Source organism: Pelecanus crispus, chromosome 3 (assembly GCF_030463565.1).
Source record: "Pelecanus crispus isolate bPelCri1 chromosome 3, bPelCri1.pri, whole genome shotgun sequence".
Lineage (NCBI taxonomy): Eukaryota > Metazoa > Chordata > Aves > Pelecaniformes > Pelecanidae > Pelecanus > Pelecanus crispus.
The window spans coordinates 42,264,402-42,408,580 of NC_134645.1; the positions used below are offsets into that span (position 1 = coordinate 42,264,402).

Below are 144,179 nucleotides of genomic sequence, written 5' to 3' on the forward strand. Positions count from 1 at the left end.
GAAAAACTTAACACTAGTCTAATTAAATCCTCACGTGAACCAGAATAATTCTTCAGGGACACCAGAGCTCTCATGCTAGATTCCTAGCTCTCATGCTAGATTTTAAAGCAGCTACTAGCTACCTAATATACAGCATGATGCTGTTCTTACAATAGTTAAATGGAGCAGCATTTCAGTGTTTGCAGCAGTGTGCTGAATGGAAGTCCCAGAAGTCTCTTTTGGGTGACCGGGCTACAAACCAAGAACCAGTCTCCAAAGGAGTAAAAAATGAGTAGCACCAATGACCTCAAGTGACTTCACATGGAAGTTCCTAGAAACTATTATTTGACTTGTCATCTGGGATTTAAAGAAAAGTTCTGCAGCTGATATAAAAATGTCCAGAATATTGCTGTTCCTGCCTACACTACCAGAGCAGAAAAATAGCTTCAAGCACAAGAAAGGCAGAATTCAGTGCGAGAATATTCAAGTATTCAGAGAAATTTTAGTGTACACCACCAAGCACTAGCTGAATGGTTTGCCTAACTAAGCAATGCCATCAGTCTGCAATTCATTGGCACTCTCCCATGCAGTTCTAGTGGTTTTCAGTGGATCATGACAAATGTCAGTGCCAAGTGCTTGTCCTTGAAGTATTAATGGCTGGATCAGGCTGTAATTCAGATGGGAGGTCAACTGTCCACCACTGTATGAGCAGAAAGGCAGAACGAACACATTGGATTTCCCCACCTGATGAAATCCTCCTCTGTATATCATCTATTTTTGCTGGTTTTCCTACAGTCTGCTGAAACATTACAGGACATCTATGTGCCCCAAGACCAGATTGCTTTGGTTTTGTACTGCTTCATCATCATGTTCCTTAGCTGCATAGGAAAGGAACTACTGTTCTTTTTCATTGAGAAGCATCAGCTGTTTGTTATTGTACTGACTCTATTATATCTAATTAAAAATCTCTGGAATTATTTGCTTGCTATCAGTTCTTCCTCTCCCACATCAGCCTTCACTGAAATTCCTGACTGTAATCCACAATGTTCAGATGTAAGGATGAAAGGCACCTTACGAGAAGGATTAGCCATGTGATATGAGCCATTGGTGGTTTTTTTCTCGTACTTCACTTTTGGAGAACTCATCCTGTCCTCCTGATGCCCTATCAGACCTGTAAACTATTTCATTGATAATAAACTGTTTCCTTTATGAAAAAAATCATTTAACTAATTGCGTATGTTATAAAAACGGATGAAGCAAATACGTACTACAACATTTTGTCAGCTTCTTGGGAGCTAACAAACTGTCTTCTCCAATGCTATGTGCAATGCCATCCTGAATATCCCAAGCAAGAGGATCTGACTTTACCATGGGAGGTTATTCTAGAATATAACAGGTATTGCCAGGAACAGCTGACATCGTACATTTCTCTCTACATGCTTTCATGCTTTCTTTTCCAGGTACTAGTCTTAAAGTAAACCACCACCAAGGAAAGAGAAGACTATTACTTTTAACAAATAATGGCACAATCTTGTGCTGTGCTCACTTTAGACAGCACTGACCAGTTAGACTCTAGATTAAATAGATTTCTGTCAGACTCCTTGATTCTAGATGATTGCTAAGCAGCAAAAAAAAAAACAACCCCAAAACCCCCCAAAAAACCAACCCAATCACTAAGCAAAACAAGCAGAGAAAGAGAAATTAACAAAAGATCAGGGGAGCAAAGAATAGATCAGGGAAGAAAATACTAGGAATACTAGGAAAGATCTGTTTAAAGGAAGACTGAAGTTCCCAGGTAAAGCCCTAATGCACTGCTGGGATCAAGAGAGCATGGCAAGACGTTATTCTGGGAGCCGAACCAGTTCAGTGAGGCACTCTTCATTGGTTTTATACTGATTAGAATCATAGAATCATAGAATCGGTTAGGTTGGAAAAGACCTTTAAGATCATCCAGTCCAACCATTAACCTACACTACCAAATCCACACTAAACCAATCAAGGGTAGACTAGACTAAACCATGTCCCAAAGTGCCACGTCTACCCATTTTTTGAATGCTTCCAGGGATGGTGACTCCACCACCTCTCTGGGCAGCCTGTTCCAATGCTTGACTACCCTTTCTGTGAAGAAATTTTTCCTAATAGAGCCAACTGAAGGGTACAAAAGGGACTACATGCAACGGCTGCCTACAATAGCTGAGAACAAAAGTAAGGAACTAGTCTCGTCTTTCTAATTCAGCCTGCACTAGACAAAAGCCCCACTGTGAGTCTAGAAACCATTTAGAAAAAGAATAGTCATACTTCTCTCCAGTCATAAATCATACTGCTCATTTTTAAAAGTTCTATATAAGCCTCACCTTGGAACCACTGTAAACCTATTTAGACTATGCAAGCTTAGACTTTGGCTCAAAATGAGCAAGCAAAAAGAAGAAACATATATCAAAACCTCATTCCCCACTCCCAAACTCAATTTGGTAAATAGAACCAGCCATAAATCCAGAAAATGATCTTGTCTGGTTCTTTTTTATTAATCACCCACGCAAGTCTGGCGTATCAGCTAGACACACACTAATAAAGAGGAAGAATTCTTACAGCAGCTAGAATGTGAATTAGGAACGTTATGCTTGATTTAAAGTCTGATGCAGAAGAAACAGATTTTACATCTATATTACTGGCTGGATGCTTTTGCTTTGCAGCTAGGTTGGCATTCTTCACTTCAGGAAGAAGAAAGTTACTGCCATGCTGCAATTCCAGTCCACTAGTTTGCTGCGGCAAGGTGAAACCTAGATACCCACTGTTCAAGTGTATCATCCCTTTACACCTTCAGCTGTCTCTGTCACTTCCCTTGTGAGTCTTCGTGGCTTCTAAGATCTCTACAATCTCTTTCTCTTTGCACCCCCCCCATGACTTTCTGGTCCATCCAGCTGTTCACTGTCTACTAAAATCTCTCTCTCCTGGGGATAAGTGAGGATAAAGATAAATATTTCATAATCTGCAGATCTCTTAAAATCCTTGAAGAAGAAGGAATGGTAGGCATGGTTTCCTTGACAGACTCTGGTCTCCCCACACAGGTTGGTTTGGTTTTTTTAAAAAAAACAAATCAAACCCAAACCAATTATTTGCTTTATTGAGAATAACCCTGATTTCAATAGAAGGCCACAAAGAAGATTCCTAATTGTGTTGAAGATCTGGGTCCTGAAAGGATTTCTTACCAGGCGTAAGAAGTAACTCTAGCTGATCTAGAGGACCATGGATGGCAGTGAAGAGTTCTGCCATTAGTTACAGAGTGAAGAAACACGCTGCCAGTTGTTGGTATGGCCTGTGGCCTTACCTCCATCTTAGTCCTTTTTATGAACATATTGTCACACAGACTTCTCATGGAACAGTGCCACTGTCAGTACGAGGGTTTGTCCTATCATCTCACTGGAAAAATTATGTTCTGACACAGAAACTGCCATTGGAGCTATCCTGTGGGAAGTTTCAGACATGCCTGTGCGTCTCAGTGTAGACAATAACCACATTATTATCTACATTTATAAACAGCTACCATTTTTTTTTTGCTGTGCAGTCCTACGACTTCTCACCAAGTTGCAGCTGAAACACAACACACAAAGGATAGGCATCTTGTACTGAGCAGCATGCAGCAGCAAGGATTCTCAGCTATTTTCAAGACTACAAACATTTGGGGACACAGTAGAGTGAAGACACCAACAAAAGCCTAAACATTTTGCCATAATAGAAAGCCAAATTTGTTTCTGGACAAACACCTGCCTGTTACCAAAGAAACACCTTGGCTGTTAAAAGAACTTCTTGTATGGTGAGATGTATGGAGACTACTTCATTTCTCTTTGCAGGGTAAAAGATTGAGAGGACCTGACCATACTTAAACCAACAGATTTCTGCAAGCACTTTGGCAACTCAGAGGCAAGAAGAACGTTAACTGTTTGAAAGCTAAAGTCAGAACATGTGAAAAACATGCAGAAAAAGCAGTTTAGTCTCTCTAAACAGGTCCTCCCGGAGTCCCTTATCATCTTGCCCTAAAGCACTGGTGAACTGTGACAGTTTTATAATTGTTTTCAAACACAGAACATTGTCCAGCCATTTAGACTGAGCTCCGAGGTGACTATTTGCACAGTATCAATCCCTTAAAGGCTAAACTTAGATGTTGCAATAAACAGCAGCTGCAAGACCAGGGTTAGGCTCAGGTCGTTCTATGTCTTCCTATATTCTTCAAATCTTGGGGGCAGAAAGGATCCAGTCTGCTCTCTGGGATGACTCAGAGCAGCCAGATCTGCTAAAAATTAGACACTGCTTCGCTGAGCCAGTGGCCTTTGTGGAACTGTCTCTTGTCCTACTTCCTTACTCTAAGGGACATCATCTTTGTGGGTGAATAAGGGTCGATTATCTCCCATCAATAGAGCACCTTTTTTTTTTTTTTTTCTAGGGAAGTCTGTTAATTATCCAACTTTTATAGCTGCAGAGTGACGGCAGCTGAGGCAGACCCAAGAGTCAGGTCCTCCACATGTTATTAAGGATTCCTTTCAGGACAGGAAACCAGCTTGCTACTCCTCCATTGTTAATTCACTTTCCTGGGTGATGAAATGAGCTAAATGGCAGGTGCTGGCATCTGTAGTGGAAGTGTGTGTACTGACAGGAAAAGTGGATGAAAGCTGCTACAATAAAGGAGAGAAGAAATTAAAAGAAGGAGCAGCGCCATGTGGACAGGAAAGGATTAAGCAGCAGATTTAGGGTGACAGGCATGATGATACTATAGGAAAAGAGGAACCTACGGGCTGTTCAGCATACGTAAGTTATGCATAACCATAAAATGAGGATTGAAACAGCTTTCATTAGAATGCCTGTGAGGCGAAGCAATCCCTACGGGACGTAAGGATAACAAAGGAGGAAAAATAACTGGCAACCATTTTAAAATACTTCTCACCATTTCAAGTCAAATGATTTCGTATTTTCCCGATGCCACTTCTCGGAGAGCCTACTCGGTATAAGGAGAGACAGGTATCTGTGTATAAAACCCATGTAACGGCTAGTTACTAAAACGCATCTGATAGGAAATCCATTTTGGAAACAGCTTTTTATATCGGGATGCGTTAGGAACGGGCTTCACTCGGCTCAAAACGCCTCTCTGCGCTGAGCGGCGTACAGGACCGTCCGGGGGAAAATCAGCCGGTCTGATGTGAAAATTCTGAGCCTCCGAAAACGAAGGCTACTGCTAACAGTAAGCAGAGCCTTTCCAGCCGCGACTGCGCTCTCCCGGCGAACGCGAGGGCCCGTCTGGCCTCACCCCGGCGGCTGGGGGCAGCCGAGCCCGGGCTGGGGCCGGGGGGCAGAGCCGCGGCCCCTCAGGCCGGCAGCAGGCGCCGCACCGAGCGCAGGCGGGCAGGGCGGGAGGCGCGGGCGGCCGGAGCGAAGAGCGGGGGCGGCGGCGGCGCACAGGGCCCGGCGGCGGCGCACAGGGCCCGGCGCCGCCCGCTGCCGCAGCCCCGGCGGCCCCCCCGAGGCGCGCCCCGGCCGCCCTGAGCCGCTACGTGCGGCCGCCGCCGCCGCCGCTTCCTGGGGCCGCCCCCCGCCTACGTGAGCGAGGGCAGCTGCCCGCCCGCCCCAGGGGCCCCGGCCGCAGGGCGCCCGCCTCCCCGGCCGGGGCCTCCGCCTCGGGGCCTGCCGGCGCTGCCGGGAGGGAGCGGGGGGAGGCGGGAGGCGGCGGCAGCGGCCGCGGGCGGGGGCGGCGTGGGGCCGGCCGAGGTGCTCGGCAGCGGCCCTGGCGCAAGCGGGCGGCATCATCTGGGACATGTAAACCTAAACGTAAAACTGAAAAACATGTAAAAACATGTAAAACTAAACGTAGGCACGGTGGTGTTGGGCCGACGGTTGGACTGATGATCTTAGAGATCCTTTCCAACCTTAATGATTCCTAGTTCTTACTTTCATTAGAAGTTAATCCAGCCACCAAGCCAGGAAACATGAAATTATTACTCTACTCTTAATTGGTTTAGTGGTGGACTTGGTAGTGTTAGGCTAATGGTTGGACTGGATTAACTTAAAAGGCCTTTTCCAACCTAAATGATTCCACGATTCTATGATTCTGTCTGCCCGTGACGCACAGCTGGGACAGGCTGTGCATGGCGGCGGGACGGGCATCGCGCAGGCAGAAACGGGGGCCTGCAGGGACCGGGATCGTAGAGATGGGATGAGCCCAAGTCCATATGTTTAGGGACGAGTAATCGCAGTTTATGCTCTACACTGTGGCATTGTCCATCTGGAAGCGACCAAGGAGGAAGGATCCAGGCCATGAGCTGCCGCTCTGATGCAGCTGTGAAAAAAGGAAACACGATCCCTGGGTTTTTCTGGCATGAAATGCCACAGTAGAAGTGCGTTCAGGAGACCATGGCCAAGATGTGACCTGCAGGCCTGGGTCAGTCATGCAATTCTGGACACTTGCATTCAAACACAGGTGAACTGGGACTAGCACACGTGCTGAGAAGGCTTAAAAGGCAGATAAAGAGAACCGGCGACCTGTAAGCCTTTGCAAAACAAAGACTGAGAGCAGATAGGATCACTTCGCATAAATACCTTGGGTGACTTCAGCCTGAAAAGAGGCAAGACCTCTAAGCTAAAGGTGGAGTGTTTGCACAAAAGCAATCAAGGTGTAAATGGGTCGCAAATATGTTTTGGTTGGAAATCAGTAGGGTTTTTTTTCCCCTGTAGAGAGTGATAGCCTGCAACAGCCTTTCTATGGAAGTAGGAGGGGGAAGAATACTTAATACTTAGCTCACCAGAGCTCTATCCATTCATGACGAAAATTATATGGAATCATAGAACAGTTTAGGTTGGAAAAGACCTTTAAGATTCTCCAGTCCAACCATTAACCTAACATTACCAAGTCCATCGCTAAACCAGTTAAGGGTAGAGTAATAATCAATTTCACGTTTCCTGGCTTGGTGGCTGGATTATTTTTTAATGAAAGTAAAACTAGGAAGCATTAAGGTTGGAAAGGAGCTCTAAGATCATCAGTCCAATCATCAACCCAACACCACTATGTCTACTAAACCATGTCCCAAAGTGCCACGTCTACACATTTTTTGAACACCTCTAGGGATGGGGACTCCACCTCCTCTCTGGGCAGCCTGTTCCAATGCTTGACCACTCTTTCCGTGAAGAAATTTTTCTTAATATCCAATCTAAACCTCCCCTGGCACAGCTTGAGCCCATTTCCTCTTGTCCTATCGCTAGCTACTTGGCAGAAGAGACCAACACCCACCTCACTACAACCTCCTTTCAGGCAGTTGTAGAGAGCGATAAGGTCTCCCCTCAGCCTCCTCTTCTCCAGGCTAAACAACCCCAGTTCCCTCAGCCGCTCCTCAGAAGGCCTGTGCTCCAGACCCTTCACCAGCTTCCTTGCCCTTCTCTGGACATGCCCCAGCACCTCAATGTCCTCCTTGTACTGAGGGGCCCAAGACTGGACACAGTATTCCAGGTGCGGCCTCACCAGCACCGAGTGCAGGGGAACGATCGCTTCCCTACTCCTGCTGGCCACACTATTCCTGATACAGGCCAGGATGCTGTTGGTCTTCTTGGCCACCTGGGCACACTGCTGGCTCATGTTCAGCCGGCTGTCGACCAACACCCCCAGGTCCTTTTCAGCCAGGCAGCTTTCCAGCCACTCTTCCCCAAGCCTGTAGCGTTGCATGGGGTTGTTGTGGCCGAAGTGCAGAACCCTGCACTTGGCCTTGTTAAACCTCATACAGTTGGCCTCGGCCCATCGATCCAGCCTGTCCAGGTCCCTCTGCAGGGCCATCTTACCCTCCAGCAGACAAACACTCCCACCCAGTTTGGTATCATCTGTAAACTTACTGAGGGTGCATTCAATCCCCTCATCCAGATCATTGATAAAGATATTAAACAAGGCTGGCCCCAAAACTGAGCCCTGGGGAACACCGCTTGTGACCGGCCACCAACTGGATTTAACTCTGTTCACCACAACTCTCTGGGCTCGGCCACCCAGCCAGTTTGTTACCCAGCAAAGAGTACACCTGCCTAGGCCATGAGCTGCCAGCTTCCCTAGGAGAATGCTGTGGGAGACAGTGTCAAAGACTTTATTAAAGTCCAGGTAGATGACATCCACAGCCTTTCCCTCATCCACTAGGCGGGCCACCAGGTCATAGAAGGACATCAGCTGGGTACACTGGGTTTAAACTGCTGCCGTCACTCTTGTCCCTGCCCACGCTGAGTCAGAGCTGCCTCTCATCAGGAGCTCACTCTTTCCCGCTTAGGGGTGGGGGGCGGGCCTGGGTACCCTCTCTCTCCCTGCGCTTTTTCCTTTGCGCTTTTGCTACCAATTTGCTGCTTTAGGCAGGGTCCCCCATCATGATCCTCCGCTCTTCACTGGCTTCACTGAAATGACAGGTACACTATATATTATATATAATATATATATATATAAAAATCTATATTTGCAGTAGCAGGGGAACTGGACTTGAGCAGGATGTCCTTTCCAGTCTTCTTTTCTTAAATGGGACAGAGTGTCTAGATACCACAGTGATAAATCATGCAAATAAGTAAACACATAAATAGTAATGACATTTCTAATGTACTTATTCAGGGATCTCCAAAGGCTATGTGAATGTGAATGCCAGATACATACCTGTCATTCAGGGAAAATCCTAGGCAGGTATTATTAGCTTCATGTCGAGCTGGAAGCTGGAAGACTGAAGTGTAGAGAGGTTGAGTATCTGGCATGAGTCTATTCCAAAGGTTTTATTTTCAGTGACCACAAAGCTCGTTGGCCTGAACTAGCAGCACACAGAAGCTCCGGAGTGCAAACACCCATGTGGAAGCTTTCCTAGAGCAACAAGTAAGAGGTCTATACCCGCCTGCTTTAAGAACCGTCCGCTGCTTAAGACTGGATGAGGGCCCAGTCAAAGTTTCTTGGGAGTGGACTATGTTGTGCTGTAATAGAGTATTTTTTATATCCTGGGTATAATAGAAAATAATCAGAAGTAGCTATGTCAATTAGAGCAGCCTTGAAGTGGCTCTATACTTCACTTGAGGATGTCACAATAACGGAAGAGTTCTTCCCCTGAGTGAAAGAACAGTGTGACTGACAAATAGGCCATGTGAATAAGTGGCAGAACTGAAAGAAAACCACAATAACCTTAAATTCTCTTCTAACCACAGTGAATGCAAGTCTTCATTTACATCCAACCAGCAGAAAAAAAAAAAAGTCTATTACTTTGCATCAGCCCTCGTTCACTGGCCTATACTTCCCAGATATTTGTCCATGCGCTCAGCACAAGCCTGAAAATATAGGCAGTCTAGTGAAAAAGCAGACATTTTCCTTTGTTAAACTTGGCCCAGAAAAAAAAAAAAATGGCAAAACTCAGTGACGGGCTTTTAAGCATTTATCAAAGGAAAAGTGTTGGTCTATGTGTGTAGGCGCATACCTCATAAAAACAGTCAGCTCTCAGAATGCTCATCTGCAGTAAGGAAAAGATGAAGTCTGTCCCTGCTGTCACGCGATCCTTTCTGTTCCACACCCCGACCCTGTGGTCTCAGGCAAAGCTAAGACACTAGCAAATTTCTCACTGAGAAATCATCATTCTCCCATTATATCTGAGTTCTGCATTGAAAACATTTGTATACAGCAAACAATACATCTGTCTATAATGGGTTCTCTGTTGTCTTCACTTTTACCCCGCAGGTTATTTTTCTATTCCTTAAATACCCAGCCTCTTCCCTTAAGCATTAGAAGAGTGCAGCAGAGCCCTAGCACCTTAACTTTCCAGCACTTCTGGTACCTGCAGCACTCCACTTAGTGGTAAGCTGAACCAGACCTTCTTCTATGATGCTGGGTAAACCTTGGCAGTTTATCCCAGTTCTTTCATTGATTTGCTACAGGCTTTGTACAAGTGAGTTCCTTTGTGTCAGTTTTCCCCACTGGAAAAATAATAGTTCTGTTTAGTCTCATGATGTGTGAGTGCCTCTTGAGTCACGAAAGGCTGTCAATCTACCGGAGAGAAAAGAATTCCCATGGAATGGCATCTGTTTACATGCAGTTTTGTTACAGGTGAGTTACTGGACAGCTTTACCTCATAATTTTTGATACTATCTGTTTATGTTTCTACAAACAAATCTCCACACTTCAATCCTTTACCTGGGAAATGAAATGGAAGAAATGAAAAAAATGGCTTTAAACAATCTGTTTTCTACAACAGACATCAACATGGCTTTTCTTTGTTATAATTTTTCCTTTCTGTGAGTCATTCATCATGTTGACACAGCACATATGGCAGAAAAAAAATTCTGTGCTGGACTCTGTACCATTGATGTTGAGTCATTTACACCATTGCTAGCAACAACCAAGTGAAATGGTTGTGTAAACCTCCTTGGACCTTTATAAATGATGCCAAATGCAAAGCGCTGGAGCATTGTATATTGTGTACCTTCTCATGTATTCTAGCCTTCATATTTTGGCACATACAGTATAATTTCCCCATATTTCTAGGCAGTAGTCATGTTTGTATTTAGGCCTGCATCAGACAATTCCATAAGGTCATGTGAGGCCAGAGCTTGTCTAAATAACTAAGAATGACAGGTAGGAAAATCGATTTATTTGGAATTTATGAATGCTGAATAAAGTTATAAAATTGCTGTATCATGGAAAGGTTAAGGTTATAGTGAATCAACAATTTGCTACCACAGCTGGTGTCATGTAACTCCCTGAAAAGGAGGGGTTTTTCCCCTGAAAAGGGAAAAAAATGAGTCACTGACATTAATAGTCTTCTATTTAAATAGGACTGTCTTAGAAGAAATGTATGGCTGCCCGTGCACCCGGTAGTCTGTAAGAGCTGGGGGTGTGTAATGGAAAAATCCCAGCAAAAAAGAAGGAACAAAGAGCAGGAAGTGGCTTTTTAAAGCACGGATGTTAAAGAGTTCAGGGGACTCAAAGGAGCACACTTTGCCCGAGGGAAGTCTTGACCATTGTATTGGGAGAAGGAAAAGATAACTTGTTCTGGGAGAATGAGACAGGGTTTGGAGCGTACACAGTCTGTGGCAGACTCCCTGTTGGGAGGGAAAGGAGCAGGAGAGAAAAATAGGAAGCTACGCAGATTCTCAATGCCACAAAGGAAGTAGGAGTGTGAAAAAGATGGGGCGCAGGAATAGAGCTCTTAGGGAGAGATGCAAGAACTCTGAATGTCTGCAGTGAAATCTTGCCAGTAACTAAACTAAAAGGCATGTGTCTCCCTCATCAGTAGAACTGTTTTTTTACCCAAGAAATCTGAAAAGTTTTGGTTTGCTGTTGTTGTAATTTCAGGAGCTTGCTTTCTTCTGCCTTCTAGTTTCCCGTATGTTCAGTCTCACTGTATTAGGATGACTGTTCTAAATTACCCAGTCTTGGCCAACAGCCCCACTTGCAAAGTACTCTCCAAGCAGTGTAACATTAGGGATAAGCTACAGTGGTCACAACATGTCTGTGGATGACCACCTACGCTGGCTGCATTTCCCTACAGAAAGCAGAGCAAGTGCTGGACTGTGATAGGAACCCAGACAGCAAGGTAAAATGGTAATAGGGAAAGGAGTATCTTCACATAAATCTCTGTCAGCTGGTGATTTCTTGGTGTGATGAGTCTGCACTGAAGCAAAACAGAGGACAGTGTAGGAGACTGTTTCTTCAATGTTGCCATGGGGCTAGAATGACCACAGCTACACCCTTTAGCAGTGGCAGCTTCAAGTTTTATCTTCACCTTGTGAAGAAAACTGAGCCCCAGTGCGGTCAGCACCCAGTGACTGGGGAATGCAACTTTGCTTGCAGAGAGCAAGCAGACTGGGCAGATGGCCCTGCTCTGGCTCTCCTGGGCAAGCCTCAGCCCCAGCGAAGACTCACCAAGCGTCATCTCAGGTTTTCAGTGTCGATACACTGGGGACTGGCAGGCAGCTCAGTGCCCTGTTCTCTGACTGGTGGCAACAGGAAGGAAGGAGAGGCACTACCTGCAGGAGTGGTTAGCTACTCAGTCCTTATGGACTGTTTTTATGACAGACTGTACCATCTGAGGGATCAAAGCAGGTCAAAGCTTTAGGGGAAAGATGGTATCAGAGACTTACACAAATGCCTTGGGCTGGGCGTGGGAACCCAAAACAACAAAACCAACGAAAAAGCACTGCAGCTGAGCTTGGTTTTTCATTATCTCCAGACTGGGCGTTAGATTTTAAGAGAAACCATGGGAAATGAGCCACCAAATAAAATTGCTCATAAATGTAAATTAAAGCCCATTTAATCACAGGTGCAAATTGTGCTTTTTAACTGTTCAGAAAGTACAGTTTAGGTTGTCTTGATGTCTAAGAATTTCTTGTGTAAGAGCAATAAGGTCCCTAGGTGTCTGAACAAATAAGGCGTATTTGCCAATAATGACAGGCACAAAAATTGAAGCCACAGGTTCTATATGATCACATAATGTTTTCAGACACATGAGGGCCATGTTAAACCATGATTTAAAACAGACAATAGCTAATTTGGAAGGATGCTGTATCTTGGTGACATTAGTCCTGAGTCATTGACTCACTCGGACTCTCTGTCTGAACAGGGAGAAGCTTAGGTGCTTTCTCTTTTCAGCTACAAAATGTAAACATTTTTATGAAGGCAGAAATTGTGGTTAACATGGTACATGCTTGAAAGTACCTTAAAGGTCTCATGACTTAGCTGAAAGTAGCTGACAGAAAGCACAGGAAAACAGAAGCTCATCAAAACACATTAAATACCTACCTCTATACCAAAGGTATGTTTCTCTACACAGATTATTCAGCCATGAGGTCTCAGAACACAAAGCCAAGTAATGCCTCTTCACAAATCAGCAGAAAGCCTGTAGTCTACTAACAGGGACCTCATCTGAGAGATGAGAAAACATCCTGATTTAGACAAGGGACAAGTCACGTCTTGTTATATATTGTCTAAACTTCCGCCCCTCCCCAAAAGTTAGCACTAAATGAGTATTAAAAATCATGCTTCTGTGCAGACTCTGTATTCTGGAACTTCCAGTGGTCTCACATCTCTGACTAATTCTAGTTGTCATTTGAATTAACGATATCTAATGCAGATTGATATCATCTCTCCTGTTGATTAAAATCCAAGAGTTACCAACAACGAAGAGAAGTATTCAAAGTCATTGCTGCTATTGCAATCCGTATTTATATGCAGGTTATCTACAGGAAGCGTGTTCAGATTCAGCAGAAGACAAAGGACAGGGCTCTCTCAGCTGTGTGGGTGACATTCTTAGGATTTCAGGGAGAGAAAAACACAGATTTGAAAGCAGCTTATTTGCAGGTCTTACTCTCAGGTCATTTACAAAAATAAAGTCGAATCACTGCCTTCCACAGAAACCCTAAAGTGGGTGAGGATTTCAGTGAGAGCTAATGGTCACTTTTGCTGGAAAAAAGAGAAACTGTAGCTGGGATAAAGCTTTTAGACACTTACTTATTTTTGATTGGTCTAGTTCTCTAAATCTGCATAAGTAGCTCATACCTATAGCAAGCCACCTCACTTTGCCTAGTTAAATTTCCTTTCAGGAAGATTGTGTCAGTGTTCATTTCAGCCTTCTGCAGATTTTTCTGTATATGTAAAAGGGGGCCCTCCGTGTAACCTTCCACAGCTTCAGAAATGCAGAGGCTGTGGAAATGCAGAAGATCCTGTGCTCTGCACTCATTCTGCACTGTCAGGAAACCACTCAGTCATTACACCTGCACCTGAGATACTCTTGTCTCTGCTGCCTTGGTTCAGACAGCCCTGTACATAGTAGCATTGGTTTTGTAAACCCATTGCCGCTAGCATGCCCAAAGAATACTATCTCGAATGAGGTCACACTTAGTGTGGATACACGATAACCCGAACAGGGTTACACTACACCCATTTCACCCTGACCTGAATGGGTTTTTGCATATCCAGTCTGATAAATACTATTTAGGTTGTTTTCCTGTCAAGAACACAATGCAAAGAGAATGCGGACTGAGACAAGACTTATTTAAATGAAACAGAGTAAGGCACGTGCATGGTGATATATGGGTGATTTATGCTCTAACACCACTGGAAGGCTGACAAGATCGTACTTACTCTAACCTGATGTGCCATACGGTAGATGACTCTTCACCTTTTCTCTGCTGGAAAGGTCCTCTACTGCATGACTGAAATTGTATTAAAAGGCTCTAGTCATGTTCTCACGAGACAAAATGCCTTTTTATTGGGGCTACATTTGATAGCTCTCCTTCACAGGGTGGATACTTCAGAAATCACGATACCTTAATTATAAAGAACGTATGTGCTCGCCAGTGCTTGCTGGTCTATTGCTGACAGAAACTGCTTGTAATGACAGAGGATGGCACGGCACAGAGGGGAATGCTTCTACCCCAGAGGTAGAGACAGCCCTAATCCAAAGGGAGGTGTCTGCCCAGCGCATGGTAGTGAACACATAACGGAGTATTAAATTCTCCTCAGCACTCCCTCCATGCTAATGAATCCCGCCCTGAAACCTCTCTGTGGTAATTTATTATAAGTAAGCCCAAATCCCAAAGTGTTAATCCAAGGAGGTGAGATAAAATAGAGCACATTCCAAAAGTATTTCTTATTGCATAGCACTTTATTTGTAGAGATGAATGCCCCTGAATAATGCCAGACGTTGGTGAGACAGCATGAAGTCAAGTGATGTCATTCAGTCACAATTTTCTTGAGGAAATCAGTCAGTTTGCCATAATTAGGCTACTGTGCCTGTAACAATAGCTGAAATCCTGCATACAGGATCGGCGTAGTGAGGACAAGATAATAAAAAGCAGTGAAAGCAGGGGCAAAAAGTGTAGAATATGCTGCCTTTTTTAAGAACATTACTTCTCATTTTTGTAATCCTAGGAAATCTGTTTGAGAATGAAAAGGAGCACAATATCAAAACCTAACAGGGCTGGGAGAAAGTAGAAGACCAGCTCCTTCACTGTATAAATACCATGAAAAATGTTGAAGTGTAAGTGTAAGAACAAGGTATGCAGGTTTAGGGTCCAGAGTAGGTCTCAGAGTCCTTGGATAAGCTGTGGAAAAAGGAAAAGATACACATGATGTCACACAACTATGTTCCGCTCGCACCCAGTCCACGTGCTTCTCTGAGCACACCTGGCCCTCCGGCACACTTGGTTCATAAAACGTTGCTGTGAGATAAGCCAGCATGCGGGCTGAGAGCAAATCAGCTATGCTGTGTGAAGTGACCGCTGTCACATTCCCACCCATCTCCATAACACGAGCTTGGTTTTCTCTCTCTGAAATGAAGGTCAGTGACCTCCTATTTGCTGCAAGAACGAGCGTGCAGGTACACAAAGCTGTTCGTGTGAAGGAAGTGCACACTTATGGTAAGGCTTTTGTGTATCCATCTCTACCTCTGTGGCACAAGGTGTGCCCGTGTTTTTTCACTGCGTGGTCATTTTCATATGTTTACACAAGCTCATGGGCAAACTCTCAGGTCTTAATTTAATATAAGCATTCAGTACTTAATTTCCTTAGTCCAGATGCATGTCATCGATTTAGCCAAATATGACCAGGCAACTGGTCAACGTGGTGTTCAGAGAAATTCCTCTGATGTACGGGGGGAAAAATAAGGGGGGAAAAAGTTCTTGGATCCTTACGTCATAAACTTAATTTGTGAGTTAACTGTTCTTTAATATATTTGATAGCAATGAATGTTACCACAGTTCATATTGTAGGGAGTAGAACAACTCCATTCTCCTCAAGTATGTGCATAAGCTCTAAAGATCACCTAGTCGAGTCTAACTTTACAAGTCGCAGTACTACTCAACACGCAAAGGAATAAAACCTTACAAATTGCTTCGGGTAGACCGTGAATGTTTCGGTCTCTATTGTGTTCAGCCTTTTCTCCTTTCCCTACTTACTGAGCTTTTTACTACCTGTTGATAAATCTGCTCCATTCTCTCTTCACAAAGCCTTTGCTATCAGGCATAGATTTCACATCTGAGAAAAGATTTAGGCAAGTAAGGCAACCAATTTGTTCATTATTGAGTTTGAGGAAGAGGACCAGAAGAGGAAGAAAATAAAGCAAGTTGATTACCATGGGTAACTGATGTCCAAAGACAGTGCAGCTAGCAGGCTAAACCCAAGGCAATAGTCGCCACAGGGTTTCCGTATAGCAAACGTGAAAGCAGTTGTCCCCAGTTCAAAGGCCAGGACACAATGACTGCAGAGATTCTGCCCTTGGCTGACTTCATAACTGCCCTGTTGCCACAACAAACCGATGCTTCTGTTGGCAAGGTCACGTTCTGTCACATTCCTTGTTCAACCGCTGGGGCAGCATCCCAGCTCTTCAAGGCGGGCTCAGCTTACCTCCTCCTCTGTCACAGATGATCCTACTGGGTCACTGTTTTCTCCCTTGTAAATACATCTACACATTGCAGTGAAGCTTTCTGCCAAAATCTGTGGACTCCCAGAATGTCCCTGTGCCCAAGCCAATTAGCTCTTTCTGGAAGGCAGGTTTATTGGGTCAGATAAAGCACCATAGAATCATAGAATCATGGAATCATAGAATTGTTTAGGTTGGAAAAGACCTTTAAGATCATCCAGTCCAACCATTAACCTAACATTACCAAGTCCGTCACTAAACCAATTAAGGGTAGAGTAGCAATGTCATGTTTCCTGGCTTGGTGGCTGGATTATTTATAATGAAAGTAAAAACTAGGAATCATTTAAGGTTGGAAAGGACCTCTAAGATCATCATTCCAATCATCAACCCAACACCACCATGCCCACTAAACCATGTCCCCAACTGCTACGTCTACACGTTTTTTGAACACCTCTAGGGATGGGGACTCCACCTCCTCTCTGGGCAGCTTATTCCAATGCTTGACCACCCTTTCCGTGAAGAAATTTTTCCTAATATCCAATCTAAACCTCCCCTGGCACAGCTTGAGCCCATTTCCTCTTGTCCTATCGCTAGCTACTTGGGAAAAGAGACCAACACCCACCTCACTACAGCCTCCTTTCAGGCAGTTGTAGAGAGCGATAAGGTCTCCCCTCAGCCTCCTCTTCTCCAGACTAAACAACCCCAGTTCCCTCAGCCGCTCCTCAGAAGGCCTGTGCTCCAGACCTGCACCAGCTTCCTTGCCCTTCTCTGGATACGCCCCAGCAACTCAATGTCCTCCTTGTACTGAGGGGCCCAAGACTGGACACAGTATTCCAGGTGCAGCCTCACCAGTGCCGAGTGCAGGGGAACAATCGCTTCCCTACTCCTGCTGGCCACACTATTCCTGATACAGGCCAGGATGCTGTTGGCCGCCTTGGCCACTTGGGCCATGATAATAGCTACCCCATTGCAGTGTTCCTGCCTCATTTCTCTTCAACGTGTTGCACTGAATCTCATGGATTGTAATTAGCTCAGGAAGCTCTTCACTGTCCTCTCTTCCCTACTGTAGATATGCCAGTATTTCAGTTTCCCGTCTGGAACCCCTTGCAAGGACTGCTCACAAGCTCGCAGTGACTTTGTGATACAGTAAAGGACATTACCTGTAGTAAGGTAATGTGAGCCCTTTAAGAATCTTAAAGAAAGCTTTCTTCTTCTCTGTTGTTCAGGAGCCCGGAGACAAGGTTCTTCTACTGTTACTTGACTGTATAAAGCACCTTTCAGAAAAGGATCTATCAGTTACGGATTATATCATGTAAATAAACACAGGGACCTCCACTGCTTTTTGCCCTGTTCCATGTATCATATACACTAATGCTAAGTCAGTATATTTGCTCGGTGGGTGATGTGTGGAGAGCTGCATGACAGATCCAGTGAACACAAGAAAGACTAAAGAAGTTACTGAGACCACTTCCGGTTGCGCCATTTATCAAGTGTTTGGACTATTTACAGGTGGATTTTCAAATCCCAAGGCTCACTGAAGACAGAAGGATACACAGGACTCTGGAATCCCATCATTAGTTTTTACTGAAAATATTAGAGAGTTTTTAACTGCTTTTGGTGCTAATGATCCCATTTATTATCTGAGTCATCCAGCTGATCATGGTCCAAGCCAGGAAACTGATCCCACTGTAGAAGCAGTCCCCATGGGTGATGCTGAGTACTGTAGCTATCCAATCGGATAATAACAATGAACGCAAATTGAGTCACTGAGCCTATGTGGTTTTAATAAAGCAGAGAAAGATCTGTGGCCACCAAGATGCTGCAGAATACAATTTGCTGAGCAAATAGAGAGACTTTTTGGCTACAAAACAAAATTGAGGAGTGCTGTGTACATCATTGTGGCTTAAATTAATGACAGAGACTCTCTTACTCAAACATGGATCATTAGTGTGGGTTTTCCCTTGTGGAAATTGGAGTGAGTGTTGAAGGCAATGCCTACCAAGTGAAAAAAACAGATTTGTGATTTTTATTAGCATTGTATAGGAGATCTATATATTAGCAGGAAAACAAAGACCCTGATCTCACTCTTGGATAAAAAGGGATAAAGTTTTATATATATATACACACATATATATATGTTTGAGTACATATATATACACCCCCATATGTATAGCCATCAACAAATATGGCTTTTACTCATTAGAGTTATGAAGATGCCAGCAAGCATAATCAGGACTCAGCACGTATCTCTCAGTCTGTGTTTGAAAGGATATTAGCAGCGCAATGAATAACTGATGAATTTGAACAATCTAGAATCTATGGTCTTTTTAATCCTTCATAAAATATGGTTGGTTATTACACTATAGTCTTCTTCTGACCTTAAAATGAGGTTTGAAAAGAGAACTGGCATACGTCATCTCAACATTTCTATTTACTCCTTGCCATAACTGCTGGATGTCAGATTTGTTAAGGTGGGTAGTAGACAGGCCTCAGAACTACAGCACCTGAGCCTGGATTTTGCTTATTCCACTGGCTTCTTTACTTGTCCACAGACAAGTCATCTAAGCCAAAGTTTCAAAATCATCAGCCTCACACTGGTATTGCACTGTCATTAGTGCTTAGATACCCCTCTGTGACCTTTGATCCAAAATCACAAGCTCAAATTCAGCTTTGCCTAAGCAGAGCTCTGACACTTGCAGAGAGCTCATTCTTGTGCTGCGGGAGAGCTTGGTGGCATTATTCAATGGCATGCTCTTGTATCAGAGAGCGTACGTATAAGGCAGAGAATACGTATCAGGAGAAAGATCAGAAAATCTACAATTAGCCATCACCATTGAAGTAATTATTTTGCTAAGACTCTTTTATCAGATGCCACTGTTAATGGCACCCCTACCTGGATGGCAAGACATAACACCTTCCCAGGAGAAACACATACTCTTCCAGGCAACTTCAAAAGTCTGGGGGCTAATCTGTACCTCAGATGCTGCTCTTACACCAGACCAAAATGACTCAGCACCTCCTGCTGCTTTAGAACAGCAAACCCAAACCTTGTGTGGAGTCCAGAGGTAGTATTTCTTTCTGCAGTTGCCTCACAGCAGCAGCCAATGGTGAAGACTGGCTGTACTGTAAGAAAGCTAACAGGCAGGGCTCTGAGGCTTCACTCAAAGTACCATGGGCTCCTTCTAGAAACCCTCATCAAGGCATTTAAATGAGGTGTCAAAATCTGTTCATTTCTGAAACAGATCCTGATTCAAAGCTCATTTATCTCAAAATACAGTAAAACACCAGTGTGTTTTAGACTCATTACAATTTTTTTAAACAAAAGATAAACTCACTTTAACTATAGACTTTGTGCATATGTGTGTGTGTGTGTGAAATGTGTATATGGGCTAAAAAATTTGAGCTCTTGTACGCAAAATTTAAAATCAAATGTTCTTTCAGCAATGTTTTTTCACTTCTATCACAACTTTCTGGCTTTCAGGGAACCTTTTTTCCCTATTTCCATTTCAGAAAGAAACTTGCATTAGAAAAATATATAAAAAAAGAAAATGCAAAATAATTGGCATATTTCAGCCACCTCATCTAAGAACACTGCAGATTTTACTTGGGTATTTCCTGCCTTGAAAGCTGCTCTGGCATCATCACGCAGAGATAAGTAATCTGCTGAGAGTACCCTCTGCTCCAAGGGCCCCTCTGGGCTATGAAGAACTGGTTTAGGAACTCCACATTGGTTTTTCTCCCAGCTCCAGCATACAGGGAGATCAGGAGCACAGCCGGTAGGCACTGAGCCCTAGGTAGTCTTTGCTTCACAGGACCTCAAGAGGCACAACGCAAATTACAGTAGCCCTGGGGAGGCTCCGGCTCACAGTAAGAGTTGTTGCGGCCCCTGCAGGACTCCAGAGTATGAATCCAAAGGTAACTGCAGATAATTTTACTTTTCTGTAAGCAGTGCAGGAACGGAGTAACTGAGCATAAGATCCGTTATGTCCCTCTTCAGCACTAGGCTATGAAAGCCCAATTTCTTGAATTTTTTTTTTTCATTGTGAAAGCTGGGTATACAAAGCAAAACCAGTACTGCTGGCTTGTGAAGATTTTATTGTAAATCACAGCCGCCAGTCATGTGATTACAGGATTACACAATAAACACTTTCTTTTCAAGTTTCCAGCTCTCATAATTATGAAAACTGCAGAACAAGACTTGAAGCCCGGAATCCAGATGACAATTTAAAGAGCTCTAAGGTTCTTATATGCTTAAAAAGAAAATTCTTATTAGTTTTAAGCCAACTGTGACTTTGAAATCTGAGTCATGATTTCTGAATATTTGGGTTTAGCAATGGTGGGGAAAGTACTGATTTTGTAGCAGTAAAAATGTTGTGGGTGCAACCCTGAACACAGTTTTGGTGCATACATTGTTCTTCAGGAAGCATCCTGCATATGGGAGAGGAAGAAGAAACAAATATTAGTGCAGTGTTTTTTATGGCAGCTGCCCTTTTTTTAACTGAATTTCATGAACCTGTTATAACAATAGTGGTTCTCACTGCACAAATTGCAACTGTCTCAGGGAGGCACTAAGTCAGAAATGCTATCTTTGTATGAGAGTTTGTCAAAGTCTATTCTTTCATTTTAATAGATATTCTTTATGGCTCAGTTTTTGCTTGGCTCCTTTCTTCTGTCCTACTACTTCTGCAGCACTGCAGATCCTCAGGATCATAACAGAGAGGAGATCACTTCCATATGAAATAAGATGGTTAAATAAAACTCGAATCATAGTTGACCAAAAATATCCAGTTTCCCTTCTGTGGGTACATTCACAAACTGCACTCTCAGCACATAACTTCTAAAACTTATGTTCTTTACCTCAACTTGCTTGAAACTTCAGGGTAAGGGACATATCTTGGCATCACAGAAGTGCTCATTGGGCTGTGGTTTTGGACAACGATGAAACTGGAGAAAATCCATAAATGTTGCTAAACAGACTGTTGCTACCAAAGATACACATTGGGGTTAAAGCCATTGTTTTCTTTCTAGCTCTGTGTTATACTTTGAAACACAGGTTTGGTTCTTTTCTTAGTAATAGCTGTTTGATCAGATGGGCTTAAACAGTGATAATGCTGGATCAGAGGACTGGATAGTTTGGGACAATTTCAGCAAATGCTAAAGAGCTAAATGGTCAAACATGGCAGTTAAGACATATACTTTTGGAGTGAAATCTTAAAGAACAAAGCCTGAAAGAGTCAGTGCTCCATCTGGTTTCACAGTTCTCTGTGACCATCATAAAAATGCTGTGCTGCAGAGACCATTTACACATGGAATATCTGATGTTGATAATTTTCATTTTTGCCAGGTAACTGGATCAAATAATCAGTTAATAATAAGCAGAAGTAAATCTCACATAAGTATCTAACCAGAAATTCCTCAGGACTAGAAGTATAGTCTTAGAGATCAGTCACTTCCCAGGTTTATGGCTTTCCACCTTACATCTAGATATTCACTGGATATATCATCAGCTAATATGTCCCAAGTAATAGAGACACTCTTGGAATTGACAAAGTAACAGACTGTCTTTGATTTTCCTGTATTTTTTTTCTGGCATGTTCCTTTCAAATGTAGAGTTACCTGCTACAATTTGCAAGGACAGAAATTTGGCTACTTACTTTGCTGCTCTCAATTGCTGCCAGCCACTAATGTAAGAATTAGATGAGGACAAACATCTTCTAGTAAAAAACCTCTCCTTTCTGACAAGAATGGCATTTTCTCCAAACATGCTTTTTTTGAACCGTTTTAAACGTTTCCAATATTCCAAACCCAAAAATCCTTGAACTGCAAACAGAATAAATGAAAGTTGCCAAAAGAACCTTTGAAAGAAATGTTCATTTCTCTTTTCAAGAAAGTATTTCCACCTCAGTCTAAGAACAATTACAAGAGCTTTTGAAATTCCAGGATCACCTCCTTCCTCTTGTGACAAAGTACGGTGCAGAGAATATGTGGGACGCCATCTCCCACATAGTTAATATTTCTTTTCCAGTGACTAAAGAATGCAGGGCTGAAGCCTCCTGTGATGCCTAAAAAAAGGAGCTGATAATTACTTTGAGCACTGCCTGACTGAGGAACTCCTGGTCCTTGACAAAGAGCACTTACGTAATCCTCTCGGTACCACCTCCATTCTTTGCGGACCCTAGTCCTTGACCTTTGGTCATCCCTTCAGCAACTTCAGGTCTGTTCTCTTCCTCACTGGTTGATTCCAGTGAAGTTCACCTGTGAGGCCTATAAAGCATGGACTTCATGCACTGAATGCATCTGCCAGCACTAGTTTTGGGTGCTGAGCCTTGGCAGCCACAAGCGACTTCAAGTCACAATGTAGTGGCTCCATCTCTGTTTAGCATTCACCCTGTTGGCCTGTGTAGCATAGAAGGCAAAGCTTAGTTTGGTCATTTACACTCAAATGGAACAGCAGCATCTTATACAGTACCTCTGCACTTTCAGGGACACTAGGATATACAAGTTGGTGGTTTATTTATGTGTGTCATGGTTTAACCCCAGACAGCAACTAAGCACCACGCAACCGCTCACTCGCTCCCCCTGCCCCGGTGGGATGGCAGAAAGAATCGGAGGAGTAAGAGTGAGAAAACTCCTGGGCTGAGATAAGAACAGTTTAATAATTGAAATAAAGTAAAATAGTAATGGTAATGCTAACAATATAATAATGATGATAATAATAATAATATACAAAGCAAGTGATGCACAATGCAATTGCTCACCACCCGCCAACCGATACCCAGCCAGTTTCTGAGCAGCGATCGCTGCCCCCCAGCCAGCTCCCCACAGCTTATATACTGAGCATGACATCATATGGTATGGAATAGCCCTTTGGTCAGTTTGGATCAACTGTTCTGGCTGTGCCCCCTCCCAGTTTCTTGTGCACCTGGCAGAGCATGGGAAGCGGAAAAGTCCTTGACTAGCATAAGCAGTACTTAGCAACAACTAAAACATCAGTGTGTTATCAGCATTATTCTCATACTAAATCGAAAACACAGCACTATGTCAGCTACTAGGAAGAAAATTAACTCTATCCCAGCCGAAACCAGGACAATGTGATACAAAGTGCACAGTACATACAGGAAGTGACATTGCTAAAATTATCACTACAGGAGCATTGTTCTGATGCATTACCATCATATATAAATTTATAAAATAGAAACAAAGATGCTTTATCATTTACTGATATTTCTCTGTGGTCAAGCTTGACAACTGTATTAGGATCAGGGCCTAGGAATCTGTGTGTTTTCCTCTCAGGGAGAAAATCTGCTTACATACAAATGAAGCCATCTGCCTTTTGTGAAATTCAAGTGCAAACTCCAGTTTATAGTTTGTATAGTTGAAGTTATGCAAGTTGCTAACACAGCCTTGATGTGTTGCTCTGTGATATTTACCTTGTCCATCGTGTTCTTTCAAGTCAGAATGGGGAGCCGTGCAAACACTGCAGCAAAAGGAAATAGTGTGAGGAAAACTATCTGCAGTATTAGGGAAACACTGGGAGGATAATGACTTTTCTGTCCTTTAGTGTGATTAAGCACATAAACACTCTGGGTTTAAGGGCACATTGGTAACTCAAATGTTCTGGTATTTGAAACTGTAGGATATATGTCAGTTTAAATCCAGATACCCAGGGATTAGTATCAAGGCTTATTTAATACAGAAGCCACACAGGATTAAAGGAAATACTTGCTTTTCTTCTCATACAGAGAGGGTGAAAACAACTCCTGGAGAGCTCAAGATTTATGCATCATTTAAGTCCTGTTCTGATGCTGCTAAGTAGAGCATTGCGATGTCTCTTTGCATAAAAGTGACCTCGACCCAGAGGGAGTACCCCAAGGTGTTTATCTGGCCTCTGTCTAGACATGTAAGAAAACTGAAAGGGTTTCTAAGGGCAGATTTTATAGCACCAGCAAGAACCTGATTAAATTCTCCAAGAATTCTCCAAGGGTTTTTGGCAAAACCCTCAATCCAAATATTTTATTTAAATATTTCTTGAACTCCAGTACTGTGTTTCATAAAAGGAATTTGTATTATTTAAATGTCTTCCACATGACTATTTATAAATGTTGCTTCTAATCTAACCCTTTTAATCAAGTTCTCTCTATTTTAAATTAAACCTCTACATTGGGATATATACATTATTGCTGATTTATATCCTAAATCACTGGCTCTCTACAGTCCTCCAGAATATGACTGCAGGAGACTGGCATGCTGGAGTTTTTGCTGGAGCCTGCACACCAGCCCATGTACAGCAGTCTTCACTGGACACACACAGGTTAAACTCCCAGTAAGGTCAATAGCACTGTTCCCCTGTTGTTATTAGTGAAACAAAATCTCTGTCTCAGAGAGTTTAAATTCAGCTATATCAGTTATGATCCTCTAGTCTGACTTCTTCCAAAGGACTGACCAAATAAAGTAACCCAGGAATTCCTATTTAAAGCCCATAGCTCTCCTTTGAAAAGCAGTCAAAATTCTAGGAAGGCATCCTCTCTTGACATACAGACTATGAACAACAGGGAATTCAGTACACCCAATACCCAACTATCCTTCACTTGTTAAACACGTGCAGCTACAGCCTGAACTGTAGCAAGTCTTTCAGATACCCGTAACAGGCTAGATCTCTCACTTCTAATTTTTTTGAGTCTTCCTCCCTGCCTTGCCGTGGGGTTTATTGCCTACAGAAAGGCAGGCTCCTCTTATTTTTTTTTACCCCTTAGGGAAATTTTATTTTGACCAGCAATCATGACACCGAATAAAGGCACAGAATCTAGGAGCTCTGGATGGCTGTGTCTCCTGGGACTCAGTAAGAGAAGAAAAAGTACATTTGTGGCTATGAATGGCAATGCCTGGCATTCAAGCTACCTTTCCAGTAACCACTGCCCTCTGATTCTGTGGGTCCAGAAAACCCAGGGTCTGTAGGGAAGCAAGCAGGAAGGAAGACACCATGCATGTTCAGTCCCCAACCTTTTGTATCAGCACAGAAAACAGTCACAGACTAGTTCCTAACATAGACAAGAAAGCAGGATCAGTGTATTCCTATGGCTCTGAGGGACAGATAAAGGCCACACCAAAATATTAATTGAGGAGTTTTAATGATTTAGGTAAAAATATGGCATCACACTGTTTTAGCTCAAACAGTGCAGCTGTGTGTATATTTGCATGCTCTGTACCAGTCTGGGGGAAACATCACCAGGATAAGCAGAGTTTAAAGGGGCACAGTTAAACAGGTGCAACATCATCCTTCTAATGAAACTGATAGATTTCCTTTGTGTAATGAACTGATTTTGAGACCCCACTGCCTTGTCTGCATCATCATTTACACCTACAAGAAAAGGGTACCTTACAAAATTAGCAGAGGGGATACTTCTTATCAAGTCAAAAGTTTCCAAGGCAACTCTGCAAAATCAAGGCTAATCTACTAATGCCTTAATGGCTTTCTTGGTAGGTTTCTTATTTTTAAGGCAATCCAGGAAATGGCAGGGACTATAGGTCAGTATGATTGATCTCCATAAGTCTCTGAGTATGGGGGTAATTGCTTACTTGACATGTTTCTGTTTCCATCCAGGTTTCGTAGCTAAGCCAATTCCTCTGTGTAAATAACCTCATCAAATGACACAGGGCCAAATACTGTCCAGCCTGTACTGTGTATGCAAGGTGCCAGCAGTTCTAGGACACTGTATCTGTGGATCCCAGTGAAATGAAATCCTGATGAAGAGTCCACATAACTACTGCCATCTGACTAAGTACAGTGAAGGTCCTTGCTGCTTCCTCCAGTATAAGAGCACTGGAATGACTCTGGGAGGCTGAGGTACTCTGGTGTCCTGCCTACCAGAACAGTTGACTCCTACCCAGCTCAGTAAGCTACAGCCCGCAAAGGCTGTCAGCCTGAAAGAGATAGTGAACACTCAGAGGACGCAGTATTTCATGGATTCACCCCTGCAACACGGCAGAGATCGGGTTCCAGCTGTGACACATGCATACAATGTGCGGGCTCTGCAATTGCTCTGCAGTTCACTGTTATGGGAAGTGTCAAGCTATGGAAAACAGAAGGCAGGAGGGGGTGAAAATGGCCTGAAGGTCTATTTCATTCCTTCTGCCAGATCCCCTGCCAAACATACTATGCCAGAAAGGTCTAATTCCTGTTCTTTACTCCTTCAAGATCTCCCATATGTGGCACAGGCTGCATGGAGGAATATATGCTCCACAGCTAGCTAGCTAGCTGTGAATAAGCAGAGATTGTATTTATCTAAGAACTCCCCTTCCCGAGTAGAGCCAATGACCTGTCCACAGTGGAGTGCAAATTCTTGCCTTGCTGTCTCTCTTTATCCTCAGGAACAGGCAGTCCAGCACACCTGTATGTTTTGAGGTAAGTAGAGGCCACAATGCCACTCACAGACACGTGAGAGGAGCTAGGATCTGTCACAGTCCATTTGGTTGTCAACTATATTCTTATACCTAAGGGAAACATTATCCCTTGCTTTGTAAGAATAAGCTTATTTGCTCAAGCTTTTTATATGAGGGATGACTGTAACGCTGTCTGCTTTAGTTATTCTGCAAGGCAGGAAATCTGCAGTCTCTCACTGAAATTATAGTAAGCCCCATATTTGCTGTGTATATGTTATGTAAGAGTTACTATTCTGGGCTGTGCTAAATTTAAAAGAGAAATCTATCAGGGACTCCTACCAGCAACTTGGGCATTGAAATGTTCAGGAGGATCTCCTGCTTTGATGAGGCAGATTGTGAGCAGAAAAGCAGAGTTTAGAAGCTTAATTTAATTCCCAGTTCAAGTCAAAAGAGAAAATTGTAAAGCCCTAGACAAATTGTCAATGATACTGTCATTTAACCTACTCCCAGAATAAAATTTCAGTTACAGTGACATGTAACATTTATAAGGGGGCATATCCTGAGGCCCTTCACCAATAAATTAAGTTCCTCACCTAGACTGGCTGGAGGGGGTCTGATGTGTAAGTGATATAAAACCATGGACGGCCTACACTCAAGCCATGTAGGCTTACTGAAAACTTGTAAAAATAAGCTTTCTTCACTCCTGAATGTTCATGGCTTAGGTGCGGCACACAGCAAGACCTTGTACTGCTTTACCTCCTAAGAGTTATTTTTAACTGCTTTTAAGTGGTTAAAAGTGTCAAGTGAATGCAACAGAATGTGTTTGATTGATTGATGATTTCACCCTAACAGCCTTTTACTAAATAACAACAGTAATTTGATAACTAATTTAGTAGTAGTAAGAAAATTAAGAAAAAGATGAGCTAAACACTAAGAGCTAGATTTTCAAGTGTTTACAGGCACCTAAATGTACAGCATAAACCTGTAGAAACCTAGATGTTTCGATCAATGTTCCTAACGCTGTGAATACAGACTGTCTCTGAAGACTTCTCAGTTGATGATATAGGACAGCAGATTGCAAAAAGGCCTAAATAACACCTTTTAGGAAGCTTTAGTGAGAAGGTGGAGAAAGTGAGACTCCCCAAGGGATGATGCTGTGACAAATAGGTCAATAATACCTGAAACCGTGACTGATCCCACTTTGCTGTCTACCCTATTCCAGGCCCAGTCTCATTCAGTTCAAATCCAGCTCCAAAGGCTATGTAAGCCCTCAGAAGGTGCAGAAGCTTTCTCTCCAGTGTTACCTGAGCTCTGTTACCTGTGCCTGCTCTATGTGGAGCCTGGCAGAGGGGGAGGCCCATTCAAAACAGGGGGTAAATCATCTTTTTCCACCAGCCTCAGGGTGACACCACCAACCACCACCACCGTTTGAGGAATAACGGTGCTGGTCAACAGATCCTTTTTCCCAAATACTTGCTTGCAGTTCAGCATTTTACCAGAAAACACACTATCATAGGCTAGGCTCTAGGTGAAAAATGGTGCCTGAGGATTTTAAATCTTGGTGAAATGCTCAAAGCTGTATTTTCAGCCATGGGCACTTAGACAGACTTAGGTGTAGGCTCACTCTGAACAGGAATAATATGTATTTATCACCACGATATTTTACCTTTTCAGCAACTGGTCTGTTGTAGCGTGAGAAGCAGTCCTTTGCCACTGATGTGGTTTCCACTGGGAACATGCCTTCCCATACGCTGGGGAGGGGCTGGGGCTCATCAAGACACCTGAAAATCCCCACAGCAGGATGGCGGCTCTCCACACAGCTGCAGCTCTCCACCCGGGCAGACACGCAGCACAGGGAGGCATTGCAGGGATGCTGCTGAAGCTGTTGGCCGCTCATGTGCTGCGCCGAGAAGCAGGCGGCCCTACACCACTTTGAAATGCTTTTATTTCCCTCCATAACAAGAATGGCAATGGCTTCAGCAACCGGCCCCCTCTCCCGGGGCTGGCAGCGCTGCGTCCCTCCCGCCTCTCTCCTGGCACCAGCCCTCAGGGACCACAAGATGGTGTCGTGCTGGCCACAGGCCTCCCAACATGGCCACTGCGCCAGAGGCGCGTCGCGGCCGGTGGGAGCTGGGCTAACCCCTGCGATATTGCTGAGCATGATCATTTTGTCTACGGGCAGGCTTCTCCTCTGCCTTGGAAAGGCCTCCTGACTGAAAGTGCTGGCTGAAAACACCCAAGCCTCAGATATGAAAGCCTGGGCCTTTAGCAGGGGTGGGCCAGGACAGGCAGTGCCGTGGCCATGGTGAGGGCTGCATGGGCGCCACTGCAGGGGCAGTTCCCTGGGCACTCAGGGGCACACACGTTTAGTGACTGCAGCTGCTTTTCAGCTCCATAGGAAGAACTCAAGGCCAAACGTGGCCTCCCACCTGCCCTTGCACCCGGTGCCTCTCCAGCAGCACCTGTCAGTCGTGTACCTGACAGAGCAAACAGCAAGAAACTGCCCTAGAAGCTTAGGAAGGGGAAAAGGACCAAGCAAACAAAACCAAAATACTCCGGTGATCTCCTGCAGCTCTGCAGAGCCCGAACCCTTGCAGCTGGTCTCAAGTGCCATTGAGGAGAGGGACTGTGCTTGTTGGGGTGCAGGCTCAGTCACCCAAGCATGCACCAAAGAACTAGAAGACCCTTGCTTATTGTCAAGCAATAGTACCTAACACCCACACAGAGCTGTTCTTGTCCCCAAATTTTCAATTTTCTTTCATTTAAGAAACTGAATAACCATATGAAGGTCTTCAGCAAAGTCATGTAACAGCTCAGCAACAAAGCAGGGCACAAGCAGCAGGCACTGAGCTGCTGGCTCTTTTGCAAATGCTCACGCTTCAGCTGGGATAATCAAAAAAATGGCTACCACATCTAGTCACTGCTTTTCAAGCAAAAGTCTTCCTGGAGCTGAAACCCAAACATGACCGAAACCCTGTTTATCAAAAGCAGAGAAATCCCATCCTGTTCTGATATGCTGTCAACACTAACAAGGCTAACTGGGATCTTACCGCTCCAAAGCATTACCACTGCAATTGGTAGATTAGAATAACTGTGCCGTGTTTCAATCCAAAGAGAAGATAAGCAACATCAGGCAAAAGAACAGAAGGTTTAGAGAAGAGTAATGGTGCAGAAAATTCTTAATTTTTATTTTTTGAACAACAGTGAAGCTCTATGGAAAAGTTTCAGGTCTGTAGTCTATGAACAGCTGCAAATTGCGGATGTATTAGTGAGAAAACTCTAAAAAATACGAAACACTGCACTTCTAGGATACTTTCCATTGGGATAACTCAGCAAGTAATTGCTATTGTCATTTCATGCAAGGCATAACTTGCCATGGGGGTCAATGCCAAAGCTGGGATTTTAATTTAGAACTTCTAGCTCTCAGCCAGCCTCAGCTTTGGTCCCTGTGTAACAGTGCTGTGATAGAAAATTATCCCCATAGGGCCAATTGCACCTTTGCAAATTTCCAAGGTGGGGTTCCCCTTCATGCTGAAGTGGTGTTCGGCTAGCAAGAGAGCATCATCCCGTATCTTCCTCCTAGAACCCTCCTGGGACTTGCATGATCCAAAATCTAAGCAAAAAGGAGTGGGCAGGCTTAGGATGACACTCAGTACCCCTGGAAAATCTCCTGAAAATTAAATACTACTCCAGGCTGATCCACCCTCCTGTGAAATCACCCTGCCAGAGCATCTGGAGTGGCTTCTGGGGCAGTGGCAGGGCAGAGATGATCTTCTCATTGTGGCAGCATCCTCCTACAGATCCCTGGAGGACATCTGAGCTTGCAGCAGCCCCACTGTCTGCAGGGTAGTCCTGTGAATGGATCATGGAGGCATTTCTTCCCTCTACGGCCCCTCCTGCAGATTTTTCCTTGGGAAGGGATGATCTAAGCCCATGTGACTTGGGTTTCAATATTTTTACCCTAATAGCAACTGTAGTGTGCTTCCCAAGTGGAAAAAAAGTTTTGCTTGACTGCCACTGTTGAGCAGCTGCTTAATAGCCTGTACAAAGTATATCTCTGTGTCTAAAATCAGGCTTCTCCTTTAACTTAGAAACTCGCCTTCTGTAAATGCCTTCTGCTTATTTAAGTGCCAGCGCTGCCCTCATCACCGGGGGAGGAGGGGAGAAAGCTGAAATATGAGGTCATGTTCTAGTCACGTGACTGCTGCAGCATCTGTCAACTGTGATACAATTATAAGCCATAACTGTGCATTTATGACATTCAAACCTGCTCAGCAAAGCCTTTCCTCCGCCTCTGGTGCCTTTGCCCTTTCTGTACTTAGGGATCATCTTAAAAGTTGTCTAGGCAAACCCGTACCATGAATCACAAAGCATACATTTTGGCACTTGTCTGTTATACCAAATATTGCAATGTACCACGAATATCACATTCTAATTAAATCCTTTCCCTGTAAATAGCTTCAGGGCAGTCTCTTGAGTGGGACAGTTAGGAGCGGCAAATTTAACCTCTGTGTTTCAGGAGAGCTCTGAGCGTGCTAGGCTGAGCAGGAGTGAACGCAGTCTCCTGCCTGGAGGAGCTGGGTTTGAGAGGTTTTTTCCAAACTATCTGACTGCATGATTCTCACCTCAGCTGCAGTGTGGCTGCGTAGGATATGTAATCACTGGAAAAAGTAGTATTTTTTTTTTTTTCAGTGACTGTTTTATGACTACAAGAATAGCAAGATCTGTTGTGGGTTATGTCAGGAGGTGCAGCAACACACCAGTGTTTTCTACCTCTCTGTAGCCTGCTTTCTGTATTGCAGACTCAGAAGCATTGCAAGCACAGTGTGGACAGGCTCCCATTGTTTACGAGTTTCCATTTTTATTTGGTGAGCCATGGCAGAGAAGAATGGGTACTGACTGTATACTAGGTAAACCCCCAATTATTAGAACCATATATATATTTCATTGCATAGGATCCAGCAATATCCTATTGGTTGCAAGTAGTAAATTCACCAGAACTGTATAAGTCCTGCTAGATGAGTCCCTGTATGACACAGATTAATCACTATACAAAACATATTAGCCAAATGAAGAATTTTTAGGAAAAATGTAAGAACATTCACACCATACCAAAGTTCATCTAGCTCAACATCTTGTCATCAACAGGGGTCAAGGTCAATGCTCAGGGAATGTTTCTCTCTGAAGAGTGTTTCTTCTCCTAGGACATTGTGGCACCTTTTGGCGAAGTTGAACAGTTTCCTGAGTCAGAGGTTGCATTTGTATCGTCATATTTAATAGTCAAGGATGGAATCATCCTCCACAAATCTTTCCAATCTTTCTAAAGCCCATTTATCTATTCAACAACTGATGGCTATGAGTCCCACAACAGTATTAAGCATGGTGGTAAAGCAATTGTTTTCTGTTTGTTTAGAACCTGCTGCCTGCTAATTTCCTTACATTTCAGTTCACATCAGTTCACATTTATCTCATATATTAAGCACCATAAAACTATTAGTCACATTTGATGAGTTATAAGCTGATGCATATACATGACTCTCTCCCCCCTCAGCAGAAAGTCAGAGAGACAAATAAGCAAGCTATTGAACTGGTGGGAAGAAGGACTAGGATCTTTGCTGGCAGCATTTGGGCTGTCTCTGATGCTGGTACTGGTGATGTGGGGGATGAGCTGTACTCTGTAGCTACCCCACAATACCAATCACATACCCCCAAAGGACAGAAGAAATCTGGTAAAGGGGGAATGACAGAAGAAATCCAGTAAAGGAGGAATGCAGAATCTCTAAGGCTCTTCTAGCTGTTGCTTGGAAAGGGTGAACAATGGAGAAAAAAAAGATCACCAACAATTCCCGCTCAAAGCTCTGAGTCCCTTCTTCTTCTGCGAGCCCATTGGAGAGAAACTAAAGACACCCAGCTCTAAGCTCCTTCCCATACTCTGTAGCTGGAAGGAGGATGCTTACCCAGGTGGCAGTGAGCTGAGGGTTAGGGTGGACTAAAGATTACAGCAGATGATCATACTAAAGCGTCCAGAGGATGCATTGGTCAATAATGGTACAGGGTGGAAACTGCAATTGCTGGGAAATTTGTGATCCCTGAATAATTTTTACAGAGCCTAAAAAATTGGCAGAGGCTAATTGATTAAGATAATATATAAGGGAGATGTTTCTGTGAATGCTGGGCTGGCAAGGGAGAAGTTGAACGGGCCTTGAATACAATTTGCTAGCAAAATCCTTAGTGACTAACACAGCTCTGATACAAGTACCAGTAGCAGGAAGAATGAGACCATCCTTTACATAGCCAAATTTGAATCAGATAAAGCCTCATCCAATGCTTTAGTGTTTTAATTAGAACATGTGGTATGAATGCAATGTTTGCAACCAACAGGGGACAGGAATTATATCACATCCCTTGGCAGAAAATAAAATTGTATGTCTGCAGGCATTTGGTATACACGAGAATTCAAGAAAAAAAGAACAGCAGAAAATGAGGAAGGATTTCATATTCACTCCTTGGTATAGCTGTCTACTAGATGGCGTGTAAAATGTAGCATGGAAGCTGAAGTCAACCCCGCAGTATTTAATGAATTAAGAAGTGGTGTGAGGCCCATCTTCTTCTCACTTCAGACTGTAAGTGCAGTTCAGGCTGCAGGCTGCGAGTTCTGATTGCATCAGCTGTTAGCAGTTTGGTGTGCACTCTTCTGTCCTCCGCTTTTCTCCTTGTTGCTTCTGACTCTTCTTTTGCATTCTGCAACCCTGCAGCAGCTGAGTTTTTCTTGGACTGAGAGCTCCTTGAAGAAGGGAACGTCTTAGTGTAGGCCATAATATGATACAGCCTCAACTGCAGCAAGGACTCCAGGAGTTGCATTACTATGAATGCCTTTGTTTGTGTATGTCTTCTTTTGCATTTGATAAATAAGCTGTGCAATGAGAGAGATTTGCAGATGCAAGAAATTCTCTGAGAGCTTCCTCAATAGAAAAAGCATTTGATGCTTGAAAGAGCATAGTAACAAGTTGGCACTGCATCTAAGCCTTTTATAACAGTTTAATTCACACCCTCTCTCCAAATGTAAATTAATCCAGATTGGGAATTGTTGGAAATCTGAAGCAATGTATGTAATTTGGTACTAGTCTAGGGATGGGGAAGGAAGAATAAAAGAAAATATCCTGCTCAAACTCTTACATGAGCATTAAGCCAATTTTTTAAGCCTTCTAGTCTTGAGGCTAATAGTGCTGTTAACCCAAACAATCAGAAACTGAGTCAGGCCCCAAACTTCCATCCCCAGACCTGCTGAAAATTCCTCCAGTGTTTGAAACTTTATAGTTCACCTGTCCGTCTTTTCTTCACAATCAGGAGGGCAAAAATTTTAATGAAACCAAACTAAGTTAGGACTTATGAAACTATGACTCCAGAGCACGGATTTTGAGGAAAAATAAACCTCTCTAAGTTCTTAATAAAAACAATATGGTAGAAAAAGATGATTCTTGCAAAAAAAGATTGCTATGCCTGTATAGGAAAAACATACACATACAGACTGAGTCATGTTTGGAAATGCTTTGTTCCATTTTCACGGACACTCTGTAACACAGTTGCATTTTTTTTTTTAAAACAAAATTTTCCCCTCTAATGATGGCTCTTTAAAAACCAGGCCACTTCCCATTAAAATGTTCCTAGGCATACCCTAGCAGAGCACAAAGGCTGGCATCCTGCAGTCAGTCAGAGGGGTGGCAGGGCACTTGCATAAAAGCTGCCATTAGGATAAGCACTTCTGTTTCTGCTGTGCTTTTTGCACTTAACTCTTTTTCATCCTCTTTTGAGAGGATGGGTGGGTCAGGCCCCTAACCTGGGAGCTTTCTGGGGGGTGAGTCCATGTTTGTATAGGTGATGCAAGTGCGATTGAAGGCATTTTGGTTACTGCAGATTATCATTTGAGAAATGCGTGACGTAGCAAACAGGGCTGATTCACCATGGCTACAGGAGAAGTAAATTAATGAAGATAGCAATAATTTTGCAGTCCTTGTGTTAATGCAGCACCATTGCATGCAAACACACAAAACTGACTTCCACATAACTATGCTTCATCTGGCTCTACTGCCAGGAAAGGGCTTGAGGTTTTTAACTTGGTCGAAGTTGTCTATGATTTCGGAGTACTCTGTAAGGTCACTCGTAATTATGTGGTGTTACTATCTTAGGGGGAGGGTGGCCTATATTACTTTCCTCTGATGTCTTTACTATATGCACCGTTATTTCTGCAAATGCTTATGTCACTAAGTTCCTCTCTGTCTCTTTCGGTTTCTTGTAGTCAGTAAGATACTGGAGATCCACACACAGGAAGCAGCAACTTCTTTATCTTTTCCAGCTAGAGGACAACACAGAGAGTGCAGTTCCGTGTCCGAAAACATTAAGTAGAATTATCTACTGGCTTTTCAGATAACCTGATGCAGGATGACCGGTAAGGGAACTGGGATTTGTCTGAAGCCAACAGACAAATCTAGAACAAGTCATCAAGCTTGAAATTAAAAAGGTTTACAACTATTACTCCCAGCATTTTGGCAGTCATTCTAGTGAACGAATGATCACATTACTTATTTCTCGGGGAGGAAGGGGGCACAAATTGGAACATGTGAAAAGATGTCCAGTTTCATTTAAGAATTTGTGAATTCAAAAATAAGCCCATTTTGACTTGGGAAGAAACAGCTCTGAAAGTATTTTGCCTGGTTCCAATCACACTTAATCACTGGTTGCCACAGAAATCTTCCTCAGGGGTAGTGTTGAAGTTGCCTGTGCCTGAAATCCTTTTGTTCATCTCTTGCACTGCTCAACAGCACAAAGGCCATGTAAAATCTATTTCTAAAGCAAGATCTGCTCTGTTTGGATTCATCCACTGACCAAATTCAGACATCACAGAAGCTGATGCAACTGGGCTGAGTCATGCCACCACTGCATTTTTTTCAAAGTCTATTACTATAAGGTAAAGTCTACATCAGTTTTATCTTCTTGAGCTCTTACTATTGCCCAGCATCAGCTGTCACTTTCTGATGATGGTTTAATGGGTGGAAGGATCAGTGAATTTCGTAGCAGTGCACTCATGCGTATTTGTGAATATATGAACCGTTGAGGTGTTTTGTCATTCCTAAGTTGGCATAATAATATCAGTTTTCAAATGGAAAACATTTCTTCATGTTATTCTTTAAAAATTTCATTTTAAATGCTTGACTTGATCTTTAAAACATTTTCTCTTTGCCTTTGTCACCACAGCTTTTTCCAGCCATCCTGGGAGGAGGTTTTTCAGGTTATGGAAATGGAAGGTCAAGAAGGTTGCAGCCACCTTTAAGAGAGAGCTGTGGTATATAGTTTACATCACAAGATGGAGGGGGCGAGAGGTGTGCATCCCCTGTTTCCAGTGACACCACTGATCCTTCACCCCTATTATCCTGACAGCATTACTGACGTGCCACAGCATTTCCATCCTATTTTAGAGATGTAGAACTGAAAAATTAAGTGATGATTTCACAGCTGAGTTTTGACAGACCTTGGACTAAAGGGTTAGATTACCTGTAGTCCTAGGTCAAAACTTGAGCTTCACTCTATCTTTCATCCATACGCAGCTGGGATCAGAGTTTTAAAAGGTAGTCATGTACCACACAAAGAGCCCACTCAGGTACTTCTGAAAATCCAGCTGTAAAATGTGACAGTGAGATCCACTGAGTATTTTGGGATAACTATCCTTTTTTTTTTCTTTTTTTTTCTTTTTTTTTCTTTTTTTTTCTTTTTTTTTTCCAGAGAGATAGGAGCTGAGTTCTGTTGAAAACTAGTGGAGTGTTTGCAGCTTCAAACAGTTATACGTACATTTTTAAAAGCTAGTTTCTCTATATATACCTGCTAAAGAAGCCTGCTCATCCTTAGCTTGGTGTTTTCTGACTGCCATTAGAAAACAAACCCATAAAAGCAATAAAGAAAATAGCAAAACGGTGGTGAACCCCACCACTGGTATGAAAGAGACAGTCAGCAGGAAAATGTTCAAAACCAAACCACCACCCTATACACAGCAAAAAAACCCCCCAGCCTACCATTCCCTCATGCATCTGGTCCTTATTTGAAATGTCAGGACTCCAGTAGCTTCAGGGTTTTTTTTTTCTCATCCTGAATCATGGACCAACACATTGCAAAGATGCTCTCCCTGAAGCCATATTTTGAAGATCAAGGGAAGAGTGAATTTCAGGTCCTTAAAGCATCTTTCCTTCTTACTGACTGACAAAACCCCTTAATTAATGCAGAGTTAGGATTTCCTGGCAGTAGCTGGAGCCCTTATAAAATATCAGCTTCAGCAAAATCCAGACTTCTGGAAGCCAGGAAATACAGAGTTTAGGTCAACATTCAGGCAACCTTTATTTTTCCCTCCTGGGAGCTGGCAATAGGAATAGGGAACTGGCAGTATTTGCTGAGTTGAGCATTGCTGTGTCAAATGGTAGTGGACTCGGCAAACTATGATAGTAGGAAAGATGGGAGGCCATACCTCTCAGATGGGGCTGCAGCCCCATCACTTCTGTGGGTGAGATCAAAAGACCAACATATATATATATATATATATATATATGTACCCCAAGATAGCTGCATGCCTCTTTTCATGATGGAGTTCTGTATGTTGAGTCAGCACTGGGAGGCAGAGATGTTTTAGCCACTGGCACTCGGACAAAGTAAAGTAGGGAAAATACTCTGTGGGCTTAATAATATATATGTGACCAAATATTGTTATCTGGTGAGTAGCAGGAAGGATCAAATTTAATTATTATGGAATTGTTTCTAGGAAATTGGGTCAGCATGCATGTAAAGGAAGTGTCACTGCAAATACAGTCCCCTTTTCCAAAGAGAAGGTGTGCCTGGGCTATAGTAGTGACATACGATGTTCTCTGAAAGATGCTCACTGCAAAGGTGAGTTATTTCTATTACAGATATATTGAGGCATTGCTATAAAGGTTGGAGTTAACATTGCTTTATTATCCTCTGTATTTCCTGGTTTCTCAGAGGTTTGAATTATGCTGAGCTTGAGTTCATGGAAGTGAGCAATCTTAACCATACATTAGCAAATCTTTTCAGTAAAAGAATGTTTTTAATAGGGACGTATTTTTTGTAGATCTTAGAGGTTCTTTAGATACCTCTAGTTACTATTGCAACAACAGCACTACTGAAATGAAGTAAAGGGAACTCTGTGACTCTGAAGCCCTGTCCTCTCCATTGTTATATGGAATGGGGTTGATCCCACTCACTGAAATATTTGGAGGATGAAGATATCGACAGTGTGATGAGAGAATCCTCAGAAATTATGGTTCCATGTTCATTACAATAAACACCTAAGATGAAAATGATGGGTCTTTCCTCTTCTCCCTCCCCTCCATTTCCTATCAGCCTGTATGTAACCCTGCCTGAGAAAATTTCCACCACGCTTTTCTCTTACAGCCCTATTAAGCCATTAGCATTTTAGAAGCTATTAGCACTTAAAGAGTTTCTCTTTGCTCTCTGATACTCTGCTGCTGCAGGCACGCTCCATAGCAAGCTGCTTACAGCCCCATGCTCCCCTGCATATGCTAGGTTCCCCAAGTCTGGATTTCTGTTCTTGGGTCTGTTTTTCAATCCCCTCCAGCATTCTCCACATGCCAAATGATGTGACAAGTTGTTGAAAAGGACAGCCGAGGAAGGACTTATCCTTTCCCTCCTAGTGCAGGGTGGGTTGAGGTCCTAGGGCAGGACTGAGTGGGGGGACTGCAGTGTTCCCTGCCTTCCTATTCACTTCTCCCGTTTTCTGCCATCCACCCCCATTTCCCAGTATCCCATCCATCACCATTCTTTACCTCCACATGACACTAGACTTTACAAGGCACTTCACTAGGAAGCTGATAACTAGCATGGGTTAAAATATAGCTACATTTTTCTGCGTGAAACATCCTCAAATCAAGAAAGATGTTTGTTTCAGCATTTGGCTTTAAAATTGAATCTTACTGGTGTACAGAAGATTAACTAGTTTTGGGGCTTAATTTCATCTATCAAGCAGATCAAGAGTCAGCTTCAAAGAAGCTGATGAAAGAAGTCCAAACTTCATGAAAATTCAAACCCAAATCCAGACTTCATCAAAGGTTGGGGAAAATCCAGAGGTCAGCTTTAGGCACAGATTCATTTGTAGTAAGTGGAATTTAAAAAAGTACTTTTTCATGTATACATATTTAGAGCTGGAGGACTTATTGGTTGGTTAGTTGGTTTTTGCACAGAGGGAAATATTACCAGATTTACCAGAATTAATCAATAATAAATACTGGTAAGAACCAAAGGAAATAATTTGCATTGGAATTAGTACAGCTCAGTAAAAATGAGATGCGGAACACATAGGCCTTGCAACGATGACATCTATCCTAGTAAATTAAACAAAGCCAGCATATATTCTTGAATGCGAAGACTCAGTTGTCAGCACTTTGACATCCCTAGAACGTTTTTGGGGTAGTTTTGGGTGGAGCAACACCAGGATTCTCCCAGGGAATTCATCAAAGCCACAGAGAAGTCAGCTTTGACAAGACACCATTCCCAACAGCGCAAGAGTGTCGTGGACATGGCCGGATTGTGCCTGCTGGTCCCAGAGCCATGGAATAGGCTCAGGCACAATTTAGTTTAGTTGAAGGGTTATAGCTTGTGGCCTTTTTGGCTCCTCAAAGATTGTTTTCAAGCTAAAGCTTTAATTTTGCCCTCCAAGAGCCACATCTGGGATGATCACAGGCACGAGCAGCAAACTGAGACACGACATGGCAGTGATCCTGGTGCCCTTGGACGTCTAGTGTACAGCCAAGTACAAAACAGGAAACCTGTTATCTCACGGATTCATCGTGCAATGCCCTTAACTTCCAGTAAGGCCAGCAGAACTGGAGGATGATTTGTAATGTATGAAACGATGCTTGTTTTTAACTTTCCTGAACTAGATGTTTCAGGGAATTAGTTTCGTTCCAAAATACATGGTGTCAGGAAAGAGTCAGTATTCCCTATGCAAATCCTGCCCTGTTCCTGTAACAAGAATACCTCTTCTGGTCTCTGGTATTGAGCCAAGGTTCAAGATCTTATTTCATTCTCCTTTTTGGTACACTGTGGTACATAATAGCCATGCCAGACTACACAGTCTTCAGCACTGCAATGAGTCAGAGGTGTATATTTCTTAGCAACCACGAAAGGGATGTTCTGATACCATGGTGATGTATGGAGCCATATAGGTAGCATCAACGGAGGATGCCAAGTGCTTAGAGGAAGTGCTTGCTTACTTGCTTAGTCCTCTCTTCCATGCCTGGGAATGGTGGTGACTCTAGCTGTACAAAAAGCCCCACCATGATTCAGATTTTATTTCCAACAAGATGTCTGGTGAACTGCAAGTAATTGTCACCAAGTTGGCTTGAGGATGATAATTGCTTCTTTTTGACACTTAGCCCAGTGCTAAATAGCTGAGTAGTGATTTATTCTGTTCAGGCTCCTTCACTGAATAGGGCATAGCACCAAAAGAGCTCTAGCATCATTTATTTTATAGTTTAATACTATATCTTGAAATCCCAGATTTTTCAAGAAAACTGTGGGAGGTAGGTACCCTAATCTCACCAAGTTTCCAAGGGATTTATGCTCTCTGGTGCTTTAAATCCTTGTGTAGAAAACTGCAATTTATGTTGGCCTGAATAAAATACAAGCTTAATTTTAGTCATGGGCCTGGGTCTGTGGACTTCTCATATTTGAAATTAAGTACTCTCTCAGAGGTTAACTGAATCAGGCAGTTTTGTTCCTTTTTTGGTTGGCTGTTTCTTTTTTCTGTTTTTTAATATCTCTTCTACCCCTACTTTTTTATCAGTAATTTTCTCATTCTTCCATCTCCCTCCATTTCCTGCAGCATCCTTCACCCTGCTTTGGCATTCCTTCTCTTTTTTCCTTCCTTTCTCTCTAAGGAATCTTCTTTTCCAAGTGTAGTAAAGTAGTATTATATTTAATTTCTTCCTTAATTTCCTAAGAGGGGCTGGTAAATAGCATGCTAATGAATTTGGCAGCAAACACTAATTTGGCAGGTATTACAGGGGTCAGCATGGCATACATAACCTTAGAGAAATCAAGATACAAACAGAAAAAAAGTGAAATAAGATGTAGAAAATTGTATGGGAAAACCCAACCCAATTCACAGCTATTTCTTAGGACAGAGAAACCTGGAAAGCTGGGCATGTACCCACAGTTTGTATCAGCTTGATCCTGTCAATTTTAACCCTAACTTCACTCACTCACTCTCCTTTTTATGTGTTGTGCACTGGTTGAGTTTCTTCGGGGATTGCACCGTCAACTCTGCAGAAGCGAAGCTGTTTTCTACTCTATATTTGAGTGGTTCCTATTCAAATCAAACACTCACCTTAATTAAGGACACGAGACTACCATGATACAGTAGAGTAATTATTAATAATAGTGTGGCAATACAGCATTGCTGCAAAATTGGATGTATTCTTGGAATGTATAACTAAGAGAATCGCAGCTCTGAAGTGAACAGCACTTGTTGGGTGCTTATACTTAGACAATGATGTTGAAATCTGGGCACTTCATTACTGAAAACACTGACAAACAAAGAGATTTCAAGGGAAAAAAGATACTATGAGTTAGGAGGGAACATACGATCTTATAGTTTAGCATGCCTTGAGCATGAGGGAGTGCATAAGCTGTGCAGAGGATGAAAATGCAGTTTTATGAACATTTTTGAGATTTGTCTTTGTCCTAATTAGGCATGCCACCTGAAATTTTTGAAATCCCTTAAGAAAAACTTCTAGAAGAAAAATGAGGATGATTGAAATGTTTAATGATGTCATCTTTAATTTATGTTTCACTATATTCTAAGACTATGCTAACTTAAATCGAAACCATAGTGATTTAGAAATGAAAATGTTTTGCTCTAAAAATATAAAAACTGGATGCTTTGAAGCTGCCAGAACATTTTTCTGCCTTTCTTAAAACTTTTTCATGGAATTCACATGATTTTAAACAGTATTCACCTCAAAGGAGCTGCCTTTTCGGAGGAAAGGGTTCCACTGATGTGTTTTCTTTGACCATCTTTAAAGCTCCTGCACTCAGTTATTAAGAAAAAGCAACATAGAGTAGTGATTGTGACACTTTCCAGTGGCTAGTGCCAAATTTATTTTTAAAACATTGTATTTCATTCGCAGCAACGGGCTCTAGTTTTGGTCCTGGGGCCACTGGTTTGCTACTGGCAAGCCATGTATAATGTCAACTAAAGACTCGCATCTCAGTTACATCCATGCAAAAAGGAAGGAAATTATTTAGGGTGGTTAATAAAGTATCACAAGCTGCAATAGCATAACAGAATAAGGTAAGGCAATGCAAGAGACCTGCATGGGAGCTTCCCATATAGTGGACCAGACTACGTTGCTCACTGAAGAGAACAAGTGATGTTTCCCCTGCTTGCGACATTCAGCCCCATACATACCATACTACTGGTACAGTATAGAGCCAGTGTGCTCTAGCAATCAGATAACTACAGCAGATGACCTAAAATGTGTCATCCTGTTTTATTCTCATTATATATACTGCATGCCTTTGCTTGGAGACATCACCGTGTTCATGAAACATATTATGAGGGAAGCAAGCACACAGCCAGGACCCCTTAAATTGAGTGGAAATTAGTACCAGTGCTCTTGTAAATGATTAAAAAAATTTTTTTGGGATACAGTAGAGACTGACATTCAGAAGGAATTGGATCTGCAGCTATTGAATTGCCTATCCATTTTTGGCATATTAGAAAGATGTGATTTGTTTCCTCTGTATTAGCTGGGATACATAAGCATTCTCTGCATTACATAATCTTGGGTAGAGAGGCAAAACTGTAATGATCAGATTCATAAATTGTAAAAATGGCATTCTCGCCATTTATGACAACAATGAATCATTCTGACTGAAAGCCAGGCTTGCGTTATGTCCATTCCGGTGTTACCTTCTGCTGCTCAGGGACAGCTCTGCTCGAAAATGAGAGATTGATTGGTCTGAAAGATGATACACTGCAAACAGGGCATTCAGATGACATTGCCCTTCTCACTGACTTTCCTGAAGACTTAACATTCCTTGTAAGTGTAAAATTTTTTTTTAGAGAATCATAAACCATGGCTCCAATCTTGCACAGACAGGGGTGCCTAAAAAAATTAATCCTCTGATTGACTTTTGTGGGATTAATTTGAGTGTTTTTCACACATCACTTTGAGCTCTGGCTGGGACTTGGCATTTTCAGGGGTGTTTCCTCTAATATAGGCTACTCCTATGAAGTCATTTCACCCAACATGGGAAGACATCCACCTCTGTAGTGAGATGCATGGCCACTCTCTAGCAGTGCACATCAGTCCAGTGACAAAGTGAGGCACCGTGGCTTATCGGGCAGGGTCAACAAGAGAATTGGGACAGAGAAAGGCTGGAGAGTACCCACAACACAGAGTGGCAACACAATTGATGAAAATAACCATACTGTGTAAATTTTGAGGTTAAATTTAGAACAATGTTAATAATTGAGATGGACAGATTTATCTTTTCAAAATGTGTTAAGTTTAGATGAGTAGCAACACTTATTCCCTGGTTCCATAGACCAAACAGGTCTTTTGCTGCTTACTAAGGCTTGGCTCCATCACTTTCTCTTCTGTTTTCCCTGCTGCTGGTAATTCAAATGAAGGACTTTGTGATTCTGCTTCACGGTCCCACTCCATGTTCTCACTTGCAGAACTCTGTATACGCCAGAAATTGCTTCCAAGAAATGTTTGTCTTCTGTCACCTAGCTGCATGGTCATCTAGGAGGTTTCACTAGACTTGTGTCCTTGTAGGCTTCCCACTGTTTATTAGACCTTCTCCTCTACACACTTTCCTCTGTTACTGACCTGAATTATTTGGAACAAGCCTTATTTCTAAAGGTAATCTACCTGTGTTCCTTCCTTCCGGTAAGCCTTCAGCCTCATATGTATGGAGAGGTCTTACAGAAGTCCTACAAAGCAAAATTTTAATTCCTAAAATGAAAAAGAGTCGACTGTTTAGGACTCATATGTGATGCTGAAGTAACTGTTCAGTGCATACGCTAGACCTAGTTCACAAAGCGCCCTTACAAATTATTTTTTTGGTGAAAAATTAGATTTCTCCAAACTGTTTTTCATTTCCTAACAACTTTACAGTAAACCATGAGAAATAAAAATACATTTTAAACATCTCTAAGATAATCATAGAATTATAATAACGATATAATCATAATCATAGAATTATAATAATAATATAATACTTCCTTTTAACTTTTAATGCTGGTTTATTTTACTACCTTATGAAAGAAGTTAGGGAAAAACTATTAGATTTAGTGTCTATTAATAAAGAACTTTAAAATTACGTTTGTCACAGGTTGGTAATTATTTTAACACATTCTTTATATTTGTCCTGCTGAAAAATGGCCATGTATTACATAGAACAGGTTGCTAATCTATCTGAAAGAAGGATGTGATTCCTGGTGAGGTATTCGTTGTGCCAAGATAGAGCCAAGTTGAATTCCTCCACAGAGCCACGCCGGTTGACACCAGCAGAGGCTCTAACACACTCTTAGGGTGTTAGATTTCTGAATTTCTGAAATTCAGAAAAGTTTTAAGAGAAGAAATCAATTTCCAGGAACTCTTGGGGAGTATATTCTCCTTATTGTTGCGCCTTCCTTATCGCACTGCTGTGGGTGAAAAACAAGCACAAGAAATAGGCTGTGGATGAAACCACCCAAGCATTTCCAGTCCTATGCCCCTACGGGTGATTCCATAGAGCCGTATCGGCCATGGGGCTTGTGTCAGATTTTATGAGGTCCCACTCCTGCAGCTACGCTACTCCCCATGGCTGTGCAACCAGCCAGGCTGGTGAGGAGAGCCAAGGCAAGCGTTTCAGTCTAACACTTCTGTATCTTCATTTTCTCTAAATATTTAGTGCAGACTAATTGGCCATCCATTGTCAGAGAGAGACGGGGGATGGGATGAGAATCATTTGGCTGAGATTGTGCAAGTTCAAAACGATGATTACAGGATTTGAGAAGCAACACTAGCAATTAAGCAAGCAGCAGACCGGAGGAAGTAGACTTCCCATTGACTGTGCAGGCGGCGGCCTGGGGTGCTGTTGCCCAGGGATGCAGGTGTTGGGCGCTCCTGAACATATATAGTGGCAAATACAGCAAAAAAAAAGTGGATGTCACCTGGGCCACCGAGTATTGCATGCTTTCAACTCCCTCAGGGGTACCTGGGAACCTCTAACCTCAGGTAGCATGAGGCAGATCACTGCAAAGCAGTTTTCCTGGACCTAGTCCCAAAACCCATCCCAAAATAGCTGCTTGCGCAGGACATACCTGCTCATTAGGCAAAGTTGCTCTCTGGGAGACCTGTGCGCTGAGTGCTGTGCTGGCTGCCAGCTGACTTCTTGGTAAATCCAGCTTTCTTTTATAGCTGGCTTTTTCCAAAGGGCTGAGGAAATACCTCCTGGCGTAACACTGGGGCCGCCTCTGTCTGCTCGTGGGTTCAGGTTGACGCTCTCTGGATGAATCAGGAGGAGGTCGCAGCAGAGCAGGCTTGGATGTCCTGCCTTCCCCCTCTGTGGCCTGAAGGCCTGAAAGTTTGATTGGCTAAGCTGAAAAACTTGCAAAGCAGTAACTTTTCTATTTTGTCCTGATTTGAAAGCATGTTTTACTGAATACTCAGATAAGCTTTGTGCAACGTGGGATTTGCATTTATTTTCTCCCTCAAGCATGTCAGATCAAGTAGAAACACAAACCATACGACACAGAGGTCTCCTTGTGGTTTGCACTGTTGTGTGCCGTCTTTTGTTGTAATTGTATGGGGGTTATAGCATAAATCTGCAAAAAAATAGAGGCTAGAAAAGGCAATTGGTTTCTCTCCGACTTGTGCGTTTCACACCATTTGAAAATGCGAAGTCGGAAACAGTTTGCTGGGGTGAAAACCTAGTGTCGCCAAGTGGTGGGATTTCCGCCATCGACACGAGTGGGAGCGTGATTCCACTCATTTCTCACGCCATATCTACTCTCTTCGGCTCCTGCCCTCCGGTCCTTCAGCCGTTTAACACGGGTGCTCAAGACTGTTTAAACCACACGGGTTGATGTTCTTAAATACGCGCCCACTCCTGAATTTCAGACCCAAGGACAATAAACTCAGCGCAGAAGAGAAGTCCTTTCTCATCCCGTTGGTTCTGTCCACGCGTTCCCACTCGGTTACGGGGCAATGCCAGAGGATGCGACCCAAGTTTCCTCTGTCCGCAGCGGGCGACGGTGGGGGGCCGGGGGGGTCAGCGCGGGGGGACTGACGAGCCCCGGGGGCTCCCGCGGGGCAGGAGCTGCCCGCAGCGCCCGAGCCGCTTGCGGAGCCCGCCGGCTCCCCGGGAAGCGCCGGGCGCCGCTGTGCATGCGTGTGCGGGCAGCGGGGCCGGGGCCGGGGCCGGGGCCGGGGCCAGCCGCCGCCCGCCCGCCCGCCCGCCGGCTCCGGCCCTGCAGCCCCCCGCCTCGCCCCGCCGCCAGGCCACGCGTGGGGGGCGGCCCTCCCCGCCCCGCGGGGGGCCGCTCCCCGCCTCCGCCCGGCTCCGCGCCCGGGCGGCCGCTTCCCCTGCGCGGCGCGGCCGCGGCCGGGGGAAGGCGGCTCCCGCCGGGCCCAGCGCGGCGGCGGATGGCGGGGGGGGCCGCGCCCGGCGGGGGCCGGCGGGGGCGCCCGCTGAGCGGCGGCGGCGGCGGCGATGCCGGGGGGCCCGGCGCGGCGGGGCGCGCCCGCGGGGCCATGAGGGCGGGCTCCGGCCATGGCCCATGGCAGCGCGGCGGTCATGCTGAAGTGCGTGGTGGTGGGGGACGGCGCCGTGGGCAAGACGTGCCTGCTGATGAGCTACGCCAACGACGCCTTCCCCGAGGAGTACGTGCCCACCGTCTTCGACCACTACGCAGGTGAGCGGGCGGGGGGCCCGGCCGCCCTCCCGCCCTTCCTACCCCCTTACCCCCCTCCCTCCCCGGCCTTGCCCTGCCGGGGGGCGGGGGGGGGGCGGCTCGGCCGGGGTTTGCCCCCCTTCACCCGCTGTGTTTCTCCCCCCGGCAGTCAGCGTTACCGTCGGGGGCAAGCAGTACCTGCTGGGGCTGTACGACACCGCCGGCCAGGTGAGTGCCGAGCGCTGCCCGCGGCCCGCCGGGCCCCCGGCCCCGCGGCGCTGCCGGCGCTGAAGTTATTTGCAGGGCTGCGGTCCGGGCTGGCTGATTCGGAGCCGGGTTGGCGGGGGGGGGGGGGGGGGAAAGGGGGGACACACGCGACACACACACACGATTGATAAAAACCGGCTTTAAAAGAAAAACCCTCCACCCGACCCTTATTCCCGAGGGCGGGCGGGCTTTATTTTTAGCGGTGCGTGGCGGGCTCCGGGGGAGCCGCGGCCGGGCCGGCGTGGCCCGGCGCGGGGGGGGGGGGGGGGGGGGCGGCGTCCCCGGCCCCGGCTGTGCCAGCGCCTGCAGCTCCGGGCCGGGCATCGCCCCTGGGCCCGGCATCGCCCCGGGCCCGGCATCGCCCCGGGCCCGGCATCGCCCCCGGCCCGGCATCGCCCCCGGCCGGGCATCGCCCCTCGGGCGGGGGCAGGGTGCCTCGCTGGGCGCGGAGGGAGCTTGCTGCTTCAAACGCCTGGGGTCGGATAGAGACCCGGACTGCCGCAGCTCGCCTTGTTTACGCTTTATAGCTCTTCAATATCTAAAAAGAGTTGTTCAACTTAAAGGTGGGAAATACCGAAATGTAACGCTCAGCCACTGCCTGTCAGATAACCTGGGTGTCTTCTGCTCTCCCAGACGACTCAAGGGATTTGTTTGGTTAAGATTATTACAGCCTGTCGTGGAAGATGCTCTGTCAGCGGTTGTCTTAAGTAACTTTCATGACGGGTGAAATGCTTGATGTTTGGAGGGGTCACTGGTGCGGCGGCTACTGCAGGGCTCCGTTATTCAAGCTGCTAACTGGTCAGCTTAACTTGCACGGCACCAGCCACGGGCCGAGCGCGGCCTCCAGGGTTAAAGTACTGCCAGCTCTCTGGAGATACCCTGTGGGAAACAAAATAGTTTGTGAAGGGCCTGACCCCGGGAGTCGCAGGCATCTCCCAAGGAGGTGCGGAGCATATACGGAAACGCCGCATGGGTTTTTGTAAAGTCGTGTATTCCTTATAATAAAACTTCTTCTTGCAGTGTGAGCATGTGTTTTGGTCTCACATGACCTCAGACGTGCTTCCTTGTTGTAAAGAGCAGCTAGTAAGATAATCTCACTTGGACTCGCATCGACTGAAGCTGTATTTTTTAACCGTGTTATTCCTATACTTAATTGAACAACTGCTGCCTAAATTCCTGTACCTTTTTAGATCTGCATGCAGCCTTAAAGTAAGGGAAGCAACGTTTAACCGGTCTTCTATATCTTTGTTAGGCCTGAAATCAGTAATAAAATTAATTGGGTGAGAATTGTAGGAAACAGCCCCATTTCCAGAAAGCTGATACCTGAAGGGTGAGAATCTTACCAAAAAGACTGACTTCATGATTGTCATCTCACTGACGTAAACACAAGCTAGTCAAATTTATGCCAACTAAGTGCATTTCTTATTACTGTTATAGTCCTGTTTTTCAGTAGTAGTTGGTTCAAAACACAGCTTGTAAAATATTGCTTACTAGGTTACAAAATGAGGATCCAGTGCTCAGGCAAATAAAGCATTGGGTTAATCTACAACTATTTTTCTCTTTTTTTATAATGGGCATTGGAAAATGTGAAAGCGACCCTAGCCCTGCTGTACGTATGCATAGCTTATTCATAGATGCTGTTTCAAACTGCTTGTGCTTGCTTGTTGCTATTAATGGGAGTGTGTGTTGTTAGCTCTGTGTAACCTTAACTAAGGTGGTTTTGTGGTATCCCACTCTGCATGAATGTGCTGAGTACAAAACCAAGTGACTTTCGGCCTCCTCAAAAGCTAGTAGGGTAAACTGGCCAGTTTGCAGCAAACAGCAAGGGAAGGTATTCCTGTTATACTAAGAAAAACTTTCCAGTGTGAAGTTGTATATCCAGACATGTAAAAAGTTGAGGTAAGCTTTTTTTTTTTTCCCCAAAATCTGAGAAGCTGGAATCTTAAGTTTGAATTACAGAGCACTTTCTGATGGAACCCAGGACCAGATCTTGCTGGCCTAATTCAGTTCACGTAGGGTGTTTTAGTAAGGCTACCTTTACAAATATATCTGGTCTTGGCAAAACTCCCCTTTTAGTCAGACCTGCGGTGCTAATAAAATCTTCACCATTATCCCCATCCCACTTCAACTGGTGGACATCTGGGGCCACCCATGGGGAGCCCCATCCCAACAGCCAGCACAACTAAAGAGGGGAGTCTGTGCGAAGATGCCAGGCCAGCAATTTCATCCTTTTAGCTGCTCTGTCAGAGAGCGTGCTGACAAGGCTGTCTTCCCAGAGCTATGCGATAACAGAAAGCTTACTTTAAAGCTTAAATATATATAGTAAAGAGCAGAAAAGACATGAGTTGATGGTGCCTTCTCTGTGTTGAGGAAACAGCGTGCTGCATCTGGTACATGCCTGCTGCTTGCACAGACTTCTGTACGGCTCAGATTCTTTGCCGCTCAAAGTTGGGATTTCTGTGCCAGCATACATCAGTGCTTTTATTTCTAATTCTGTCACCCCCAAATAGTTTTACTGTAGAATACTGGCCTGATAGTATCATTTTATCAAAACTTGGCAGTGCGTGATCACTGTGGTATCTAAGCAGTTCACAACCTTCAGCATGTTTATACTGCCAGCTCTGGACAGAGTACATCTACACATCTCATTTTGGGGGGAAGAGGAGTGAGGGAGTAAATGGAGGTTCAGACAGTGACCTACTCCATATCCATGCAGGAAGTCCACAGCAGAGCAAGGATGAAAGACCTTTTGATTACTAACCGGTGCACAGCAGGCTCATCGCCCTGAAATACTGACTTATCAGACTATGGGCCTCTTTAACTTGTGTGGTTTTATGTATTTAGCAGCTTGTGACAGACTTCTGGCAGAGGAGTTGCAAGCTTTTGCGTTCATGGCATCCAGTACTCATTTCTAGCTTGCTTCTTCACAGCACACACAGGATCACATGTAGTAACTATACTGATGACATAATGCCTCGTATCTTTGCAAGTTTAAAGTAGGTTGAGAATAAATCTATTAAAATCCCATTTTTTTCCAGGTTATATATAGCAGGGAAAAATGCCACTAGCGGTTCACAAACTTCAGTTTATATGCAGACAGACCTTCCCCCCTTTGGGTGTGTGTAAGTTCAGGCAGGCTTTTCTCTGGCTGAAAATACTGAGGCCCTGGTTCAGCAGAAAATAGCTAGTACAGCTGCTGGGCAGTGGAGGCTCTCGGAGCCCATTTGGGTTTGCAGCTGTGGAGGCAGGCTCCCACGCCAGGGAGGCGGGTGGGTATTTGGTGCCGGTGGTGTCCGAGAGGACATTCCTCCAGCAATTCCTCCCAGAGGTGGAGCCGGCAGCTCCTTTTAGCCTTGCTGCTGCACATAGCCGTGCACTGAGATGGGGTGGGCTTGGAGTGGGTCCTGGTTTCCCCACTACCTACATCGCCTGGAGCTGGGAGCATCAGTGCACTGAAGTTTAAATGTGGGGTGCTTGTGATGCTGATGCTTGGATGCCTTTGGCTTTGCAGTAGCCTCTCTTGCTCTGGGAGACTAACTGCGTGTCACTACTGCTCTTCATTGAGCAGGGGTATGTGGCCAAATCAGCCTGGGAAGAGAACCATGCCTTCGTCAAAGGTCTGTTAACTTCACTGTGTTGGAGTGCTTTTGAACTAGTGACAAGTGATTATTACTTTGAGCTTCCATAATACCAAAAATAATACTGCCAACTCTCATGACATTAAAACTGTTGGAGAAATGTCCGTAAGCACTAACTAAGAGGTGTGCTGCGTGTCCCCTTGCCACGTCCTGAATGATGGGGATAAGTGGGAAGACACACAGGAGTTACCTCCTGGGGATTTTGCTCCATATTGAAGCCTGCTGCTTAAAATGGCAGTCGGGGTCCATCCTCCTCTCAGTAGCTTTTGCTGTGGGATTTTCATTCATGGTGTCCCTTTCCTCCAGTATGTGCTGACCACATACAGGTGGAAGCCTTGCTCTGGTCCTGTGTCTTTGCTGTGAAGGACCATCAGGACCTGGAGGGAGGATGGGGGGGATGCAGGAGCAAAGCCTGTGCTGCTCCTGCTGCCCCAGGAAGAGAGGTGCTGAGGCATAGCGTGGCTGTCTGGTGCAGGTTTGGCACCAAGCCAGCATCTGGGCAGTGCAGAGCAAGGTACAGAAGGCGCAGAGTGAATCTTACTATGGTGCAGTGCCTAATAATAACATTTATGTCCCTCAGCGTCACTTACTGTTATGATACTAGAGTGGCTTTCTGGGACAAAGCTGAGGTAAAATGCATTCCTTGGCTTCTCACTTTTATTTCTCTGCCGTAAAGGCCCCAATATGTGTAGGACAAGCTGTAGGTCTGATACAGTAAAGCTCTCGGTGCCTTCTCAACTGTCACCAAAACACTAGCCACAAAACATGCTAAGCAGAAGAGCAGAACAAGCCACTTCTTGGTTCCTTTCACCTTTAAATGCAAGATAAATTTCTAGTCCCCCACAGGTATAGAGAAAACCTGGATACATGAAGCCCAAAGGCTTAAAGAAAACCCACATCCAGCAAAGGGCAAAAGAAAAAGTCTCAAACCATTTTCATTCCCTAGGTTTTTTGGTAGCTCAGATACTGATGGCTACTTCGGTTGCAGCCACAGCCATCTTAATTCAGATACACTTGAGTTTTTGGTTGTAACAGAGGCCCTGATGTTAAAAGCAATTTTATATTAAAGCTGGTCGGGCTGCTGAAGTGTGTAAAGCTGACTCGGGTATTAGCAAGATCAGTGCCTGTGTTAAGGCCAGGTGTAAAAACAAATGGGTATAACTGTGAATGTGCCTGTGGTAAACAGAGGGGTGGATGTGTGGCTATTAAAATGGATGGTCACCAAACCTGCAGCGGTTGCTATAAATAAAACAAGAAATAGCAGTAATCTTGGTACTCCTTGCTGGCTGTTTGTCTCGGCTTTGGTAGGTAGCCCTGGTCTAGCAGGTACCGCTTTAGTATCCTACTGAAAGGAGAGGCAGCTGATGATCATTTTGGCTGGTCTGTTGTGAAATAGAAATGTCCCTCTTCACACCACATTACCCCTTCCGAGCTGCACCTACCTCGCAGCCGTAGCACCAGAGGCAAGCCTGGAACATGCAAGCACGCTCTCACACAACGCAAAGCCTGCCACCCTTTACTATAGAGTTGTAAACACCGAAACATGTAACGTAATTTTGACAGATCTAAAAAGGAGATGTTAGCAGTTAACATCCTGTCCCCTTTCTGTCCCCCCTGTGCCTCCCTCCTCCCACGTGCATTTTCCCTCGCTCCCGTTACATTGTCCCAGCCGAGCTGGCAGCTGGCGCTGGGAAGCTGTGAGCTCCGGAGCTCAGTCCCGGCCGGCGTGCTGGCCTATGAATAGCTCAGCCTCCACTGAAGCTGCTCTGTGCTTCAGGATGTTGCCAGCCACGTAGATTTAACGGCTCTGCAGCAACAACTGGGTGTATGCAGATAAGATAAAAATGTGCCTAGATCCTCCCTTTGAAATTGAAGTTTTCCAACGCAAAAGAAGGAGGTGAAGTGCCTGAGCTTACAATCTCTGTGTCGCGAGTTCTCTAGACAAGTGTTTAAGCAAAGACAGGCTTTCCCTTTAAAAGGAAGGGAACTCGTACCTTCAGATTCACTTCTAAAAATGACCTTCCAACCATAATAATCCCAGTGCAAATCTTACATTCGGACGCCTCATTGTGAGCTCTGACTCACACTTTGAAAGCGTCGTAGCTTTCCTAGAAAGGTAGGTAAGTATTGTTATCGCCAGATGGGGAGTCTCAGGATGGGAGATGCTGCTCTGAGTTCCCAAGCATCCACTAAATATATGTTGGAAACTCAAGATAGTTGTGTTTCATTCTCAGTGTCAAAATCCCCACAGCCCTTCTGAATAGCGGCACTGAGTTATGTTAAAATCAAATGTAAGGGGTGTGTTTGAAAATCCAGAATGTCTTCGCCAAATTAAAAATAAGTTAATGACAGACCAAAGTAAAGAACCCAAAGCAAACCCAGTTTGAGAGGTTCTCTGAAACTTCAATTTTTGATATGTTAAAAGCACATTTTTATGAAGACTACTGATCTAGAGAAACTCTTGCTAAACATTGGTTATGTGGTCAAGTCAAAATCCCTTTTTCCTGCCTTAAGAGTCAGTAGATAATGCTTTAGTTTGTGACAAGAGTTCTCTCTGAATTTTACTCATTTATAATTTTGTTGAGGTACAGTGACATCTTTCAATGCTATCCAAACATCACCTGCTAAAAAGGCAAGTGATAATTACTGCTCTTCCAGCACAATGTTATTGCATATCTTCTTACTTCCTGACTTCATTTTCAGATGGGGTGGGCACCTGCACTCACTCATTTGAGTCTCATATACTGTACAGCTGTACTGCGGGAGGCCAGAGCGAGGGAATGGGACAACTGGGTAAGGTGGCATCAGCTGGCAGAGTTTTTCTGGAAGAGAACGTAGGAGACCTTGGGAATTCTCAGCAGGTCCATAGTCAGACTTCTTGATTGAAATCTGTGTATTTTGGTAAATATGAAAAGTATAAAAAATGCAGTATTTTTCATTTATAGCCTAACTTCTGATTCATCCTCCAAACTACATCTTAAAACGAACTAAATGCAATTTAGACTAGGGTACTGCCTCTGTAGCACAGACCTACAATGCAGAAGGACTTACAATGTGTGTTAGGGTCTGATCCAAAGCTCTGTGTTAGCAGGCACCCTGTGGCTGACTTCAGTAAGCTTTGTTCCCAGTTCCTTTATTGAGAACACATGGACAAAGTGGACGTAAAACTTAACTTCAGCAATGCCGAGGTTTTTGTCAGTCCCAGGCATTCAAAATGGTGCCAGCTATTCCTATCCGTGGACACCACTACCTAAAAAACCTAGGGAATGAAAATGGTTTGAGACTTTTTCTTTAGCCCTTTGCTGGATGTGGGTTTTCTTTAAGCCTTTGGGCTTCATGTATCCAGGTTTTCTCTATACCTGTGGGGGACTAGAAATTTATCTTTCATTTAAAGGTGAAAGGGACATGATTTTTCTTTATGTGATCATGAGACTCCAGGAACCTGGGCTTTAAGAAATAATATAGACCACACAGATTCCAAATCCTGCAGTTTTTACTGGGACTTATAAAAAACAACATTACTAAAATGGATGCGTTGGGACAGAGCTTCAGGACTTCTTTTTCAACCTCCAAATTAGCAGTTACATTTCTAACAAAACTGCCCCTCCTCTAATTAGAAAAAATGCAAAATGAGGGCAGGGAGGAGGGAAATTGTATCTTTTTTGCTGCTCTGTTCTGTGGTTTTATAGGCAGTCTGTTGGTTTGAACTGGTGACTGGATGATTTGTGTTAAGAAAAATGTGTCTGAACGCTACGTGACACTTTCAGCAGCCCTGAGGAGATTGTGTCATTTGACGCCTTAGTGGCTACTATCCTCTGTCTGTTTTATCCTGCTCTGTGCTGCATCCATGTTGTGGCCTGTGTGCAATAATTCTCTGCAATGGCTGGCAGTCACTGGTGTGTGTATAAAAATGCAGGTGGCAGCATTATTCTCCAGAGCAAAGGAACATCCATCAGCATCCTAGGTGAGCTTATTGCTTCAGATGAATAAAACACAGACTGAAAGTGCCTCAGGCAGCTTGTGCTCTAAATTAGATGTAGCCGTGAATGCTAAAAGATCATCTGTAGGACTTAATGCTAGTTCCTTGTTGGTCTGATTTCCAGTTGGGATGCAGTGGCAGAGTCAATAAGGGATGGATGCCAAGCATGACCTGGGCTGCATATTTAGTTACGACCAACAGATAGCCCAGCCACGGGCAATGAGATGGCTTACGTATTCCTCCCTGAAGAAAGAAAAACCAGAGGCAATTTTTCCAACTGCCTTAACATCTGCTGCAGTGAAATTGTTGAGCGTTTTACCACGTTCTTCAATGGAAGCTGTTAGCCCTGACAAATCGGGACTTGACATAAAACGAGGTGCAGAAGACTCTTAGGAACTCCTTTAATTCCAGAAACTCTTTCACTGCGATGTGTTTATTCAATGCGCACACGATGGCACTGGTACTCTGGCACTTCATCTTCTGAGAAGTTGTGTGATGGGAATTAATCTTGAGGAGTCAGTGTGAAGGCTTAGTTGTCTATCTTACAAAGCTGCTGCTCAACACTGGACTGAAGAATGTGCTTTTGGAGTTTATTTGTAGAATGTGAAAGGGAATGGGACACTCAACTGATCAGTCATTCTTGTCTGGGCAGGATTTATATAGCTAGTAAATGAAAAGACATGTCTGATATGATATGGATAGCTATATTAAACTATTCCATAGTCTGTTTTCCCTGTGAGAACAGATTTATTGATGGTCATACTCTTCTGTAAAAATAAAGTGAGAAAACCCATCTTTCCAAAGAGCAGGTTCTGCAGAGGATCTGACCAGGTCCCCTGTGCTAGGGTGATTTTTTTTTTTTTTTTCCCTTTGATTGCACATATCTGAAAGAGTGGAAAATCCTGATTGTTCATGGCTGCAGTCATCAAAACTGGGGTGAATTCCTTTCCTGGAGGAAGTAGAAATCCTGTTTGGGAAGAGTGCTGTTTATAAGGTCACTGATGGTGGGAGAGGAACTGGTGCAGGAATGCAGCGCAGCCTTGTGATTTCTCACGGGTAAGGAGTGAAAGGGCTTGTCCATGGCAGTTACTCTGCCACTTTGTAGGAGCTCCATAGTGGATAAGCAACTGGTATAACACATTTAAGTGAAACTGTGCTTGCCAATATTGCTTGCAGTCAGTTGAATCCGTGTTCTGTTGTTACAAACGCTAAAATAATTAAGTCTCATAGAGAAAATTCAGAGACTTCCACTTTTAGAAAACCACGAAGAAGCCAGCAAGTTGAAGTTCCTGTGGTGATGGACAGGAGAGAGGGAGTGTTCTGTTGAGACTGTCTAGGAAAATAGTTTAGCATCACCACATGGCAAGATGTAGGATTTGGACAGTATGTAATCCCACATTAAGACTGGGATCAATTCTGATCACTTAAATGCAATTTTGGGTATAATTAAAGGAATATTCTGTCCTCCTTGTCTCTAATGCTCTAAAATCCACCTTACTAGGCTTCATCTTCCAGCTAGTTACTTCTCTCTATACAAAAAAGCTTTTCAGACATGTAAGCAGCTGCACAGTCCTCAAATATGCCAGAAGGAAAGTTTTGTAAAAAAAAAATTGTAATTCACAAACCTGGGTTTTTTCAATGTATAATTCATACCTCCTTTGAACAGTCCTCCTCACAGGAATGTAGAGATGGATTTAGATCATCTTACTTCATTTTTAGAATACAATGGAAGGGCACTTACCCTGCATTCTTGCAGCCTTTTCTATAAATTAAAAATAGATGCTGGGCCCAAATCGGCAGCTTTTGCACTCCCTAGGAAACCTGTGCAAACAAGCCACAACAGGACAATTCTGCTTTTTTTAGTAATGCAAAGCTGTATCCCCAGAAGCCTGTGAAGAGACAGAGGGTAGTGCACTTTTCCCCTGCAGCCAGGGAATAATCACCGCATCTTGTTTTGCGTGTTTAGAAGGTAGTGGCTGCAGATGTAAGCGACAGAAAAATCAAACGTAGCAATGAGTGTAACGGCTTGGGTTGCAGAACTAGACAAGAAGACGCTTTATGGCAATGCTGTGTGAGTCCAAATTGCAGCTTGCCAAATGGTCCTGCATTAGTGGTGCCTTCTGAGTGGCAGTGCCAGGAAGGGAGCGTCCTGGGGACGCTCCACCCTCCTTCCTTGCAGAGGGTTACAGCATTATACAGCCCAGACTGAAAAAAATCGGAGAGTTTTTTTAGCCAGGGAAGCAATTTGTGCTTGGCATGGGGCAGTGCAGACCACTTCCCTCTCCTTCCTCCCCCACCCAAGCATCTTGTAGAATCAGAAACCACAGGGTGATTCAGCAGGGTGAAGTTTGTTTCCTGGTGTGCTTCTGGAGTAGGCAGTTGCTCTCGGAGGCTTTGCCTGGTGCTTATGGCAAAGCTGCAGATCAGCCTTTAATTCCAAATAATCTGGGGGAGATGGCAGGATGTGTCCACTGGGGTAACTATGAGCTGTTACTAAGTCCCTGGGGCACATGTTAGATCCAGTGGTCGTTACGGTTCACTTGTTAACGTTTTCTGAAATATTACAGGGGGCCTTCGGATACGGCAATTTGTTTTCAGGGAGGAAAACTATGAAAAATGCAGTCTTGAAGGATAGCTTTGAAATGCACTTCAGAAATTAAAGCATGGCAATTCATATTGAGCTAGGACTTTCGACTGTCATTCCTAAGCCCTACTATGAAATGGGTTAAAACTTAGACTTTTAGCTGGGATTTTGCTCTGGAGAAACCAGCTAGTTACATATGTGTGCCTCACTGAGACCCTCTGAGCAGCAGTAGTGATTACCCTTCACTGCATGAAGGTTGGATTCCTCTAGCAACTCTGCCTGATGTCTATTTTTGGCTTCCCCTCTAAAAACAGATGGTTGGGAGTGAGAACCTCCTCTTACGATTGCTGTTGTAAGCTGTGAAAGCAACAGATGGTTGCTAACACAGAGATCACAAACCTAGAGTTGTTGAGCTCGTTTTTCTTCCAGTGGTGCAAGCTTTATTTTGTTCCCTCCCATCCGCTTTATACCTTCTCAGAATAGAAAAGAAATAGGCTTATCCTCTTGTTTATGAGTATGTTGGCATGATATAACTGGAGATGTATCAGTAAAATTTTGTTCCTAAGCTGCAAAACACATAAAATCATTAACTACTTTTGTTCCATCAGAGTACAGAACTCCAGCCCTGGATTAAAACATAAGCATGACACACCTTGCTCAGGGCCCCTGCCACAATGTTAATGACGTACCAGAATTTGGTTTCTCCTGTTTGCGTAAAGACACTAGTCCTCATGTTTGCACGGAAAAAAAAAAAAACAAACAAACAGATCTAGGTTAACATCTTCTTCGCTAGCTGTAACAGCAGGTGTGAGAGGTATGAAGTTCCCCAAAGGTCTTGGTCAAGGTGTGGAAGGTACTGACTGCAGAGGTGACTCCTCTAATTGCCTTTCATCTCTCCAAAGTGGATAGAGACCCTAATACCATTCCAGAGGAGAAAGAGGCCTGTGGTCTCACATTACTGAGGGAGGGGTAAGGACCTCCGTCCCCATCACTTTAACTTGGCAGGGAGGAGTGGGATACCATAAAACAGGGGAGCTACAGGGGCTCTGTTACTATGGGATCTCAGTATGCCTGCACCTCTTACTTCAGTTTTCTGATATACAAGGAAATAATGCTTTTTGTGGGTCAAGAAGATTGTCCAGAAATTATTAGACTTACCTTTGTCTTAGTTTTATTTTTTAAAAATATCCCACTACACATAAGCTATGGTACATCAAAGGCTTTTGGAGTGCTTTGCAAAGGCTAATGCATTATTAAGCTAGCAAACCCCTACGGATGGGAAGATGCAAGTAGAGAGAGGATAATAACTTGCTCAGGGCTACATAGTGTGTCAGTGACAGAGTTAGGAATACAGCTTGTGTGTTTTTAACTGTCTCTCAGCTGATAATCCATGGAATTGGGAAAAAGTATTAGATCAAAGTCAATTGTACAACTTGAAATACAGCACTGCATTCTGCTTTTACTCTGTGCAAACCCCTGAAACAAAGTATAATATAATGCTGCAGAATTGCAATACCATTCTTCAGCCTGCATACAAAAAATTCCTCAAGACCTCTGTTTTTGAGCAGGTAAATGTCAGGAAGAGAAATAGCCAAATTTTGGACATGTTAAAACAAATCCACCTGAACATCCAAAATACAGTGAAAATCAGTGATTCAGTATTCAAGTACAAGGCAGCAGAAAATCTCAGAGAGGCAGATTATTAAGTACTGTTAACATGGAAAAAGAGACCTAAAGGAGAGATTTTAAGGAGCTAAGATAAAGGCAATGCTAGACCTACCTGCAGAATATCAGAACTAGGGCGAAATGAAAATTTAGAAGTATGAAGTTCCATTCTCCCCGCTTCAAAACAATACAAAACAAAAAACCCAAACAGTCCTTCCCAGTTTGTAGTTGAGAAGCCAAGTCAAGTCATGAGTTCCTCCATCTCATGTCTTTTCCCATGTCTGTTCTGTATTGGCAGCTGTCCTGGGTTACCACAGAGATACTACGTAAATGATGGACAGTCCTGCTGCAATGTCATATCTTTTACAGGAATCACAGCTCCATATAACATTAATTAAGCCAACATACTTGCGTCCAATTTGTTTAAAGTTATTACGACTCTCATATTTTCAGCATGTTTTTCTATCTGTGTTCATCTGCTTCAGCAAACAGCGAACAATTTTGTTTTAAAGTCCAGAGTATGTTGGAGAATGAGCCATTTCACTATTACAGCCTGGAGTTTTTGAGACTTGTACTGCATATTTCGATCCTTAGTGGCCTTCTTGCCCATCTTATTCGTATTCTTAAAATATTCCTGTTAAATTCTTTAAATATTGTTAATGCCTAAATATACACGCAGTGCCTCGCCCACTGAGATTGGAAGTCTAATTTCTGTACAGTGTGGTGTGTACATGCACTCAAATTGGAATTTATGTTGACTGGCTAGTATAATTAGATTTTGCCATTGCATTTAATTTTAGAATAAACCACATTTATTTCCCTTACACTAGATTCAGGAGATAAATTATAGTTGAAGCAATCAGATTTTTCCAGGCTTCTCTAATATTCAGTTTGAATTCATTTGGTATTTCAATTTCTTCTACCAAGCGTAGCAGTTATTTAGGCCCAATACATCAGAGAAAGTTTTCAGGTTTGATTGCTATTTCTGAGGGGCTGTTGGGGAGCAGAAGGAGTCTTTAAGCACAGATGGCCTACTAGATGCTGGTAACGTTTAAGCCAGTGTCTCTCTTAGGAGGACCCAGGACCAGTCTAATCATGTGGTGGGAGGCTTTATTAGAATTACCTGCCATTATTAGCATCAATACAAACCTAATTTTCATAGCACAGACAAGGTTTAAGGGAGAGCCTGAGAGCACTGACTTGTTTCAAGCAGCAGGATTGGTGGGTATAGCCAAATTCTCTGTTAATTTAAGTAAGCCTAAGTGCAGTCAAGTCACTGTAGCGAATACCATGTACATCTTTGGCCGTGGTACATGATGTATCCAATCATACTGTATTTGCCTTCAGTTCAACTTAACTACACAGGATGGACCCACAGCTTGCCTGGTGCAGGTGGGACAGAGTGTAAATCAAAAGGCGTATGAATAGATACAAACAGGGGCAGGAGAGGAGTTCAGCAATGCACACGCCTTAAAAAGCGGTAACATTGCTCACTCCCAGGTGACTGCTGATGAATACCTCGGAAGTAAGGTGCAGTACCAAGATGTGGCTAAATATACAAGGATTTGTATCCAATGGGCTTTAAAAAGGTAAACTAAATACGAAAGTTTTGAAGTAAACCATGCAAATGTAACTCGGCTTTGAGATCAGAAAATGATTAGTATTTGCTGTGAATGAAAGGTCTGTCTGTAATTTGAAATGGATTAACTAAAGAGATATTTTAAGGTCAATGGACTGAGAGTAATTTCTGGTGACAGTGCAATGTTTTCTCTGTTCCAGCATTTAATGCAGACAGTATTCTAGTTACTGTAACCCAGATGTGAGATTTTTAGAAAATGTTCAGTGTAGTGAAGGCAGCTCTTTGTGGTAGGAACAAATTATGACTTTAAGCTAGATTTTTTTTTTTTTTAAGAAAACCTATTCAGTAATACCCCACATATGATTTAGCAGAGCTGAATTTGAGAGCAGCTGACGGATCTGCCTGTGTTTTCTTGCATGCAGATTTTGTACTCCAGGGACCAGTGTAATTTGCAGTTGGGAAGCTTCTTTTAGGATTTTGATCTCCACCCCAGGAAACAGAGTGGCAACCCTGAGCAGGATCTAACTATATTCAGTTGTGGAAGTGAAACGTAAAATACATGCTTAAAAAAAGAATTGAATGTTGAATAGTTTCAAGTTGCTGTGATGTTCTTAAAGTTATTTCTGCTTTCTATGATGAATGTCCACAGATGAGGAAAAGACACAGTTACTGTTTTTTTTCTTTTGAGTCAGGATAGGAGCCTGACACTAGCAGGGAAACAACTGGTCTTCAGTAAGGCCTGTCAAATGTAGTTTCACAGTAGTGTCAGTTACCACGGTTGTGAAATTGGGAGCCCATGTTTACAGCTAAGCATGCTCTAGCTTATTGACAAAACTGTAGAGTATACAAGACTGGCAGTAGAGTGTATAATCAAAATGGCACATGACAATACTGATTACAAATAAGAATATTGTGTAAAGAGACACTGAAGGGTACTGGCCATTGGGTCACCTCCCTGCTAGTACAGAATCTCCTCCAGTGCTTGTCTTTTCTGCATTTCATGATGAGGATAACAGCCCTCTTCCCATAGCTGTTGACTTCCAAATGAAAAGATGGTCTAGCAAAAACTGTTCTGAGGAAGTTCTCACATGGTTTCTGAAATTCTAGTGACAGCATCTTTAAAACTTAACAATTGATTAATGAAGGGCTTTTTTGAAGGTGCAACTATAGGTTAATAATCTGGTAACGTGACTGTTGCCAAGGAAACAAAAATTTAATTTGCTGGCTCATTTCAAACATGGAGCTGAATTACATTTCTGTCTCTACATTTAATGAACAAATCGTTGCAATATTTGTGAGATTTAATTAAGATGGTGAGCTTACATGGGTAAGAGGGAGGCTGCTGCGGCAGCCATAATAAACTGGTGTTTATTGTGGAAGAGAAGGCATAAAACCAGCATTCTTCACTGTCTCTGCAATGCCTGGGCTCAGTCTTAGTTATCTGTGTTTTAAAAAAAAATAAGCCTAAGGTAGGAATAATAAGGCATTGGTTCACTGCCATAGACCAAAGGAAGCCTTGCAGAGAGAAGCTGGCGCATGTTCCCTCCTGCTCTTAGCTAAAAGAAATGGCAAAATCCACTTTCTCTCTTGCTAGAGAGGATTCTGTTTTACAATAGGGACAATGCTCCGAGGCACCTCTGTTGCCACGGTATTGAATGCCCTGGCAGTAGGACTGGTGGCTTTAAATGCTATGGCTCTAAATGACCCAAATAATAATATTTTCACACTAACTTCCCCCCAGAAAGGGCATTAATGTTCCCCTGATAGTGTTCTTGATCCTCAGTTTCTGTTCCTTCCCACTCTTTGCTGGGCTTGCTTACAGAAAACAGTCTGGACAAAAGAGGTCCCTTCTGATCCTTACTTCGTCTGCCCTGATCACTCGCAACAGGACAGTAAGGTTTCTAAGAGACAGAAATAAAATTCTAAGGAGGGCCTTAAATATCACCTCTACATATGATCCAAAAGAGAACACTTAAGTGCATTAAACAGCCTTAATCTAGCCTAGCTTTGTACAGCTTGGATGGCTTTATAGCAGTCACATCTGCTTATTTCTCTTTGGTGAAACAAATGCTAACCTTTGATCTGCAAGCATGTTTGAACCATAAGCCTTTTCTTTCCTTTAAGTGAAAACTTTTTAAAGGGTAGTCTTCTGTATATTGTTGTACAGAAGTAAGTTTCTATCAGTATTAACACGCTTTTCAAATTATTTATATTCACATATATTTACCCTCATATGCAGATTTTGCTCTAACAGCCGCGCTAACTAACCTGGAATAGTTGTAAATATTCAGAAAGTTTGCCTCAACAAAATTCCTGAAATATGAATACAGTTTCTGAATATAACTGTTAAAATTAACAAAATACAAGCAACAATTTAGTATTGCAGATAACAGAATTTTTCTTTCTCAGGAAGACTATGATCGTCTGAGACCTTTATCTTATCCTATGACCGATGTCTTCCTTATCTGCTTCTCAGTGGTAAACCCTGCTTCATTTCAAAATGTGAAGGAAGAGTGGGTACCGGAGTTGAAGGAATATGCACCTAATGTTCCCTTTTTACTAGTAGGAACACAGGTATATCTGGTTCTGTTCTACTTCATTTAAACAATTCATATCATTGTGTGGTGCCTTTTCTTTGGGCTGGGAGTTCAGGCCCGAGAGGACCTGAGCAGCACCCCCTTCTGGCTTTGGAGGAACAACCCTAACAAGTGGCGGAAAAACACAGATCTGTGTTCTCCTCTAATGAGCTACCTCCATTTTGTTAAAATGCATGCATTGGAAACAGGGTGGTAAGATTGGCTGCATCTCTCCATGGGACTTACTATAAAGTCATGGGACTTACGGAATAAAATTGTCTGTTCATACCCATGTTACTGGTATTACTTGGGTCTACAACTATTGGTCATATCCAATATTTGCTGAAGCAAAGGAGCAAGGAGAGAAGTGAGGCAGAGAGGAGGCCTGCATGGATGAACAAGGAGCTCCTGCACAAACTCAAACACAAAAAGGAAGCCTACGGAGGGTGGGAGCAAGGACAGGTAGCCTGGGAGGAATACAGAGAAATTGTCCAAGCAGCCAGGGATCAGGTTAGGAAAGCTAAAGCTCTGACAGAATTAAATCTGGCTAGGAACATCAAGGGCAACAGGAAAAGCTTCTATAGGTACGTCGGTGATAAAAGGAAGACTAGGGAAAATGTGGGCCCTCTCCAGAAGGAAACAGAAGGCCTGGTTACCCGCTGAGGCTGAGGTACTCAATGACTTTTTTGCCTCAGTCTTCACCAGCAAGTGCTCAAGCCACACCGCCCAAGTTGCAGAAGGCAAAGGCAGGGACTGGGAGAATAAAGAACCACTCACTGTAGGAGAAGGTCAGGTTCAAGACCATCTAAGGAACCAGAAGGTGCACAAGTCCATGGGACCTGATGAGATACATCTATGGGTCCTGAAGTAACTGGCAGCTGAAGTTGCTCAGCCACTATCCATCATATTTGAGAAGTCATGGCAGTCTGGTGAAGTTCCCACTGACTGGAAAAGGAGAAACATAACCCCCATTTTTAAAAAGGGAAAAAAGGAAGACCTGGGGAACTACAGGCCAGTCAGTCTCACCTCTGTGCCCGGCAAGATCATGGAGCAGATCCTCCTGGAAACTATGCTCAGGCACATAGAAAATAAGGAGGTGACTGGTGACAGCCAACATGGCTTCACTAAGAGAAAATTGTGCCTGACAAATTTGGTGACCTTCTACGACAGGGTGACAGGGTTGGTGGATATGAGAAGAACAACTGATATCATCTGCCTGGACTTGTGCAAAGCATTTGACACTGTCCCGCACAACATCCTTGTCTCTAAATTGGAGAGGCATGGATTTGACGGACGGACCACTCAGTGGATAAGGAATTGGCTGGATGGTTGCACTCAGAGCGTCACGGTCAACAGCTCAATGTCCAAGTGGAGACCAGTGATGAGTGGTGTTCCTCGGGTCAGTATTGGGACCAGCACTGTTTAATGTCTTTGTTGGCGACATGGACAGTAGGATTGAGTGCACCCAGCAAGTTTGCTGGCAACACCAAGCTGCGTGGTGCAGTTAACACACTGGAGGGAAGGGATGCCATCCAGAGGGTCCTTGAGAGGTGGGCCCATGCGAAACCCATGAAGTGCAGTGAGGCCCAGTGCAAGGTCGTGCACATGGGTTGGGGCAATCCCAAGAACAATCCCACAGGCTGGGCAGAGAAGGGATTGAGAACAGCCCTGAGAGCAGCCCTTTGGGGTGTTGGTTGATGAGAAACTCAACACGACCCGGCAATGTGCGCTTGCAGCCCCCAGAGAGCCAACCGTATCCTGGGGTGCATCAAAAGAAGCATGATCAGCAGGTTGAGGGGAGATGACTCTCTCCCTTTACTCCACTCTTGTGAGGCCCCACCTGGAGTACTGAGTTCAGCTCTGGGGCCCCCAACATAAGAAGGACCTGTTGGAGCGAAGTTCAGAGCGCTGGAGCACCTCTCCTATGAAGACAGGCTGAGAGAGCTGGGTTTGTTCAGCCCGGAGAAGAGAAGGCTGCAAGGAGACCTTATAGCAGCCTTCCAGTACCTGAAGGGGGCCTACAAGAAAGCTGGAGAAGGACATTTTACAAGGGCATGTAGCTAAAGGACAAGGGGTAATGGCTTTAAACTGAAAGAGGGTAAATTTAGATAAGATAGAAGGAAGAAATTCTTCACTGTGAGGATGGTGAGACAGTGGAACAGGTTGCCCAGAGAAGTTGTGCATGCCTCATCCCTGGAAGTGTTCAAGGCCAGGCTGGACGGGGCTTTGAGCAACCTGGTCTAGTGGAAGTGTCCCTGCCCATGGCAGGGGGGTTGGAACTAGATGATCTTTAAGGTCCCTTACAACCCAAACCATTCTATGATTTATGAATTTGCTCTTGCTTTGTGGGCAGTGGACTGGGTTTCAATTACAAAGTGACCCACATGTTGGTATTATGTTTGGGTTAATCTTTCTGCCACTGCTGGATATACATTCTGGTATTCTGAGATGATCACATCTAATTGAAGAGCTGAATTACAGAATAAATGTTTATTCCTTCTGGATTAAAGGTAGTACTTCACAGCTTAAATTTCCAGGGCTTTTGGATCAGGAAGGGTCCACAATCTGAATCATGACATGACTCCATTTTTATACATGTAATACTCTAATCATTAAATAATTCTTCTTTAAAAAGAGGGTATCATATAGCCTGCTGACTTCATTTAGAAAAAGTATTCCAACATGACTGCAATCTTTCTTGCTAGATTGATCTTCGTGATGACCCAAAAACTCTGGCAAGACTGAATGATATGAAAGAGAAGCCCCTATCTGTGGAGCAAGGACAGAAGTTAGCGAAAGAGGTAAACTGGATACTCCTAAATGAAACAAAGTAGCAAAGAAGTAAAAAACCCTGTTTCCGATTGACTGTTTTTTCCTTTACTACTTTGCCCATTTCTTTTACCAGTCAATGTATGAAACCTTATGACTGGTTGCCAGTTAACAATATTTACTTACGTTGTTGAATACAGCTAACAAGCAGACTTCTGTAATAGCACTTCCCTGTTAGTAATAGTTCTAACTTTCTGTGTAGACACTCATAAAAACTACATAAGCATTAGTCAGAGAGAATTAAAATCACAGAGTGGTTGAGGTTGGAAGGGACCTCTCCTGCTCAAGCAAAATGTTGGAAGCATCTTTAAGAAATTATTTGAGAATGCTCTACCATTTTAACACACTGCATGGATAATGCTTATCAGGACACTTTATAGTCTTATTTTTGAAACATAAGTTGCTCGTGTAATTCTGTAATTCTATTTTGCTGTTTAATTATCAAAAATACCTTAGGACCCCACTGCCAATCCAAAGAGCTTATTTAATATGCTTCCTTTATAAAACAAACTTACTTAAATACATTCCAGATCTTGGGCCAAAAGACAAATCTTTTCTCCTACAGGGGGATGCACATGCAGATAACTTTTTTAGATCACAGCCAAACACTGTGATGTCACTACAGAAAAAAAAAAATGCAAAGTGCACAATTAGAACTGAACAGCTGAAATATATTGCTATTGAATTAACTTATTTTCTTGACAGATAGGAGCCTACTGCTATGTGGAGTGTTCAGCTTTAACACAGAAAGGACTGAAGACCGTTTTTGATGAAGCTATTATAGCCATTCTAACTCCAAAGAAACAGACAGTGAAGAAGAGAATAGGCTCAAGATGCATAAACTGCTGTTTGATCACGTGAGATACATTTGACAATGGCCAGGCTTACTGTGAAATTCTACTGAATTTAAATACAATGTATTAAGTACACAGCAAACTTGTTACAGGTTTGAAAGCTGAAACTACGATTCTGCCTTCTACAACCAGTGAAATCCAGAGGAATAAAATCAAGCTCAACAAACTTGTAATAAGAAGCCACCACATCTGTTACAAATATTTTATTCAGACTGGAAGGTACAATCTCTCAGGGTTACATAGTCTAGAGGAAGCAAAAACTGCACCATGCTGAAACGGCATCTATGTCATTTTATTGAGTGGAGATGCTTGGCCTGAAATACTCTAAATGAATTTGGATAGTCTTCTGCTTTGACTATATATACGCATACATATTTCTCTCTCTTAAAAAAACACAACTTTTGCACAGTCTGTATGGAATCTGCACAAAGAAATACCTTGTCTCTCTTTGCTCCAGTTATCTGCTTTTGTATGTAAGCTGCTTCCGGTTCCAGTGTATCCACAGAGGTGCAATAATCAGACCAGCCATATAGCCAAAGGTAGCTCCAAGGGAACAGGAAATGGGCCATACCTGAGGGGAGAACACAAGGTAAAAGCAGACAATGAGGAAAATGTTTGTGGTTTTTTGTACTTTGTGAGCACAAATTCTCAGTGTAATCTAGGTACTGAAAGACAATACAGTCTTACTCTACTTTAAAGCTTGATGTGCTTTCCTAAAAATACCAAAAGTGTAACAATCATCTTCACGAACACTAAATGCCATTGTACAGTTTTTAATTAATATGCATTAAAATGTAATCAGGCTTCTGGCTATTGCAGACTTGAGTTCAATATTCCCAAAACTATGTGAAAAAACTTACAAGTATTTACATCCCCTGAAGTGTTCAGCTAACCTAACCTCCTGTTCTGCTGCACACATCAAGAAATCTGTAGGTTTCAAAACAATTTCTCCTTCCAATCTCTCATGGCATTCTAAAACTTTTAGAGGTGTGTATAAATGAACTAATATTCAAACAAGGCCAGAGACTGAGCTGGATAGAGGAGTTTTCTTTCTCTTGTTTTTGTGGGGTTTTTTTGGTTTTGGGGTTTTTTTGGGGGGTCTTGGAGAGTAGGCAAAGGGATGAATTTCCCTAAGGCCAGCAGTAGGGAGGGAATGTAAATTTGGAAACTGACTGAACATCTTGCACCCAGTTCAGCAAACATGTAGTAAGCCAGTTATGTTAGAGAGCTTTAATTGTAAGCTCTATTTCCTCATACAATAACAGGGATCTGACTCAGTACAGCTGACTTGCAAACCATATAGTACTGAGGCAAAGAAGTAATGGGATTCTCCCCCTGCCGCTCCCCCCCCTTTTTTTAAATTGGTATTGATTTGCAGGGAGGAGTGGCCAAAACAAAACTTAACCCATCTGTCCTCAGATGTAGCTTATATTGGAGTCAACTACATGCTGCATTCAATGAAAGTTTCAACTAAGTTGGTGATTAAAAAAATATTTACTGTAGAATAAACTGAATTGCCATCCCTCTTCAAAATTCTCCTTTGCATATTTTTTGGCAAGGACAGTTTTGCACTTCCTGCTGTTCAGTGCATGTTCCTGAAGCAAGTACAGAATGCACTCTCCTATTTTTTTAATTAAGGGGAATATTTTCACCTTCTGTAGTACTTGAGACTGAGAAATGCACTAGACTTTAAAGAAAATACCCATATCTCAGTGTCCATCGTTCCTTTCTACTTCATTTTGACTTGCAATTCATGAATATCAAATTAACTTATTCTTAATGGTACTGGTTCCTTCTTTCATTCATTTTCCTAGCTCTGATTCTTCTCTTTACTTCATTATCACTCAGAAAAATACATTTATTCACATTCTTTGATCATGGGAATTTTAACTAGGAATAAGAGTAACGTGTTTTGTCCTCTGCTGTTTCATCTTCACAGTCTCCTCAGCGGTTTCATCTTCACATTCCTTAGCATTCGCAGTTTTATATATTATTTGGAGGTCTTAAGGAGTGTAGCAAAGATGATTATAAACAAGGTGCCTTAGGTACTCTTTATTGACCTTGTTTCATTCTTCCATTTCCAGACATTCTGTCTCTGCTACTTGTTTTTGTTGCTGAATATTTTGCCTGTTGCCTCTCAAACCAAAGACTTGCTTGTTTTCATTCATTTCACAGTGGTATTGTAGATCTTCTATAAAAAGCTTTGAGATGCTTTGGCATGGTAAGATGTTATGTATATTTAAAACTCACATGAGTTTGTGGCCTTGGCTAAACTTACACTTCAGGTGGATCTTTTCAACTTTTAAATAGAATGTAATTATTTCTAGCATTTTGCATATTACACATGTCTAAAGGACAAAACAATAAAAAAGTCCCTGCAACCCCAGCTGCTCACTCAGTAACATTCAGTTGGAACGGGAGTCATACTTTCTTATCCACTGATGAAGTCAAATACCACTCTAATATCCACAAAACTATGGACAGAGGCTTCATAACTCAGTGGTCTTTTTACATCAGATTCTCTGAGCGATCAATGATCCTTCATTACATTTTACCTACATTAGGTGAATCTGTAGTTGCCTGTTTGCTTTTTCAGAAGTATAGGTAGATGTTGGACTCTGAATTTTTTGTGTTCCCTTAACTACAGAGTCAATACCCCTGATGACCCATTGGTCCTGTATCTTTTGGTATTTTGTGGGTAGTGGGCAATTGTTGGTACAATTAAAAGGATCTCTGATGATTGTTGTAACTTTTTACCTGACTGAATTGCAACTTGGAACATGATTTTTCAATAGTTATGTAAATAACTTTTAATATTAATTATGTCCCTGTCTTCCAAAACATTCAATTTTTGTTTTGATTTTTAAAAATCAGTGTTACCTTACAGAAGTTTCAGGCTGTCTCGCTTAACACGTGAGCCTCTGACCTCTGAAATCCAACCCTCAGCAATGGCAGCTGGCAAAGATAGGGGGCAAAGGGAAGAAACCACAGAACACTCCATCTCACTGTCTATGAATGAGACAGAACAGAAACACCACCTCATCCCTTCTAGTGGCATAGAACAGAAGGGTACTAGGCCAGGTATGCATTTTTATTATGCTGGTCAGGTGGCCCAAAGTAGTTCTGAAGGCAGTTTGATTGGCCTTTTGAAAACTCCCTAAGCACAGGAGTTAAAAGCCTGGACTTAAAACTGTTGCTGTCCTTACACTATTTTCTCTAACCCTCAAGGCAGGGCAAAAAACCCCTAACGAACAGGATGATACTAGTTCTGCACCTTATATTCTTGACTGCTGGCCTTTAGGCTACATATAGCCAGATGCATCCATGGGTATATCTAAAGCAGCAAGTTATCAAAGACAGATTAGGATGTGGCTCTTAAGCACATCACCTGCACTAAAATAACAGCCCTTGCATATGCTTTTTGTCTGTCTATGAAAGTGTGTTGCTTTATTTTGCATTAGCTGCTGGCCTCATTTTTCTGAGACCCGATCAGTTTCCACTGGACCTTTTTAAATGAATTTGACTTACTTGATTGGTCTGCTTTTGCCCTGTCTTTCATATTATCTCTTAAACTTGGTTTAGCTTCCCTGACTTGGTATGAACTGCCTCTGAGTGATAAAAATCTTAGCAGCTAATATCCGGCTGCCTGTTCTAAGAGATTCCATTCCACTTGTTTAAAGTATGCAACTTGTGATACACCCCTCTCATCCCCCGAGAACTATTCAGCTCAGTTTCTCCTACTTTATGCTCCCTTCTGCTGTGAGGAAGCTGACACATCCTACCCCAGTACTGATGTCACGTCTAGGCTGGGTCAGCAACAGGGGAGTAAGATGTTAGGCAACATCGCCTAACTGCACTTTTTTTGAGGGGGAAGAAGGTTGATCTGGAGAGGAAAGCGTGGGAAGCTCAGGAGACAGGACAGAACGTTCTTCAGGAATCATCATGAAATGCCTTGTCTGTCCCAGTAGCTAGGAAGCATCAGCTACTATTCTCACAGCCTAATACAAGAATAGTCAGTTTGCATATCAAATGCATGCAGAAAAGGGCAATTTTAACAACCTGTGATTACTAGGAATCTCAACCTACATGCTTAATAAGCATAAAAAAATTGCATTTTAAGGGACAGAGCATGAGCCAGTGGTTAATGCAAAACGATCCTGACTTCTGCTATTTGTTTAAATTTTCTTTTTGCCTTTCCTTTTCATCTGGCAGCAGTGATAGTACTTAACAGAGATTTCTTTAGGCTAGCTAAATAGACGCTGCAGAACTGCAAAGTTTCTAGTATATATTAGAACTTATGTTAAGAATAAAGACTCAAATTAGGAATTGCCAACCTTTCAGGAAACAAATGAGCTAGTTTCCTCACAGCTCTTTAGAACACCTATGAACCGATGTGAGAATGTGTAGCATATTGCATGGAAAGCAGAGCATGTTGCAGGATCCCAGCAAGGTGTCTAGCTCTGCTGTACTATGCATGTAGCTAGTTAAACCAGAATGTTGACTGCATGACAGTTTTGTCACCTATTACAAGTCTGTAACTTGCATCCCATGCAATGGGAATTACATAGACATTGATAAGGACGTAAAGGCCAGATTCTTATAGGCAAGAGGAGCAACACCCTAATAAAGTTTTTAAAGGTATGATAAAGTAAGCAGCTGACTGCTGGAACTTTAATTCTACAAATGCAAATACAGTGGGGCAATCTACTATACTTACTTCTTTTTTTTTTTGTAACCTGGTCCCATTCTTTAGGTGAGTGCTTTTCTCATATGCCTAAACTTGATTTGTTTTGTATTCTTACTATTTCAAAAGATCCATTTCTGACTGTCAATTAGAAAGCTATGTACTAATTTTTGTTTCATTTTAAAACTGAATAAATGAGCACAATTACTTTCCCTCCCTGTTTCTAACATGCCTTAAATTCCTGATTGTTTAGTCTGTACTGTCTTAAAAATTTCAGTACATGCCTTTAATCTATTTTGGTTGCATGCACATGTTAACTAAAAGTGTCTTATCACATTGTACAGAATGTGTGTGTTGACAAGCACATGCCGAGGAGAAGGAAGTGTGAGGTTTTTTTTCAGGCTGGGATTTGTAACTAGAAGTTGGTTTTGTGGATTTGTGTTTTAAAGTTAAAGCAAGCATAATTGCCTTTAGTCTCATCATTAAGGTTTACATTAAGAAAACATATCATGAAATAAACAATGATAACCACACTAAAGTGGAACAAGCTTCTACCTCTGTTTAAAAAAAACCTCAAACACTGGATATTATCCCTTCTACTCACATAAAGCAACTTTCTTTTGCAACAAAACTTTCACCTTCTGATCCAAAAGCAAATACAAGAAGGAAACTCTCTGAGCTGTGTTAAGAATAACAAAGTAGTGTGAAAGTTTATAGTCCTAGTTCAGCTTACTCAAGTAACCACCAAGAGCTGTACCCAAGATTCTCTAGATTATTTTTCAGGTTACAAATGTCTGAGAGGTATCTAGGCTGATATTTACAGTCATATTGGCAAAATTACATGGGTCAATCAACTCATTTGACTTACATCAGCACTACCTATTGTGTTTGCAGTATCCAGTATAAAGTGGGAATACATCAATTTCACTTTAACCTAATGATATGAAAACACCGTAGACAGAATATGGTTTCAAAGTCATTTTTTATCGTTAGTAACAGATACTATAGATCAAAATTATGCTACAGAAAACCAGATAGATGGGTGGGCATGCACACAGTAAACCCAGGAACATGTTTTAAAAGTCTGTTATCAAAACATGCAATAAACCTAGGAACTTCACAATTTCCAAAATTCAGTTGTTGTCGATGATGAATGAGGTGTCTGGAATACTAGTTCCACCGCATATAAAGCGTGCTGAGAGGGTTTTGGTCTTTAATTATAACATCTTGTTCTGCAATTAAATTACCTCAAGCTGGGCAGAGGAAGGATGTGTCTAGTAACACCTAAATGATCCTGTTCCGTTTCAGTGGTGTGGTGCTTTAAAGGTGCCACTTCTCAGGTGACACATGAAGCCGGGATCCTAACCACATGTGGTTATTAAAAGTACACCATCAACTTGAAACAGGAGATCTGAAAAAACTGAGCAACTGTAACAAGGGAAGTTATTTTCTATTTCTTTGCTAGAACTGTCCTAACTAACGGTAACCCTTACATACCCACTGTGCATCAGAGGACTAGGGGAGCTCGAGATGTATGTACAACTCTTGGAACCTTTTGAACATCGTCTAGGATAGCCTTATTTAAAAATAGTTTGCAACACTTAATTACGATAATTTAAAGTTGTTTAAGAATTAGAGTAACCTCAAAACATTGGCAAAATTATTCTGCCAGTCTGACACTTGTAATAAACTGAAACATGTCTTGCAGAGTAACTCTTGAAAAGTTTGTGGGTTTTTTTTGTTGTTGTTTAAAATACAGAAATGTAACTACTGTAGGGACTAACTTGCACTCCTGTAAGGCAACTATCTTTACCTTTGTCTGAGATAGGCTTAATTATGTAGACATATAATGAGGAACAACCATAGAAGGGGCCTCCCTAAGCAACTGTTTTGCATAGTTACAAAACACATTTTTCTGAAAACTAGCAAAGGGGCAACAGGCATGGCCAAATTATGTTAAAAAGTTACTTTAAGAACAACAACAGAATAATGAAAAACAATGAATCATCAGGATACCAACTAACTTCCAGCAATATATTTTCTACTTCTAACAGAAATGCTTTATATATTTTTAATTTCCATTCTGAAACATTATTTGGATAATTAATGTCATTTTACTTCCAAAACAATATTCTGTTCCTATTAAGTAATATTTACTTGCCATAAAAGTTGTTGTATGCTAAGAAAAAGAATGCATTTTACATTATTATTATTTTTAAATGTAGACAGGCCCACTAATCTGAATATCCCCTGTATGCAGTATTTTTCAAACATAAACATGGAAAATAAAGTGAAGATTTTCTGAGACATCTGTATTTATCTCAGTTTTGTTGCATGTCACAAGAGGTATGCATAAAGAACCAGTATGTTTTCTTTGGTTTATGAATAACTCAGGATGAAGTAGCATTTTGATTTTAGCCATCAGCACATGAATTGGAACTCCTGATGATGAATTTCATACCAAGTTTACTCCACAGAAGTCTGAAGTACTTTGAAGTAAAAACAAATTCTATTGAAAGATATACAAGACACTGACATCTGATTTTCTGGTCAGGTAAGATATAGGTAATGGTACTCCAGTACCATATAATTTTTCAGTTCTTCTATTAAGATTGCAGGAAAAGACACGAGTCCTAATACAGACAGTTAAGGACTGGGAAATAGATTAGCAAAAAATGAACCTAATGTTGCCCTCAGGTGCTTTTTCTTTGAAGGCCACAAAGCAGCAGCAGAACTGCCATATGTATCTGTGGCAATTCAGACAACAGGTGCCTTACAGAAAAGTGCAGGCAGCTTTATTCAATACCTACTGGAATTCCAGCATCCTCAGCACTCTCTCTTTGCTTCAGCCTCTTGTTTGCTTCAGGTGAGTGGCTGCAGGCCATTTTCATTTGAAACCATTTCTATGAATAAAACTGACTTCACAGAAGTGGGTTTACATACTCCAGTCTCTGAACTGGACTACAGTCAATTTAAAAGTAGACTGTAGACGCTGAAATTGTCTACAGTTTAAAGTGTAGACATGAGATTTGATAAAGTGCCAAATCCTGATCAAGTGGAAAAATACACCAATTCAGGACAGTGCTTAACTTTCTCTGTGAACCTCAGGTTATATTAGATTGTTCTAACAGAGCTAAATCAATAGCAATAGCATTTTTCATTCCAAACTCACAGTGCATTTCTGCACCTGCTGGATGTCAGATGTTTTTGCCAACTTTTGACATTTCAGGACTATAAACAGAGCACAAGGGCAGCAGCAGCAACCCTTTGGTTTGCTTTATCAAATGATACTTCTCAACTATTGTTGACCCATCCAATTCTTATAGTACCAATTTCACCTTGTCTACAACACTCCTTAAATAATGAATTGTCTGATGCTAAAGGTACAAATGGAGCTGTGTTTCCATAACACATTGTTACACCACAAACACTAACCATAACCAATAGAAATATCAGAACCAGATTTTGCAACAAGCAGGCTTTAAGGCCTTAACACTGCTCTCTAAAATGATAACACCACTTTAGTCTCGCCCATATGAGATTTAAACCACATTTTCTGTTCTAGAGCAGAACGATTTCTACTACAGATTTTTTTAAAAAAAATCTTTACAACAAAAGTCTAAAATACAAAAAGGAAAACAATCGCTAATTAAACATGTTCTTATCTCAAAAGCTGGTCTTGAGTCCAAAGACTAAGCTATTCCATTTGAGTCCCTTTTTTGATCTGAGAAGGGTAAACCCAAAATTGTAATCCTCAAGCTCTCTGCTTTTAGGCTAATACGAGAAACAGCTGATGTCAAACGCATGACAGCTTAATACTTTATTCATGCAGATGCCTGGAAGCAAGCTGGTTTTGACCAGGCTCTGATTACTTTTAAGCCTACATTAAGATCTATCTACATGATTTTTTTCAGATCTTGCTTGGGACTTAATCCGTAGGTGTTCGATAAGCGTACCAGCTGGATTAGGTTCTAAACAAAACACTGACAGTCCATGTCTTTTGGGGGGGATTTTTTTTTTTTTTAAAATAAAGAACCTCTTCCTGCAACTGCATTATGTACAGGTATTTTCATGTTCAGTAAGTCAGTGGTTAGATCAGTCACTCTGAAGACAGACAATCTGCACTGAAGATTTTCTTCCCAAACTAAGCAGATCTGCAACAACAGCAGAATCCTTTATGAGGGCCATTCTTTCCCCTGCCTTAGGCTGAAGGCAACACAGAAAGCACCTCTCCTCTTTCATTGCTACAGTGAAAAAAATCTATGAGTTTCTGTAATCACCTGACATCAGGTAGCAAAAGGAATACTCTTGCAAAAAGGGGTTTCATTGCTAGTGCCCAGCAAACTTCTGAAGAACAACAGAAACGTCTCTTGGCTCTCAAGATTTCTGAGACAGCAATGCAGAGCTACTATGTGCAACTCAGTATCTGTGCTGTTGAATCCATACTACTCAGTGGGGACAGAAAAAGGCTCACATCAACTTGCATGAAGTTCAGTGTTCCCAGAGAACCCGATTCATATATGTCTCAGCTTGGCTGAACTGGGAAGCAGTGTTTCTTGGGCAACTATTGAAAATGCCTGGCCAGGACACGGGGTTTTTTTTTTTTTTTCCCCTTCTTCTGTGCCTTGGTGACCAATATTTAAGAGATCACCTTCACAAAAATATTAAATTATCAATAGGTGATTGAAAACTTCTGAGAGTTGTGAACAGGATCTCTAACAAGCTACTTTAAAGAGGTTCATTTCTGCCTTGAAGATTTGTTACCATTTTGGTGCTTCGCTGTGTTGCTTTCCTGAAATAATTTGACTTTAAAAACTACACTACATTTTAACAAGAACTTCTTTCATTTCCCCTTACACAGCAAAATTAGCACTTAAAATTGCAGCTTTCAAAGGCGTTGAAGTGGCAGCCTGCAGGACTGATAAGCAAACTTCTCTATGGCTGGTCTTGAATTGCTCACATGATGATTAAAGTGATGATCAAACAGTTCAGACCCAAAGTGGAAAGCAAGATTTCTTCACCCACCCCACTATTTTAAACATTAGAAGGTAAAAGGTGGAGAAAGTGGGGATGGGGAAAAATAAAGGGAACTTATGGGGAAGAACAGAGCAGCAAATACTTTTTACAATGAGGGTGGTGAAGCACTGGAACAGGTTGCCCAGAGAGGTAGTGGAGGCCCCATCCCTGGCAACATTCCAGGTCAGGTTGGACGGGGCTCTGAGCAACCTGATCTGGTTAAAGCTGTCCCTGTCACTGCAGGGGGGGTGGGCTAGATGATCTCTAAAGGTCCCTTCCAACCCAAGGCATTCTATGATTCTATGAAATACTCCGGATCTAGGCACAGAAAAATTGCTTTGATGCAGGAAGTGATAGTCAGAAACTCTCCCCTGCCAACTTTGGTATCAGGAGTATGTCAGAAATGAGGGTGGAGATGGTGAAGGAAAAGGGAAATACAGACATACAGTTTCTGCTGCTGCCTGAATTCTCTGGGGAGCATTCATGCCCAGAAACAGCTAGTGACAAGTTATGGTATCTGAGGTTTCTGCAGATGCTTTGCTGTTCTGAGGAGTCAGATAATATCTTTTTAGATGTCTAAGTATAGATTATAGAGCTTAGCCTTCATGAGTCATATTTGGCTTTTATTAACTTGGAAGAGTTTTCAAACAGAAAAATCTGCCAGACCAATGGTCTGGTAATACCAAACTTGTGTCTCCTACTATGGGAAGATGGGGGAATGGACAAATAAAAAGTTAACTGTACTTAAAAGTATCTGTCTTAATCTATTAGTGTCTTTTTTTTTGTTAATCAGAGCCTACTGACTTAATTAAGTTTTCCTTACATCATTGGTGCACAGAAGGTGAAATTTTTATACACAGCATAATAGCAAAGTCTGAGATTTTGGGAATAAAATAAAACATGACATGACATTTTAAAATCCTAGCTGAGCAAAAAAGAAGTGCTTGCCTCTCATTGGAACAGGAAAGTGAGTAAGACTTTGCAAGAAGACAGGAGATTGCATTTCAATGAATCCCTTGATTTTTGGGTTACGTTCGTGTCCATCAACAATTAACTAGTGCCAACATATACCTATGTCAGCTTGATGGCAAAACATCTTGCAAGAGCAAAACCAAGTGTTTTTAGGGAAGAAAACCTGATTTTTTTTACTTAAAGTATTAACCTACCCCTCTATTATTTTGAAATAGAAATTTGAATCTCATTGCACTGTTGTAAAGAAAGGCTGGTGGCATAAAAGCAGGCTGTTAGCTACTTACGGAAGACAAATTTCCATTGCAGCTGTAAGCCACAATGTCTCTACAATATCAGAGAGAAAAGCGTGTTGCCTGTTATACTGATTTCTGAAAGAAACCTTTGAAACCATCTGCTTAAGAACAGGCCTTGTAGATACTACTCAGCTGACAGTGTATGAATTTGGTAACCTGAGGAAAGAAAACATCCACTGAGGACATTTAGGAAAAAGTGTTACTAGTGTCATCATTTTATGACAATTGCAGACTTCAGTTTAGTGTCATTTTATGCCAAATGCAGACTTCAGTTATGTTTAATGGAATAATTTCTCCATGCCAACAAAAATATTAAGAAAATAGCACAGACATTTGCATTTATAAAGACAGAATCTGCAATGCCAGCTTCACAGTTTTTATTGTGCAACTACAAAGCTAATGCTTGCCTTCCTTTGAAATCAGACGGTAAGTTTTTAGTACAGTGCTTTGGCCATACCATTTCCACAAATCAATCCAAATCCATTTAAAATGCATTCTGTTAAGTGCTTTTATGGAAGATAGAGGGGAACTAAAACACTAGGAAAGCATCTTTCCTTCCCTACCCATAAACAATAAAAGCTACCAGACTGAAGGCAAACTTGGAGCCATCTTCATCATTTCACATTTCTCCTCCTGTTTGTCTAGCCTCTTCTTAAGAAAATACAGCTCTACTTCATGATAAAATTTGCAAGCAGCAGACACTCATAAATCTGTAACAAAGAACCTATTGAAAATGGAGGAAAAAATTTTGCATTTTACAGCCTTACACTGTTAGCACAGATGCTTCCAATGACTTTTTAAATATTTGGCATAACCCTGTAGGGACACCTTATGAGTAAGTCCAATACACCTGTACAGTTTCAGAGCAATTTTGTATAGGGTGCATATCCAGAAAATTAGTATTTTTGTATTTATGATAAAGGTGTACATACTAACCTGCCAAGGCCGATCCCAATCAAGAGGAATAGGAAATGCTCCAAACCAAGCTCCAAGTATACTGCACATGGTAGTAATCTGTAGACTGCTTTCCCAGATGGACATAGCTCTGTAAAAACAGTGTGTTACAAGATTTCAACAGCAGCAGAAGCTACCATGTCAGAATGTTAGATCTGATTTCTCCCAAGATTTATGAGACTACAAACAGATATAAAAATCCATATATTTGATAAATAGCATGCAGGTTTCTCCTAAAAGATACAAACTATATGTAAAATGTAAGCTGCATATTTTAGCTATAATCACAATCTTTCTATACCACATATTCAGGAGACTTTTTTTTCCCTTGAGATGTTTACTGCAAAAGCTAATTTATTTTACCTGGAAATACACCTATTGAGCTTGAAACACTGTTTGACTGAGCAAATGAAAGTATCACCATGATACTGTGTGCAGTGCAGGGAGATGCAGACATGAAAGGGCAGCACAGGATTGTACAGAAAAGCGCAAGCACCAGTCACGAAGTACTCTATGGTGCAGACATGTTGTTATTATTTGATGACTACAACAATTTGAAATTTAAAATAGGAGTCCAGTATGCGAATATTCCAAAGCAAATTTCCATCAACTGAAAAGAAACACTGCAAATAAGTGTAACCTGCACATTGCAGCCCATCAGCAACATTGCATTCAAGTTCAAGTACACTGGCTGCAGGATAAATTTATTGCACACTAAAGAACTCTTGCATTGCCAATCATGGCACGTATCATAAGAGATGTTAATGACTTCAGTTCTCCATTTATAGCCTTCTATCACTACTGTCTTCAAAAGTTTTGGAAAAGCTGGGTTTCTGTTTAATAGATGAGCACTTATTGTCCATCATCAGTCTACCAAGTGATTGCTTTGCTTTTCTCAAGCCATGAACATTTGAGTACTTGGTACCAATTAAGAAACAAGAACACCAGAAGTTCAGAACACAGTACGGCACAGTTCTGAGACAGAAGAACCGAGTTGAAATCCCTGCTCCAAATCAGTAAGGTGAAGATTTCCGAATCTTAAGTTTGCTACATCTCAGATTATAAACACAAACCTAGCTTTAGCTAACAGAAGAAAAAAAGTTGTGCATTTTTATGGCGAGAACACTAGATAGTAAACTCTGAACTTCACATGTGCTGTTTAGGTTGCATGACCTGAAAGCTTTAACCCTACACCTTGTTTTGAAGAGTCTAAAATTTCTGACATCACTTCTGAGTACACCTAACTCACTGCTGCATTTGCTATTGACCAAACGGCTCACAAGTGTAAAGCAAACATTTTTCATTGTTTGCAAAATAAAGGTAATACAGATTACAATATTTACTGTGCAACATTGATATTTTGAGCTGAACTGTTTCTTCTACAATAACCCCATCCCTTTAACTTACAATACTCCATTTTGATTCACAATCCTACCAGCTTGAGATTTTTTTTTAAAGGGAAAGGTCCTGATCTAACTATAAAACTGTTTAGGAGTCTGGATGTAGAAAATTCTTGTAAATGATTTGCTGAAGCTGAGTAACTGAGCAGAGAGCTGTTAGGCAGCATGGGGAAGAGAACATTCACTACAGCCTTAAAGCAGTGAAAGAGCCAGCAGAATATACTGAGGACTGACTGAGGTACATTTATCCCCCACAAGACATCTTATCTGGTAAATCTACACACATACTGCTACACCATATGGAGGTATCAGACCAAGTCCAAAAGCAAAACAACAGAAGTAGCAATGCACAGTGCCCAAGGGAAGAACATTGGTACTTTGGCAACCATTTGAGCTGCTAATTCAACCACTCTGCAGCACGGACACTGGCTACTCAAATACAACCTGACTTGTCTTCCAACATTATCCTGAAGGAATGATGCTTTGATTATTCTCTTTTCTTCGTGGAATGTCACCTATCGGATTTTTGCAAGTATTCTTTAACCCATCAACCCATCACACAAACCCCTCATTTGCATGAGGCTAACAATGGCAGCAACATTTATAAACTTAATACGTTTCCTTATTTTTTAACTATGAATAAATTACAACTAAGACCATTCCGCAGGCAAAACTAGCAATATTTAAGACAATAAATGATCACTAGTGGCACAAAGCCCTTTTAAAGCCTAAAGTAATTATGTGACCCCTTTAAACAATACAATAAATTAAGAGCTGTTTTAAATAATGTTTCAATTAAGAGGTTAGCTAACATACAAGAATTTACTCAGACAGCTCCTGGACAAGCAAGATCTGGAATTCTGGGCTGCAGCAGGACTGAAATACTAAGCAGCACTTAGTATTTGATGATGCCTACCCTTACAAAGGATGTTTCCAAGTCTCTAAGAGTATGCAGTTCACAAACAAGTGATAAAATAGGTGAAATGAAAACTGGAAGGAGCCTTAAAGTTAGGGTTTTATACTAATTTTTGGCAAGCTTGAAATAAAATCTATTTCCTACCCAGGTGACATCTTATAATTGCTATTATACCAGAAATTTCAACACAATTACCCAGACTACTGATTTGAAATAAACAGTCTCCAAAAGGAGCAACAAAAATCAGCAATTGAAAGCTGATTGCTAAAAGGCTTTTATGCAGGAGGCTATTTCAGCCAACAATTACTGAAAAGCCATTTAAAGAATAATCACCTGCTTCCATTAGTGCCGATAACCCTGTTGCTTTTATTTCCCTCTATCTGCTTACATGATAGTGTATGATCAGTGTCACGACATTGGTCACAACACTAGATGTCAAAATATGGAGTCCAGAGATAGCTGGCATGGGCCCACCCCTTCCCAAATGCAGAATTAGTGAGGAGAGCCCTATTTACAGCCTAGTTAGAACTGAAGGTTTTATGATACACAAACTTATTTTCTGACACATTGTATGTGTAGACTATAAATAAGTGGGTAAGAACAAATTGTTCAAATTCCTTAATATAAAGTAATTTAAAAAAAAATGAAATCTGTTTGGTCCATCAAATTGACATATACAATTCGAAAGTGCACTCAGTTTGAAAATGTGGAGCATCGCGATTTTCTGAGCTACAGTTGTGTTTCATGCAATTTTTTTATGTATACAAAAAAAACCAAACCCAACTGAACACCACCTCCCCTCCACCCCACCAACAACCCAAACTTTATAATACAAACATTAAACCTGCAGTGTCACAGATCACATGTTATCATGAGATGGCACATATAATCCACGTCCTAGAGGCGTGGCCACTTAAAGACTGATCTTGTAGTAACCTTATTAGAAGTGATTTTACTAGCAGTGACTGCACTTCCAAGTGCTGCAAGTAGAAACAAAGCAAGCTAAGCATCTCTGCAGAAAAAATAAACACTTTGCAAGATTATCACTAAAATATTTCAGTCAGACTGACTCAGTTGCACCATAGCTATTATGATGCAATAGATTACATACAAGTTGCTTGAATGTAACTCTATGAATAGCACTATGACAAGACATTACGTGCATCAGTATTTTCACACTAGACCGCCTAAAACATAGCAGAAAGCTATCCAGAGCAATAGCTAGGTAATGAATATCTGTTACTTATTTACACTTGATATGTCAAGGTAAACTTTCTACTTCTAAATGTCTTTTTCTGTCTTTTTGCAAAGACAACAGCACAAGTACATTTTGATCTTTGAAATACTGCACAGGCAAGTAAGAGTAACAAAAATAAATGCCAGTGGTTACTTAAGTCTAAATTGTATTCAGATATTTTAAAAACACATTCCTTTTTCATACTAAGCTATATGCTTAATCAGACTTTCCAGCTTGCTGTTCCAGTGCAGTTCAATCTGCTAAACTCTTCTTTAAAGGCAGACAGCTGTGTTGATATTACCTAACCATCCTTTTCCTCCATTCAACCAGTCCCACCTCATTCCACATGGTTAAGTTAGAGACAACCTTTTAATACATCACGTCTACACTCGGCTCACGCCTAAATGCAAGATGTTCTAACTCATTCATGAGGTCAAATGAAAAAACACAGGATTATTTTTAAGAGAGCAGCTTGCTACAGTCCATAAAAAAAAAATTGCTACAATAGTTCTTTGTAGTCTATTTTCATTCAAAGGCTAGTCTAAATAAACATCATTATTAAATAGACATTTTATTCAGATAACGTCACATGGCTCACTAGTAAGAAGTATGTACCAAGTTGTCAGAGCAGAAATGTCAAAACAAGACAACTCGGTTTCCTATGCAATTGTGCTGAAGTAACATTAAGATCTAGACTAGGAAAGAAATTGACAGGCATTCAACATCTAACCTGGCACAAAGACAGACTGTTGTCAAACATCTGTTATTTCAGTTCAAATATTACTTCCAGCTGCAAAACCTCCAAAGATGACTAAGTGAATCAGAAATTATTTGTTTTGGCTAAACAACTTGGTGCTTTTATTAAAATCTATTCAACCCTTCCACTGAAAACAAAAAACCAAGCGTAACTGATTGAATAAGGATTCAAGATATTTTTCAGTTAGCTGAGAACTGAGATAAACCAAAAGTCAATGCCTGAAACTACTATAAAAAGTCTATGTTTGTCCTCCTCTACAGAAGCTTAAACCAAAAGTAACTCCATAGGACAGCAGAGTTACACAACTTCCCATTTTCTTTTGAGATGAGACTTAACCTTTATGAATTATTAAAAGGGAATGAATGCTAACATCTTGTTATTAAATCTCAAGCATATATGGGACTTCTTTATGTTTCAGCGTCCCAGTCTTTCAACAATCCTGTTATTTAGTGAGTGAAAAAAGGCAGAAGAGAGAGAATACTTCTGAAAAATACATTATCCTTGATACATACTAATGTCATGGCTGTCACTGAGGTGAAAATCAGGTAAAAAGGCTCATTTTACTTTAAACATACTCTTGAAAAAAAATGCTTGAAAACTCTGACACTGAAAACAGCTTTCTTGGAAATTTGAAAAAGAGCACGGGTAAAGATTACACAGTTAAAACCACAGTAAATTATATATAATTTTCACCGTTATATTCAAGTTAAAAATACTGTTAAAATAGTGTTTGTTTTGGCTTGTTATTCCTACTTTAAAAGCTGTATTTACGAAGGTACTATTGGATCATGTGCAAGATTCTCCCTGTACAGCTCAGTCTCAGGTCTCCTCGTTATTTAGCAGCCATTGTACTGGACTGCACAATGGTTTTACACCAGTAAAACATGCATTTGAAACTTTACTTCCTTTGAACACACATAAAGTGAGATTTACTGTCTGGACACCATAAATAAAAAGCCAGTTTTCTAAATCAATATCCTCAAAATAAATAATAACTTTGTCAGAAAAGCTTTCATGAGCCTGTGATTACAAATATGAAAACCACCCATAATTCAGAAAGTTTTCCCTTCTTTACAAAAAAATCCATGATATATTATTCACATCAATTCTGTTAATTTCTATTCTGGGTAAAATCAGAAACTTTAGAATAGAACTTACCCATTTTTACTAAATACACGTATCCATGCTTGTATGTTTGGTCCCAGCACACACAAGCATTGTAAAGTAGTAAAGGTAGACAGGAGAACTGCAAACAAAAATGTCTCAGTCACTGACCTACAAAGAAGGAATATTACAAAATTAAGTGAGGTAGTTACTAATTTTCTAGGAGTTCCAAGATTTAGGGAAAAAAAAAAAAAAACCCTCTAAGTCAACTTGTGAAAGCATGCATGCTTTCTTAAACCTCACATAGAAGAATAAAGTATTTTCTTCTTACTCTGTAGAACAGTAAAGAAAGATGGAAAGAATTCTGGTATCTGTTATCTCAACAAAGACTGAAATGCAGTAAGTACTTTAAATGACTGATACCTGTAACATTTTAAAAAACACAGGTGTACCTCATATAGAACACTAGTTCTGAATTGAAGTACACTTGGATATTTACTTCATTATTCCATTTATTTTTCTAGTTTGAGGTTGTGGAAGCAACCACAAAAATCAAACTACATGATGCCATTGTTAGTCAGTAACTTAGTATCTCTTTCAGAAATCAGGCTGCTTCATGCCTCTCTTCCCCCCACCCCACCCTTAATCATTCCTAAAAATTAAAACACTAATATCAAAAGGATGAAAGATATGCAAGATGCATGTTTTAGAATCTTATGGGGAAAATGACTAAATGAAACTTGGAAAAATGTTTGTACCCATATGTTTAACATAAGTATTAAAGTAAAAAGAACTGTTTGTAGCTGTCTTGAACAACACATCTCCAAATACACAGAAATTGTGAGAGCCAGCTTCCAAAAAAAACCCCTAAACCAAAAAAACTCCAAAAACCCAAATCAGCCACCCTTCTTCGCCCAGCCAGGAGCTTATCCTTTAAATTCCAATGTACCAGGAAATACACAAGTACTTATACCAATATCTGCAAGGAGAACTGCCCCTTAAAATGTTTAAAGACAGGGTCTTCTGACTTACTCTATGAGAGGTGCTCCATAAAGAACAACAATCGCATGAAATAGTATGCAAGACATGAAAAAGTATATACAGCATTTTAGAAATCTGGATATCTAAAAAAGAGCAATAGAATATCAGAATAATGTTTCAAAGGAAAAGAATATAAGTAACATATATAGTCTATATCTTATCAATATCATTATAGTCTACCTATTTCTTTAATTTCAGCTACAGCACAGTATGATAATAGCAAGGCATATTCAAAGCAGTTTTCCCCATGTTTAATACTTTAAGTAATTAAAAATGATCACACTCCATCTAAAATTTTTTCATGCACCCTATTACAATAAGGCAAACATACAAAAAATATAACTGGAAATGACAAGATAAACAGAAATAATTTTATTGGATATTTTTACATTTCTGTTTTACATCTGAGTGTTATGTCCATCAATTAAAAGGCATCTTCCACAGAAAGTGAAAAAATATTTAAAAGCAAGAAGATATGTAATACCAAAAAAAGACATTCAGAATCAAATGTAATACTTAAAATTACATGAAATAAAAACCACTACATTTTCAACTTTTCATCTTAAATTCTAAATCCATTTGAGAAACATCCATGACTGCATAAATCTGCAAAACACATAATTTTCTATGAATTTAAACAACAGTTTCTGGGTACTCACTATATCATATAGCATAGCCAGCTGATAAACAATTCTGGTTAGGTCTGTTCTGACCAGGTCACCAATGGAAATCCATAATTTCACTTGAAGGCTTTTTTTTTTTTTTTTTTTTTAAATTTACTTATGCTAGCTTGGGATGAAATCGCACCTAGAACACGAAGCCTGCTTCATTTTTAAAGCACAGATGGTTAAAATACTTGTTTTCCATAATGACTTTGTGTATTTCATATGCCCCTCAGCAAAACTAGGCAGAAGCTTTGCATACAAAGATACTGCTTTCAGGGATGTTTGCTTAAACGTTTAAGAATCACCACATCAGAGCACTAAATCTTGTCTGACCCAGCAAGTTGGGAGTGCAAGACTATCTACCTGACTTCAAAATGCTGGTGTATTCCCCCACTCCTGAACAAGTTGGGTGCTGCTCCAAGTTCAGTCTGTTCAAACCTATTTCATCGAGATTCATACCTTTAATACTCCCGTCACAAACTGTAACTACAAAAATTTCTCCCAGATTTAGATTCTTCTGTATGTGAATTTCATCATTCAAGGAAACGCAGCCATTTTAATACTTTTCCATATAATTTTTTAAAGTTTACCAAATTAAATTATTTAAATTGTAATGAGCTAGTCTCTCTTTTATGTCTCAAATTCTAAAACGAATTTCTCTTCTTTTAAAGCTATTAGAAACTTATAACTACACATGAGAAAAGTGTTTCTTCATAGCACTGAAGGTCAGGCCTGGACTATGAAATGAGTTCTGTGCCCTTTCAATTTTGCAGACCTTTGCCACCATGCAAATTGTTGGAAGATCAACGACTGGGACTATAAAGAACGATATATTGACAAGAAAAAGGAGAGGCATAGAATCGCTCACCTGAACAGGTTATTTACAGGTAGAAGAAGTTTAACATCACAAAAATATTGGAGAACTTATTTCAAAAATTGCTACACTCAGCTCATTCATGGAAAACAAGAATTCACCACCAAAAATTGTCTTCTTTCTTTCTCATTTGATTATTTCAGTGAAAGCATTTGCTTCCCCTCCGTATCGCCTGGTAGCAATTTAAGAATAACAATCTTACCTTGTGAGCAAATGAACTTCTCTTAGGAGACAGATTTGGTTTAAGGACTAAGTGCAAGATTATATTAAGGGTAGTAACACAAACAGAACAAATACACAGCCACGCGAGGTGCGTTCCCAAAACCGTGAATCCGTCCCAGAAGAAAGCCGGAACAACCGCTGTCAGAATAATTGAAACAACACCGAGGAGGTTGGCAGCCAAGAGCCTCCTTATCGCTGCTTCTTTCATCGCGTTCCCTATCAACCGGCCACCTGCAAGACAGCAAGCCGCACCCCGTTACTGAGACACAGCAGCAGCACTGCAGGACAGGACTTTTCCTGGTCACAACACACAAGCTCTCAGCTTAGTTTGGGGGTGAAAGTGCTTATTTTGGGGCAGAAGAACGTCATTCGTTTCAAAATCAACCCCACACCCACGGACACAGCAGCGCCGCTCTACGAGAGGCGGGCGAGCCGAGGGCTCGCACCGAGCAGGCAGCCTGCCCCTGCCCCTGCCCCTTCCCCTGCCCCCGCCCCCGCCCCGGCCCCGGCGCCCCTCACGCCACCGAGCGCGCTTCCTGACAGAGGGAACCGCCTCAGCCCCTTCCGCGCCCGGGCCGGGCTGCTCCTCACCGCTCCCCCTGCAGCCGGCAGACAGCGGCGGGGCGGCCGCCTGACAGGCCTCGCTCGGCGGCACCCGTCCCGGGCCGTGAGGGGGGCCGAGGGGCCGGGCCGGGCCGCCCCTCACCGCAGCCTCACCGCCGTGCGCGCGTGGGGGCGCCCGGCAACGGAAGCCGGCGGCGCCAGTGCGTCAGTTCCGGGGCGGGCCGGGAAGTGGCCGTTTGTTTGTTGTGGGGGCCGCCATGGTGTGCGAGCAGTGTGAGTGCGGGCGGGCGGGCGGCCGGGGGGGAGGGAGGGGGGGTCGGCCTTCCCCTCCCCTCCCCTCCCCTCCCCTTCCCTTCCCTCGGGGGTCCCGGGCGTCCCTTGAGCTCAGCATCATCATCATCATCATCATCATCAGCAGCAGCAGCATCAGCAGCAGCAGCAGCAGCTACGGGGCCCGGGCTGTATAGGGCGGGCTGTAGGTGGTGGTTCCGGGAATGTCTGTGTGTGAGCTGTCATTCTCCCGCAGGCAGAGCTTGTTGTGAGCATTAACGTAGCGTCGTTTTAATTTTTTCCCTTCGTAATGTTTCCTTACGTAGGTGAGAAGAAGCTCGGTACGGTAATCACTCCCGATACGTGGAAAGATGGTGCAAGAAACACTACAGGTAATCTTGGGGAGGTTTAACGCTTGTTTTTCAGGTATCTTAAAGCCAGTTGGGCACCTGAGCTATCTTAGGATCTTAAGGCTAAAATTTGAAATAGTTAATCCGGTTAATTTTGAACTGTAGTTTCCCTCCTATGCTAATTTAATGCATTGGCAATTTATTTACCCTGAGCTCTTCGGTATTGAACTTGTCTGGGGTTTTTTTCCCTCATATGGAATGACAATACGCAAACAGAGTGCAGTATAAAGTATTTTGTTGTCCTGTGCTTTAATGCTGCGCTGTATGTTTTATCTCTCTTTGTGACTTTATTTGGATGTGTAAAAGCTGTAAGCTAAGCTTTTAAAGTATTGTTGGAACTGGGAAATTTATTGGTTTATGGTTTTATTCTTTTTGTAGAAAGCGGTGGCCGCAAGTTAAATGAAAACAAGGCATTGACCTCGAAGAAGGCAAGGTTGGTATTTAATACTGATTTTGGCTAAAGAAATCAGTTTGCTGTAACTGAGGCCTGTTTCCTGCATATCTGGGCAACTGCTCAAAACTTGTCCAAAATACACTTAAAAAAAAAATTGTGGGGATTATGACATTCAATTAGTTGGTAAAAATATTTCCATACATATTTCATTGGTGCTTTCTGCTGAATCAAAGGGCCTGGGCAACTATTTTACTGCAGTTCTCACTGAAATTGTGAGGGTTTGATGCTTTTGTTAGGAGAGGAGCTGGGAAGGCTTATTTTCTGTGCCAAGATTGCTGGTACAATCTCTTGAGCATTTTCTTAATGTCTGGGGGATGTTCTGTTATGCAAGGGGGCAAGGCGCTGCTGCAAGGTGTTTAAGTTCAAAATGGTCTAGTATATTAATAAAAAGACACATTTTTAGTTCTGCTTTTGTTAAGTTTTTGTCCATAATGCAAGAAATCTCTCTTAATGGGGAAAGTGGGAGCTTTTCTGTAGTCTTCGTGTAGCCTATTAGAAATAATCCTTGTATCTCCCTTTTCTGAATTATAGTTTTTGCTGGAGTTTCTGTCTGTGCCCTCTGGCTTAGACTTTTCAGAATGAGGCAGAAGAAATAACTTTATTTCAAGGTGTATAAATAAAATACTTTCTCTTTTTCCCAGGTTTGATCCTTATGGAAAGAACAAATTTGCAATATGTCGGATTTGTAAGAGTTCTGTCCATCAGCCAGGGTCTCACTATTGTCAAGGATGTGCCTATAAAAAAGGTGAGTTTCACTGAGTACCAAATTACCCCAGTTTGGTTTGAAATTAGAGAGGAAGTGGAACTTTTGAATTTGCTTTGCCTTACAAAGAGAAGACTAAGATGAGATTTAATTGCTATCTTCAACTCCTAATAGGAAGGCATAGAGAAGATGGAGTCAGACTCTTCTGAGGTGCACCGGAATAGAATAAGAGACAACGTACATAGGTTAGAATGTGGAAAAATCTAATTACATACAAGGAAAGCAGTTTTCACTGTGAGGGTGGTCAAATATTGCAACAACAGGGACCCACGGAGGTTGTGGAACCTCTGTGGGAGGTATTCAGAGCTCGACTTGAAAAGCCCTGAGCCAGCCTCATCCAAGTCGGCCGTGTTTGGAGTGGGGCAGGGGCAGGACCAGAGACTGCTGGAGATCCTTTCCAACCAAAGTTGTTCTGTGATTCTGGTTCTTTTAGAATGTTTCTGGTATCTAAAGCAGTAGAATTGGAAGAATAACTGTAAGCTTAATCTTGGCAATTGCATAGAAAACTGTCATCTGGAAAGTTTGATTTTTCTTAGTTTTAAAAAAAAAAAAATTGATTTTGTAAAACTCAACTGCTTGTTGCAGTCCCTTTTCTGCTCCCTTCTCCCCTGTCGCCTTTTTATAATAGCTAAATCTAAAACTCTGATTAGTGGCCTCAAAAAACCCAAAACAAACCCTACCCAAAATCAAACAAAAAATTCTGAAACCAAAACCCAAACACCCCAGACCTATCTGCCCCCCCCAAAAAACCCCCACAAAACAACCAAAAATCCAACTTCTGATCTTGGTAAAACAATATATATATTGTTGGAGAGATATATATATCCCTGGAAGCATTCAAAAAACGTGTAGACGTGGCATTCTGGGACATGGTTTAGTCTAGTCTACCCTTGATTGGTTTAGTGTGGACTTGGTGGTGTAGGTTAATGGTTGGACTGGATGATCTTAAAGGTCTTTTCCAACCTGAACGATTCTATGATTCTATGAATAAGCTAGCTTAACAAAAGTAGAATACCTGGGGAGTACAAGGCAAAGAGAAAAAAAATAGAGTTGTAAAAGCAATTAAGAAAGTGTCTCTGAAGGCAAATCATGCTCATGGCTGTCTTTGTGCCTGCATGTATTCTTAAGCCACTCAGTGGCTTAACATAAGCCATTGAAAGGTTCATTTCTCTAAAAGGAGTCTCTGGTTCAGTTGTGAACACACTTGATGCATTGTAAGTCAAGCCTGGCTTAAGGTGAAGCTGAAAAATGAGAGGAATATAATCATCATCCCTAGAAAGCAAGAGATTGCACTGCACAGTACATAATATATCAAATCTTTCTGTACTTACGAGTTACATGTGAATGAGTGTAGTGAAATTCTGCTTATACCTGGAAGCTTTCTATCTCCCGTATTCATAATAAGTCTTCAGTATCGTTAAAAATGGTTCAAAAATTCCTTGGGGGGAAAATATCAATTTCAAGCAAATTTGATGGAGAGCCTTAAGGATATAAAACTTTTACTAGTCTTGTGATTTTGAGTAGGTAATCAAAAGGGCTCAAACTTGTAATTCCTGGAGGGGAAAAAAAGCAATGCGAACTCAGGTACGTTATTAATACCGAAGAATCCACATAGCACACAGATATGGGTTGAACCCATTGTTAGATGTAGAGCTACAGCTAACCAGTAGTAAGTTTTGTTTATGAAATTACTTTAGTTGTTCTATAAGTATGTACTGTGTCACTGAGTCGGTGGTTTAGCAGTCTGCTGTAGGAGGGTTGCCTTTTCTAGTTGCTAGATGCTCACCAGATGGTTGCCTGAATCCAATATGATAGAACCTTGTTCTCTTTCTTAAATTTACAGCTGGTTTGGGTGGGCTTCAGGATTTCATAGAATCAGAAAGCTTTGGGTTGGAAGGGACCTTTAGAGGTCATCTAGCCCAATGCCCCTGCAGTGAGCAGGGACAGCTGTAACCAGATCAGGTTGCTCAGAGCCCCGTCCAACCTGACCTTGAATGTTTCCAGGGATGGGGCCTCCACTGCCTCTCTGGGCAACCTGTTCCAGTGCTTCACCGCCCTCATTGTAAAAAATTTCTTCCTTATATCCAGTCTAAATCTACCCTCCTTTAGTTTAAAACCATTACTCCTTGTCCTGTCACAACAGGCCTTGCTAAGGTTTTGTCTTTGTTCTGCTTGTGTATCCTTCCAGTTTGGATCTGGTTTCTTCATAAAATTCAGAGCTCTTAAGTGCTTTAGGTTCTAGTTCTGGCCATCAGAGACGTGGTTGTGGCATGTTTCTTGAAGCAAATGCAGTCATATGGCTTAGTGCTTCAACTGTTGCATATCTATGAAATTGAGAGGCAAACTAAAGTTAATTACTCCTCAATTTAGACCTGAAGTGAATGGCTTTTGGGGCTGGATTTTGCTCTCCAAAGTAAATCATGTGGCATGTTCCCTGCTGTTCTCTTTCCTAATGGAGTCTTACATATGTGCCCAGTTACATGGTGTCAATATATGAAAGCACACGATTTGGAGAGAGTTAACAGGAATAGTTGCCACTTGACATTTTTTTTTTTTGTCTGCTGATGAATGGTCTTGTAAAATGAGATGCAGCCCTACCAGACAAAAGATTTAGCACCTTTCTGCTTTAGAAGAGGGAAACACTGAGACAACCCGCGCCTCTGCCCCTGCCAAACTTCTGTACTTTTTGCTGCTCTAGTCTTCTGACTTGCCACTCTTTGGGTTTAGGTCAAAGTCCTCTGGGACATCAGTGGTCATCTTTACTTCAACTCTCAAGTATTGCTGGTGTCCATTGTTTCTCACTTCTCTGTAAATAGCTTAATTCTGTGAAACCATATTATTCTCAACTTTCTCAGTTGTCTGAAGGTCCCCACCTGTTAATCTTCCATTTAGCAGTCCGTTTGTTGGTGACTATATTTTCTTAGCCTAGCTACTCTCTGTCCATCTCAGGCCTCGGTTTGGCTACAGGACTTACAAAGTTTAATAATACACCATTTTACCTGTTTGCCAGATGGGAGCCTTTCCTGGCTCTCTTCCAGTGTTCCAGCAAATTACAGATGCTTTGGGCAGTGTTGTGAATCATAATGCTCTCAAAATAGAGCCTGTTTTTTAAAGTGACAGTATTACACATATGCTCCAAATACTAATTTGTATTAGAAGTCATATTATTACTTCTGAATTTGCAATATCTGGTGAAAAAATGCACAGATAGATTGTCAATGAGAACCCATTTAAACAATTTTTTGAAAATGATCTTTACAAAAACATAGCAACTATGTTTTTGAAGAAAAACTTTAATGATTTTAAAATCATTTACACACCTTTTGTGTGCTTACAGGCATCTGCTCAATGTGTGGCAAGAAGGTCTTGGATACAAAGAACTACAAGCAAACTTCTGTCTAATTGTATTGATTAGTCTTTTTATGAACTTCTACTTCTGTGTCTTTGCACGGTAACTTTTCTCTAAAATCATTTGTGAGTTACTTTGTGGAAGATAATACATTCACTTGGAATGAGACGAGAAGTAAAGAGTGATTGTTTGCCTAGAAATGTACATAATATTTGGTTTTTGTTGATTTAGCACTATTGTTAACTGGTATTTGCAGGTAATGGTTTGCAGCAACTGATACAGTTCCGTGTGAATGAGAAGATCCTAGTTGATAGGTTGAAACTATGTAACCATCATAACACAGATCTTTGAGATTAACAGTTTTATTCTTTTGTCGTATCTTGCATCTTCTGCTTGTCTGGTAGTAACATTTTATAGATGTATAAACTATGAACTTGTATCACCTCATTTAAGTAGTATGTTCATTTAGTTCTATGCCTATAGGTATTTATAATTACTGTCACTCCAGACTATTACATCCTCCCCTCTAAGTATTGCCCTTCAGATTTTAATGCAATTGTCCTGTTGAGTTTTGTTTCTGCCTACAGTAGGGTTGGTTAAATCACAAATTGTTAAACTACTGAAATCTAGTGTGTCACTCTGCCAGTTCTTACTTTGGCAGTAGGACTGCTTAGCTATTCCCTTGTTAGCCTCTAAGGAGGCTTTACATACAGCATCTGGTGACCCAAGGCAATAAAATAATGAGCATCAGCCTCTAATGCTAGGTCTCAGTCTCATCATTTCCTAAGTTAGTCTGGCTTTCAAATACTTGGTTTGAAACTGGGTCTTGAATTCTGTGATGTAATCGCTTATATACTTGTCAAATTTGAAAGATCAAAACAGACTGCCTTCTCTTCAGCATTGGTTTGATATAAGACTTGAAGCCAGCCTCTCTGAACATGAGAGGCTGAGTGTGGCTCTGCATTTCTTTTGTCCTTTGCTTAGTTTCTACATAAGAAAGCAATTCTGTTGTGGAGAGTTAGTTAAGTGTTCACTGTGCATGCACTTTAAAGGAAAAGAATGGTAGTCTTAATTCATGGTGGGGTTTTAACTAGACCTATTTAAGTGTTTATTCCTCCCAGCAATCTCCTCTTGGCAATCTGTTATGCTTTTGCAATTTTCTTTCAACTGTAACAGAAAAACTATCAATGGGAATTTCCCTATGAATAGATACTCTGTTTTAGGTTTTCCTTTGTTCTCATCTATTACTGAGACAACTGCATGACTAATGGAGGCTGAAAAATTGCTGTTCTTTCTATGTGTTAGTGGGAGAAAATAAAGAATACTAGGGATATAGTTATTCTCTATGCTCTTAGCTCCTGCCATGCTGTGGTTGTGCTGTAAGTAGCCCTCTAAAGGGGGTTGCCTGACATTTCCTGTCACCCTTAACTATCCATTATTGAACATTTGTCACCAACGTTTCTTGTTCCAAATGTGTTGACATCCTGCAGTTGCTAAAATGGTAATTCTTTTCACCATTTTATATTTACTAAGAAGCTTTGTCGGGATAGTGGAATGAGCTGGGTCCCCCAAAAGAAGAGAGGAATGCTGCTTTTCGTTTTTAAAGCTTTGCCTACCTTAACAATTGAATGGAGGTACATGGATTAGCTAGCTGGTGATAGTTTGCAGCCTGCAAAGTTATTTCCATATGGTGGTGGCCACTTGTTTCCAAACACATCAAGGAGTTCTAATATTAGTGTACATCTCTATGGCACATCCTTTGTATGGATGAAAAGAAAATGTCTATAATTGGCTTCAAGTTTTGCAGCAAGTGCTTGTCAGCAGAGTGTGTGGCAATTTCAGGTGGCAGGTTCTCTGATATTCTCTGAACTCTTCACCCTTTATGGGTGTGTTCTGTAAGAATGATAAGATTGATTTTTTGCTATTCTGTGAACAAAATTTATTTTCTTGTCTTCCTAAAACTTGCCAGTATTTCTATTTTGAAAGCATGATTTAGTAATTCTTGAATACATGGTGTGAACTGAATGTTTACTGCACTCTGTAAATATTGGCAGTGAATGAACTGTTACCTCATTTTGTAACTGATTTAAGAACAACAGGGATTTAAATAATATGATCCTTTGTTCACATTTATTTTGTGAATAGAGCTTTTATGCACCTGTATTCTATTACTGGGCAGCTGCTTTTGCATGTTAGAATGAAGGAGGACAGGTTTTGTTTGGGGTTTGTTTTATTTTTTTTTTTAATAGTGGATACAAACAGTGGTTTGTTGTTCTCATGGTTTGTACATGCTTGGGATCTTCCATCTGTAGCTCTCAAACCTTCTTAGCCTCATGAGAGGTTCAGTTCCTGAGATCTGTAAAATTTGCTGATGTAACAGTCAACTTTCAGAAAAGCCCATTTTCCAAGCATTGTTTTGGAGACCCATTGTTTTAAATTTAGATCACGAGCCCTCTCCTGCACCTCTGAGATGCACCGCAGTTCAAGGCAATCTTGGCAAAGAAGCACTTCAAGTTAGCTTTTAAACTTATATACACCTTCAGTATAATTGAATTGTCATATGAAAACATTTTTGTTGATACTAAAAATGTCTTGTTAGCATAGGATGCCTTTCCTGAGACATTATGCATTGAAAAACAAAAGAAAATCTGTAATGGAAAGTTGCCATTTTTGTTTAATGTACTGAAAAGAACACATTAATGTTCCCAGATGATCAGGCTGTCCTCTAAATCACAAGTTACATAAGAGATTTGTGCTGCCAAATTTAGTAGGATTAGAATTTTCCCTAGTACTGCTGAACTCCTATACTGTCCTTGCTCTTTCTGCATGGTCATTGGCCAGAGCTATTACTGAGCTAAGTATAAGCAACATTTTGATGCAGATTATTGAGAGGAAAGAACAGATTAGCTATAAAAATGCTACTGTGCCTGTAGCAGCCAGTCAGATGAAAATTGAACAGGAACTGTTGAAGGGTCCTTACTGTGTCAGGGTGTTCTTACATTCTTCCCCATGTTGGGGGTGGTTTATTTTGGGTTTTTTTTTTAACCCTGTTCTTTTTGCTGCAGAAGCTGGAGAAAGGACCATCCAGGATAGTCATTTGGCAATATTGGTCCAAGCCATTAGGACTGTTTTAATTGTTTACGTGTAGAAATGTGGGGGTTTTTTTCCCCTTCTAGGTTTATTCTGTTCCTCCATTATCAGAAGGATAGCAAGAAAGACTTTGTCTTCTATACAGGGATGTTACTGACTGCTTTGCAACCAGTTTTTCTTGAGAATGGCCCAGACTTGTACCAAAATCTCTTATTTATAATAAGAGATGTACAGGTTTCAGATGGTAAGTCTGTTGCACCTACATGCTTGTTCTGGTATCACTCCTGTCATCAGCCCATCTCTCTGCAGTGCCTCAGATTGCTCAGCTAGTACAGAACTGGAATATTTGTGCATCGCTCAACCCAGAGACACTTAGGCCAGGACCCTCTGCCAATTTCACCATCATAAATTCTGGGCAAGAATGACTGGTGCCTTTGTATTATCAGTGGACATAAGAGGTATGTGCAAAAATTAAAAAACAATAGATTGAATTAAGCAGCTGTTTGAAGTAGTGCAATGAACCATGTTGCTATATTTTCCTATACAAAGCTGTAAGTTTCCCAGACACAGAAAGAATCCCCAGCATGCGAGATTAATTATTGATTGAAAGACAGCAAGCCAAGAGCAGGAGCTGTGGCTCTTTACATCTGGCATGGGAAAACTTAGTTCGTGATAGGGCCCCTACACTGAGAATAAGATTCTGGGGCTAATAAAATCTTTAAAAACCCCCTCAGACAAGTCATTGTTTTCCCTGGATTGAAACTGGGCTTCCTGATCTCCTATAAGTATATATGGCCTAAAGATGGGCCCCTTTCTGTCATTTGCCTTGGATGTTGGAGAATCCAAGAGTGGGTTTTGGGATGTTGCTGCCCAGTCGCTGACTTACTCGTTGCTTAATAGAACTATCTGCTAAGTGAGCACTGGTTCAGCATGGGAGCATGCAGGTATCTCTTTTGCTTACAGTATCTTACCAGATCACTGGTTTAGAAAAAAAAAATGTGGCAGGGTGCAACACGCAATACTGGTGACAGGGAAGCGTGCCCTGAATATCATGAGAGAATGAATGTATTGCCGCATCACAGCTGAGGTTTGCTATTAAGCAAAAATATTTTTGCTCTCCCAATCAGCAAACTGGTTGGACAATCTGATAAAGCATGATGACAGCCCTTACAAATAACAGAGCCAAATGTTTCTTTTAGTGAAGATTATAAATGTGCCTCGTGAAGACCAGTTGGTTTTGAACTGCTTGTCTTTCTCCCAGACTTGTGCTTTTATGGAAGAAGTGATCATCTGAAATTCATCAGAAACTGATTTTTTCATCAACTTTTATGGATGGGGCCATAGTTCACTTCGCAGAACTTGCATGAGGTATACACGTGCCCATCATATCTGGCTAATGCCTGCAGAAAATGTGAGTTCTCTGTTGACAAGGAGTGCTTACTTCACCCACTTAAGGACAACAGGAACAGATGTGTTGAAGGGACCTAGAAGAATTTGTTTGAAATCTTGCCAAGAAACCAGAGGAAGAGCTGAGTGGAGTATTCTCCGTGTGAATATTGCTGGTAAAGATTACTTTCTTACATGGTTCATGAAGACACTTCTGACGCTTGTTTTCTTGCCTTGCTGCCATTCATTTGAGATAAATAGCAAGTAGATTTTCCAGGCACCATTGAATTGATGGCCAAATAACTACCTAATTAAGCAGACGCTTCCAGATTGGCTTTCTAGTAGAAAACTTCTAGAAACTACTTCTCCTTCCTTTCTGTCTCTCTCTTTGCACTAAAAGATGCAGACTGAGCTCAGCAATGTTAGCAATTCATTAAGCATAAGCACTTCCAGCAAATGCACTTACTATATGCTTGTCTGCGAAGTGGTATTGGGAGGACAAATGTTGAGGGGTGTTTTTTCTGCCTCATCATGGTTATGATGATTAAATATCAGTATTGTTAACTGTTTCAGATCACGTGCAAACACACAGAACTCACAGTTGCCGTTTTCTCCTGGCTAATGGGCCTCATCACAGGCATCTTAAATATATCATTATCAATCTGGTCTTCAGGAAATCATTCCTTGCTGTTAATTTTTTTTGTTACTCCTTTTGCTGTCATAGAAGTAAAGATTTTAAGTTTATACAGCTCCCAGATTGTGTCATGGACATTTACTGTTCTGATATGTTTACTACTGTTCACTAACACATCAGTGCAACTGAGACTATGTGTGATGAAAGGCATGGCTCTCGGGGAGTTGGCATCTAGCCCAGTCCAATTGTCATATTTTATTGATTAAAATATTTAAATGCTAATTGGATTAAGCAAAAACTTTACTCTGCCATCTTAAATCTCTGTCCTTCTATGGAAGGCTTTTGAAAAAGTGACGACATTAAACTCATTTAAAAAAAACTGTGGCATATGTAGATAGCTGAGAGATGGCTTGTCTCTGTGTGTCTCCTGTGTGTGTAATACTTTTGATACCTGTATGACCAGGGCAGACTAACACAAGAGTTTGACACAAGAACCCCTTTAATGAAGGAATTGGTTAATTTGGAAAATAAATAAAGCGTAGTTTTCATATGGGATTTTTTTCCCCTTGAGGTCCATTCAAACAGTTTTCTATAACATTGTGTGTGTATGTGCATATGTGTGTGTATGTAAGCTTCACCACCAGTACTTAATACTTCGGGCTATACAGCTGTTTTATTTGTGTAAACATTTTCTCTATATAATTGTTCAACTTTCAGCATTGATTACAGTTAGGCAAGAAATGTGATATTTATTGAACATTTCATATATAAAACTGTATCAGTTTAACTTGTTCTTATTTGGGCACCTACAGGTTATGATATATTCCAATTCTGCCGAAGATTAAGGCATATCCACATTGTTGTAGGACAACATTTTCTCAAGAAGATGGGTCAACAGGATTGCAGTGCAGTGAGGAACACAGAACTGTATCTCCAAGTACATTTGCATGTGAAAAATGTTGTATTTATAAAATTGGTAAAACTAAGAATGCTGAGGAAAGAGCATGTATTAAAATAAACCAATAATCTGATAGGAAACCCCCCAAACATCTGTAGAAGATAAACTTTTGATTCAAATTCAGGTTAACAGTCAGATTTTGCCACTCTTCTTGATGTAGAATAGTATCTTTTTCTCCAAGTATTGCTCGTAGTTTGGTTCAGAGGTGCAAATATTTCAAGGTTATTTAGTTGGTTTCGTTGAGAATGTGTGCTCACATCAAGCTGTGTAATAAGGTACAAAATGTGGCATATTAGTGATGGTATATAAAAAGTGTCACTTGTTCTATCTGATTTACTGTTACTGCAGGTTTATTTCCACTAAAGCTTTAATAAAAATTCAGCTTGCCACTAGCAGGTAAATAGTGATACAATAGCAGCTGATCTTTTCCCTGTACATAACAATCTGGAAAGACTGACTGATCCCAGAGATCTTAAGAAACAGCATTGTGTTACCTTGTTTGTTCTGTATTCCCTTCAAAAAGTGGCAAGCAGGACTTCTGAGCTGGAATTTCCAGCAAGTGATAAATAAATTACCTTTGCAGGAGGAATGAGGCAGCCTGTTAATGGATGATTGAGCATTTTCCATGTATCGAAACAGGCTGATGTTATAGTACTGACCTACTATAATATATACATTGCATGATACAGTATATCATTCAACCCTTTTCCAGTCTGTCCTAGGAAATTGCTTTAGGTTAAGGAAAAAGATTAAAAACATTTTTTGTGGGCCGAACAAATACAGGTTTGTCCTCTTTGAATCCTGCAGAAGGCCCTGTAACATTTCTATATATTTGAGAGTCCAAATTTCATGATGTAGAAAGAGACCTGTTTTTGTTTTTGTTTTTGTTTTTGTTTTTTTTTGATCAAAGCATCTTATGGAAAGTAGCCCATAGAATCCTTTGAAATGGGACAGAAACCTCAGGAGCAAGGATTAGGGGTCTGGATCCTCAAAGGCGTGCGGTCATCCAGCTCCTACTGAAATCTGGGTAATGCCTGAGTGTCTTTGGGGGGATATGTAGTTAAGTTTGTATTCTGTAGGCTTTATTAGTAGTTGGGATGAGTTGGTTTCTTTTTGATTTCTTGTGTGGAGACGAGTAGGTCATTTTAGATGACAACTAGTAAAATGTTACACTGGCATTATGCTGCAAACAGTGAGAGAACACCTTGTCTGTTTTTTGTTGGGTAGCTATGAATTAAATACTTTCATCCTTTAGCAAGACTTTTAGGAGACTGCAAGGTGCTAACAAGAAGTGAGAACAAAGCTGTGACATAGCTGTTTCTCTTGCACAGATTCTTCCAACATAGCACAAACATACCACATATGGTAATCGGTGTCTGGCAATTGTTTTTACTGTCAGTGCCATCAACCTGTGATTCAGAATCTGTTTCCATTTAATTCTTGATCAGCATGGAAATATTCTTCCTTGGATTTTGGATGTTCTTGCAAGACAGCAAGAATGACGCTGGTGACTGCCCTGCTGTTTGTCAACACTGAGCAATACCATGCATATGTGACCACAAAGCGATTTGTTAAATGTTCAACCTTAGTTTAACATTCTAAAATACTACAGTTCTGGATACAAGTTCATGGGAGTACCATTCTTAACATCTGAGAACAGCTCTGAAATGAACTGCTGTTTTTCAGTAGTCAATATTTAAACATGCTTCAGTTAATGAGAAGACCCATCTATCACCCACTGTGTATTCCTCTTTCCTGTAAGAATCATCTGCCTTTTATCTCTAGAATGGAGTTAGCGGTAAACGTCTGACTGAAGACATGTTCCTCCTCTTCATCTTGGGAATTTGATACCTAGCAACCTCTAAGGATTAAGACCTTAAAGCAGCTTAGGTAGCTTCTCACTCAGATTGTTGCTTTTTGAGGATCTCGTCCTTCAGCCCCCAACAACACACAGGCTTTTGTGCAGGAAAGCTGCAGTGCCCATCTCAAGGCTGAAGATCCTGTTGCTCATGAGTTGGCCTAACAACAAAGCACTGGAACACCAACATCTCTTTTGTGAAGCTAGCTGCAAATGACTTCACCAAGGTCATTAGCAGGGTCATTAGCAAAGTGAGCTTCGGGAGCTGGCTCAGAATCACCCCGAAATGTCCCAAGAGGCAGATGACAGTGATACACTGGGACTGCATAGCTGTTCCTGACTTTTTAATACCAGGAATTATTTTACTTCTACAACTGTGGGTACCCTAGCAGGTTTCAGAGCTTCAGTGACTGTAAAAGCAATCTGTTTCGTAAGCTGCTCTTAAACTAGAGGGAGAAAAGTAGGATCTTCTAAACCCTGCTGTTACTGCCAGTACTGGTGAAGTAGCACTGAGATGGTCCTACTGCACTCCAGGTACACGCCATCAAATTCTAATACCAAGTAACTAAGTGAGCTCTTGTGCTAGAAGCTTTAATGCTTTGGAAAGCCAGTAAGTGTAGTGCTATTGTGGAGTACTGGGCTGGCAGCTCTAAAGCTCTGAGTATTTAAAAAGGTGTTATCCTAACTATTAGTGAATATAAATGATTGTATACCCCCATATGTAATCTGATTAAAAATTAGTTGGACATCCAGGCCTATTTATAATATCTTATATACTAGTTACCATTACTATATTCTTCTTTGTAGAATTCTCTCTCAAAATGTTTTCTTTTGTTTATTAATACTCAGCTGCTATTGCAGTTTAGATTATGTGACTTATGGCAGTTCTGGGGTGCATTCAAAGAGGACATTAGGGAGGCCCAGTCCTATTAGCATAAGCCAGTGAAGTACATGCCTCACATTCACATTCTGTGGTTCAGCTATAGTTGAACCTATTTGCTCCTCCCCTCCAGCCCAGCCTTTGTCAGGCAGGAGTTACATCAGCACCCACTTATTTTAATCCATGTAGTTTATAAATGTAGTTACAATCTTCTAAGGTTAGCATATGAAAACCTCTGCTTTTTCTGAGAGACATCTGTCAGCCAAAAGCAAGAGATCATATTTTACCAGCATGATCTATTTCCAGTGAATTATAAGCCTTGCGATCACAATTATAAAGCAACCTCCAATATCACAGTGCGTTCATTGCAGTTCAGAGTACAGTAAGAATATAGTAGGGTCCCTGGCAAACGTTCTTATTATTTTTGGCTCTTTGGTATGTGGACCATTTTTTCAAATGTAGGGAGTATGGTCATTATTTGCCTGAGCCCCTTCAACAGAACGGACGGCTTCTCGCTTGTGAGAAATATTTTTTTCTATCCAGAAAGAGGCACCAATCTGAAAGTTACAGGTATCCCTGATTTGCTTACAAAACTAATCTGGCAAACCTAACAGATGACCAGCAGGGCCATCAGCAGCTGCCAGTAAAGTATGTACGCTTGGTGGTTAGATCTTAACTAAACAGATCACAGAATTTACCCTTCATACAGACCTTAGCTTCCTGCCAAGTCCCTCCCCACTGAGAAGTCTAGGCAATAGGAAAATATTTGCAGCATGCCCATGAGGCTGTTTCAGTTCAAGGTGAGGTGCCAACTCCTCAATTAAGTACCTCTCACAGAGAACACCCTCCTGCCAGTATCTTTCTGCTTGTAGATGATGGCAAATGTTTTGTGTGCAAGCTTTCGAGAAGTCTGATTAGGAAATGCTGTCAGAAAAGACAGCATTTCCATGGCATGAAACAGTCCTGCCATGAAAAAGCTGCAAATAACTACATAAACTATAATAAAATCATATTATGTAAACCCTAATTTCCTACTAAAAATATTATTTTGAGATCACTGTCATAATCTTTGTTACTGATATGAATAAACCACAGACAGTCTATCATTGGCACTGTTCCTGTTGTCCATAAAAGACCCTTGCCTCCTATGAGAAGGGGAAGGTATTCCTAGTACTTGGGATGGAGATCGAGTTTCACCTTTGTACCTTTGCAGCTGCTCCCTGGAGGTCTTTCCACTTCAGGTTGGGAGACACTGCAGAGCTATCTGCCAGTTTTTTCATGGCTCAAAGGAGGCACAGCACCACCACAGTATCAAGACTTAGCCCTAGCTGTGAATCTGTTCCTTTGAGTAGTTCAGCATCACGCAGCATCTGTTCTGAAAATGAGACTTGCCTCTTGCAGCTTAACTATAGTATTCCACAGATTTGGTTGTCCATATACATCCTGTTACCTTGCAAGCTTGCATAGCGCAACCACTTTCTTCATAAGTATCTGATGCATACCTGCAAAAAGAAAGGGCTTAAGTGCTAAATGACTAGTAGTAGTGATCCTAGAAGGAAAGGTGAAGTCTAAATAAGGACTGAAGAGGATTTCTGTGCCAAGTCTACAGGGCTGCCCATGGTCACAGCAGTATAGGTGCAAATCAGCAACTGTTTACAGTGTTTACACCGAGCTCTTGAGCTGTGGTCTTCAAGCCTGCGTATCTTCCTATTAATACCAACAGGAAATTCAGTACTGCATCTGAAATTCTGAAAAGGTCATCAATAAGTCAGACACACAAAGCATGGTAGTTGTAGAGGTAAATAGTGTACATGTAGAGCTGGTTTACAGCTGAGATGCTAAGAAGCTGAGAAACTCAGTTTCCACCAGTTTCAGAATAAAATTACCATAACATTGTGAAGAATGGAATGTCCAGGAACAATTGTTCAGTTCATGAAGATAAGGTGACATTTTAAATGGAAATTTTGTTTTGACAAGCCTTTTTGTTCCTATAGCTAAGAATTTAACCTGATTTTATTCAGCTAATAAAACACTACTTTAATATTCTGAATGTTTGTATTATATTTGAATTCCAATTTGCACCTAAACATAGCTTAACACTAATCAGGAATCAAAAAGAAATCAACTCTAAGAAGTATCAGCTACCTTTTTCTAGCATCATAAAATATAAACATTAGAAATCTGAACAAATATATGTCATGCTAAGTAAGTGCTTGTGTATGTAGAGAATGTGTCTTACTGATTAGCAAAAAGATGACCCAATTTAATGTAGAGGTTATATTCTGCTCCAAATGGACACTAGATTACTAGTCAATGAGAATCCAACTTTTTTCAGGAAGTAACAAAAACATGGGAATGGAAAATGATAAACTATTCAAGTGAGGAATTTCCATTTGCCAAATTAAATTATAATTAAAACAGTGATTCAAATTATTAATCAGGATACTTTGAGGCACAGTTTATGCATGCCTGGATCACAAGTAGGATTTTGGTAAGGAGGAAAGCAGGCAGGTATATTTTTGCACATTCCAAATGGTTCAAGCTGCCAAGGATTCACGTGGAGTAAGTACCGGGGCCATGAACAGAGAAAGCTTTAGCTAAGCAGCGTGTGTATAGACAAAGTGTATGGCTGAAGGGAAAAAAGGGGAGTTCTACTGGAGAGAAAAAAAATCATCCAGTTTGTTTAAATGTCATTCTAGCAAATAAATGCAGTGGGAGTTTCAGTTGTGGAAGGATCTCAAGATTAAGCCAGCAAATGTAAAATTTGGATTAAGTTTGTCTGATTTGGGGTAGAGATAATTTCTTGGTGTAGCCTGCATAGTGTTTACATGAGCGATACTCCTGCTATAGTCATTCACCTCAGTGGGAATTATGAATGCCTGAAGGAGAGCAGCAGCTTTACCCCTTACTAGGCCATCAGCTTTCAGCTATTTAGCTACAGAAATAAATGTAACTATCACTTTTGGTGGATATCTAGAGTGACCAGCTCTGGACTGCTTTATGCCACAGATACAACTACTTTCACATTTCATGCTCCTCAAACTACCTTCTTAAGAAGCTACTGTTTTACATATCCTTTTAAGGATGAGTATTTGCTATTCTGGTTTACCTTGCTGGGCCTTAAGAACTCAGAGCATTTTTTTCTCCTTTATTCTCTTTATTATTATCTCCCATTTTATTTCCTTTTATTCAATACAACATCCAAGACTCTGAAAAACAGATCTTTTCCATAAAACAGACGGAGAATAACTAACTTACAAAAGAAGGGTAGTAAGTGGTGCTTATAAAGGGATAACCTGTCAATATCCTTGATGATCATCATCTCATCATGACCTTCATCAAGACAGTATCACTAACTGTGCTTCAAAGGACAGAGATGAGCTTTTACTGGAAAGGTAATACCTGACTTCAGAGCAGAAAACACTACTCTAAAGGGATTTACAGTTGTAATGCAACAAATGAGCCATACAGCCCAAAGAGCCAAAGAGAGATTTACTGAATGGGAAATGCAGGTGTACATTCCAACCCTTGAAAATGGCTTTAATGAAGAAACCTGAAGTTAACCTATGGGGTTACTCTGAAGACTCAGGCGTTCTAAGAGGAAGTGGGCGTTCGCATCCAGACCTGCCCTTTTCTTTTTCCATACATTCAAGAAAGTGAGGATTCTGCTCTGGGTTCAAATCTGTGACTCAGGTCCATTTCCAGTCTTGAACTGTTCACCTGGATCTGAATATCGCTGAGATTTCACTGAGTTTGAGTTCTGACCAATTTCAGTCCCAGTCACAATGTGATAAATTTCTAGGAATAAGCTTGATTTGTTTAAGGGTCTGCTTTACTGACTGCAAATCAAGGCATAGTGACATGCCCTTCTAAATGTGAAGTCTTACAATACTCGTAAGGTCATTTTTCAATATTTTGACAAATGACATGGATTTGTTATACAGAAAAAAAATCAGATAAACTCTGAAAAATCGAACTAGAATCCCAAGTTTACAAGTAGTGAGTGTGCTGAGCTGAGGGGATGAGAAAATAGGTCTCCCATGCACAGTGCAGCAGTAGAAGAACCTCTTCCCAAACATATGAATTACAATGAGAGCAAAATCAAGTTGACACACAGAACCCATGATCCCTGAATGAAATGAGAGTCACAGCAAAAGCACTGGATAAGTCATTATCTTCAGTTTCACAAATAAAAGTCTGCAGCCCAGAAAACAGTGATAAAAAAGAATAAGCATTTATTTGAGAGGAAGGAAATTTTCCAGTATTAGAGAAACTGAGCAGAAGAAGATGCAATTTATTAAAGGAGATTTTTTGAGTAAAGCAGTTTTTGTATTTTCCATAATGTACCTTTCTTTTGCACATATTCTTCCCTGCAACTTATCTCCCATTTTCTTCGTTCAAATCCTTCCCTTAAGTCATTGCTGCAGTACTGCCTAAAAGATGCCTTTACCAGTTATTAATAATGGTACAGTATTATCATAGCCTTAAACTGGCCAAAGAACTGAGCAGCTTGCCAGGGGAAAAATAGAGGTAAATGCCAGATGACCTTAGCAAAAGAAAGGGAAAGCAGTCAGACTAAGTGCAAAGGATGAGTTCTGCAAATGTCTCTTCTCATCACATGCTAAATGTTCATTTTTTTAAACTGCTCCTAGGTATTTTTTGGTCTCAAGAGCACTGTCTGTGAGTACTTTCTGACCTATGTATGACCTGGTTCAGTAAACACTTTGGCAGCAGCATCGCTTTAATCATGTTAGCCCAGGCAAATTCCATGTGAACAGGGATAATACATACAGGTAAATACTTTCAAGATCTGGCCTTTTTTTTAGTGTCAAATTTTCATACATAATTGAAAGGGAAGCATCTAAAAGGTGGCTCTGGAATAGATTCTCAGAATAGAGGATAAGCAAAATCGTGTATGTTGGTGTTTGTTCTTATTTCGTTAATGACATATATTTGTAACTACTTGCTGATTTTTCTCAAAAAGTTGGTCTTTAAATACTGACTCATAAAGGGCCCCTACTAAAAGGCTTATCCTTGACATACTTTCAACAAAAGAAATAATATGAGGACTTTCCAACCTACTGCTATGTGAATATCCAGAATTAAAAAAATAACAATAGCAATGGTAGAACTAATGTGTGCAATCGATTTTGAAAGGAAAATGGAGATTTTAAAGCATATCTATGTAATCTGTGGGAGTAAAGTTCAGTTTATCATCCATGTTATTAAAAATGAAGAAAAGGAAGTAAAAACCCTGGGAAGTTTTGGAAGCAGGACCTTTTAAAAAAGAAACAATTTTTTTCCATTAAAAAGATTCTTTGCACAATTGACGTGGCAGACCCACAAGTTAAAGCAGGCCATTATAGCAAGAGGATATCTCATTAAGTAAAAATGATTTCTCAAGAAGTAGGGATACGGTGCTGTTCAGAAAAGAGGAAACCAGCCAGCCCCTGGCTGCATCCTTTGTATCAGGAATGGCTGGTTTTCCTGGCCTTGGGAGGCATGCGCTAAAATCTTACAGCTTAGACCTGTAGGGTATGTTTCATGTACTGCAGGAGACAATGGGCAGAGAAGGTGCTGAAGAGGTTCACAGCTAGGGAACGACAGCTACTGCCCAGGGTCTCTCCTGCCCCATCGCAGGACGGGGATATAACTGGTCTGGATGTCCTGCTGAGCCCTAGAGCGTCCCCAGGATGGTGGCACCAGCAGTCCCAGGTGGATCACTCCTTTTTGAATCTGACATTAAAACCGATGCAGGAGGAAGCTCTGAGAGCTCTCCTCCACAACCCTGCTAGAACAGGACGTCCTTAGGTTTAGTTTACAGCAACTTGACTATCAAGGGAGCAGGTAGAAAAGAATCCAATTATCACAACTTTCTCCTAGTTGACTGCTGTTAAAATTTATAGAATCGTAGAATCATAGAATCGTTTAGGTTGGAAAAGACCTTTAAGATCATCCAGTCCAACCATTAACCTGCACTACCAAGTCCACACTAAACCAATCAAGGGTGGACTAGACTAAACCATGTCCCAAAGTGCCACATCTACCCGTTTTTTGAACACTTCCAGGGATGGTGACTCCACCACCTCTCTGGGCAGCCTGTTCCAATGCTTGACAACCCTTTGTGTGAAGAAATTTTTCCTAATACCCAACCTAAACCTCCCCTGGCGCAGCTTGAGCCCATTTCCTCTTATCGCTTTTGGGGAAAGGCTGTCTTTACACAACTCTCTTAAAACTTTCCATCAGGAGGTGCAGACCTTACTGAGTGATACCTGGCTGTATTTATTTGCAGCAGTTTGAGCCAGTAAAATCCAAGCACCCTTGATCTCAGCAACTAATTTCCCATTACCGGTAACACTTTCTTCCCATACTGTCTAGGATGGAGAAATTAGGAAGAGGGAAATCTAGGGGACGAATACTCAATCACCAGTGGGAGAGCAAAAAGCAGTGGAGGTAAGAGCCATGTGGTGCCAGCCAGCCAGGCTTGCCTGTAGCTGAGAAAGGGCCGTGCTGCCCCAGAGGTGCCTTTACCTGAAGCACAGCTTGCCGTTCCTGGGGCATCCCTGCCTCCCCCAGTCATCCGCCAGCCTGCTAATGAGATTGCAGGGGCCGTCAACACAGTAAAGCTCAGCGCCAGCTGGTATGGCATGACCTGTCACAGCTGGGTATGGCCTGTCCTGGCATGGGACACGCCAGCACAGTGTGGCATGGGACAGGCTGGTATGGCATGACCCAGGCCATTATGGCCCAGCACAGCATGGCTCAGCGTGGCACGGCACACCTGCCTGCCCCTCAGCTCAGCTGCATGCTGCCTGGCACCCACAGACCCCATGCTTCCCTGGTCCAGTTCTGGCCCAGCTCCCCCTCCCGGCATCCCACATCCCACCTGAAGCTGCCTTTGAACAATGCTAAACAGCCTATTTTCCTGAGTCTTGATTCATGTGCCTTGCCACTCCAACCACCCAGGCTGTCCCCAATGACATATTTGCACTTTAACCCATGCTACCATGAAATCAGTCTCGTACTGTGTTTGGAAAATGTTCATTGCAAAGAAAATTGTAAAGCTAGCAGAACTGGTGTGGGGCTCCCAGTACCAGCACGAGCTGTGCACACAGCAGTGAGCACAAGGCAGGCTCGCCCCACCTGCTATGCAGAGGGAAGCTGTGAGGCTCTGTACTGGCCAAATCAGAACAAGGTAAAATCTGTTCATATCTATTAATTTGAGACAACATCTTTATGTATAGTAGTGGCTATTCTGGATCAAGCAGTAGATAATCTGCAATTGCCCTCTGATTTTGCCACTCACCTGAAGTATGGCATTATTGATTTTCCTTTTACTCAAGCAATCATTTCATAGATATCTACAACGTCTGGAAAAGAGAAATGAGACGCATTCAGCTCAGAAGAGAAGTCAGAAATGATAGACGACTCAGCCTAACTTCATGCCCTGGAGAGTTTTGGCATAAAACAGTGAAGAATGAATATGTGAGAGCTGAGATAAGGCAGTGATAAGTGTCCGCCCACAACCTCTCCCCACCCTCAATCTGTCATTAGACAAACAAGTCTAATTTTCTTCTTTATGAAGATAACTAGCCTAGCAAGGAAGGGAGAAACTGTAGATGTATATATAGAAAATAATGACCTATGTAGCGGTACAGGAGAAAACTATGTGGGAACAAAAGTATTTTACAAACTACAGATGAGTCAACTAAATAGAGTCATTCTGGGATGAATGAACAGGGCTGTCATATTTTAAACAAGGGAAGTAATTATTCTGCTCTACTTGATCCTTTTAAAGACTCAGTTGGAAAACTTTGTCCTGATGGCAGATTTAGAAAGCACAATTTAAAGCAAAGCTTAAGGAATTAGTTTGTTCACTTAAAAATAGAAGGTTACAGGTAGAGATTTAAAAAATTTTCCAATGCATGAATGGTATTATAAAAATGTAGTGCTCAGCTGTTCTTCATCCTTACAACACTAACATATGTCATATATTAAACATGTATCTTCCTTGCTGCAAATTAGGCTGATTTATTTTCATCATTTGTTTTATAAAGTGCTAAAATAGGTTGTATAGGGATGCTGTATAATTGCCTTCATTGCAGCTTTTCAAGAAAATTGAAAAATACCTTTGTGGTTGGTCTAAACACACTTTAGCTGGCTTTAATGCATGGAGTTGGACTATACTATCTCCTGAATTCCTTTCTGGCTCTGTAGTCTTATGTTTCAATAACTGTTCTAGTACATCTTTTAGACAGAAAACTCTTTGAGGCAGGGTATGTCACCATTGTGCTTGTTCAGTGTCTGAAACAATGATGTCCTATATAGTACATCTGTCTGCATAATTATCTAGAGAGTATTCAAGAATTAATGCTGCAGATGACAAAAGCTAATGTCATGACAAGTAATACACTGGAAAAGATAAGGTAAATACACCTAGGAAGGTTATCTAAGTAAGATATGTGTTTATGTTTATTTGTTTATATTTTCTGGTATGGATCTATACAGATACACATCTCTATTATAATATCTTAATCTGTATACCTTCTTTTTGGCATGTGATGCTTTATCATCATTTAGCTAATATAATACTATTAACAATGTTTTTGCAAAGGCCTAGTTTTAATTGGTTGGCATGCTATGGAAAACAGAATTGTTCTAATTCTCCTGAAGTTTCCCTACAACCTTTGATCCACCCACATACAATTAAAGCCGGGTGCAGAAAATTTTCCTGTCTCATAAAACTTACAAAACAAGAATAGTGTTATTCCACAGTGTGGAACTTCCACCAGCTTTCACAGTTCTCCGTAAGAAGCATACCCAAAACCCTAACCAACTAACTAACCGTGAGCACCCTTAATCATAGAATCATAGAATCGTTTAGGTTGGAAATGACCTTTAAGATCATCCAGTCCAACCATTAACCTAACATTGCCAAGTCCACACTAAACCAGTTAAGGGTAGACTAGACTAAACCATGTCCCAAGGTGCCACGTCTACCCGTTTTTTGAACACTTCCAGGGATGAAAGTCCTACAGGAAGGTCCTCCTACAGGAGGACCCCTTCCCAACACCCAAACAGCTTCATGCTTACTGCACTCACATGGGCTGAAGAGCAGCTGGGTAGGGATGCCTGGTTTACTTTCATCAGATCAGCACATTCAAGGTCCCTGTAGTGTATTTGAAAAGAGCCTGGTTGCCGCATCAGCTGGGCTTCATCTTATGAAAAAGTGCTTAGAGCAGAGCAGTTGGAATCACAGATGGGAGAACCTACCAGCCCACAAGGAGAAGAGCAATCCATCAAGAACTCATGTCTAGCTGTTAAATTAAGCATGGCCTACTGGGCTTGCTAACCCGGGGATTTTGGCCTTATGATTCTGGATTGCCAGGTACTGGTTTGTTTTAGAAAAGTTTTCTTGTGTACCTATTACTATTTCTGCTAAATCCCCATTTTAGTGCAGGCTTAGGTCACAGAGTGAAGCAGAGGCATTGGGTGCTTCCAAACTCAGAAATGAAAGGAGTTGCAAAAGGCACACGAAGAGCTAGATTCATTGGATACTTGCAGAGGCTGTGTAAAGTCCTGGGCCTACACAAAAAACTGTTGACACAAACCCTGCCACTCTTGCAGGCATGTGAAGCCTGGAGACTGAACGTGGAGAAGCATCATTCAAGAGGTGGACACTGCTCAGAGAGGCAAATCTCCACCTCCAGGCAGAAACCCAGCTAAGACCAGAGCCTGTGCTCAGAGTCGCAGACTGGCCAGTCAATTGAGAGGAAGTTTCACCTGTTTAGAAAGGTGGGATGCATCTGAGTAAATCTAGATGTCAACATCTAAATGTCAAAATATAGATGTCAACAGGGGTATACACATGAGCTATCTAACCTAATCTTCCTATACATTCACTAGACTGTTGCACTACTGTCTTCTTCCCTTTTTCTTTGTGGTGAATCTGGTGGGTTGACCCTGGCTGGATGCCAGGTGCCCACCAAAGCCACTCTATCACTCCCCCACCTCAGCTGGACAGGGGAGAGAAAATATAATGAAAGGCTCATGGGTTGAGATAAGGACAGGGAGATCACTCACCAGTTACCGTCATGGGCAAAACAGACTTGACTTGGGGAAATTAATTTACTGCCAATCAAACCAGACTAAGGTACTGAGATTTATTTCTCAAAACTTAAAACACCTTCCCCCTAGCCCTCTCTTCTTCCTGGGCTCAACTTTACTCCCAGATTCTCTACCTCCTGCCCCCAAGTGTCACAGGGAGATGGGGAATGGGGGTTGCGGTCAGTTCATAACACATTGTCTCTGCCGCTCTTTCCTCCTCACACTCTTCCCCTGCTCCAGCATGGGGTCCCTCCCACAGGACACAGTCCTCCATGAACTTGTCCAATGTGGGTCCTTCCCATGGGCTGCAGTCCTCCACGAACTGGTCCAGCGTGGGTCCCTTCCACGGGGTGCAGTCCTTCAGGAGCAGACTGCTCCAGTGTGGGTCCCCCACGGGGTCACAAGCCCTGCCAGCAAACCTGCTCCAGCGTGGGCTCCTATCTCTCCATGGGTCCACAGGTCCTGCCAGGAGCCTGCTCCAGCGCAGGCTTTGCATGGGGTCACAGCCTCCTTTGGGCACATCCACCTGCTCCAGCGTGGGGTCCTCCCTGGGCTGCAGGTGGATATCTGCTCCAACGTGGACCTGCATGGGCTGCAGGGGCACAGCTGCCTCACCATGGGCTTCACCACAGACTGCAGGGGAATCTCTGCTCCGGTGCCTGGAGCACCTCCTCCCCCTCGTGCTTCACTGACCTTGGTGTCTGCTGAGTGGTTCCTCTCACATATTCTCACTTGTTTCTCCAGCTGCTGCTGCACAGCAGGTTTTTCCCCGCTTCTTAAATTTGTTATCACAGAGGTGCAACCACCATCAATGATGGGCTCAGTCTTGGCCAGTGGTGGGTCTGTCTTGGAGCCGGCTGGCATTGGCTCCATTGGACATAGGGGAAGCTTCTAGCAGCTTCTCACAGAAGCCACCCCTGTAGCCCCCCCGCTACCGAAACCTTGCCACACAAACCCAATACAGTGATTTATCACACATCACCTGGAAGTTCGATGTCCAGTCTGAGCTAATCACCTTGTGTTCTTACCATCAGTGGAGAGAAATAACTATTTCCAGACTGTGATTTGTCCCATCTTCGATGTGCATCTTACACATCTTCCCCTGGCATGTTTTCTGCAGGCTGGAAACACACAGTGTGAGTGTCCCCCTGTAACTGGCTCAGGAGACGGCTTCGTGCATGGCCGGTGGCTGAAACTCAGACATCCACTGCAGACTGAAGTGAGGATCTAGGGGTTTCAGGGGAACATTCACACTGAACTTCAACGCCCTCTGTGAATTCAGCTCACATTCTCTTCTTATTTTTGAGCTCTTAGGTTTTATGGTTTTCCACCTTTCTCTGTAGTCTTAAAAGCAGTTAACTTACTTTTTTCCTTTTGTTCTTTTTATTTTTTAAGATGAGAGCTGAGTTTCCCAGAACTCTGGAAACTTAAATCAACGGATTGCATTTCATTAAATTCATGCAATTGTGAACAGCACTGGGATCCTACCTTCTTGCCAACTCAATAAAGACCCAGAAAGGGCAAAACCATCTGGTTTTTACATTAGGTTTTCACTTTCTGGAATAAATCCTGGAATAAATGTAGTTCTGATGTTCAGCTCTGGCTCAGCTTCCACTGCAGTAAATGAAACAGCTTCTGCTGATTTCAGTGAGAGCTGGGGCAGACCCTCATGAGCAATGCTTTTTTTCCACATCTCTGCATTCAGAAAACAGTTCAGTACTTTGTGACAGTTCCTAACACACTTTAAATATGGGGAACCTAATGGAAGAAAAGAACTTTAATGTCAGATCAAACCAGGCACATGAAAGTGCCTCAATCAACTTCCTTTTAGGTCAATAGGAACTTTCCATTGACTTCACTAGGCACTGAATCAAGCCAGATAAATCAAAGCCTAGCCATAAATTTAAAATCTGAATGGAATCTAAATAAAACTGATAGCCTTGAGAGAGGTCCTGGGTAATAAGCTTCATACATTGCCAAGCCGAAATTCAGAGGGCATGTGCACAGCAATACAAAAAATTTAGGCACAGTGCATCGAAGTGTGTGGAGGAATTGCTTTGTTGCTGAAAGCATAAGTGAGTAGATTTAAATATAGCAGTAAATCAAACTTAAATTATCAAATGTATTTTTAGTGTAAAAAATACTAGATGCATCTTTTGACCAGGTTATTGCTGCAAAAAATATTTTTCCAAAAGTCCTATGGAAGTAATATCTCCGGCTCTGGCTGCAGTCTGTATCAGCACATTCAATCAAAAATGACTCAAAGCAGGACTTGTGTAATGTCAGTAATAGATATGTCAAATCAGGGCCTGCAAATACTCTACAGAAATGACATTTATTAAGACTGGATTCTGTTAATGACACTGCATAGGACTGCATTTGGCAAGCAGTACAGATAAAATGTAGTAATTGTGCACTGGCAGTTTGTCTGCTTTGTCCTGCTGTCGCTCAGATATGCCCACAGCTTTCCCCATTTCAGTCCTGACATGCTTTTGTGTTTCTGGTGTCCTTACTTTTGAAGAGAGTTACTGGTGATGATTACAGTAATACTATATGGTTCCAGTGCAGGTGAGGTCTGAGTGACCCAAGTCCACAAAAAAAGAGCAAATGGAAACTGCTGCCACCACAAGCTGAGCTACTACTGTGTGGGGATAGATGCCAGCATTGCTACTGTCATTTTGCCAAAATGTCTAAGTACCAATAAGATGTCTACATGTGATCAGAGAAGATGAAAACGGCATCACTAATTCTGGGGGATTCTTTATAGAAGCAATGAATAATGTTTCAATTTTGAGTCTCTGGCTTTTCTCGCATTCCACTTTTCTTCAAAGCTTTGTTTTGGACCAGGCTTTTCTCGCATTCCACTTTTCTTCAAAGCTTTGTTTTGGACCAGGCTGTTTCTGCTAATCCTTCATTGTTCTGTGGGAGAGTTGGGAGTTTCTGTTAGTATTGTAAATGTGTATTTGGGCCTACAAGTGTTAATGAAGGTTTTGCAATGACTCATGAGAGCTCAGGCTGTGATTCATCTAACCTCTACTGAAAATTCTTTCCAGAGCCAGGTCTCCCAGACTGAGAATGCTTTGTCCTATGCTCTCACATGCTGTATGCCAGGCTTCGAGATCTGATTCATTCCCTCAGCAGAATCCCTGAACCTTTTAACTTGAATGGCTTTCAAAGTGATAAGATACAATTTAGCTTTTCATTTTGAAGTAGTTCTTCATGCAGTATTGCTATAACTTCAGTGTATTCCTACTTATTTCTTCCTGTGATTTATCCTCCAGATTACTATTCCCCTTTCCTTCTTGCCTAGCCATGTCTTACACTCAGAATATAATGTTCTCCATGACTCATATTCCAGGCAAAATGCCATTCATCCTAACAGAGTGGAACAGAGTATATTTTCCTCCTATTAATTTACCCAAATCTGGTTTTTGTTCAGATCATTCTCTGTACTTTCAAATAAATCTTATTTGTTCCTAACATCTTCTAGCTGAGGATCTCATCACACTTTACAGTTTAATAGATTAGACCTTATAACTTCACTACGAAGCATGTAAATTCTAAGATTTGTTGGGTTTTTTCAAATGAAAAATTCCAATATGGATAACTTATAAAATTTGTTAATGGTTATAAACTGGTAAATGAGCTATGATCTCATTCAATATCTCATTATTCCTTAGCCTGAGCTTAGCTTCTACTTACTTGGTACATAAGCAGAGTTTCCAAGGTGAACATGTGTTGTAAACCTCACACTTCTGGAGGTGAAAATTCTGGCACGATCTGTATCACATAACAACTTCAGTTTTAAGTTCGGAAAGAAAGTTGGGAAACACAGTTCTGACACCCATGGCCATTTTAATGTAATAGTTCTGTATTGTAGGCTGAAAACACTGATGTGGTCTGTATCACAAAATGGCTTTATTTTTGTAAGCTGCTTGCCAAGTCTAGAGAATGAGCATCTTCTTTACAGGCTGCTCATAGATGCACCCACCAGTTCATCCCTTTTGACCCTGGACATCGAACTGTGAGCAGCAGCTGTTTATCTCAGACATTCCTGATAGCTTTTGGAGGAAAATTATGATGGATCTATTTCCAACCTCATATTGGGAGTGCTGTGCATTATGTCTATTCTATGACCTGTGCATTATGTCTATTCAGGCATATCTAGTGGATATGTTATTTTTCCTTTTCTCTTGTCTCCAGTAAAAAAGGGTTAAATTAAAACAATTTATTTGATATTTTGCTTGCTTGTGGGGAAGTTTTGCTTATTGAGCATTGCAGCAGTATCATTTAGTTTGCAGATTCCTGGCTTTGGGCTTGAGCTGTGTAGGTGTTTCATAAGGACACCTAGGAATTGAAGTTAGCCTTTTGAAGCTAATCAGTCTTTGGCAGATGATCTACAGCTACAATGTTAGGAAATGAGACTGTCTGTGAAGGAGTGCTTAAGGCAGGACTGCTCAACATCTGGGCAACAAAGCTGCATTTGGCCCACAAACACAGTACTGCTCTCCAGCTTGTGCTCATCCCCAGATCGCATGAACTGTAGTCATGTGTCAGCAGTACTCGCCTACGTACTCGGACTTCCCTGGATTTCGGGGAGTGGTGTCGCAGCAGTTAACTGCTCAGACAGACATGACTTGAACCTTGAAGTGGCTGATTCTCAGAACAGGATTTTTAAACAAAGTCCTTATTTCCGTTAGATCCCTAATGAATGGGCAATAGATTCGTCTCCTGTCACTGGCCCTCTCTTTCTTAAAGAATATTTAAACTAACTTTGCAAAATGTAGCTGTGTCAAAATGAGATTGAAAATGACCCCATCCTAGGAACCTGATCTACCCACGTACTGTAAGAGTGACACAGTACACCCAGTGGGCATGTGAAGTAATGCTAATCTGCAGAGGAACTGCACTGGAGGTTATGGGCTTATGTTTGTTTCATAAGCAAAGCAAAGCAAATTCCTGAAATATTTCACTACAAAATGTTTTCCAATTTTTAACAGCAATTGTGAGTCTTCTCAAAACCTTCTCAGTGTCTCAACACTGCATATAGTGGAGATCAATCACACAAACGTCAAATAGGCCCCTTCACTTTTGATTTATAAGTACGTTTACGGATTGCATTAGTGCCCTTGGCTACAGAATCAGATCAGAAGCTGAATGCTCAGCAGACAATCTGCCTTACTCATTGCCAAATCTTTTCCAATGTCACATCTTCACAGGACAGATCTTCCAGCTTTCACCTGAAAGCTGAATATGATCTACATGCTTTCATCCTAGAGCTGTAACTTTATTGTCTGACTGTATCTTCTGCTTGTGTCCAGTTGACTATGCCACCCAGATTATTCTGTATTATTGACCTGTCTTCATTCTTCACAACTCCCGTAATGTTTGTTGTATCTCTAAACATCATCACCAGTTAGGCATAGGTATACTGTTGTTTTCTCTTTGGTATGTTTTTCTGTCCTATGTCTGTCCTGGTTTTGGCTGGGATAGAGTTAATTTTCTTCCTAGTAGCTGGCATAGTGCTGTGTTTTCGATTTAGTATGAGAAGAATGTTGATAACACACTGATGTTTCAGTTGTTGCTGAGTACTGCTTATGCTAGTCAAGGACTTTTCAGCTTCCCATGCTCTGCCAGATGCACAAGAAACTGGGAGGGGCACAGCCAGGACAGCTGACCCAAACTCACCAAAGGGCTATTCCATACCATATGATGTCATGCTTAGTATAGAAACTGGGGGGAGTTGGCCAGGGGGCAGCAGTCGCTGCTTGGGAACTGTCTGGGTATCGGTCGGCAGGTGGTGAGCAATTGCATTGTGCATCAGTTGCTTTGTATATTATTATTACTGTTATTATTATATTATTATTACTACTACTATTTTACTTTATTTTATTTCAATTATTAAACTGTTCTTATCTCAACCCAGGAGTTTTCTCACTCTTAGGCTTCCAATTCTCTCCCCCATCCCACCGGGGCAGGGGGAGTGAGCGAGCGGCTGCGTGGTGCTGAGTTGCTGGCTGGGGCTAAACCACAACAGTATGTTTGTCTGTCCTATGCACTCTCCCACCACAGCTTCTGTACACAAGTTTGTTGAGGCAACATAGTTCTGGTAAATGCAAGATGTACAAGCAACAGAGACGTGGAGCCTTCTGTTTGCTCAGTCTGCTTTATGGCAGCTATATCACATCATTCCTGTTGCCTAGGGACTGGGCCTCACTCTGTAAGCCTGTAAGCCTACTGGAAAGAGATACCTGTGGTCTTGCAGACCAGTCATCTAAAAGTAACTTGATTTATTTACACACATGATGCTGCCACAAAAGACACAGCACTGTGTAGGCATCACAGCCCAGTTTCCAGGGAACAATTTTACATCAAAAGTGGATCCAAGGATCCTTCTTAAAGACTTGGGTCAGAAGGATTTAAGAAATGGTACTTACTTCTCCACTGAGAAAATAGACTCTCTGCCCAGCTACACTGACATCTATGAGAGGTTCCTTATGATAATCCTTCTGATTGCAGGACCACATCTAGCATCTGTACTGACAAATAACTACATGAACTGAGCCCTTCCCCCAAAACTCAGATAAGTGCACCCTCTTGCATATCCTTGGCAGGCAGAAATTCCTCTTCCCACAGAACTCCAACTGTGTACAAACAGGAAAATCTGGACTGGGAAAAGAGAACAGCGTCAATCACTTGAAACAATGGAGTATCAGAATAAAAATGCTAATGAGGTGTCAAATATTCCTTCTCTTTCTGTCCTTTCTTGCTAGTAATTTAATAACAGTCTTCCTGCAAACTATCAATATAATTACCTCACAGATAATAGTCTCATACAAACTGCCTCAGGAAAGTATGATACTGGCTTGCAGAATGGCTACAGATTTTTTCCCTAAATATTGCTGTAAAGCAGTATGCAGTGGATATTATGCATTTCTGATTTAAAGTTGTGGTAATTTGTTTCTCATTCCCTAGAGTTTGGTCATATAGTGAGACCAGTAAGACTATCAGATGAGCAAATATGAAATTTTCTGTTCAAGAAAGCACTATATAGCTAGAAAAAGTAAAATATTTTTATCATCTTTGCTATTATGTTGGCACGGATACAGTTTCCATCCATTAGCGTTTTTTAATCTTGCAATCAATGTCCATAGTTAAATTATAAAATAGGTCAACTGGTTTTTTTTTTTATATCTAGCAGGAACAACCAATTTTTTAATAAGAAACACCTTTTTGCAAAGTTTGGCTTCATATGCTAGAGCTTAAGCCAACCTCTAAGTGTTGGGTACCTGGCTAAGACCAAGGGTAGGACTCTGACTGTCTGCTTGCCACAGGGCTTTTATAGGTTTCTTTGAAGCACTTTGTAGGAGTCATTGTCAGAGAGAAAAGGTTTGGACTAGGTGAATCTGGACCTGCCCGTGCTGGTAACATCCCTGTATTGGAACTTCATTTCTGAATTGCTGTCCTCTCTGTAGACTCCAGCGCTAAATTACCTGTGAATTTACTTGGGTTACTACCAATCTTGTACAGAATGTTTTTTTTCTGTCACTTCCTACATAATGAGACATTTTAAAAATAGATTTTGAACTAATCCACAGAACTACACAGAGACCAAACGACGCCAGTATTGCCATTAAATGCAACATTTTTGTTTCTTATAGTCAGCTTTTCTTTATGAGTGGACCCTTGGCACCATCTAGTGTTTGAAAATGTAGAGCAACTCTAGACCACTGAGCACAGAATGTCACTACGAAGAGGTTTCAGCTGTAATAAAAGCTAGTGGTGCTCTGAACCGTCCATCACCTAATTAATTTCACACAATTATGTTTTTCCAGTTACAAAATACAAATATACCAGACCAGGATATGGAAAAGACTTCCCATGCTCATGATTTCCAATCCCTTGTCTCTCCCATCATGTTACACTGGAACTAATAGATCAGTTCAGTGTCAGAAATGGACACCCGTGTGTCCACTAGTGGCAAATGTACAGTCCTTTTCATGGAAATAAGTATGGTGTTAGATAAATCTCCAAGCACAGCTTGGCTGGAGAAAATTATTTTCTGCTCCAGTTCTAGATTAGTGTCAGCTTCTGACCCAACCACAACAGCAGCCCTCTGCATCCCAAATTTAGCTGCTGATTATCCCTGTCTCTGGGGAATGATGTTGAGCTTCCAGTTCTTGCACGAAGTTCTGCAGAAACAGAACCAAAATTATATGTATATGTACTGTATAATTACATGTGCTACTCTGCAAAAATCTACCAGCAAAGCTTTTCTGTCAACTCTTTGCATTTCATGAGTTTGCTACCAAAACATTTGTTTTAATAAGATCAGTAAAGCGTGTATAGTTTTAGCATAGAATTCTATGGCTTCTAACAAAGCTGAGACAGCATAGTCTCCAATTTCTGGTACCTTGGGACCATTACTTGCAGCAGCTGCATGAAAAGGTCTGTGTGAATGTACAGTGTGGTTAGCCAAGTGTGAAAGGGAAAAACTGCTGTGATAGCAAATTATGCTTCCTTCTACGTGCTATGAGAAATGTGGTCAGGCAAAAAAAATGACACCCCTTTGTCAGTTTATGCCAGGATGAATGAAAGCCAGGGAGAGGAGATATCATTTTTAACTGATAGCTTTGTCTTGTTCTTGTGACTCCATGAAGATGACCCAGCTGCTGGTTATTGAGGTATTGCCAGGAATGGCTGGGAAAAGACAATCTGCTACAGATAACTACAGCTAGAGGCAGAGGGTGTGTGGAAGACAGAGAACAGAGAGGATATTCAGCATTTGAACTAAACTTTATGGATTCTCGTACATACACTGAATTTGGCCATGCATGTAATAGATTATGAGTGCTTTCCTGGAAAAGTAATCATCTGGACTAGAGAGCCTGGCCCATCATTAAGGAAATAATTGTGATTGCCTTTCCGTGGTTGTCAAAGAATTGGACACCTGGCCTAGCTGTCCTGATCACTCCCTCACTGGTCAACAGAGAGAGGCAGCACATTCGGGAGGTGATTCATGTCTTGTCTCTAAGACATTTATTTTGGAATGGGGTGAATCCAGAGCTCAGAAGGTAGTTCTTCCTTTCCCAGACTGCAGAGGAGACCAAAAGGGGCTTAGACATGACACCAGTTTTAGATCAGTTAGGTGGGATGAATCCTCTACTAAGTTGGAGGTAGAAGCAAGGTGAGGAGAAGACACCTGAAGAAAAGTACACTATTAGTGGTGTGAACTCCTTTCTCTGTTCTTTATTCCGCATACTGAGGGTAAAGGTAATAGGCATGACAGTCCTGAGACCCATGCCCTGTAAGTACATAAATTGACCTGTGTGCGCTTGACATCTCTGGTTCCCCACTGCCCTCTGCCCGTGGACTCCATTTACATTTGTTTCAGTCCCTTTTTGTTGTATTAAACAATCTGATGAATGCAAGGATTTACTCATAAAACCAGTGGCAGGATCAAGCCTTTCTCTGGGACTGATTGCACCCAGGTCTCTGTGCAAACTAATTGACAGTGCTTTACTTGAGCTGTGCCTAGTCTGGTTGTGGCTGGTGGATACAGGCCCTAAGGCTCTCTTTCCTCACAGCTGCCACAGCACAACGTGATCTACCTTTGTCTGTCCCTCAGAGTCAGCTCCAGACCCTTATGCAGGGCTTGCTGCGGTCCTTTCTGCAGAGAAGAATGCGGGGTTACATGGGTCACAAGCTGAGTGTGAGTCAGTTGCGTGGCAGGATTGCAAAACAGACAAATGATGTTCTGGGAAGTGTTAATAATAGGGCCATACATAAGCCAAATAAGATAATTTTGGGGGTCTGTTTGTCACTAGATTTTTCTTCCACAGCTGGAATAGAGAGTCCCGTTTGGGGCACTGTGTTTTTAAAGGGATGAAAAACTAGAGAGCTGAGAGAAAAGCAATGGAGATGACAGGCAGTTCAATCCTGACCTCTGAGAAAGGACAGAAGGAAGTTAGGCTGAAAAAAAAAGAGGAAACTGAGGGAAGGGGAAATATAGCAAGCTGCTGAGTATGTTTTCAGTTGTCATGAAGTTGATTCAACTTTTGCTATGTCCAGTGCAGGTACAAAGTTAAGAAGTAATTACTTTAATTTGTAACACGAGAGATTTGGATTAGCAATCAGAAAAAAATTCTAGTTAGAAGGGCAATGAAGTAGCATGAGGGGATGCTGCTTGCAGTCATTGTGGAATCACCTTCATTGGAAGCTGTTAAAAAATAAGCATCTGTCAGGAATAGCTTGATATATGTCATTCTGTGCTGGTGCTGGGGAATGGAGTAAATGATACCAGGAAATCCCTTCCAGCTATAGATCTCTAAGTCTTGTTAATGCTGTCAAAATTCAGGAAAACCTGTATTTACTTTGCTCAGATGGAGTGACAGGTATATATGACCTTTCCCATCAATTTAATGGTATGCCTGCCTTCTTTTTTTTCCCTAGAGCTTGCGCTCCTTGGCTGCCTCTGGATGTGCAAATTGCAGCAGTGGCAGGAACCCCCTTGTGCCTGACTACCAACCTGTGAGTACCTGTCTTGTACAAGGACTGTGCTGCCTTCCTCTGTGCATTTCTCACTTCCATCCTGGATCACTGCACTCTGTCTCATTAGAACAAGGGTAAGCTGAGCTAATTCAGAAGCGTGCACCTATACTCTGTATTGTATCATACACAGATAATGGCATGGCATGGGGGTTAATCAGTGTAATGCCTTGTCTCAGTAAAGAGCCAGTAAAAACTAAATGTAGTGAACCTATTTAAATGTTTGTGTCACATGTATTTTTAAAGCACAGACCAATACAGAATGTAAGGTCCTGTGAAAGACACATTCCTCACTGAATTGTGCCATGTAGGGACCACAGGGGCAGGAGTTCACACTTTATTGTAAAGTGCTTAAGAATTTCTCCAGCTGCCCAGATATCTGAAAAACAATAATTAGCTTTCTGTGTCTGATGCAGAAACAGAAGAGGGGGAAAAAGTTACTAATGGTGACTATCCTTTGGTAAGAGGAAGATACAATGGAGCCTTAAGAATGAAACATTTCATTGTTCTCATTTATTTGCTTACACGGCTCCTGCTAGAGAGACAATGCCTCCAACACAGAATATAGATATCAGAATCCAGTATTAAAAGGCATCTCGTACCTCACTTCCTAAGGTGTTTATAATTGTCAGTCATCCTGCAGATTTTACAGCTGATAACTGAAAAGAGAACAGTTTATTGCCATATTGTGTCCTGAAGGTTCTCTGTGCCTACACTCTTTAAATAATGACCTTGTCAGATAAGAGCTGAACAAAGGGGGATAATGTAGTAGTTAAGCGTGTAGTTCTTCCGGTCCCGCTGTATGGTATTTTAAATAGTAAGCTGTAATATTTCAATAAACCAAGTAAACAGGCTTCCAAATTGGCAGGAGAGATAAATAGTGGAAGAGCTAGAAGTACATCTGGTAGGATACTTTCTTCTCTTTCTGTCATCTGCAAGGAATGTTCCCAAGACAATAAACTCAGAATTCAGTTGGGAAAATGGTAATTGTTTTCCACTCCTGTCATCAGGAAACTGAAGTCAGAGCAAAGTACTTAACTCCTGTTATCACAACCACAGATGTCTGCAGCATTCCCCCCACCCCTCATACCCCCCAAATTGTTTGGTAAGTGTTTGCATTCAGTGAATTTATCACTTTAGGATAGGTATGTGGACTGAACAGGCAACCTGAATGTTCATGAGTGAAAAAAATCAATACAGAAGCATTACAAAGGGTTGATTGTAGCTGCATGTTACTTTCAATGCACTTTATTTCAAGTTGTCCACTCAACAAGATTATAGCTGGCAAAAATGAGTTAGGACCGAGAGAGATGTATTCAAAGTTCAGGATTAACTTGCCAGCTTTAATAGGTCAGATTCTGGCCAATTCCATTAATCATTTCAAGGAAGAAGAGACCCCTTCCTGAGCACCCACTGCTGAACCACTGAGGTATTGGAGTTCCTTGGGATAAGAGCTACTCAGGCTGGAAATGCAAAGGTACTCCTTGGTTTCTCCGAGGATGAAACTTTTGTTCTGCTAAGTCAAAAGGAGTTTTGCTACTGTTTTGAATAAAGACAAGAATTCTCAGCAGGGAGTGGCATGGGTGGGAGGCAGTGTTTCCCCCAGCATTCCCAGAGGAGGGACAGAGCCTGTCTTGCTGGGGAGCAGGGACTACAAGACTCCTCCTCCATCCTGGATCTGGATGGAGACTCTTGTACTCTTCAGCTTGGTCTCAAAGGCAAGAAGTGGAGAGGCTGCAGGTCATCCTGCGCATAACCTTCTCAGTCCTTTCACCCTGAGTATTAGGTTTAAGGAAGCTTAAGGTTAACCTTCCTTAAGGAAGGTTAAGGCAGCTGCTTCTCCAGCGGTAACGGGGTTCCTCTATGGTGGATTCTTTAGCTGTATCCTATAACATCCTGCCATGGTATCCATACTGGGAAAAGAAGCCTTCTTTGGAGGCATGTGGTAGCTTGCTGCAGGAGCCTGCCAAAGACTGGCTGAGCAGCTACTTCTCTTTCACCTTCATGACCATACTAAGCACCAGGCCCACTGGCATGGGACATCACAGGGAAGAAATGAGAATCTCATCTAAGGACTTACTACTCCTGCATCACTGCTTGTGTCTTCTAAGTAATCGTGTTCAGCTACATACCAGTTCTGGAGTCTGCTCAGTAGTATGGTATGTGAGTTACCTCAGTCTCTGGCTCCTGTTTGTGCCTTCTATCATCTTTGCAAGATTTAATGAACGATTAATGGGAAAAATATAAATGACAGAGAGGCAACTGATCATCACTGGCTCCTGAACGAGGCACAGTCCCTGAAGTGCGCGTGTACAAAACTGACAACTCTTCTAAAAATTGCTTGCATATACAGACATATACAGGAGTTGGTGGGTACCACAGTGTATGGATTTTGTCAACTATCCTGTTTAGGTGCAGCTTTGAATGTTAGACACTAGGTGATTCAGTTGCCTAATCAGAAGCATCTAGTTCTTCTTAGATCCTGACCAGCCTCCAGCTGCTGCTGCAAAAGGGCTTAGATCTCCTGTAAGTCATTATCATACCTTCCAGCCCCATGCAAATGTCTTGGACAACCTAGGTCATCTAAAATGGCATAGATCCCTAGCTCAGATCTGTCCTGATCACTCCCAAGATGTCTGTGTAGCTGGAAAAATGGGATACATTTGAAATTCAAAGCTCGTATTTTCTGTATAGAATAAAAGGGTTTCCTTTGTCTTAGTTAAATGGACCATTAGGAGAACTATAAGCCCTTCATGGTTTTGCGCATGAAAGGAAACCCAGAAGGTCATGAGCTCTCACATGCAATGAAAACTGTACATATATAATATGTCTATAATCTGTATGTAAACCATAGCAAAAAGTACCAGTTTTGATGTCACCTGTTTTCATGCAATCAAAGTCTGTGGGGTCCTTTGATTAAGAATTTATGAGATTTCAGTGGCACCAAAGGCTGTCACTATTAAAATGTGAGTAGACTCTTGTGAGAACTCAAGCCACTGTGTGATAAGAAGAATGTATTGGTTCTATGACTTGCATGCTTCATCGCAGTTTTCTACATTTATGGGTTTCTTTCCAGAAATGATTTAAATATGCTTCATGCCATGTGACTCAAGGAATTTCATGAAAGAAGTGAAATGAAATAAAATGGAAATAACCTGAAATCTTAATCATTGCTCTAGAAGCACATAATTTTATTATGTATCTTACAATAGTAGGATGGCATGGAGTTCTTAAATCTAAGTCCTGGAATCATGTTATGTCATATGTAATGGCAAAGAAAAATGATGAATTCTAAGACCCTAAAAATGTTAACACCCCCCCCCCCCCAACTTATGATTTTGGGGTGCTGCCTCATGAATTTTGAATACTTGTCATTAGCAATACCGAAATAAGATGTTGGGCTTTAACTTGTCAGGGTCTTCAGGTTGTTACAGCTGTTCAAGCACAGCACACCATGTGTCTTGCTCCACTGATCTACAGTGGAAACCAGTTCTTCCAGTAGCTCCAGGCTGATGTTCAGCAGTAGTGAACCTGGTGCACCAGCAATCGCACACACCTCTCTTACTTTGTACCCCATAACTTCTGTGAGCTTCACAGGAATCCCCTAAACCAAGAGTGGATCTGTAAAGGCAAGTCATTGCAAGATTTGCTCACCCAGACATCCAGACTGAAGGAAAAGCAGCTGCAGGGAAAGGATTGTGGATTAGGAGAACGTGACTGCAATGCCACACTCAAGTGGGCATGCCCCATGGGCACCTTGTTGCATTTTGCCAAACACAGCTAGACTCCAGCAATCTTTCACAGCCCTGTTTGACCCTGTTAGAGGAGCAATCACCCTTCAGTCATTCCCCGACAGTCCCTGCTTTCCCTTTGGAGTCATTACCCTATGTACCCTAGTCATCTTTGCTGATGACATCTGGGCATGTGACATCATGGGCTAGCCCTGGAGAGAGATCTGGCTGGTAATCAGACTTCTCCTCCATGAATCCAGTGTCCATCTGGGGGTGTCTCTTTCCTCGTGGGATCTCCCTCAGAGGGAACTTCCCTTCATGCCACAAGGATCAACCAAAACACATGCCCTGCCAGAGGGCTTCAACATGGCTGATGCACATATATGTCAGAGTTCTCCGCAGGCTACCAAGTAAGCAAATGACAGCTGTGCCGAATGCCAACCTTTTGCCCTCAGCAACATCCTGGATGTTTACTTTCTGCCTGGGCTTCGGGCTACAGCTCAGTCACCTGTTCTGGCCATTTTGGCCATCACCATATTGGCTGCTGGCAAGGCAACCTAATTTTCTGGAGTTGTCAGCAGTAGTGTCACTCCTGTGACTAGCCTAGGAGTTGATCTATGACATGCAGCCACTTGGGCTCTGCATGTTCGCAGGCAAATCAGTTCACACAATAACACTGGCATAGCCTTAACTGGCCAAAGCTACTGCACATGCAGCAGTCAATCGCAACAGTGTCTGTTTTTTGCATCTTTTTGTGGTGGTGGGGGTTGTTTTGTTTTGTTTTTTTAACTGGCCAGCTAGCAAGCCTATCTTGGTTCTCTGCTGTATGGACTAGAAAAAATGGACACAGGAAGGCACCAATTAGCCAAAGGCCTGGTTAGTTCTTTTGCAGCCTCTCCTGTGCTTTCCACCAAGGCTTACGTGTCCTGTGTGACATAGGGCATCCACTGTGCTTGGTGGGTTTTGTCACACTTGACAAATCCTGTCTTGGGAACAGCTAAATTCAGTACCCCCTTGTACTTGCTCTAGCACCTCCCCCCTGGGGTCCCAATCTGTCCTGGTTTCTTTCCTCCAGCCTGGGTGGACTGAGAACCTTCCACTGCAGCTGACCTTGAGGGAGTAAAAAGCAAAGGATTAGGTGAGACCGTGTGCCTTGTAAGGTAATCAAACATTCTTTAAACTATGGTACACCCTATGACAAGCCTTGTCCTAGAAGAAGATGTAACTCTTGGGGAAAAAAAAAAAATAAATCTGGCTTCTTATTATATATAAGAGCTGAAAAATGTTACCCAGAACTGACCCTCAGGATAGGAACTGAAAGAACAGATGTACTGCTATGCAGCATTTAGAAACACTCTGATGGACATTGTGATGGGCTGTGGACTCCAAGATGAAATGAGAGCAGAGGAACCAGGCTGTTTCTTGCTCTCTGCCTTCCAGAAGAGGCATTAGACTTGCCCAGATATACTGTCATCTAAGTCTGGTTGCACTGGGTGGACATGCCTTGCACAGTAGTATCAGGGAAGGCTGAGGGTGGCATGCATGCTTCTGGTATGCAATTCCATGAGTTCTGGATAAACCCCCACTTTTCAGTGCAAAGCAAGTCAGTTGGGCTGGGCCAGACCTGAGTCTGAGTGCATAGTGGCTTCTGGACAGCTTGTAGACAAACAGCAAATTTGACCTTGCAAGTGGATTTGAGAGCAAGCTTCGAAGCCATGGATGTATCCAGGAAGAGCTAATTCTGCAACCTTCACTTCTCTGGAAACGTACTCTGTGAGTCACTTAACTGACTTTCACATCCTTATTCACTGATTCACACAGCAATGTACAGAGGAAAGATGACAGAAGTAGCAAGTCTGGGATTTGTTTACTTGTGCCTCAAGTCACGCATGCTACATCAAACTAGCAGCGTTCTCCTCTAGCTTGGATTTTGAATCTGCAGTGAAATTTTGTACATAAATAAGGTATTGAATGGCTTCTTTATGACCAGGCTTGTCTTTTTTTAACACATGTATGCATTTTTCTCTCTCAAAAAGCTGCTTCTCTCCTGCAGGGAAAGAGGTAAAGAGGCCTGGAGAGATAAGGACCTGTGCAAAACTGCAGATCTACTGAAGGAACAGAGCGGGAGCAGGAGGAGTGAGGGGACAACAGGTCATGCAGGGCAGGACAATAGGGGAGAGATTTGGAGACAGGCAGAATTGTTTACTTCAGAAGTATGCAGACTTCTGCAAACTCAGAGCTTTGTTTTGGTCCTTTTGAATCAGTATGAAAGACTGACTTTGCTGGAATCTATGGAATAAATTTCAAGGAGGTAAGAGCTAGGCCTCTAGTCTCCTTTTTTTCTGGAGCCTTCCTAATTTAGCCATAGCTTTGCTCTAGAACCTTAGCTCTCCAAGGTGGAATTTGCTCTATATGACCATAAAGGCCAGATGCTCAAAGAGCGCAAATGCCCCTGCTCATGCAGGTGCACGCAAAAACTGCCTCAGTGTTCACTGTTACCACATGACCAAGAGCCTTCAGTTTATTGTGTGGACAGGCAAGGAGAGGAGGGATGGAGCACACACTGAATCAGCACGTTGCACAAACGGATTGAACAATACATGGAAGGCGAGCTTCGGGCATGTGCAACAATGGTGCACTTGAAATGTTGCCACTAAGTCATTCTCAAGGATTGGTACATCTAAAAAGAACTATTAAATCTATGTCAGTTAAGCAGACATTGTTAGTTCAAATAACATTTTGGATTTTTTTTTTTAAATGAAAGGGCAATGATTAAGAACACACAAGGTAAACAACTATCTAAACAATAAGCTTTATTGCAAAAATATACAGTGGGCTAAGAGACAATGTCATATGATGCCATTCTAAATCCTAAAAATCATGTTAGAACACTGAAAAGCTGACTGGCATTTAACTGTAATGGAGCTGTAACAATAAGACAAATTTATTTGAAGAAATATTAAAAGTGCCAGGATAATTAATGTACGTATAATGCTCTCTACTCTCTTGCAAAGCCCCATATTCTTCCCTGCTGATTTTTCCTCTGAAGAAAAATAAATGTTAGCAATAATAGCAGCTCATATCACCTTACAAAGCTGTAAAATCATATATCATAGAAATGGGAATTCTTTGCCAATGAAAATAGAAAAAGATTTTCGCATTCTCAAATGTCTTAGCTTTTGGCATTTGGAGTAAAACCAACTCTTTTTGAAAAAATAAAGCATTATTTTATAGAAAACTTATGTTCCTAAAGAGCCTAGAAGCTATATAAAGAGGCTTTCTTGAAATCATTGCAATTTTTAAAAACAATAATGTAACTCATATATGTTTTCTAAAACAAATTCAATTAGTTTTAGTAAATATCTCACAAAAAGAGTAAATCTTTCTAGCAAGCCAACATATCATACCAGAATCTGCAACTGTTTTTCAGTGTCTCTCTATTGTAGCATATTGATGAGATCAGTCAATAAGAGTTGAAGAAAATTTCAGAGGTAGAAAACTGTGCTACGACAGAATGAATGACACATGGGAATCCTGGAGCCACAGTGTCAGTGCTGTTACAGTGGCTGTGTCAGTACTACTCTGTCAGAAGCAGAAGGCAATTACTACGCAAAAATAATAAATCTTTCCTAAATATAGCAATAGAGGTGTCAGATGTGTTCAAATTACAGATGAATTCTATGGAAAACCTTTACCTTAAAAACAGTAGAAAGCAAAGTTTGCGGATCTTGGGAAATAATAATTTGAAGGTCATTTAGGCCTCTAACTCTGCTTCTTGTGCATGTGAATGTATTTACTGTTCCTCACGTGCGAGAGGACTCCCCAAGAACACTGGCTCTTTCTCTGTGCCGCTTCATCTCTTCATTTATTCATAAGCCCTGCAGCCAGAAAGAGTCATCAGAGATCATCTTGTCTTACTCTGACATAATAGAGGCAGTTGGTTTTCACAAATTAAGCCCACCACTTCCAGTAGAAGGATACCCAGCCTGGCTTTTGAAATGGCAAATGCCAAGGGGTCCACAAGCCAGCCTTCTCCAATTTCCCTGCAGCCCTCAAGGTAAGCCCAAGAGCTCTGGCCCCCCAAAGGAAGGGAGCTTACCTGTCTGGAGTGAGTGACTTGCAAAAGCATAGGAAAGTAGGAAGGATTCCCTTGGAGTCCCTCTTGCTGAAGGAAAGCTCCATTTTTGGGGGCAGACTTTCCTTAAGTTACATGCAGAAGTCCAGCATGAAATCTACAATGTTGGATAAGGGTAGACTATTGAAAATTCAAGGAAAGTGAAAACTCCTTTTCAAACTTTTCAATTTTGACAATATTTACTGCAGATCATAGAATTCACATCAGCAGACTCAGTATTTTTTTTCTGCCAGAGAATCTCAAATCACACAGCAGTGCTAAATGAATAGAAAAGAAAAATAATAATTTCTAAGTCCTTTTCTTGGCTCACTTCATCATAAGACACATTTCAGTCATATTACAGAAAGCCCCCTGAGCAGAGTATGAATCTGCCAAATTTTAGGCCCAAGGAGGGGGAAAAGTGTTAAGAGAGATCTACAGATAATCACTCAGATCAGAGAGCTATATGGCTGCACCAGGATGTATCAACCTGCTGCAGTAGCACCATAATTCTGTACTGTGTGAAAGAATGGCCAAGAAAGTCAAAGGGATTTCAAATGCATTCAAATTTGAAGGGAAAGTGAAAAAAACCAGTTTATCAGTTGTAATGAATTTCTGCAGTACTTTGTAAAACGCCCTTAATTATCAATGTAAGTTCAGAGCATGCTGAAAAAGGATATGACCATCCTTGTAACCATTCTGAAAACACAGTTTAAACGCTAATCGGAATGAGCATCTTCCTGACAATGAGAGAACTGCACTGCTGGCTACACATTAAAGCAGAAATTTTGGTCTCATTTGAACTGAGATACCTCAACCACAACTTCAGAGCAGTCAGCAGAGATCTCTGGATTTACTCCTGTGAAAAAGAGGACAGAGCCTGGTCCTGAATAAGTTTATTGCTTTCTGCTCTGCGTGCGCAGAAATCATGAAGAGAAGGAGGATTTAGCTGATTTTAATCAAGCACTTGGGTAAAGAGGCAAGTCTGTTCTAACACACTTCTTATGTTTGTAGGGATAAAAGGGAAAAGAATACAATGAAACCAATCTTACAGAAAGACAAGTAAAGTTATATAGAAGTCCACATTATTACTATTAAGTAAAAATAATTTTTAGAATTACTGAGACATGAAACTACATAATCGGGGGGGGGGGGGGGGGGGTAGGCATTCCACTACCAAGAAGGAGTTACAGAGATATGGGAACACAACTGAACAGCTGTGAAAGTTCATATCTAATCTTGATAGTGTCCATCACAAACGAGTATACTGCAAGCATTAGGAGGACAAAAAAGAAGTTCACTATAAGCATTATCCCTGGTTGTTGAAAAAAATGTGAAATCTCGGCTGTGACACAACCTGTTAACTTTTAGCATTTGGTACCTTTAAATCAGAATGAAAAGCTAGTTCAATCCACCCAGAAACTCAGCTAACAATCTTCCAGCAACTCACCACCAAAATTTAAAAAAAAAAAAAAAAAAAGGTAGAGTTAAACTGAAACACTGACAAAACTAAATGAGTTCCCAGTAATATGAAAAAAGAGAGCCAAAGTGATATTCCAGATGGAGATTATTTGGAGTTAAGCACTGAACTGTGTAAAGCTAAAGGAATGGTAATAAAGAATGAAAATGAATCTGACTATTAAATGGAGTGGATAGGAAACAGTGCCACTGAGATGGGTGTGTTAGTCAGCAACGCAAAATGAGATACTCTTTGCAAGAGATTGGCTCCAGAGCTGACAGTCCTGCAACACATCAATTCTTTTCAAAGCAAAACCAGCAACTCTTACTAAATATCAGATCATCTGTAGCAAGTTATGAAAGCCGACTTGCCCATGCACTATTACTTGACAGCAGGGCACAGAGAACGGGTAAAATAACTCCCTCCATCCTTCCCTTGCGCCATGGGATGGCCAGCAGAGCTGCTTTGCAGTACTGACTCTGGGAGCCTCCTGCTGTAGGAGGGAAAGCTGACAGAGGACCCCGTGCCTCAGGGAGATGGGTTCCGCAGCACCTTTGCACTGGAGCCATAAGTCTCTGAAGCTTAGTGACAGTATCCAGTGAGCATTCACCAATTTCCTCTTCACTTTTAAAGGTGATGGGTTAAAGGATAAAGAAGATATCTGGGGTGAGGGAGAGAGTTTGAAAGGGGCTCCCTGATGCCATCAAAACTAGCCATAGTCAAGGTCGCAGGTGCTTAGCAGGGTTTCTGAACTTGTGTGCCCCAGCTGGCCAGGCAGCGCAGGTCAGACGGCCTCCCTCCCACTGGGGGAGCAGCAGCGGCAGCTGGGAAGAGGATCCCAGGCACTGATCTGCCATGCTCTAGGGCATCAAGGCATCTGAATCTTTCTTAAGGCTGGAAGAATTCATATAAATGTATTTTATTTTAATGTGATGTTAGGCTACAGATGACATTCATACTTACAGGCTTCTGCACAGCTCAGTTTCTAGTTTGCTCTCACATCTCTTTATCAGAAACCACCTCCACCTCACTCTGCTCCAGCTGGATCCTCCACTGCACTCACAGACAGCCTGTGGACATATTAAATATTTAACCTGGGGAGTGGCAAAATCTTTTCCCCGCTAAGGACTGAAAGCCTTCTGAACACCTTTAACAGGTCACAACTCGACACACATCTTAATATTATCCAACAGAAACCAGAAAAATACATAAACTATGTGTTGGCGAGCGGCGTGAAATAAAACTAAAAGTCACATTGAAGCTCGACTATTTCCCTTTCCCTTGTTGTTCCTTTCTCTCTCCCTCAACAATTTAAAATCTGATTCCTCCTCAAAGCAGCCATGTAAGGCTGAGATAGGGGAGCAACAGCCACAGCCTTCAAACATCTTCCTTTCTCCCATCATCTAAAGAGATGCACAGCAGGAGCTGGGAAGGGCCTCGTCCTCCTGGACACAACCATGCTTTGAACTCCAAAATCCGGGTGTCTGGTATTTCTGCACCAGCCTCCATTTGTCTGGCCCATTGCTATTGTTTGCTGCTTCTCCTTTAGTTTATTCACCCACTCTTCACTCTGCCTGCCCATCCTGGTTTTCACTCTCACCCTCCTCTCTCCAGCCTCACTTGCCGCAATCCTACACAGTTGCTCCTTCCCTTCCTCACCTTCATAAACCTCAGCGCCTCCCCACATCCCTCGCTAACATCCAACACCAATATCTTCTGTAACAGTGTGTTTTGACCTCTCACTTCATGCACATGCGCACACACCCATTACATGACTCTTGCATACAAAAAGACATGCTTAATACAGAAGTCAATGGTTAGTGTGTTCATTCATCAGGTTGAGTGGAGAGAGATGATTTATTCACACAGGCACCTGCTCTTTGGAAAGGACTCGCGTCAGAGCAGTGGTTGGTTCCCTACTCTGTTGCTTGACACCATGTTCAGGATCATCCCGGAACGAAGGGACAGATTAGACCAGTTCTGTCCTGAGGGTAAAAGCAGCAAAGAGGAAAAAAAAACCCAAACAAACCACACAAAAGAAAGCAGACGAGACCAAAGTCCTTCTGACCGAAATCAGGCCAGGTCAAAGGTTTAGCAGTAGGAACAGTACCGCAGAGAAGAACTTTATATGCCAAATATTACATCATATGTGGTAAAAATGTGAAGCCAGATGTCACTGAATCTTCAGAAGTCACATGTGTTGACATCCTCTGTACAACTCCTAGGGGAAGGAAATATTTATATTTAATGTCTTCTATTTCTATATTGTTTCTTAAGTTATATTTATTGCTAGACAGTGAAAAATTGATCTACACCTGTTATATCTAAATCCCTTAACCAGTTTGAAGTATACCAGAGTGGAACATCTATTTGACATTTAAAAGAATGAGGCAGTTGTGTACTGTCTTTAGCTGTGACACTGTCAATCAGCTCATTTTTATGTTGAATATGTTGTGCTCACAAAATATGTGAAAAGTTTTCTAGATATAATGGGAATGTAATCCTGATCTTCAAAAAAGAGTAAAATCTAGATAGTTCACTTGCACATTTGGTGTATTTTACTGCTAAGACATATTTAGCACAGTCCTAAAATTGAGACTCTTATCAGAGCTAACGTAGAGTGGAAAGTAAAAATCAGTAAGAATGTCCCTAAATTAAACTGTATCAGTCTTTCCCACAGTTCCTGTGATATGTTCCAAACGGGTGGCAGTCAGATGGTAATTATAAAACATTGCTTTCAGTTCTCTAACTTGAGCACTATCCAAGATAGACAGTGAACACCTCTGAAATAGCTTATACAGTCACCTTGAAGACTTCAGGAAGATGTTAGGTTTGCTGTTGTTCTGTAGGACCTATATGGCAAAATCTGAAAAGTGTCTTCTCACATCAGTTTTTTTCACTCCTTTGCAATTTGAGAAGGCATTGGGCAGCAGCAGAGACTCTGGAATTATCTTCTGCAGACTCAGGAAGATGGTACTATACTGTGTCATTCTCAAGTCACATTTGAATTTTTTTTCAGGAGCAGCACTATCAACTTTTTTAAAAAATGGAAGTTATTGGCATTCATGGGGGGACATCCGTAGTCCTGCTGAGTGGATTTTAGATACTTTTTATTGGATCAAATTCTTCTATCTGTCACTAACTCATAGAGATGTATTAATATTGTTTGAAGGATCGTGTATTGCACTCTCAATCTGTGAAAACTATAGACTAGGTAGGTTTCCTGTTTGCAGTTTCCTCTTGCACAGTTTACAGGATCCTGTGAAATGTTCCAGCAAATTCAGGCTGGAATAATACTAGAACAGCTACAGAAAGTGTTGGATACACAAAAACTGGACAGTGGGCAGTAGGGTCCCTTTCAAAATGAAGGTTAAGAACACATAAATGTATTTCAAACAGAAGTCCTAAACCTGATGAAATTTGTGCAGATGCTTAACGTTGTACTTTGTGAGTAGCTCCATTTAAATCAACGAGGCTCTTCACAGCATGTAAAACTTGACACATACACAAGCCTTTGCAGGATAAGGGCCAAAAATTTTTTTTGAAGAGTGACTTGCTTGGAGACATTCCAGAGGAAAAAAACATGTGGGACTTTCTATAGATTTGTTGGCACCATTCTGCTTATTAAACAGACATGAATTCACTCAAATAAGATAAGGTCTAGACATCTATATCAAGTATGTGGAAGTTTGGGCCTATTCCTAACTTTAATAAAAATAGCAATAATGCTTCTAGATTTGTACGCTGGGTTAAATTCTTGATATATATTTATTTAGAGTTTTATAATATTAACCTCTCTTACCTATTTTACTATCTTACCTATAGTTCTGCTACCAGGAAAAATTTGCTCTGTTAGCTAATAAATTGCTATAACTTTGAGGCAGACTGCACAGAAAACAGTTTCTATTATTTACTTTATGACCTTAGCTGTGGCAAAAAGTAAATCTTCCTATGTTCCCTCAAGCTAATTCAACATTAAGTATATAAGACAAGAATTTATTGTTCAATTTGCAGCTTGCATACTGAAGAGCAATATATTCATTTCAGGAACAGAGTCTAATTTTAGATCGGTATTGAAGGTGCAATGAAAATGCCAATGCTGGGAGTGTCAGTAGGACTTTTCAAGAGCAAGCCCAGTATAGTTCTTGAATGACAATGATTGTGAGATGAAAGAAATCATAGAATAGATTTTACTGGTCTAAGTGGAACCTGTTATATACCTGAAATTATTCACCCCCCAGTTGTTATCATGGGCATAGCCTCAAACTACTTCAGATAAATGCTTCGACATTATAGCTCTTCAAGAAAACAGAAATAGTTGTTTGGCCCACTGGGTGCTGGACCACTTGGTGGTAGGTGCTGGCAGCACTTTACATAAGCAGCCAAGGGAGACACGTGGAACATCTGGTGACAGCAGCTACTTTTAATCACACAGGCCACAGGTCACATTGTACCACAGCACATAAAATCAGTATCACATTTAGCAAAGCATGTTTACTTGACCGCAAGGTGTCTGGAGGTCAGATCTAAAAGCTTCTGCAGGTGTAGACGGGAACCCAGCAGGATTTTAACAAGCCCCTAAATACCTATTTCCCATTGGTTTCTCACTAGGACCGTCTTTGTAGTAATATTTTAAAAATAATTGAAAAATATGGCATTAGGTGTCTCAATGCACACTGCCTTGCTTCAGGCTGCAGAAAGCCAGAAGCTGCTGGCTGGGTAACTGGTTTTCAACTACAGTTACTTTTAGGGCGGCTGTTCCATGTCTGTACCAAAATCCTCCAGGGCTCCTAGTCTGGGAACACAGGAGACCTGGGTGAGTTAACAGGGACAATTGCTACATGAACCAGGTACATTTTAGTTAACAGAATTGCATGGAAAGACTTTGAAGTCTTTTTCATCTCCTGGGGTGTGGTAATCCCTGTGGATTTTTCAACAGAGATAGCACCCCATATATACAGGGAAAAGAATAGTTTCTTCACCATTTGGGCTGGGCTTGGTGCTTCAAAATCATCTTTGCAAGCATGGATACCTCCCCTCTCCTCACTGGTGCTCTCCAGCGCCACACCCAGACTGGCCATGCTGGAAGGCGTGAGGCCCCTTCTCTAGGCATGCTTATCTGAGCAACTTCTGCATTCCTATTTTTAAAAGTTGCACATTTTGGAGATATGGGAACACATGCTTTTTGCAAGATAATTTCCAGTTCCTTCCCCATTCCATACAGTCATGCTGCTCAGAGCCAATTTTAATGCATAGCATTGCTGGAAGGTCTGTTATAGAAATGTATACAATCTATATTATGACTTGCCTTAGAAAAAATGTGGGGGGTAGGATGGGGAATGTTCCTGAAGAAATCAATTGCATTTTCAAGATTTCAGAGTGTTTAGAGCTAGAAGTAATGAATCCAGAGTAATGTCCTTGGAAATGCTATACAGCAAATGCGAGTATCAGCAGAGTAGCACTAGATGGCACTACAGTAATTTTCACTCAAAAAGCAGAGGCCAAGCCCAGGGAAAGATGGACTCGGGTCCAGCTGTGAATGGGCAGCTCAGATTTACCATCTAAATTTTACCTGGGTGGCCTGGGGAGATTCTGAGGAATGTAAGACATAGCAGTCTTTCCAAGGATTATAATACATAGCCTTGAGTAGGTTGGTAAGTGATATAACATATATGATGAAGAAGAGTGTGGAAAACCACCTGAATGCTTTCATTTCACAAAGTGAGACCACAAGGCACCTGAAAACCTGTTATGTTCTGTTGAACCCAAGGTAAGGATAGCCAGATTCAGTACATCTAAAACCATCTTGCTCAAAAGCACACCAAAAATGTTATGTGTCATCTAGGCAACTGCATAGTTCAATGTCTGTCTGCAGATATAAACTGGCTGTTTATAACTACAGTGTTTTGTGCCTAAAAATGAAAATTTGACTTAGTGGGCCAAAATCAACTAGATTTTGGGACTAGCTTCATAGCTTACATTTCCTATCATACTGAGTTAAATGCTGACTATTGCCAATTTCTTTTAATGTTTCCCCCAGGTGGTAGCTAACTTCAAACCTTGATACATATCCTGTTCCTAATAACAGACAATATAGCTTGTTGTCTCTAACAGGTACTGCAATAAGCTGATTTGAGAGCCTGCTTTTATAACTTTGCAGAAGTGTAGTCTTTTATAGGAACAACTGAGTGATTCTGTAGCTTATATTATCAAATACTTACAGGAAAAAATAGAGCCTGTTGAAAAAAAATCATACTCATTCTTGTCAGTTGAACCTATTTAAACTAAATTCAGGTGGTTGTTGCATTTTAAAACACATGGTCTACCTCAGATTTGAATTCTAAATCATTGTAGAACCAAATTTACAAATTTTGTAAATCCTTTTAAAGGAAACATCTAAGTGCAGAATATTGACTACAACAGCACTACAAGTTATTTTTATAATATAATTATTTTTCTGCTATGCATTTCTGTGAGTTACGTTTTGCCTTCTGTTATGCTCCAGGTTCAAATCCTAAGGGTAAGTAGTATCAGTTAGATTGTGTTATTTCAGAGATAGGGAACTGTGAGATTTAAGGAGAAATTGGCATGAATGTTTAAGTTTCTTCAAGTAAATCTTATTCTAGTTATATAGCTACATACACTTTAGGGATATTGCCAGCTAAAAAGCCATCTACTTGTCAGTTACAAATAAAAAAAATCTAATAGTACGTTCCTTTACTACAAGAATGGTCTTTATCAATGGAAATAGCCTGACTGGAGACAGTAGGATTGCTTAGAAAAATAAGGACTGGAGCCAGTAGTATTGTTTGACCATATGTTGTGCTCCCACCCAGCCAATATGTGCAGGTTAATCCAAATGGGCTTTCAACACAAGAAGGGTGGAGGAGTGGGGTCATAAGAGTCAGAGCATAAAAATCTAGCATTGCACCATTGCTTCAAATTGCCAACATTTAAATAGCATTGTTTAATAAAAAATTAAATGTATTGGTATTGGACTGTTTGTCCATGCAAGGCTAAACCTGTGGTAAAGATGAGAGACATATGATGTCCAAAAACACTTTAAACTGTCTCTTTTAGTCATAAGCCACTGCTCTTTGAAACGATTCCTATGTGGTTCTGAGCACATCCTGAGAAAATGTTCTAGTTGTCCTACTTCTTCTAATGTGTACTCTAATAAGGGTTCCTTTAATCTGTGCTTTAAATCTCCTTTAATCTGGTCAATGTTTTACACTTTGAGATGTACCCCTGAGGCCACCTCTTGCCTCAGAAGAGGCTTGAAAACAACCATAACTTGCTGCTTGCTTTCTCAGACATGTCTATGTCTACATTCCTGGAGTCGAAGTTGGTCCTGATAGACATGTCCTAAAAGCGGACTCCATCCTAGACGCAAAAGTGGTCTGTGTAGCTGGCAATGAACCATGGCACTCACGGAAATACTCGCTGGTGAAGTGAAGGTCTGATGAGACACGCAGTTTGTTGTTCAGCCCATTTTGCAACCTGAGTGACTTAACCAAAGTCAATCCCAACAACTCATTTGAAGTCCAGAAGAGCAACTGGTAAAGTTTCCCGACCAGTGTGGTACGCCTGTGGGAAACAACGACAATGCCTCAAAGCTCACTGTTTCCACTGTCACTCCAACAGTACAGGGTGACACAGAAGTGGATGAAGTAGTGCCTAGCCTTACCTTGAGCAAGTACAGCCACAACAGTGGTGTATCACTGCCCAGCTGTGCAGGCTTGGGAAGAGGTATGTGCTTGACAAATGTGCTTGGTTCAGTGCTAATTACATTGCCAAACCACTGCGTATGTGTGTATGTGTATGTGGGTGTGTGAGGTAGGAGATCAGGGAGTTGTCTTACCTAGCTCTATTACCTGAACACCAGGTATCTTGCCTAAACTAGTCACCTATGCTCCCTTTGTGTCAGTGGCAAGGTAGGTAGGGTAATACATCCTGTTCTAACCTAGGAGATAAAGCTTACAAAACTAATTTAGAAAGTGAATAGCTACTATTTAGTTAGCTGAACGTGTGATAGAAGTCTCCCCTCATTTAAAAAATAAGTCAAACTATCATGGAATATTTTCAAAATATAGCGCATTTAAGACAATTTAATTCCCTTCTAGGCTTAAAATTCACACCTAAAACTTTCTCAATTTCTTTGTCTATTGCAACGCATTTTGACCATTTCCAGCCTAGCCTGCTTCACTCCTCCTTGGGCAGCCTGGCGGCCCTGAGCTCCCTGGGGATCACCATACTGATGCCGGCCTTAGTCCAGACACCTGCCAGCATAGCGCACTGCAGCCCGCGACTCTTGGGCTCAAGTGATCTGGTGGACTCAGCCTCCCAGGTAGCTGGGACTGCAGGCGTGCACCACTGCACCCAGAAAGCAGCATGCCAAAATCATCCTGGGCTGCATTAGGAGGAGCATTGGTCAAGGGAGGCAATATTTCCTCTCTACGCAGCACTGGTGAGGTCACACCTGCACTACTGTACCCAGTTCTGGGCTCCCCAAGAAAGATGTAGACTTACTGGAGAGACTCCAGCCAGCACGGGGCCACAAAGATCATTAAGGGACTGGAGCCTTTTTTGTAGAAGAGGCTGGGAGAGGTGGCACTGTTTACAGTAGAGAAAAGGAGGTGCAGGGGGATCTTATCCATACCTGATAGGAAAGAACGAAGAAGAGAGCTCCAGACTCTTCTCAGTAGTACCCAGAGACAGGACAAGAGGCAGTGGGCACAAATTGAAACACATGAAACCCATCTGAACACAAGAAAACACTTTTTTACTGTGAGGGTGGTCAAACATTCGCACAGGTTGTCCAGAGAGGTTGTGGAGTCTCTGTCCTTGGAGATACTCAAAACTCAACTGGTCACAGTCCTGGGCAACCTGTACTAGCTGACCCTGCTTGAGCAGGGGCTTGGACATGATGACCTCCAGAGGTCCCTTCCAACCTCAACCATTCTGTGACTTTGTGGTTCTGTGAATTTTCTTCAAGAAAAGAAAGCTTCCAGTCTTCATTGAGTTGGTACTATAAGGACAACATCTTTTAATGTCCAATCTATGGTAAATCCAGACAGCCCTGACACAGGAAATAGGTGCTAATTTTAACATAAACCTGGTTTACCCTTATGTAAATGACACTGGATTCACATTAATTGTATGTTTATTAGTATTCTATCCCTTTCACTCTCATTTGCCTATAATTTTCATTTGTGCAGCTCTCTTCAATTATGGCTTTAGTTGTATTTCCCAGTTTGCATTCTCCCCTCAACAAGAACAAAAAAAACCCCAAACCCCCAAAATAAATACACTGTGTATTTTCTATGCTTCTTGATGAAGAGTTAGGAAAATTTGAGATGTGTTCTCTCTTTTTTTACTACCTTGCTATGGATTACTAATCTATATTTATGCATACACATATGCATATGCTGAGACACAAGACCACTTAAATTAAATCATTCAGGTGTTTTGACATTGTATGGACTCCAACACTTTCTTCCATTCTTTAAGTTTAGCTGTCAGCCTTCAGAAATCACATTAGTAGGCACTAACACTGAACATTACTGATTATAATCAGATTTTTATCAGAGTAAGAGATCTGAATCCTCAGTCCTACATCACTGATCTTCAGTGGTCTGAAAACACAGAGCAAGTTCACAGTCTTTGCTGCAAGTGTGGAAATCTCCAAGCGGAGTGAAGCCACCAACCAGAATGTCTCCCAAACCACCTCCTGGTAGGCACTGCCACAGAAGAATATAGCCTGCACACATATTCTTGGGGACTGTTCGGCTGCTTCAGTTTATACTCCAATTAAGCTGACAGTCAAGTGTAGGTTGCTCATGTCTCTTGCATTGATTCCTGACCTGTTTGCACATCATTTTGCTTAGCTTCCTTCTAACTAACTGTGACTTCTGCAGATGAAAGGTGCTATATCAGTGCTGAAAACTGGTCTTCCATATTGAATCGCAGAAGGCATGGTCTGCCAATCTTGCAGCACAGTGTGCAGTCACAGGGACCGAGCACTGAAAATACAAACCTGGAATGTATTTGGGTGGCATTAACTAGGTTTCAACCCAATCTTTTCCTACTGTTGCTGTAGCCTGAAAAACTATGCAAATGTATCACTGCTAAAGAAAGGAGGGAAAACGAAACAAGTCCAGGCAACAGAACTGCCAGCTCACATTAGTATTCTGCCACGGTGAAATAAACCAGATCGTTCAGACAAAATAGGCACAAATGAAGGTCTCATTGGGAATATAGCTGCTTGAATAGGAATAGCTCTAATCTCAGCAGTGCCACAAATCCCCTTTGAGAAAATGAATTTTGGAACACTTTAAATTTTTAACTGTTTTTCAGTTTCCATGGAATAGCGCTGTGCCTCAGGCCACTCTACTAACATTCCTGGCTTGCCCTACTGTAACAATCTGTAAAAACTCATCCAGTCAGATGATTTGGGTTTTAATATCAAGTTGCTTTGGAGAACATTCATGGTTGGAAGTGCATAATAATATGTTTTATTATTACTTTAAAAAAAAAAAAAAAAAGAAAAAGAAAAGCTAGAAGAGAAGTGGTTTGCTTTTGCCCATTGGGGAGCTCTGGTTTGTTATTACATTCTATGCAATGATAATTAATGACTCCACAACCAGCACTAAAAAAGTGTTTCCTGGCTAAAATTTTCAAAAGTAACTAATGATTTGGGGTTTCTTTACTTTTATGTGTTCAGTTTGAAATACCTTAAAGAAGGACCTGGTTTTCAGAAAATGCTAAGCACTGACTTTCTGCAAATCATCTACCTTCCTCTTAAAACCTTCAGACATTGCCATTTGAAGGTCATGGTAGATGCTGTTTACTGGTAACAAAGGAAAAGTATGTCAATTCACAAATTAGTACAGAGCACCAGAGCAGATCACAAATAAATCCATTTCAAAGGAAAATACTTTAAAATGATACCTTCCTTGCACCTGCAAGGACAGACTTCTAGACTCTTGGAATGACTGGAAGCTACTTAATGAACAAGCATGTAAGCAAAAGAGGGTAGGCTAGGGACCGGTTCTAGCAGTTGTTTTGTATTACTCAGTAAAAGAAAGATCAAGACCACATCCTACAGTCTTGGGCGGTGCTTGGACATGTCAGAGTACTTCTGAATGTCACTGTATGCATTGGGCCTGCCTGAAGCTGTCCTGGAGCCTGGCTGTCCTTTGCCCGGCAGGAGGAATCACTATTAACACCTGTGCAAAGTGGGGAACCTGCAACTAAATCATAAAGCTGATGTTTCAGCCTTGGTGTCAATGCTCATTCAAGGTACGCAACAATGAAGAAAGGAGCATCATAGATGTTATTTCATCCACCCAAATGACTCAGCTTCAGAAAAATCCAGAAAGGCTTCTAGGTCTTTCCCCCAGCTAAGCTCCACTGGAGCAGGCAGAAGAAAGCAAAGGACTGAAGGAGAAAGCAAGTAACTGCTTCCAAGCTCTTCCTCCGCCACAGTGAGTACACCAGGGTATCCTTATTTCAATGCCCCTCTACTTCTAGTCATGTTCAGTTAGCCCAGTTTAAAAACCTTTGGACCTATGTCTCCCCAGCTTGATTCCAGTCATTTAAGCAGCCTTGCCTTTTCTTTGAAGGGCAGTCCCTGGCCATGGCAGGTGTTCAGGTCAACATTTCAAAAATATATTTCTCTTTCGATACCTGAGGTGCTCACATTTTTAAGTGCAAATTTGCCTTCTATTCATTTGGGCAAGATGCAACTTTTGGTCCTGTAAAATTAACAACGAGTATGCTTGCAACCAACCAGATCACCGTGCTGCGGTTGATTGTACATGCAAGCAAAACTGTCAGACATCAATGAAGGCACAGCAGGGTAGCACTTGGTAGCTCAAGGTGCCCAGCTGCATGGAGCTGGCTGGCCTGCTGATGGGGGTTCCTCAGTTCTTAATCCTAAATCTGTCCCATGTTGGGATTATTTTTGTTGGATTAGACACTAGGCAAGGCTCTGCACTTGTGTAAGCTTGCTCTGCCTTCCCCAGGATTGTCCACTTTTCCTTTGCAGAGGACTCTGTCCCTATTGCAAGTCCCTCTTCCCAAATCTTGTGGTTTATCTAGTACATGTTCATCATCCTTTTGCTTCAAGGTGTCCTTTGCTGACAGGATTTACCCATAGACACCAAGATTTCCTCAGCAGGATAATGAAAGTGGTTATTGTGTTACTCCAGCTCTCTTTCCTTGCTATTTGCTTAGATTTTCCACCACTAATTCTTCTCTGCCTGGCTGAAGGAGAGAGGATTGTTCATCCAGTTCCAGTCTGAAGGGGAAAATCCTGGAAGTAAGGAGGCAGCATCAAACGATCACACTTCTGACAACTGCTCTGACTTCCACGGGCAATCCTCTGGCTGTGTGTTGCTATGGCCTGGAAGAAGCACCCTAGCACAGGAAAGTCCTACCACTATAGCTGCACCATGGTTCACACAGACTTCTGTGCACAGGGCAGGGATGCTGGGTCTGCAGAGAAGGCTGCTTGCTACACCAGCCACAACTGAAAGGGCACTATGGTTTGCTGAACTACAATTCAGTTTTACAACTCCTGACACACTAACTGAGGTTTGGTATGTGACTGATGCTGCTGCTAGGAGTGAGGGGAGAACATGTGCCTTGATTAACTTCATCAAACTTTATGAAGTTCAGTTCGGAATTAAAAAGTTTTATTTAAGGTCTATGCCTGCATTTGCTTTCTCAGGATTGTTCTAGGCTGCAGAGAGGATAAACCCTGGAGAAGGGAGTGGCAG

General features: G+C 41.8%; 3 protein-coding genes across 5 annotated transcripts; 2 read left to right on the forward strand and 1 right to left on the reverse strand.

Moving 5' to 3' along the window:
* The first annotated feature begins 46,586 nt into the window (after positions 1-46,586).
* On the forward strand, positions 46,587-66,700 carry RHOQ (ras homolog family member Q). 2 transcript variants are annotated; one of them, XM_075706800.1, is made up of 5 exons: positions 46,587-46,737; positions 46,886-46,944; positions 62,838-63,002; positions 65,710-65,805; positions 66,539-66,700. In XM_075706800.1, exons 1-5 carry the CDS (start codon positions 46,596-46,598, stop codon positions 66,692-66,694), a joined length of 618 nt encoding a protein of 205 aa, XP_075562915.1. In that variant the 5' UTR covers positions 46,587-46,595; the 3' UTR covers positions 66,695-66,700. The 2 variants fall into 2 exon arrangements, with proteins under 2 accessions (XP_075562915.1, XP_075562914.1); XM_075706799.1 differs by having other exon boundaries at positions 46,596-46,737; positions 66,543-66,613.
* Positions 66,701-66,981: 281 nt separating this feature from the next.
* PIGF (phosphatidylinositol glycan anchor biosynthesis class F) lies at positions 66,982-87,030 on the reverse strand. The gene is made up of 5 exons (XM_009489208.2): positions 86,803-87,030; positions 85,053-85,144; positions 84,075-84,191; positions 78,589-78,697; positions 66,982-67,258 (listed from the first exon to the last, which is right to left on the reverse strand). Exons 1-5 carry the CDS (start codon positions 87,028-87,030, stop codon positions 67,145-67,147), a joined length of 660 nt encoding a protein of 219 aa, XP_009487483.2. The 3' UTR covers positions 66,982-67,144.
* Positions 87,031-87,615: 585 nt separating this feature from the next.
* Positions 87,616-96,151, forward strand: CRIPT (CXXC repeat containing interactor of PDZ3 domain). Of its 2 annotated transcripts, none has more exons than XM_075707438.1 (5): positions 87,616-87,659; positions 87,983-88,048; positions 88,445-88,499; positions 89,162-89,265; positions 96,032-96,151. In XM_075707438.1, exons 1-5 carry the CDS (start codon positions 87,644-87,646, stop codon positions 96,145-96,147), a joined length of 357 nt encoding a protein of 118 aa, XP_075563553.1. In that variant the 5' UTR covers positions 87,616-87,643; the 3' UTR covers positions 96,148-96,151. The 2 variants fall into 2 exon arrangements, with proteins under 2 accessions (XP_075563553.1, XP_075563554.1); XM_075707439.1 differs by lacking the exon at positions 96,032-96,151 and adding an exon at positions 92,621-93,079.
* Positions 96,152-144,179: the final 48,028 nt, after the last annotated feature.

What these genes read in the sequence shown, in the direction of transcription:
- RHOQ (XM_075706800.1), top strand. Translation starts at nt 46,596, where the DNA reads ATGGCCCATGGCAGCGCGGCGGTCATGCTGAAGTGCGTGGTGGTGGGG. An exon ending in CGTCTTCGACCACTACGCAG is followed by an intron (nt 46,738 to 46,885) that starts GTGAGCGGGCGG and finishes TCCCCCCGGCAG; the next exon opens with TCAGCGTTACCGTCGGGGGC. An exon ending in GACAGAAGTTAGCGAAAGAG is followed by an intron (nt 65,806 to 66,538) that starts GTAAACTGGATA and finishes TTTTCTTGACAG; the next exon opens with ATAGGAGCCTACTGCTATGT.
- PIGF (XM_009489208.2), bottom strand. Translation starts at nt 87,030, where the DNA reads ATGAAAGAAGCAGCGATAAGGAGGCTCTTGGCTGCCAACCTCCTCGGT. An exon ending in GAAGTTCATTTGCTCACAAG is followed by an intron (nt 85,145 to 86,802) that starts GTAAGATTGTTA and finishes GCTCTTTTTTAG; the next exon opens with ATATCCAGATTTCTAAAATG. An exon ending in CGTGTATTTAGTAAAAATGG is followed by an intron (nt 78,698 to 84,074) that starts GTAAGTTCTATT and finishes CTGTTTTTACAG; the next exon opens with AGCTATGTCCATCTGGGAAA.
- CRIPT (XM_075707438.1), top strand. An exon ending in TTGACCTCGAAGAAGGCAAG is followed by an intron (nt 88,500 to 89,161) that starts GTTGGTATTTAA and finishes TCTTTTTCCCAG; the next exon opens with GTTTGATCCTTATGGAAAGA. An exon ending in AGGATGTGCCTATAAAAAAG is followed by an intron (nt 89,266 to 96,031) that starts GTGAGTTTCACT and finishes ATCTCTCTGCAG; the next exon opens with TGCCTCAGATTGCTCAGCTA.